The 144179-nt window shown below is 30.7% G+C and overlaps 1 protein-coding gene across 1 annotated transcript; it reads left to right on the top strand.

The window, feature by feature from the left end:
- The first annotated feature begins 46317 nt into the window (after positions 1–46317).
- On the top strand, positions 46318–141587 carry LOC129958858 (membrane-bound transcription factor site-2 protease-like). Its single transcript, XM_056071578.1, has 9 exons — positions 46318–46562; positions 54354–54614; positions 63123–63226; positions 84122–84368; positions 124429–124612; positions 124719–124786; positions 139932–140127; positions 140520–140589; positions 140675–141587. The coding sequence occupies exons 1-9, from the start codon at positions 46488–46490 to the stop codon at positions 140910–140912; spliced, it is 1443 nt and encodes a 480-aa protein (XP_055927553.1). The 5' UTR covers positions 46318–46487; the 3' UTR covers positions 140913–141587.
- Positions 141588–144179: the final 2592 nt, after the last annotated feature.

The following is a 144179-nucleotide window of genomic DNA, read 5'->3' as shown; positions in this document are numbered from 1 at the left end:
TTCTTGATTCCGGCAGTTTTACAAAAGACTCTATGCTACAAATTGTCTTTTCATTAAAAATATTACATAAAAACGAAGCAAAGCATTTAGAAATATAAACTCGTTAAAATCATGCTATGCATTTACACTTTTTCTGCAAATAATATACGTAATATTTAATACAAATAAATATTTTTTTCGAACGTATATTAATTTTTAAAATCTGTGTCTCCTACACTTTATTTTTTTAGAGACCTAATTTAAGATATCTTTTATACTAAATTACAAAAATTTTACATCCTAATTATGAAGCCTCACCAATCAATGTCAATTTCATTTTATAGAGAAGTATATACCTCGATTATTCTTTGAAAAACTTTTTAAAGCTATATATCCAAGCTTTTGGAATAAAAACATCTATATAAAAGCTTGAAAATATCATTTTAAGAGCGTTCCTACATTTAATAACAGTAGGATCTTTTAATTTTGACTCAAAATCGAAAGGATTTTTTCAAAGATAATTGAAAGGAAGGGAAAGGAAAGGAATTGTTCACTATTTTTTTTTTTTAATTTCAAACTAGTAGAATCAATTTTTAACGAAATATGAAGCGATATTAACTGTATTTCACCCACAGCAGTTTTAGTTATTTGTTTATATTTAAAACACTAAGTCAGCGTTTCTTAACCTTTCAGTATTCGTGGCCCAGTTTTCAATCATAATTTTCATCGCGCCCCCCGCTTACAATAAATGTATACAACAATAATGTATATTCAGTATTTTGGATTCTGTTTTTAAATTATTTTTAACTAACTGCCAGAACAAGAGTAAACGCGCGCCAACGTTGGCGAAAAGCCACATCTGTTATTTTGTCAAGCGGGCGGTAAACAGTTGAAGCGAATGAAAGCGGGAAAAATCTAAATATTATATTTGAAATGAAAGCCAAACAGGGAGATAACGTTAAAAGAATATGAAAGTAGAAAAATTCGTTAATGAAAGTTAACCTAGATGAGGTGAGCTAAATTTAGAAATTGGGAATACATTTTTTCGAATAATAAAATAAATAAAACAGAAGCCTGACTAAACAAAAGAGAAAAAAAATAAGTAATGTTTGTGGAATGGAATCCACACGACCGATGCTGTCTCCAGCAAATGTTTACTCATAGGAAGAATGAAAATGTTCGATAACGCAAGTTTCAATTCCAGCCAGTCTCATTCGAGTCGATCCTTCTATCACTATCGATTCTATCGTGAATGTGTATGTGTTATATATGTTTTCGTGTTAATTGCAATTCACCATCTGCAGCCGTGAATATTAAATATTCACGGCTGCAGATTTATGCAGACTCATGGATAAATTTTTAAGCGAAAGTAAGGGAGCTATAGACGATAGTCAAGAATCAACAAGTAAACAGACGAGAGTGGTTCCGAAAATAAAATCAAGAAAATATTCACAAGAATACCTAAACTTTGGGTTTACCAGTACTGAAGTAAATGAAGAAGAAATGCCCCTGTGTATAATTTGCTCAAAAATGTTGGACGCAGACAGCATGAACCCTAATAAACTTAAACGACATTTGGAAACGCTTCATAGTGAGTACATCAACAAACCCAGAGAATTCTTCGAATTAAAATCATATAAAAAGCAAAAATAATTTTTTAAAGAAACTTTGTCTGTGAATAAAAAAGCTTTAATTGTATCTTACAAAGTTTCATATAAAATAGCCAGGTGTAAAAAAACCTCACACCATTGGTGAAGATCTTATTTTGCCAAGTTAAGTTTGGAGATAATTTTTCAAAAGAATTGCAGTCCATACCTCTTTCAAATGATACTGTTGTTCATCAATTGGTGATATATCTGAAGATGTACAGTGTCAGTTTTTCTCGAAGTTGCGTTGCAAATTGTTTTCAATACAGCTTCATGAAGCAACAGATATAATAAAGATGCTCATTTAATTGCCTACGTTCGATTTTGTGATAATAATCAGTAGTAGAAGAATACTTTTCTGCAAACCAATAGAACTTAAAACAACAGCGCTTAATTATTTGCTGTTTTAAATAATTTTATGAACGAGGCAAACATAGAATGGAAAAATTGCGTCGGAATAGGCACCGATGATGCTCGTCCGGAAAATTTCAATGTATACAAGCACTTGTAAAAAAAAACTCGCCCAAGTGCGTCTGGACACATTGCATGATCCACAGAGAAGCTTTGGTTTCGAAAGAAATGAGACTTGGTCTGAATACTATGTTAACTACGGTTGTAACCGTAGTAAATTATATAAAAATGAGACCCCTGAAATCGAGAATCTTTTCCGCACTTTGTAAAGACATGGGTTCAGTACATTCAGCGTTACTATTTTATTTCGAGGCAAGATAGATATCAGGTGGGAAATTTTTGCAACGTGTTTATGAATTAAGAAAAGAAATCTTCATTTTCCTAGAAGAAGAAAACAGACCGGTTGCCGAAAATTTTTGCGATGGTTTATTTGTGATGAAATTGAGCTACTTAGTCGACATATTCGAGAAATTAAATAACTTTAATCTTCAACTCCAAGGTGCAAATACACTTATGTTGGATACGAATCATAAAGGTAATGCTTTTTGTAGAAAATAGGAATTGTAGGAATTGTGGAGCAGGAATTTAGAAATTTAAAGAAAAAAAAAACCTAATAATGTTTGCAAATGAGGATGATTGTATTAAAACTTACAAGGCTGATGAAGAACATGTAAAAGTTGTTTTTGTAACCATTGAAAATCATTTAGCCATGCTGGCAAAGAATTTTAAAAAGTATTTTCTTGCTGACGACAAACTGATAGCAAGTTACGATTGGATTAGTGATCCATTTCATAAGACTCCCAAAGGACTCTCAATTGATGAGGAAGAAAAATTCATAGACTTCACGACAAGTGGCGAAACTAAAAGACAATTTAGTAATAAATCCCTATTTGAATTTTGGGCAGTAGTAGAGGATGATATTTCTGCACTAAAAACAAGTGCATTTCTCATTCCATTACCATTTTCAACATCCTACCTTTGTGAAACTGGATTTTCTGGTGTGGCTTCTTGGAAGATAAAATACAGATCTCGGCTAAATATAGAAAAAGAGCTGAGAGTGACTATTTCTAACATTAAGTCTTCCTTCGAAAAACTTTGCTCTGCAAGACAGGCCTAAGGAAGTCACTAATAGTTATTAAATTTGTTTTTAATTTAGTATATTTTGATTAAGTAAGTTTTGATTTAGTAAATTGTTTTATTTTAATGAGTTATTAAATATGTCGAAATGTATTTTGTTTTTTATGTGTATGTGTGCTTTCCTTTCAGTCAGTTAATCAATTTTTTTAAATAATATTTTTTCTTGGATATTCTCGCGCCCCCCTTCTAGTGTGCTCGCGCCCCCCCCCCTAAGGGGGCGTGCCCCACAGGTGGAGAATCGCTGCGCTAAGTTATCTAAATATTGCCATGAAATAAAGCTAAACGCTTTTGCAAAAATAATGAATTGTCTACTTGTTTATTTTTTTAATAGTTTTTTTTTTTTTTTTTAAAGATTTTGTCTTAACATCTTTATAACTGTTTTGAATCAAAAGTGATTTGACACTTAAAAATAAAACTATATTAATAGTTTTCTTTTTGAATCAAAAGTCACTTTTGGCAAGAAACCACTTTTCAGTGTTTCAACACAATCTATATTAGAATCTATCTTTTGTAAATATCAGAATCAACAGATAGGTTGATTTTTCTTAACTTATGAATACCAGAAAGTGTAAGTGTATGCCCGAAAGTGTAAGAATCGAATGTTCCAAATTAAATGGTTTCATGTTTGCCATATTTCTCAATGAAACCAAGGCAAAACAGAATATAAACCGAAGTTAATGCTATAGGGAATGATAACAAGCATATGTTTGTATCAACTTAGCAACCTTCAAATTTGGTTTTACTAATTTTCATCCAAAAATTTTGCTGATTCTTTATACACTTTTTTTTAAATCGCTTCCTAATTCAAAGAATCCTATCTAGAAGAAATTAAAATACCTATATTAGAATAATTTCCTTATATTTAAATATGATTTGTTTGATTTATATTTTGTTCGAAAATCTGCAGTTTAATTGAGAGCATCATTAATCACTTGCAAAATACAATCTAGTATAAATTCGAAGTTAAATTTTAAAAAAGTGGTGAAAATTTAATTTGCATTTTGTTTCAATAATCAAGCCGGTATTCATTTTACTACTAACATTACTCGCACGATCCTTAATTTTTTCTTTTCTTGAGAATCAATCATTAAAATATAAGACTTTTTTTTTTTTTCCAAATTTCATTTTTATAAATTTTTGAAACTATTACTATGACACCACTTTAAATTGAGGTAAAAATTTTAGGGTCGATTTTTTTTTTTTTTTTTTTCTCGGATTCCCAGCGATAAAGAAGTATTTATAGCCATTTTTCGATGCCCTTGATTTTTATTTCCAATAGAGTCGAATGTTCAAAAAATACTGCAAATATGTATTTGTCTTAAACTTTTGCCAGTTATTTCCTTCTTATAACATGTACTTAAATGGAATTTCAAAAATTTAGCTCACATGAGAAAAAAAACCCTGCTTTTTCCAAATTCTCATTTATATAAAATTTGCTCATGATCTCGATAATTTATGGGATTTTATAATATAGATTCATTTTAAAGGATTGTTATGTACTTTTCCTCTTTAAACTTGGAAAATTTAATATAATCTTTATCTTGTAATACTTTAGGATAAAACTCAGAGGCCAGTTTTGTACAAATTGGTCAACAGCTTAAAAGAATGAAATGGTTTTTAAGTATTTTTTCCTCGGCAAAAGTAGAATTCGATTGGACTATTTAAATTACAAAAGTTTAAAAAGAATTTAATTTCTAATTTTTAGGAAAAAACTTTTTTTAATATTGTTAAATATGATTAACGCTATTAATAATTTTTGTAATGCTAATAATTGAAAAAACTCCAAAATTTTTAATTATATATATTTTAGGCTGTCATTTAAAAAAAAAATCTTTTTACAAGAAATATTTGTTAACATTTTTGTGTTTATTATCTTAACCCAATTTCCTCACGGTTCTTTTTCTGAAATGATGCCTGTAATAAAATAGTAAAATTCAATCATATTTTATTAAATTACTTCAAATTTACTTCGAATGAATTTCATCAAGTATTTAGTATGAATAGCACATGTTTACTCTGCTACTACCGTGATTCCCCGTTTCATTGCAATTTTCAACAAAGACATCAATTAAATTTCTTTTATCAAAGAAAACCGTTTGCGGTGCAGTGAACCATGTGTTCTGCAACCATCTCCCCACCCTTACCCCATAAATTAATAAATTATTCAACACTACATTTACACAAGGGAAGAATATTGATGGTATATATATAAGACATTTTTTTTTTTTTTTTTTTTTTTTTTTTTTTTGCAAGGCTGTTCTCACAAATGCCTTTTTCCTATCAGATACTCTATTGCAGATGTATTTCTACAAATTTTCAACATGACTTTCATTGAACGCTAGTTGTTCCAAACCAACTGACATGTTAGAAAAAGTGGGAAACTCTGTAATATCCTAAAAATATCCCGAATATAATAATACATGAATGATACTACATATAAAATTATTTGAATTTGATGAAATTTCTGCTTTAGTTATTTTAACCAATCTGACAATAAATCACTAAAAATACAATAATTCTTTTTATAAATTTTAATGAAACAACATTAAAATTTAAAAAATCAATTTCATGTTTTCATGTTCTCGTTGGAATGAGAATTTAATTTTAATAAATTTCTTATTTAATTATGTCAGTTATCACATTTTTCAAATAACTTTCAAAACTATTTTGCAGATATAATGGATTTAATATTTTCTATTAAAGCTTTGATATCATTTTCGGTTAGATTTATATCATTATGAGGGGAAAAAAAATGGAAAATTTTCAATGGATCAAAATTTTAATAAGTTCAATTTAAATAAAAATTTCAGTTTAATTTTTTTTTCTTTTTGAACATTTACTGTGCAAATAGCAAGTACAAATCGAATTTGACAGCATTAGGTTTAATTTTTTTAATTCACCGATTTTTGGGTCTTTTCACGGACAATATGTCATTTTAAATTCTTGGATTCACAGAAAATAAATTAACTTAAAAGCATTAAAATATTTACATCAAGAATTCTAAACAAAATTTTCTTCAACTAACTCTTCTAATTTTTTGTAATACGTGAAAAAAAGTGCCAGATGATTGCGAAAATTAATTAAGCGATGTTTGTAAGCAGTACAAGTATATTATGCAAGTCCACTTAACCATTTTACTTGCTTTATTTCATTCAAAAGCTCATAAATAGTTATTTTTTCATTTGGAATTACAAATAACCTGTCCGCGATTATATATAACAAGTTGTGGATCCCCATTTCCTTAAAATCAGATTCATTTAAATTGTTTTTATTTTTTTCCTGAGTATTTCAGAGTAAATTACTGCGCTATAGGTAGTATTAAAAAACACAATCAGCATTAATTATTTGTTCTTCATAAAATATTATAGCACTACAGAGAAAAAAAGTAATGATATCTTTAAACTTTTATTTGAAATAAATTTCTTCTCAAATTCAATTTTGAAACGCATTGATATTTTAATAAATTTTAAATATAAAATAAAACCCCATTTCTTAATTAATGAACCAGGAAATTTCTTTCAATATTTTATTCAGTATTTTAAAAGGAAAAAAAAAAAGAAAGAAAGAGTTGAGAAAATCTTGCAACTTTTATGTCAAAATATAAATATGACAAAACCTTCTTGAGATATTAACAGATGCAAATTTCTATTTTGAGCAATGAGATTTCTTTCCAAGTATTTATGCTATTGTTAAACTTTAATGAAAAGTAGGGTTTTTTTTTAAGTATAAAAAAGAAAAAAACAAAACAAGCAAATTTGTTGTTGTTATTACCTTGATGCCAATTGACATATTTTACGAATGTTTAATCCCAATTTTTATAATGAGATATTCAAAAACATTTTGTTTTACTTTTGAAAATAAGTACTTATAAAATTTTGCATCCATAATAATAATTTAAGAAAAATTTTCTTTCTTTCCGAAAGCATCCCTTTCCATTTAAATCGTTTATTAGATAAGGAACTCATTAGTCAGAGCAAATTAGTTCCATCTGGACTATCTGCTGTCTTTCTAATTCATCACTGCCAAAGACGAAAAAACTGTTTGTAAGGCAAAATCCAAAGTAGGAAAAAACTGTTTGCGCCCATCTTGAAGAAAACCAAAACGGACGAAATAACACATTTCCGCCCGTCTTGGAATGGAACTGCTTTGCAGAAAACACGTCTCCGGCGCTTGGAGGGTTAACAATAGAGCGAAACGGTTGCCTTTGCGTTTTAATGCTCTCACTACCTTTTCATGCAACTGTTAATTTAGGATCTTTGAACGGAAAACGGCCTCGGTCCATGAAACATGCTTCACCATTTGAATACATACCAGTCACCTTTCCAATCTATTACTTTTATTCAAAAGAACCTGGACTGAGAAAAAGTAAAGCGTAGCTATAGTGTTCTCGATTTTAAAACCCAGCAAGGAACCCGCCAACCGCCTACCCTCTACTCTCTCTGAATTACCTACAAATTGCTCTGACAAGTTATATCTGCAAAACATTTAAACGAATGTTCAATACAAATTGGAGAAAGAAGGATGCATCTTTCTATTGCAGAATGGTTTCTATAGAAGTCTATCTAGTACTTATGATAGCCTCGTATTAATGGAAACTCAAACACGCAACAATAATGTTAGGCGGAACCACCTTATCTCCAATTTATTTTTTAGTACTGAGAAAGTATATCTCTGAGCATGGGTCTATGGAAGACTTTCGACACTTTTTAACATTGGATTTAGGGGAAATACGTCCGTATTTTTACAGAACATTTTAACTTTTCGAATTTTTTATGTTCGTATTGCTCATTTTTATTCTAATTCTTTTATCTAGGCTGAGGGAATTCCGAATGGAAGTGTCTTCAATGTCAAGCGTTTCATTTCTCATCTTAGTCAAATTTTAGCCCATTTGCCATCATTTGTTCATGGAACTCTAGACGTTGATAATAAGCAGATCTCGTGCCGAAGTAGCAACATGACTGTAATAGAAAGACAATTGCATATTGCCGTCAATAAAGTGGTAGCTTGGTGCAATAGCTCGTCGTATCTATATCTCCAGAGAAGAGCCCATGCGTTTACTCCTACAAGAAGAACAATACCTATTTAGATTTTATTATTCACATGCAAAATATCCCTATTGCAGTTATGCAAAAAAATACGGTTTTTCGGAGTTTCTTGACCGGACATCACCTTCCATCGGTATATTTTAAACCCGTTTGAAATTACTAATTATTTCAATACTCCCCAAAACATTTTGGGGTGCCGATTGAACATCTCTATAACATTTATGAAACAGTTATTCTTCCCCGCATGGATGGTTTCGACCGTACTTCTGCATAGATACCGTTCACCACTTTGTTTTAAGGATCTGTTTCGGAGTGCTTTGTCTCTCTCCAGCAGATAACCTCAACGCTGTGTCATCAGCTACCTCTTTATTTAAGGTGCAAAAAAATTGTCTGCCTTGTATTATTTTCGGATAAAATCTGTCTGAAATCATCCCATTCTAAATATAACTCTTCCAGTTGGTTTTCGTAGGATATATGGCGCCGTTTCACACAGATTCTTCCATTCAGTGAGATGGCCATGTCACTCCTGCACGACTCGGACCTTCTAAATGTTACCATTAAGACTGTTGATTTATTTTGCTTTCCTCCTTAGAATATCTCACAATTTTCTTTTATGAATCTCTTCATACGATTCGATAAATTCTCAAACGATCCGTGTATTTCTAAATAGCTTTTTCTATAGCACTGCTATCGGTATTTTTCTTTTGTACCAATTTTTACGGATGACTCGAAATCAAATGGACATGTCCGTTGCGGTACAATTCATCCTTCTGATACACTAACGGCCGTATTCACCAAACCGGTTGCTGAACAATGGATCGTTCAATCAATGATCATTGAAAGATCATCAACCAATGATCACTAGTATTCACAAACGTTAATTTTACGATCAAGTATCAATTCAACAAGTGGCGCTGATGTAACGACGGCAACGGCAACGTCGTGATGTTTCGGAGTTCCGCGATGTGACTGATGTAGCGAGCTTTTCCTGCGGTTTTGCCCCTGTAGTCTTCATGTAACATATCTTCATTGTGATATATCTTCATGTAACATATCTTCATATGTCACAATAATCATGTGACATATCTTCATTGGTCCAGATATGTCACATGATTATTACCTGAAAGTTGGCACCTTAAGAGTGCCATATACAGAGAAGGAAACCCGATGTCGACGAAAGCGTCACCTATCGATGGGGGGGGGGATAAGACGGTGACCAAATTAACGAAGGAAGAGGCTTAAAAGGTTTGATTGACAAGCCGAATAACACTCAACAAGAAAAGAATTTCTAGTCCCCAGGGGATATTGCTGTGTGGGAGTGTGACATTCAGAAGGGCAACCGACCCACCAAACTACCCCCATTAAAACTTTCCCTTATTCTTTGAAGGTCTTTCGAAAACCGACACTGTCTTTGTACATCACTGAGAGGGGTTTGGTGCGCAGAGGCGGCGGTAAAGTCTTGCCGACGGGGGGGGGGCAAGACATATCCGACAGGGGGGCAATCACAATTTCCCTAATTTGGTTAGAAAATAACTCATAATAATTAATTTTTACATTTAATTAAAGGAAATTAAGTATTTTGTAGCTTCTTTTTTATTGAGATACTGACCTTTCTTTCATTGATAAAAATTTACAAAGATATTTGCAAAAAAAATGTTCTCAGTTGTTCTTTTTTACTAACCTTTAAAAAATTGCCAATATTTGAATCTATATTTTTAATTTTGGAAGTTTTGAAAAAAGCTAATTTTGGAAAAAATACAATTATATTTATTCTAGATTGTAGTATATAAGATTGTAGTATATAGATAGAAACACAAGCTGAGGTAGAATGCGGTGTCATTGCAAATTAAATAAATACATGTTCTCATCATGGAAGCTATTTAAAATGAATGTAGAAATTATATTCAAAAAGTTTTATAAAAGAAATTTTTTAGAAATCCAGCATGATAAATAAAAAGGAATATTCAGTGTTTTCGCCAAAAACCGATTTTTTCCCCCTGCTTTGTATAGTCTCCTACCTAAAATAATTTTTATAAGAATTGTAACAACGAGAGAGAATTCAGATATATTTCGAAACCGAGGCGAATAAGCGAGCGGATACAACAAAAATTTAATATAATTGGGACACGAAAGATATAGAATGCTGAAAAGATACAATGATGTTTCTTAAGAAAGTTGGGGAAGATATTTTGTAAAGATATGTACAAACTTAAATATTTTATGTAAGATTGAAAAATGAACGTGTGAAAAATGAGCGGCTTAAATATTAGGTTTCCGATGTATTTTGTATATGCTAAAAAGCTATCAGACTTAAAAAGAAAAGCGTTTTATTAAAAAACATTCAGATCTAGAATATGAACTCCTCTATCTTCATTTTTAAGCACGTGTTCTGGTGGTTAAGTACTTGTTTCCCTCGAAGCTATTGCAAGCTAATATTCCTCTAAAAAATTATTTTTATCCCCTCAGTTGCATGCATTGGTTTTTCTTAACCACTTCGTATACAACGACGAGTCTGGATCGCGCATCGAATTACTAAATTTTTAATCTACAATTAAGTGAAAGTATTGAGTAATTTAAAATGCAAAAATCACTTGAAAACTCATCAGTGCCTCAAATGTCTTTATATTATTTTAGGAATTAAAATAATAATAATTGTCCTTAATAAGATATACCAGTTAAGTAAATTTGTATGTCAAGGTATTAATATATCACATATGAATATTCTATGAATAAATATTTTAATCAAGACATTATCATTTTATCAAGATATCTTTATCTAAAGTCTATTCAAAATTTAGAAGCACCAGAAATTATATAGATTTTACTGTAAAGAGTATTTATAAAAAAATGAAAAAGAAGTTTTTTTAAAAAAATACTTTTTCCGATTACATAGTTATAATACTGAATGCAGAATCTTAAGAATTTAGGTAGTAATTTAATTAACAAATTTAGTACATACTTGGATAAGCACTTAGCGTAGCGAAAAAGCTACCATAACATATATTTATTTTTTGTCGTCATTTTCAGTCGGTAATATTTCTTTAATAATTGTAGCCAGTAAATTAGATTGCATAAAAAAGAAATTTTACTGTTAAATAATTTACTATAATACAATTTACTTATTCCAGTAATTTATAATGAATTCACATAACCTGGCTACAGCAACCTAACTCTTCTTAGCATGCAAAAATACAAGAGTATATAGAGAAAAGAGTGTTTACTAAATTTAGTTTAACCATAAACTAGATTTTAATCAGAGAATTCTTAGTGAAGTAAAATAAAATAAATTTATCAATTCATCACCGAAGAAATAACAATTACATAAAAAAATGATTCATTTTATAATCTAAAATCTCATAAAATGATTCATTGAATTCCGAATTAGGGAAAACTATTTCCCTATTCATGTTTATAATGGCACTTGCCATGGACAAGCTCGCTGACGAAGTCAGCGATTTTAAGCCAAGGGAGCGTCTTTTGTTTTAGTTGCGCTAACTAGGGCCAAAAGTATGTCTGAGCTACTCACGCATCACATTCGCTTGCACAACCCCTTTTTACAGGGGGGCACATTCACACATCTCACAGGTAGAACAGATGAAGAACAACCATGGCCGATCCGGGACTCGAACCCAGGACGCCCAGGTCACGGGGAAGACGCGCTACCCCTATGCCAGGACGCCGGCCCTATATTTTATGAAATATAAAAGTATTTTTCCCTAATAATTCCACTTGCAAATAATCGAAGTACTCGATAAAAATTTTTTTTTCTCATAACTTATGATAACATCTCAGCCGAAAGACAAATATAAATCGGCAAAAATGTGACTTCTTACTCACTTGGCACGTTGTCGGTTATTCTGCCAAAAGTAATGCAAATTATTAGCCGAAAGAACATTTACATAAGATGTCTGAAAATTAGCGAACTTCCATCGTATTCAGTTCATAGTCGGCAGAATGAGATAACTTATTCATCCTGTCGGATATACTGCCAAAACTAATGCTAATTAGAAGCTAGATGAACGACATTTCAATCAAAAGCCTGCAAATCTGTGAATTTAACTTCTACATCTATCAAATTGCGTTCATAGTCAGGCGATCAAAAATCGTCCGCAAAATGCGGCATCTTATTGACCTGCCACCCTATTGATTATTTTACCAAACATAATCAAACCTCTTTAACAGCTACTTAATTGTTTACAACATACTAATTTTAAGATGATTTTTAAATTTTCATATTCGAGAATGTGTGCTTTTCCACAACCATTTTGAAGTAGTGAAAAATTTTGCCGACGAAACTCTCAATCTCTCACCGACAGGGGGGCAATTGCCCCCCTTGCCCCCCTACTAACGCCGTCTCTGTTGGTGCGGTTAAAGAAAAACCCAAACGTGTTTGGAAAAGATACTTTTTGAGTTACTAAAGTAGTAGTAAATATTTTAGATTTTCTCTGCTTGCACAGAAAATCGTACTGAGGGCCGCGTGAATATTGGAAGGACTCTTACAACATTGAACTCATCACTGATTAATTATTGAAGCACTTTGATTTTGGGACATTTAATTTTTCTTCATAATTCTGTTAATTAATATTATCGAATCCTGTAATTTAGGAGGAGTAATTGAATAATATTACGTATTGCGTTTGACACGATTTTATTTTAAACAATAATTGCGTTCATTAATTTTTCAATCCAGGAAGATCGGACAAAAGGTATGTGCCTATGAAATTGTAAGATCTCGGATTCATCGCCAAAAAATGGGCTCAATCCTTTCTCTCAATAGTTTTAGTACTAACCGCGAATTTTAATAAATTGTCCCTAATTTTTTTTAGTGAATTATTTATTTAAAAAAATATTAAATAGGTTTAATTGAGAATGGAAACGAACAAAATTAAGTTGAATTTTTCAAATCATGCTACGTATTTGATATGTGTAAAATGGCCTGATATTTCTGTGTAGCTGGGATGTTCCCAATTTCTGCCTGATTTTCGCAAAAAAGAGAATATCCTAAATTTTAATTAAATGACTCATTTGTACCATATTAAAAAGAAAAGATAAATATAGTTATTTTGGAAATAATGTTGGGGCGAATTCTATTCCTCAGCTTTTCTAAATGTGAAATATAACCAACTTAATATGATAAGGTGCATAAATTGGAAGAAAAAATAATGAATTAAATTGTAAAATGCATATATTAGATTAAATGCCTCCTGGTTTTTGAAATTTTTAAACCCTTAATTCAGTGATTATTTCTAAATATATTTTATTTTAATTATTTATTGGATTTTGCAAGTACCACCATTCATCTTCTTAGCCAGGATTCTGTATTTCGTATCAGAGTTCTGGAATAATTCAGACTGAAAATTCATCTAAGATTTGTAATAATTTTTACTTATATATAAAAAAATAATTTGAAAATAATAAAAAGGAAGAAATTTTAAAAACATGAATCTAATTTCTAAAGAATTCTTTTTCAATATTTCACAATATGTATAGCATGGTCACTTACATTTAACAAAAAAAAAAAAAAAAAAAAAAAAAAGAGTAACCTGACTGCAAATCTTTCTCTCTCTGACATTCAGCATAAGGCAAGTCTGTTCCGCATTTCTGAAAGCTTATCAGCTATTTTTGTTTATTTGTAAATAACTAAAATTTAAAAAAAAAAGTTTAGCGAGATTCAATTGGTAGGAATGTTGCTTCTTTCAAATTAGAAATTACGATTACTCCTATATAACCATGAATTGGAAGAAAAACAGTTGTAAAATATATTGTTACACAAATGCTAATACACATTAAAAAGCATTATTTCTTTGTCATATAAGCAAAAGGTTTTATGAATGCAGTGACCAACTTAGTTTTAGTTAATTTTTATAATCCAGATTTATGGTTGCTAAAATTTACTTAGCTTGTTCTTGATCGCTTACTCACAAGAGTATATTTAACTTCAAATTCTATTAGGCATGTAACATTTACTATTGTTCTAAAAACTTTATACCATTCCGGGTTTTGTGCAACGCATCTCTTTAATTTTCAGTAATCTCAACTAAAATGGGAACTTGAAAAACGAAAGTGTTTAAACTTCAGTTAATACAAAAACACTCTCATTCATCACTGTTTATGCGCAATACAGATAATATTCTAATCTAAAATTAATTAATTTCACTAACATTGCTCCTTATACATCGAATAATTTATTACATTAAGGAGTAACAGGATTTAAAAATGCATACACTTTATAAAAATTACAACGCAATAACTTTCGAAAATATTAAAGCACAAAATTGATTTTTGCATCAAGATAAAACTAAAAAAATTATCTTTTTAATGACTCCAATGCTTTAAACTACAAATTAAGTTTCGATTTTTACGAGATTTTAAAGAAATATTTTAACCATATTTTTTAACAATATATTTCGCACAAAAAAAAATGATAAAATTAACTTTTATCAAAATGCTGCCATCACATTGACAGAAGTGCAAATTAAAAAATAAATCAACTATTATTGTAAATTAAATATATAAAAGTATAAATTTCAGCAAGTGTCTGTATGAAGCGAAAAAAATTAGAAATATATTTTCTATAAAGTAAATAGAGGAAAAGACTTCTATGATATTTTACAATATCTATATTATTAATTAAATAAAACAGTTAATAACAGTTAAGGCAAACATGGTTATATATATATATATATATATATATATATATATATATATATATATATATATATATATATATATATATATATATAGGATAAACACTCTAATCAGCGCCCATCAGTTAATTTTAATCAGAGACATGCATCTGCTAACAAAATGGTCTACGTGAACTAAATAATTAAATTTTATGTAACTTGAGTCAATAAATGCGCAGATGAATTAAGAATTTTAAATTTTAACATAGGTCCTCTACTTTTTGAATCATATTTAACAAAATTTTCTTGAGACACCAATATTTTAACCAAAAATTGTTGAACTCCAATCAACTAAATCATTCACTAAAGCTGGATAATTTATGAAATCCGAATATCAATCTTCTATAAAAACTGGCGATTTTATACCACTTCATAGACCGTCTCAAAGAAGATTCGCCAATCTTTTACCAGGGTTTCTCGACAGTGATTGGCCTATGATTATGAAAATGTTGATTGTTCTAATATTGATATATAAAAACTGACAGATTTGATCGCAGGAGAAAGAAACGTTTATTTATTTACTTAAAAGTTGAAGTGTCAAGAGTATTTTTCAGAATATGATTCCTTAGGACAAAAAGACTGTGTAAAATTTAAATGTCATAATTTTTTCGTAAGTACATTTATTGACTGAAGTCAAATAAAATATTTTTATTTGCATCATTTAAATATTTTGAAAGTAAAACTAAAAACTGAATTTTATGATGAATCAGAGAAATTTTTGTTGAATAATTCTTTAAGATATTATATAAATTACGAAAATTTTTCTGCAGTGCACATACAAGTTCAATCCTGCACGAATTCTGCTTTCAATTTTCATATTTAAAAAAAGATGTGCTTGGTTTCAGTAAAAAATGTTTTTATATTAATTGCAGTTTAACATTCCCACTCTAATTTAAAGTGTAAATTTTATAGGCCCTGACAGAAAATTAATAAGAGATAAGTAATACAATGAACAGAACTGTTTAAGGCCTACATAACAGAAAATCTGAATTATATAACTATCAAAATCTGAAGCTTTGATAGTTAAATGTTTTGCAGAAAAAGCTATTAATAGACCAAGTTAAATAAAATATATAATTGAAAATTTTAGAGATCATTTATACGGGCGAACCGGCTGGTCACCGAAGGTGGCTAGTTTCTTAATACAGATATTGCTTAGTGAATTACTGTAATATACATACATTTTTTCCCATTTATGAGTATAGATAATAACGATTTTGAAGAAAACTCATTCAGAAACATGAGAATATTCAAATATTAGTAAATAAAAGAGGATATAGATTTTCTTATACCTTACTTCTCTTTAAATGTATTAAATTCCGCTAATTATTTTTTCTGTTACAAACAATCGTACTTTTCTATTAATAATAGAATTAATTATCATTTATTGCAAGATATATGAATAAGATAAATGTATGTACAAGATCTCATAAATGCAAGATCTAATAAAATTTTTGCAAAAAAAAAGTGCAGACAAATAGCATCGATTTCTGAATTATATATATAAAAAAAGTACATTTATAAAAATATCCAGAGAAAAACATTGTGTTTTCTCTTTTTTTCTTTCTTTTTTTTTTTCCTTTTAGGTTTCTATTGTCGCAGAAGGATCCCGAATTTTCATTGATCAATGATATCTGGGATCAACAAGTTCTGGCAATAAACACTCAAAATAAAAGAATTTCAATTTTTTTTTCCATTTTTTGCTGCCAAAATACGAATTATTTTTTTGATTTCCTGCCCCTTCTCCATCCACTTTGAAAATAAATTTTAAAAAATCTTTTTCTTGTGTGTGTTATATACAGCTGACCCTACACTTGAAAATAATATTTGTGATTTTTATTTATGTTTGTTTTTCCATCTTTATTTAAATTCCAAAATGGAAATTTTTTAGCTTTGATTGCCTCATCTGGAGTAATATTTTTACAAGATGCTGTGCATTTTACTTCTACAATTCCATCATCATCAATTAGCCCGTCCGGAGATGCAGCTAAATATGCAAAATTTGAGTTTACAAATAAACTGCAATATTTGACTTTCAAATTTTTTCTACAATAGTTTACTAAATTTGTTTCCAGGGGTGCGGTAGTATTCGCTGAAATAAGTGTAGATTGTGAAGGCGCAGATGACCACAGCTGTAATGGTAAACAAAATAAAAAAAAAATTTTTAAAAAAGAAAGAAAGAAAAGCAGAAAGAAAATAATACTGAGGGGGAGATTTTAAGACGTATTGAAGACCAGATAATAAAAGTCATAATCAATCAGAGGGAAAAGGTAGAGTTTATAGTGTATTCCTCCGCGAATGGGAGGAGTTAAAGAAACATTGGGGGGGGGGGGGTATGCAAATTATTTTCCAATTTCACACATTTTTTTTTTAAATTTAAATATGAATCGGAAAGAAGTACCAAAACGGATGTTTTTCAGTTGCTACTTTTATTTTATTTATGACAGAATTTCTTCTAAAATTGTTTAAATGGTGCAGTTGAAATTTTATGAACTTTTAACAAATATTTAAAAATACTTTGAGAAGTCCGAGAAAATTTCCTTTGGTAGAAACCTGTGTTTTTATTACTTCTACCAATTGTAGTTGATTTCATAAAAACGAAACTGCAATAGCAAACAAAAAAAAAGACCACAATATTTCTTCATAGGATAACATTACGTTTGAAAATTGCAGGTGGCGTGTATACGGCACACTTAAAATGTTATTGTTCGCTTGATATTTTGTTTTTCGCTCATCGATTCTATTTACAAGAAAGCAAATTTCCATTTCCACTAAATTTATTTCACTAATGTCTAGTAACAATCCCATAGAATTGCTTATATGATATCAACTCGGTTTTTGAAGGGATTGTTTGACAAACATGATTTATTTAGCAAGTAGGCTGTAAATTTTCGCATCATTTTGTTTTTTACATTAATATCAATAGTTTCCTAATGAAATTAAATTTTTGTCTGATTATTTAATTTCTGAAAGAAATGCATTTTATTAATTTATACCTTTTTTTATGAGAATATCCAAATAGCAAGTTGCAACAGCAAAAACTATAATTTAAAGTCAATCAAAACTGTGTATGAAAATGGAAGAATTTTTATGAAAACCAATATCTATCTAAACAAAGAAGATAATTATATTATAATTTAAATAATATCATAATATTGCTGAATTTTACAGTGCAAGAGAAGAGAGTTTATTAGTATCTCATATCTAAAACTTTTGTAAAATTTTGAAATTTATTTGAATGAGTAAACAGTTGTTAATTTGAAAATATATAATTCTGATAAATTGGAATAAAAGTGATATTAATTATGGTTATTTTAGAGTCGATATTTTTATACTAAATATATGCATGATTCATGAATAGTAAACATGATCTTTATAAAAATGCTGTGCAAAGAGTACTAAAAAAAAATCAGGATTCATTTTTACTTTATGAAATTTAATTTTCCTAATACCTATATAAAATTTTCTATTTAAGACCTATTTTTCACTTGACACCCTGTTGTAGGTATTTATTGTTTTAGATTAAATGGAATAAAAATGTACTCCATTATAAATAAGCAATGAATTATGATAATTAAAATTAAACAGAAAATTATATATATATATATATATATATATATATATATATATATATATATATATATATATATATATATATATATATATATATAATGATATTTTAACTCTAATTTCAATTTAATTAATTTCCAAGATTTATCTTAATTTAGCCCATAGTAACTTCATTCTAAAAATATTCTCTTATTTCGTGATTCAATTCCACTTTTTCTACTTAATTAATTCAAGATAAGCTTTATAAAACTGCTGAATCAGCTAAACGCCGATACTTTCACACGCTCGGCGGGAAGGAGTAAAAAATGTATAGTAAGCACATTCTTTCTTAAAAGATCCCTGTGTTTCCCTTACATGTGATTGACATGCGTCAGAAATCCCCATCTGAATCTTATTAATATATTAGCACTGTGAAGAAATATTTTCCCTATCAAAATCTAAGGTTATATAAGACCAGGGATAAAATGTCCAAGAGTCTTTTCCTTATTCCATTTCTGTGTCGTTCTGTGTGCTCATCGCTTGTACATATGCCTGCTTCTTAAAAATGAAATAAAACGACGTCACGAAATTAAAAGTATCTTCACTGTCTTCAAACTGCATTCTGCTTCACATAAAATAATGCTTACATATATATATGTTAACATTAAAAATTTCTGTTTCATAGCATTATCAAAACAGTGATGTTTGTTAATATAACAGTGTATTTGTTCATTGTCAAGATCTTCTATGTTTTTCATGGATCATTATTTCATAAACTCATAATAAATTTTACATCTTCCAAACTATTGATTCTATTGGTTTTACCAACAAATTCTTAGAATATTTAGAAAATATTTTAGTTTAGAATGTTTTGTGCACTTAACAATACGTTAGAAGCCTACATTTAAAATATAGGAGGAAAAGAAAACGTTTGTAAATTAAACCAACTTTTATGACAGTAAATTGTTTTGACAAAAACTGTTTCAAAATTTTTTCTCCTGTCAGTTTTCTAATATCATTTTCATTTATTTCTTTCAAATAAAGACATTTTTTTTTTCGAATGACTTTGCACAAATGAAAAAAATATATTTTATATCCTGTTTGAAATATTTATTTTCTGATATTTATATTCTTATGGATACATTTGTATTTTGTAACTAAGCTCTATGGAAATTTTTTACTTCCTTTCAAAAAAGTAATATGCAATTAAAAAAACATCTAAAACATTTATTTGTTAAATTTCATAATAATAAACTTTTTTTTTTACAAACTTTCAAACATATCTTTGTACACTTATAATTATGATTCAAATTCTGATCCCAATTATTATTATTATCCAATAATTAGCTATTCTTTGGAATATCAGGCCATGATCATTTGTTGTCTCTCGAAACATAATAATTGGAATCAGAATTTGATTCCTAATTTTAAGTGTACACAAATATGTTTCAAAGTTGGTAAAAAAATATCAAAAGATAGTTTATCATTATGAAATTTAACAAATACATGTTTTATATATATTTTAATTGCATATTATTTTTGTAAAAGGATTTAATAAATTTCTACAGAGTTTAAATACAACAATACAAATGCTAGAGCAAAAGTTTTCAACAACAGAAAACATTCCCTATAATATAAATTAGCAGTAACTTAAACTAAAAATCAGAAAATAAATATTTCACAAACATTTTATTATTATACTATTTTAACTATATATTTTCGAGTTAACAACTGTTTACTCATTCAAATAAATTTCAAAAAAGTTTTAGAAATAGGACACTAATAAAATCTCTTCTCTTGCACAATAAAATTCCGCAGTCTTTTAATATTATTTAAATTGACATATGTAATTATTTGTTTTCTTAAAATAGATATTGGTTTTCATGAACATTCTCCCGTTTTCATACACAGTTTTGATATTTAAATATACTTTTTACAATTGTAACTTTTTATTCTGATAAACAAAGGGCATAAATTACTTTAAATTAATAATATATATTAATACCCCTTTCATTAACACAGAATGAAATAGATAAAAAAAATTAATTACGTTAGGAAACTATTGATGTTAATATAAAAAACAAAATGCTGTGAATATTTACAGCCTACCTGCTTACTAAATCGAGTCAGAGAAGCAATCCCTAAAAAGCCGAGTTGATATCAAACAAGCATTTCTATAGGATTGTCACTAAACATTAATGCAACTAATCCATTGTAAATAGAAATTTGATTTCTTGTGAATAGAATCGATGAACCAAAAAAATAACAAGCGTATAATAAAAAAACATGATAAGGCGCCAACTTTTATGTGATAATCATGTGACATATTCGGACCAATGAAGATCCACTCTGGGGCGAAACCGCACCCGCAAGAAAAGCTGGCTACATCAGCGCCTCCTGTTGGCTTGATGCCTGATCACAAAACTAACATTTGTGCATACCAATGATCAGCGATTGATAATCTTTCATTGATCATTACTGTTGTTTAGCAACCGATTTGGTGAAAATGGCCATAAGTTATCGTCTGTGTAATTGTTGCTTAGTATTTAATGTAGATTTTATGGCAACTTCCTGTGCTCTTCAGAAAATTTTGCCTTCTCTTTAGCGTAATTTCGTTATTTATTCTATTATTATTGCCTTCTCTTTAGCATAATTTCATTATTTTGTGAGCTTTGGAAACACTTTCTTCTTACTACAAGCGGATGCATCCGATTGCTTTTATAATTTTGTTCACTTTGCTTCTCCTGCAAAATTCAGTCGGTTTCCGAGTCATGTAGGCATTTATGTGAATGAAAAGGCAGATTCAATGGCAGAATCTGCAACGTCTTTTTTCCTTAAGAACTTCATATTTCTATATTAACTTTACTAAGCGCATTCATTCTACTTGGTAACTGGCATGAGATTTGTGAATCCAAAATAAACTGCTTTCAGTCAGCCTACTATTGGTTAGTGGCCTGTTCTCACTATACGTAAGGTTGACATCAAATTGACTCGTCTATGTATAAAATATTCTCGTGACAAGTGCAAAAATTTTCCTTTCGACGAGGCAGTATCAAAGTGTCTTAAAGGTTTTGTGGATTTTTACTGTAAATCACATTTTAATTTAGCTCCCTGCTTCTAATCAACGTCGTGTTCACTTTCTTAAAACATTATCATAATCCTTGCAGGATTTGGCGGTGAGAAATACCACCCAAATGTTTTTAACTTTTTAAAATCTATCCATTTTCATATTTGAATTTAGTTTGGTTAATATTAGTTTTATCTCTGTAGTCAATGGTTTGCACCATTGATCTCGCATTATTCTATTTTTGTTTCACTTTATTGTATTGTAATTTTAAAATTATGATTTTTCATTGTTGTATTATCATATTCCACATGATTTTATTTCTATTTCTTTTTATAAAAAAATTATCATCTGGTCTAATATTCTTTTTCTTGGCGCAACAGGGTCAAATGGTCCTTACACTAATAATCATCACAAAAACCTACAAACAAGCCATTTAAATAAATATATCTTGTAGAATTTGTGGTGGTAACTTCATAAGCCAGATAACAACCTCCAGAAAAAAGTGTACACTTTTGTCAAATGGCTTTGAAACTAGACTATGAACCCTAACGTTGCGAGTCCGAGCGACAAACTTGCACATTAGTGACCCTGGTTCTGAACAACCGCATCCTTCGTTCAGCTGTCGTGGCTCCATCTACCGGCAGCAACCACTCACACCCGCTCGCCGTCGCCCGCAATAACGCTTGGCGCGATAACAACATTCGTTTCTCGCCATAACGCCTGGCGTGACAATCACGTTTGTCGCTTGCCATAACAGGCGCGATAAACTCCACCAACTCACTGGTGGAGGAGTATTGTGGTGGTAACTTCATAAGTTAGATAACAAGCTCCGGAAAAAAAGTGCCTCTTTTGTCTAGTGGCTTTGTTACTCGGCTATGAACTCTAACGTTGCGAGTTCGAACCTCAAACTTGCACAAATTCATCGATTCCGAAGGAAACAATGAACTTCTACTCGCTATCTTGACAGGGAGAATAAATCGACTATAATCTCGCGGTGCCAAGAATAACTCGCATCGGTGAATATAGTTGTCACACACCATTTTTGAATCTTATTAAAATACCATACTTGAAAAATCTTATTTCTGTTTCACCCTATTATGTAACTCTCGTTTGTCAGCAATTGTACAGAAAGTATGAGTGGTCGAGTCAGATAAAAGCTTTGCTTATATTTCTGTTATCTATTTATTGTTATTTATTTACAATGCAAAGTTGTAACTTTTACTGAAAGCCAAGTTTGGCATTTCTACTATTTCGGACCGCGATGGCAAAGGTTCGGCTTCAGGATCAGATGGTTCCAGGTTTGAAACCCGATCCCATCAAAGAACCGCCGGGGAAATGGGTCTGGTGCATGCTAAATCTGTCGGGGATAAACGTCCTGTCTTAGGTGCTTTGTGAAAGCTCGGAGAAGGGGTGTCGGCTCAGGTGTCATGATCGTCATCTGAGTGATATTCGCTCTTCAGGATTTTAAGGTTCAGTCCAAAATAGCCCTATTAATATAACTAAACTAAGCATTACTATTGCGTCAAAAGTAACTTGACATAATAAACAAATGAATTATGAACAGAATGTCACATTTTTAAAAAGATTGTACAAATATAACTGAATAAGACCGAGACAATGCTGAAGTGGAGAATTAGCCTTTCGCACGCAGAAAGATAATTAGACGCATAATTTCCCCCCTAATACAAGGATTTGTTTATTGCTCTGAAAAATAAATATATATAATTGTTTTAATTTGAATTTCCCCGAAAAATTAACCTACATCTTCTTACTACTCTGTAGGTATTTTAACAAAAAAATTTTAAAAAAATAAATAAACAAAACGTCAAAACGATGCGCCGTCTTAAATGGTGCCGGTGAGGAACCATCCGAGAACAAAAGGTTAAAACTAGAAACATTTGCAAGCTAGGAAAAAAGCTTCAAGAATTCTCACCTTATTGTTGCCATTCTTATCCAAAGTTAACAGGCTGTGTATAGAACCATCAAAATAACCGGACTCAAATTGACACAAAACTCGCAGTCAGGAAATGAAAGGATTTTGAATCTATGAAAGCCCTTGTTTATAGGAAGAGTATTTGTGCGAAATTTACTTAATGGAACAACACTTTTTCTTTTTTTGCTCATAAATTTATGTCTCTTCTTTATAGTATCCAGATGTTTAAATTCCTGAAATATTTAGTTCTTTCGATATTTTTTTGTCATGTTTCTTTCTGGTAGCGAGAATGAAGTCTTTTGCAATAATGTTTTACCATTTTTCTGCGTTCTCATTTACGGGTTTTGCAAGTCGATCAACTTTGGTCGATCGGTTTTGCAAGTCGATCCTTTTTGGTTCAGTTCCTCTACGACCAGAAACCTAGAACAGCGGAATAAATTATAAGCGATTAAGAGTTAAACAGGCCGGCGTCCTGGCATAGGGGTAGCGCAAATTCCCCGTGATCTGGACGTCCTGGGTTCGAGTCTCGGTTTGGGCATGGTTGTTCTTCCGTTGTTCTATCTGTGAGATGTGTGAATGTGCCCTCCTGTAAAAAGGGGTTGTGCAAGCGAATGAGTGATGCGTGAGTGGCAAAGTCGTACTCTTGGCCCTAGTTGGCGCTGCTATAAAAAACAAAGAGGCGCCCCCCACCGGCTTAAAATCGCTGATAACAGCGGGCTTGTCCATGGCAAGTGCCATAAGAAACAAACAAACAACAGAGTTAAACAGAGAAATCTGTAGAATCCAAGTATAACAATTGGAGATTTATAAGTAACTGATTTTAAGAATTCTAAATCACTAAGGGTAATATAATGATTATAGATTTTAACATGTAATTTAATCACTGTTAACGGCAAAGTATTTTGCAGTGAATGTACTATTTGCATTTAAATTATTCGAGTTGATCCTTTTTACATATTAAGATTGTAAATAAGCACAGAAATAAAGCGTTCTGGTTTAGATGCATCATTTACAAAGATGATAGTATTGTTACAGATCTGATTCAGATTCTCTTGGCACAGAGTAGAAATGGTGCATGGATCCAAACACTTATTCCGAAAAGATAAAGGTGAGGTATAAGCTTAAACCTTTTGGTGATCTCCGAAGGGTGTAGCATAATTATATTTTAGATATCTAGAAAGGAAAGATTTCAGGGATTCAAAACTATTTGCAACTCGTTTTCAAAAGCAGAAAGAGATTATCGTATCAGACTAAGAATTATATAGCAGATAAAATTCACCAAAATACAATGTTTCATTAAGAAAATTTCTCGCGAAAAATCGTGTTTGATACTTATAAGGGACTTATCCCCTTTCTTATTAAAAAAATGGAAGAGGAGTAAATTTTAGTAAAACATAATTGTGAAGAGATTCTAATTTCTTTGGGCTCGTTTTGTACGCTAAAGAAAATGTCGATCAAGCATAATCTGAAGTGCCTCTTGTAAATGATTTTTGTTTGTTTGTTTCTTATGGCACTTGCCACTGACAAGCCCGCTGTTACGAAGACAGCAATTTAAGCCTGAGGAGGAACGTCTCTTATTTTTTATAGCAGCCCCAACTAGGGCCAAGAGTACGACTTTGCCACTCACGCATCATTCATTCGCTTGCACAACCCCTTTTTACAGGAGGGCACATTCACACATCTCACAAATAGAACAACAGAAGAACAACCATGCCCAAACCGGGACTCGAACCCCGGACGCCCAGATCACGGGGAAGACGCGCTACCCCTATACCAGGACGCCGGCTGTAAATGATTTGATATGCTGAACTAAATGGATTGATCGCAAACCCCAGGATATACCATTTGATTGTGTTAAGAAGCAAAAAGATTTTGTATTTTAATAGCAGAAAATGAGATTGAAAAGAGAGTTTCTTGGAAATATGAAAACGAAGAACTCTGATTTTATCAACCCAGGGATTTTCAAGAATTAAAGACGAAAATTAAGAATATTTTTCTCTTCTGACAAATTTATAGTGTAACATTTAGATTGAGCAATGTTTAATACGAGCACCACTTTTGATCCTTATTTAAAGAGACTGTAACCTGCGATTAACTTGGTTAAGACAATGACCTCGACCAGACAAGACCTAAGACAATGACCAACCATAAATCGTCGGCGTATAAAACATCAGTGGTTTTACCGTGCATATTTTCTTACACAGAGTGATAATATTTAAAATTGCCGTTTCAAAAAGGTTGTAAAGAAAGAACCACTGGTCAGAATAACCTTCTATTTCATCTGAGTATACGTACGACAATGGAAATTCGTTTTGGGAAAAATTTGTTCAAAAATAGTTCAAAAATTAACACATAGAGAGCGCTATATTTCTCATAAGATGCTAAAAAGAGATCGCTTTAAAAGATATGTAAATTTAAAAATGGCAATTAAACGACGTGACGTGCGCACCGCACATCAGACTTATGATAAAAGAGCATGAAATATGCGGTTTCTATTATTCTGTGTCTTAGAAGGGATTCATGATTCCCTTATTGAAAGATCGGGCTCTGCTTATGAATTTTTTTACAATAACAGTGACTGTGCGGCAATTTCAGTGAATAAATTTCAGAAATTGAAGTGTTTAAGAAGAGGTTCTGGTTTTCTGATAGCATTCGCTGGTTTGATTACTGCATTCAGTCTGAAGAAAATTATTAATAAAACTTGAAGAGACGGGGTCATTTGACTTGGAATGTGGCATTGGAAGGAAAGAAATTGCTTTGATGTCAATGGAGAAAGCGGATACAGGATTGCAAGACGCATCAAGCTGTGGTAACTTCCCGGACATTAGATAAGCCTTTCAGCAGGGTTCGTAAAATGTTAAGAAACATTCTGCAATGCTATCCATTCAAAAATGCTCATGTTCATGAATTACTTCTCTCTGACCTGCCAAAACGTGGAGCTTTCGCCCTGCATTTTCTTGCTCTAATGGAAGCGGAAAATACATGGCCATGGAGTATTTTGTGGATTGAAGGTTCTGCAAATATTCAAAATTATAGAATACAAGTACGAAAAAATTCGCTCCAAAAGTAGCCATTGTCTCTTCATTCTCAAAAGGTCGCTATGTGGTGCGGAATTACGGCAGCCTTTATCGATATACCTTTCTTTTTCGAGGAGATTGGTATGTAACCTTTGCAGTCAACGGAACACATTACGAATCTCTTTTGCTCAACCAACTCGTTCAAGCAATGAAATAACACGGATGCGTAGACAGTACAATATTTATGTAAGGGGATTCTCCGCCACACATTCCAGCATCAATGAAGCAGCTGTTGAATCTGCATTTTGGAAATGACAGAATTATCAGTGGCCATTTTCCAACATCCTGGCCACCACGGTCACTTGACATGAACCCTTGCGACTTCTGGCTGTAGAGTAGGACTGTGCTAATTTTCTATTAATCGAAAAAAAAATCGATATTTTTGGAAAATTGATTTTTCGATGCCAGTTTTCGAAAAATATAGATCCATCGAAGTCATGATCATGAATAATAATTTACGATGAATCGCGATACAATAAATTGATATTCACAAATAATTTACGTTTCCGATTTCAGTTTGGTAACCGATTACTGTTTATTGTTATTGCTCTTTATTCTTATTCACCTTCATACAGAATGTTTGCTAATTTTTCTAAAAATACTGCCATATTCTTTATATAAAAATACTTATTTTAAGCATGTCATGTTGGAACGAACTGTTTTCTGTTCCCTAACTGAATGATATCATTATGGAAAAATAGTTGCTGTTGTCAGAAGGTAAGTGACTGTCCTTTGTTTGGATTCGACTATCCGCCTTCAACGAGAGCGGTCGTGCTTACTTTCTTCTCCTCAACAAGCTTAGTTCAATCTCTCATTATCTTCGCAATTAGTAAACTTCAGACTGCGAGCTATCTTCCGTTAATTTTCTACACCTCAATAGTGATTCCAGTGTATATGCACAGTATATTTTGCCTTTTGCAGAATCATTCATTATTAGGCCATTACAAACCTCGTACTTCAGTGCTTTTGTACAGTTTTTAAGGAATTTTTTTAAAACAATTTATTATACCACCATGATGGTCGAAACGACCACTAAACAGCTGGAGTGATGTTCCTATTTTGTTTTGAATCTATAGTGCTTGCAATTACCTGCATTTTTATATAAGTTTATTTTCTATAGCACGGTTTGTTATTGTTTTTTTTAAATAATTAACTTATCGATACGCAGCGAGCATCCATTGTTTCTACCTATGTGTTTGCTTTCCCCCATCTGCTTTAATATTCAATATTTTCCCTTAATATTTTTATATTATGTTGTGGATTCATCTCTTATTGGATCGCAGTGTTGATTCTTACAGTAGCCTTTATGATGTTCAAAATATAAACTCCTTTAGAAAACTCATCATGGGTAAAATGCAATATTTTTTTAAAAAATTTTCTATGTCCCACTTTAAAATTTAATAACAAAAAACTAATTATCTGATTAATTCAATCTAAAACATGATCGACAGAGAAAACGATTCGACGTCGATTATTGTTCCCTTTATATTTGTAGGAAAATTTCTGAACTTTTTATGAGTTTTTAGATATATATCATCTTGGCAACCCCCTCTCAACTTTTTCCCCTGTTCCTAGGCTTTCCCTTGATTACAAGTCGTTATCAATGCTTTATTTTTTACAAAAGTATCGCTTACCTATAATAAATTGCCAATAATCTATTTAATACTTTTAATAAAACAATAAACGTTTCTCTTCTCAATAATACAATTCTTCTTCTCAAGAGGGTATATTTTTCATGAATACAAGCCTAATAGTCCATAAATTTCAAGAGGTGGATGTAGCTACACCCTATAACAAACAATTACAATAAATTTATAATTTCCCAAAAATTGAGATCTCTATTCATGTCTCTCTTATAAGTGTAAGTGTATATATTATGTATTAAACTTTTCTGCGTAACTGGATATAATTTTTATTCTTGTAATGTAACTATTTCGAATTATTTCTTTTTGTTTTGTGTCTGTCGCTGTCCTTCGAAACCACCGCTTCGTTATCTTGTCTCCCACCTCAAGACCCCTCTGCGAGCGTGGGTTTAACCCTTTGAGCACTCAAATCAGTTCTGGCTTACCTGTATCAGCGGCTATTTGCTCGTTATCTCGTGCGATTCGCATCAAACTTGACTTTGAAGCTCTTCTTGCAGTATTTTACCAAAAAAAATAAAAGAGGAAGGGAAGAGAAATCGAAGACCTTTATTTATTTCCCTAACTCTTTGCTTTTGGGAAGCCTCCTCCTACATTGAAACTGCGAGATACATAGAGCTTTTTTTAATTCTAAATAATGGTTACATTTAAAATGTTCAATGATGCATACTTTTTATGAATCTCTTTTAATTGCTTCTTAATAGCTTAAAATAAAAAAAGAAAACTAACCAATAAATTAATTGTTGAAACAAAACGTACTGTTTCACCCTCGTTTTAATTCCCTGCCCCCAATATGCATTAACTGCGCATATCTCTTGAATGCATTATAGAAGAAGGGGGAAAAGCCGCTCAGTTTGTTGACGCACGGCTATATTCATTCTTATCAACAACTTTGTGCGAGTTTGAAATTTTAGCTTTACCTCCAAACAAGATTCTTACTATAGATAGCTTTAAAATGTTAATCATGTGTACATGCTCGCATATGTATGTATACGTATATTTGCGTGTGTATGTGTGTAGTTTAAGCATGTTTGTTTGTATATACATGTATATATGTGTGGAGTATTTGCTTTCTACTTATTTTAAATAGTTTTCTACATATTTTAAGATCTTAATTTCTCTAAATAAAATATCTAATAAATTTAATTCATCTCTTCCCATTAATTTCAAATGGTTCTTGCGCCATTAAACCACAAACAAAAAAAAACATCAGATTCAAAATACTAGGTATGTAATACCATCTAAATTATTCTTGATACTATAATTCCAATTACTTCAGTTTTCAAATTTAAACTTCCCGTTTACTCCCATATTCCTTAATATGTTCATTTTCTTTTGAATACAATTTTAAGAACCGAGAAGGGTGATAGTGCAATTAACAGCAGTATGGAGGCTTGAGAGACTTTTTTTATTATAATTCCGAAATTATACCTAATTGTATTATTTTTTTAAGTGAAACTTATATATATGTATAGAGTTTTGTATCTCAATGTAATATGCAAGTAACTTTTGTATGCACTGTTCGGTCATGCCATGATGGGCCATAAGCCCTGGTTGTTTTTCTTAGAAATTATTCTGTCAATTTTTGATCCTTATATATTTTTTTCTCATGATCTTATGACGAACTGTTCACTCTCTGTAAATCAATCAGATATCCTCAGTACTGAACTTTCCCAAGCTGACAAAATATTGCAACATTTCCCCTCACTACAAGCAATAGAAGAAGTGTCTCGATTTCATCCATTTCTTCGGTTGTGTCGGCTTTGTCTCTTGCACCATCCCATTGCGATAAAGATATTCCAATTTTAGTACTCTTCCAGAAAATTAGACAAATCATAAAGAGCGAAAACTATAGCAGCAACAGTAATTCTAAAACAAACTTCAGACCCTATCTGCCTAAAGAAATATTGGCAAAGGCTAACAAACTTCTTGATCAGTTGGAGTGAAGGACCAACACTCATTTGGAAGATAATATAGTAAACACTGAGACAAAGTATGCCGCTTTCAGAGGACCAAATGAAGACAAAGAGGTTGGAACAAAAACAACACCATTGACAATCCATCCTTTTTCTTCAGCCATGCTCCCAATTTTAGTAGAGAAAAAGGTAGCCAGTACGCAGACTTCTATGAACACTCTCAAGATGCCATCCCAAGAGCAAACTCAATCGAAGGGAAATCTAATACCACAAAAAATCGCTTTCTCAGAAACTTTAAAGAAGAAGTCCCTGGAAATTTTACTTTATTCCAAAGAAGCTGAAGAGTGCAAGACACCAGTAGAATAGATCTTCAGAAAACAATTATCAAATGATAGCATCATCATCAAAAATATAAGAAAAGTACAAAACAAAGGTATTGTAGTGGTATGCGAAAAGGATGATGATATATCCAAACTATTGACTTCCATTTCTAACAAAGAAGCTCTTGCCAACAAAATCATAGCTAATACTGCAATTAAGCGACATCCAAGCCTGATCATCTATGATGTCCCTAACTCAACCGCAGAGAAAGAACTTCATTAAGTCTTGGCTGCCCGCCTTGAACTTCCAGATGTTATGAAGTTGCGATTTAAACTAAAAGGAAGAGACCAGGCTACTTTTTACTGGTACTATAGGCCCCAGCAGAAGTAATCAAAAGGCTAAAAAAAATAAACAAAGTTCCTCCTAATTGGACGATGCACAATATAAGAAAATTTTTCCATATTAGAAAATGCACCAAATGTCAATGCTTTGGACATTTGACCAAAGAATGTAGGGATGTAAGGCCTACTTGTGGCAAATGTGCTGGCAGGTATAATACTAGGAAATGCAATTCTACCCAAATAGTGTGCATTAAGGCAGCCACCATAATTTCCATTACTGAACAAACTTCCTGATCCGTCATAAAAGCTACAGACAATATCTGCTCCTGTTATCAGAATGAAGTAACAGTCTATCGTTAAACGAGAGACTATTAACATGGATTGTTTCCCACAATACCTATTTTCCATTTCATCATCATCGGCTAATATTTCCATCAATACTCTCCAAGTTAACCTTGCCCGTGCCAAGGCAGCCAGTGATCAGCTCCAAAAATCTATAATCAATTTTAATTCGGACATCATTTTTATTCAGGAACCTTATATAAATGCAAGAGAAATTCAAGGTCTGCCTAAATCTTGGAACATTTTCACATCTAAATTCACAAAAGCAGCAATAACAATAGTCAATAGAAAATTGCAACCAGTCATCATAGCTTATAAACAAAATGTTGTAGACATCAAATTGCCAACAGGAAATCAACAAACTACTTTCATTCCAGCCTATAGGTCTCCCTACGCTAACATCGAAGAAACGTAAAGGAAATGCAAAAAATCACTTAAAAACGAACCAATTTTCATTGGAGCGTATCTTAACGGCCATAATACAATGTGGAAATACGGAAGTAATGACCACAAGGGGTGAAAAAGTATTGGATCTTATCCTGGCAAAAGACCTATTTGTTATAAACAGATCAGACGCTCCCCCAACATTTTAGAGAGGCATATTCAAGGACTGGCCAGACCTAATTATCTGCCCACCAAATCTAATTTCAGAAATTGCAAAATGGGATGTCTCCAAAGAACCGCCGCTCAGTGATCATAAACACATCATTACACAAATTAACACCCAAATCCAGCAATGTTCATTTAATAGATTCAAGAACTCTTCATGGAAATGACAGGAAATTCCTCAATATTTTAAAACCAAATATCAATATTTGTCTGAAAGAAATTAGAAAATGTGATTAACAGGAAACAATTAATAAAGTAACAGGCCACATTCAAAATTCAACAACTGAAGCTTGCAAAAGCTCCTACAAAACTACAAAGCGACAAGTATTGAAACCCCCTCCCCTGATACACCACTAAATTGGAGATAGAGAAAAATAGACTCGAAGCACTGAGAAGGCGAGGGCAGAGAGCCCCATAAGACCAGAGGAGTGCCATGTTCCAACTATTAAAGAAAAATCAAACGATTTACATGAGGCATGTACGACAAGCCAAGACGTTAAGTTGAAAAATATTCGGTACAAATGCTTCCATTCAATTTGGCAAGCAATATAAGGCAGCCTCCAGAAAAACAATTCCACCAGCCAATTAATAGCCCTAAAAACAGCGATCTGACAGGAGGTCAATTGAAAACTGCTAAGAAGCTCTTAGAAGAGATTTTCCTCACCTCCGAAGAAAATAGAGATCTTCCTACAATCACTTCAATAGCATCAGATGACCGACCGTTCTCAAGAGAAGAAATAGCTAATTGCATAAGGGTAAAGCACCAAGACCAGACTGAATAGATAATATAATTCTCTAACAAATAAACAAAAGATTTCTAATCATCTTCTTTCAATTCTTCAATAAGTGTCTGCAGCTGGGATTCTTTCCGGACCCACTGAAAATAAGAAGCATTATTCTCTTTCAAAAAGAAGGAAAACCAGAATACGAGGCCTCTTCCTGTAGACCTATATCTCTTCTCCCTTGTATTGATAAGATTCTCGAGAAACTCCTTACACAACGGCTCACTTACCATTTACAGCAATCTAACAAAATCAGTGATCATCAATATGGATTCAGAGAAGGCCGGTCAACAGACTTGGCAATACATCATTTAATTAAAAAATATAACAGAGGGAAGGAGACAAAACCATCATGTCCTGGTATTATCAATTGGCATTAAAGGGGCGTTCGATAATGTTCAGCACAGTTCACTTGTAACCACCCTTAACAATAGCCAATGCTATAAAAACCTAGCAAAAACCTTTAAAAATTTGCTGCTTAGTACAAAAATTACTCTAAATACAAGTGAGGATCCAGCCATTAGAGAACATAGTATGAGATGTCCACAGGACTCTTGTAGCGGCCCAGCTCTCTGTAATCTTGTAGAAAATTAAATTCTGCAAGCACCTTCCCAGAAAACACATCGATTCAAGCATACGATTTTGTTATAGTCTTCCATACATCCACTGGACAGAAAATGAAAATGAAATACAAAGAGCAATAGTTAAATTCATTTCCTGGACTTACAAAAATAAACTCCAAATCTCAACCAAAAAAAACACAACATATTCTGTACAGTATACTCATGAAACTACCTACAATCCGCTGGCAAGGAGAAATAATTCGAAGACGGCGTTCCATCAAATTCCTTGGCATTCATATTGATGACAAGTTCATCGATATGAACGGAGAGGCTTTTAATGCACACATTAAAAGCCTCTCCATTAAATATTTCTGTATCATAGAAGTATTCTTAAATTAATGGGCAAAGATTGGGGAATTTCCCAGAAATTAAAAAAAAAAACTTTACTCCACTGTGATTGAAAGGATTTTGGCTTATGGAGCATTCGTCTGGTGCTTGGATCATCCAGTAAGAATTAAAAAAAAATTGGCAACATTACACAGACCATTCCTGTTGGCAATTTCGGGAGCCTACAGAACGACCCCAACATCAGAACTTCCAGTCATCCTCGGGATCCCTCCATTACATCTCAAGTTCCAGCAAGAAGCCAGATATACATCAATTAATAGACTCAACGTTTCCCTTCCAGAGACCCTGACAATGATCAAGTCAAAAGATGTTGAAAAATCTGAAACAGGCTGGGCTTCTCACCCATCACAATATCCATTTCAAGATCAGATCTCCATTGAAGATGGTGGGCACATCCCTGAGGGAGTTCGTCTTTATACCGATGGTTCCAAGACGGATAATGGAGTTTTGTTGCTGCATTCTGTGTCATGGAAAACCATAATATTTTACATAGATGGTCAACAAAAATGCAGAATTTTAGCACAGTATTCCAAGCTGAACTTCTAACCCTTCAACAAGCCATAGAGTATGCCACTAACCTCTCTCCACAACACATCACAATATTAGTTGACAAACAAGCCATTGTACAAGCAGCAGTTAACCCCCAAAACCAAAATCCAGTTGCAATGGCCATTTGAAAAAATGTAATACAAAACAAGCAAATCAAAGTTTCCTGGATTAAAGCCCACGTTGGGTATGAGGGAAATGAAGAAGCCAACAGACTGGCGGAGAAAGCCGCGAAATCAAACATGGAGCAATGTCACACTAAGGTACCAAAATCCTACCTAAAATCGTTCTTTAAGCAGAAAATGATGAAAGAGTGGCAAAAGGATTGAGAAGACGGAGATACGGGGCGATCTACATTCAATATTCTCTCCAAAGTCTCTCTTCATTCTAGTAACTGGAAAAGGGAAGATATTCTTTTCTTTATTTTCCATGGGTCATTCCCCTCATATCTTCGCCGTCTTAATCTGATTCCAAATGCATGCTGCCCTTGCGGAAATCTTTATGCCACTCTGATCCACTACGCAACAGAATGACTTCTTCTTTGCACTTGACTAAGCCAACATCGGAACTTGAACGAGTTTGGTTTCGTAGTGTTGCCTCTTTCGAAGAATCCAGGATGAAAATTCAGAGATTGATTCGTCATCACGAAGAAAAGCAAGATCTGTTTAGATGTAAAGAACACTATTCCCAAGAGTAATAATATACACATATATATATATTCTGTTAGTTTCATGTTTGTACATAGCTTTTATTTGTATTTGTATTTGTATTTTTTGCCATGTTTTTTATTGTTATTTCCTCATTTCTAGTAGTCATTTTAATAATTTTATGATTATTATTTTTCCTGAATTTTGTAATCACAGACAAACTGTATGTCTGTTTATGTAAATTAGCGTAAGTTTTCAGCTTCTCTTTGAAAGTTTGCTTAATAAACCAATGCCATTTCCCATTTGAATATCAACCAGCTCATTGCTCTTGGCCTTTTCTTATCCAATATTAAAATCCTCTTACCAAATTTCAATCAATAAATGTCAGACCCCCCAACAATTTGTGTGATAGTCATAGCGATGGATAAAACATGAGGGTCCTTCGATGTCCCTCTCACTTTATGCTCATTATACTGTTTAAATAACCAGTAGGTTATAGTTGCAGAGCTATGAAGCGGTGTGTTGTGTGTGCTTTGTTTAAACGCTAAATATTCATCTTCGGAAATAAAAGCAAGAAGGATTAATTCAGATTAAATACAAGGCATTGTTCTGCATATCGGTAAAAAATATGCAATGTTTTTTTTGTTTTTTTTTATTTTTTTTATTTTTTAATCCGCATGCTTTTATATTTCTAAACATGTATATTTTTTCTAGTTTCATATCTTTAAAAAATGCTCTTTTCCAATTTCATTGTATATTTTATCTAGTTTCATATCTTTAAAAAATGCCCTTTTCCAATTTCATTGTATATTTTTTCTAGTTTCATATCTTTAAAAAATGCTCTTTTCCAATTTCATTGTATATTTTTTCTAGTTTCATATCTTTAAAAAATGCTCTTTTCCAATTTCATTGTATATTTTTTATTAAAATATATCATCTTTTTTTATTTAAGGTAAAGATTAATTTTATTACTCCAATTTATTCTACTTTATGTCATTGGATTATATGTTGCTCTTTTTTCAAATTTTCCCTCAATTTAAAAGAGTTTTCTTTTCTTTTTCTTTTTTTTATGTTCTTTTTTATTTTCAGATACACAGCATTTTGAATTGAATTAAAAATTCCTGCATTCAATTGATTTAAGAATTTTTTTACATGAAAAACAGAAAAATAATTTTAAAGATATTTTAGTGGTGATTTTTCAATCTTTTAACTGTTTTTATATAATCCTTTGTTCATCTCCCCCCCCCCCTTCATTTTAATTTTTCATATTTTATATTAATTTTAATTTTATTTTATTTCAAATTTTATAATAAGCAAAAGTATTGATAGAATACTTAAAAGATAATTAAATTGAATTTTAATATTCAGAAACACAGCGTTGTACTTGAGTGTTGGTTATTTTTTCATTGAGTTTATATTAATGATAATATATAATAGCACATTTTTCTTTTATTTGATCTTGATCAGAACCTTTTCTAAATTTTTTTTATGTATTACATCAGTTGTTCGTAAATAAATTTACCCTCCATAATATTTGTTATTAATGTTTTACTCATTTCGGAATTACTATTTTTTGTCTCTTTGAGTTTTGAAATAATAAATTGAATGATTAATTTTAATTATATAACATATCTATTGTTAAAATTCTAGTGCATATTAAATCTGCCAATAATTCTATTAAAATAAGAATAAAAATTTATGTAATTCATAGACAAAATTAATTTTTCAAGACATCGGATTTTGAATTCATGATTTATTAAAATACTTAACTTTACTTTTAAAGGCATTACTATGTCGTTTTCCTTTTTATTATGAAGAATGAAAGAAACTGAAGTTTTTTAAATCAGCAGTAAAAAGAGTAAAATTTTAAAAACAATTATATTGAAAAAACGCAATGTTATAAATTGTAACATGCAGACATCGCTTTGGCTCTGAAGAGGTTTTAACGCAATTATTTTCTAACTATTTTTATTCAAAAGAAAGCAAATATTTTAATTATATAAATTGAAACTTCCTTTTATTTGGAGTCGTTATGATCAATCAATATGTCAAGAGATGCTTTTATAACTTATAATAGCTATCAATAAATAATGATTTCACGATATATCAAAAATATCGATATATATTGGACGATATATCGCAATGATGAAGTTCGGTCATCGCCCAGCCCTACTATAGAGTTACCTGAAGGATATTATGTTCAGAGGTTTTTGAGAACTTAAGTGAATTGAAAATTATCCTTATAGAGCACATTCACAATATCAGCAGTGAAACATTATGATCTGTTGTGGAACAAGCTGTTTTGCGCTTTTAGCGCATAGTAGAAAAGGTGGATAGCATTTTAATTATTTATTATGTGAATCGTTACTGACTTCCTTTTCTTGGTGGTTTCAACATATTTTGCTTTTTCTACGATTTTTTGGCTTAGAAACAATTACAGAACGGTTTCGTTTTTTGCTTTTTCTACGGTTTTTGCTTGAAGGACAGCAAAAAACTTTTTTCCCTACCCGCTGTGGCACCACCTTGTCGTGATTGATGCACCTTGATCAACAACATGTCACGCCTTTTAATTCGTATCTTATAAAAGTATATCCCCATATATCGGTCAGCTTTTTAACTAACTTTGTTTCTTTCTTTCTCAAAACAAATTTTCTGTTGTTTCATGTACACTCATTTGAATTATCGGGTTCTGTTTTTCAACCTTTTGAAAGTTAAACCTTAATTATAATCACGCTGTATGTCTATCATATAAAGTACAAACAGAATAGGAGATATTACATTTACTTGTGGAAGATATCTGCTCATTGATTTATGGAAGTTGATGGATTTAAGCCATTGGACAAAAATATCCTTGTCTTGGGGAAAATTCTGAATCTATAGTGCCGTTGTTTGTTACTGTGCAATGAAATATGTTTATAGTACAATCATCAGACCATATCAAATTAAACAAAAGCTATGTATAAAGACTCGCAAGAAACTAAATGTTTTAATTGATGTGGAATGAAAAATTTCTGAAGAAACAGAGCAAGAGCAGCGTTATAAACTCTAAAAGAAAGAAACCCCAAACGATATCTGTTCGAAATCTGGTTGCAATAAATAAAACAAGTTTTTATAAATAATGTTCTCAAAAAAATTCCCTTAGAAGTTGATCGACAAGAGGATATTTCATTTTAGGTTTCCTCTTTTTGAAGATAGGAATTATTTTGGCTGTTTTCCAGTTTATCAGAACATCGCAGCTATCAAATATTTTATAGGAAATTTGTGGAACTTTTTCTAAATATGATTCGGAAGGTTTACGAAAAAGATGCACCCAAACCCAAGTCGCTATCTGCACTTGGTGTAAAATTTAAAGAGTTCTTCATAGCGAAAGTTAATTACGTCAGAGTAAAATTTTTATTGAAATCATTTTCCTTATTGGGAAATAAATAAAAAAGGATCAGTCATGTAATATTTTTAAGAACATAAAAAGTAGCAAAATTGTTAGCCTGATTAAAAGCAGATTGTCACAATTTCTCCAAAATTTTCAAAGAAAAGATGTGAAAAAAGAATATCAATAGATTTGGATGAAATGGATTCAAGTATTTAAAGAATTTTGCTATAGAGCCACTCGAATAACAAGTTTAACACCAGTAACTGTGGTTGAGTTTCTTCAAAAGGACTCAATTTTCGCCCAATTTTTTTGTAATTAATTTAATATGATCTCGGCAAGAATTGTCTCAACAAGCGAAGAAATTATGTTTTTTGACACAATAATGAGCTACATTTCGATCACCACCAGGGGGAGAGGATTGGATAAAGTTTTCATTTGTATAGAAGTTTTGTTATTTGAGATAGAATCTGGTAAATCCTAACTAAGATTATTATAATTCGTTCTATTAGACCAGGAAATTGCTAATTTCTCACTCTGCTAGTATCTCTGCCCTCATGAATGCGTAAGCAGAAATGGAAATTGTAGAAAACTAAAAAGCTTGCACTTAACTGGAAATTAGAAAGTGGTAACTATCTAAACATTCAGGATGGACTTGAAAATATGAGCAAGGGAAAATGTCTGGAGAGTTCAGGGATAAGTCCTGGAAAGAGGACGATCCATGAAAACCAAAGTTTGTATGCACATGATTATTCAACACTCCTATGCAATTAATCATTATCCAATCAATTAATCAATCTAATCAATAATCATTATTCAAGTATTATAACCTCGAAAATTATAGTTGATCTTTCAAACCAAAATGTGTACAGTGAAGTCCCCAGCGTTCGAAAAAGGAGAACTTATATTGTGTATCAATGAATCGAGTCAGTTTGAAGAAAATTTTCTACAAGGTGAGTCGATATTAATCAAGATAGCAGGACACGGTTTGAAGGAGAACTTTGTTCACAATTGCCTGAAGCTATTGAGATTCAAATCTTAAAATCTGGCAAAGATTCATCGAACCCTCTGAACTACAGGCCAATTGCTCTAACGAGTTGTCTTTGTTAGATCCTTGAAAACATGGTCAATGCTCGTCTAATATATGAATTTGAGAAACAATGATGTATCTCCCTGTTGCAGAGTGGTTTCCGCAGAGATAGATCTGCTTTCGATAACCTCGTTTAATTGGAAACCCAGATACGAAACACATTTGTTAGGAAGAATCACCTTGTCTCTATATTTTTCGACATTGAGAAATCCTAAGGACTGGCATGGCTCTAAGGCATACTTTCTACAGTTTTTAACTTTGGTTTTTAAGAAAACTTGCACATCTTTTTAATGAACTTCTCATCAAACATTTCGCATTTGTGTTGGCAACTTTTATTCTGATTCTTTTATTCAAGCTGAAGGAGTTCCACAAGGTAGTGTCCTGAGCTTGATACATCTTAAAATTCGTCTGAATCAAATTTTATCAGTTTTACCATCATCTCTCCATGGGACTCTTTATGTTGACGATCTGCAAATCTCATGGCAAGGTAGCAACATGAATCTCTCAGAGTGTCAATAACAAAATGCGTTAATAAGGTGAAACAATAATGGGCATGCAATCTCTCTTGAGAAGAGTTGATATGTCCACTTCTGCAGGAAGATAATCATTTATCTGGAATTATATTTATATTCGAAATATACCCATTTCTGTAATGAGTGAAATACGGTTTTCGGAAGAGATAATCGCTCGAAAGCTCACCTTATTTCCTCATATTTTACATCTGCAAAAAAAGTGCGTGTAAACATTAAATATATTGAAGGTGCTCTCCAAAACATCATGGGGTGTCGATCGAACCTCCCTACTTCGTATTTACCAAGCAATCATCCTCTACCACATTGATTACAGTTACATGGTATATGGCTCAATACGTTCTATAGTTTTGTGTCGACTGAATCCTCAACCCCACTTCTCTGAGGATCTGCTCCGAAGCATTTCGTACTTCCCCAGGAGGGGGCTTGTAAGTCATTTGTTACCAATTACTTCTTAATTTAAGGAGTAAAAAATTATCAGTTTTATTTTATTACCTGCGTACAGTCTGTGCCTCATCACTCCGTTTGTAGCTGGAAGCTTCCAGTTGATATTCGTAGACTTTATGATGCTCGTCCCGCTTGTATTCTGCCATTCTCTGAGAGAACCAAAATCATGCTACTCAAATCAGCTGAACATGTTGGTTGTGGTATCATACTGCCATCTGATACAGTAAGTCACCGCTTGCACAGCTCCGTTCTGTTTTTACTGCTGAGTTGTCGGGTATTCTCTGTGCTCTCCAGAAAATTTCGGTATTCCAGGTAATGAAAAAGCAGAGTTAGCCGCAAAAACTGCGATGGCTTTTTTAAGGACTGGGCTTCCGTTTTGTGACGCTAAGGTGGCATTCTCCCGTCACATAGGTCGTCTCTAAAGGCAGGGGATATTCAGAACCGTAATAAGCTATGATCTATAATACCTATCATTGGTTCTTGGCCTATTCTTCGTACACGTGAGATGGATATCAAACTGACTGGTTTCCGTATAGAACACACTAGCTAGAACCACAAGCAACTCATTTTTGGTGAAAGGGTACCAAAATGTTCTGCATACCATGTTGATTTTAGCATCAAACACATTTTAATTGAATGCCCTGTTTTTAACCCTCAACATGTTTACTATTTTCACACATCAACAACTTTATAGGAATTAGTGGGCTTAAACTTCTACCCAAATCTTTTTAATTTTTTAAAAGCCATTCTTTTTTATACTTGCATTTAACACTTTTTACTTTCTGTTTGTGTTTTTCATTGTTTCTCCTTTTTTGCACCAATTTTTCATTTTCATATGTTAACACCTTACACATTTTTTACAACTAGATTTTATACAGATTTAGATTGATAACATCGCTTTTATACTCAAATTTCTTGTATAATCTGCCCGCCCTGATTTTGCCGTTTGCTTGGCGTAGTATAACCAAATATAGTTCTTGCGCCATTAAACCTCTCACAAACAAACAGAGAAATATGAAACCAAGAATTTCGCATTCCGATTGAAAGGTACTATTGAAACCAATTTTTGATGAAAGTTACGATTTGCCAGTAGCGATGATAAGACGATTGTAAAGCGCATTAGCCGAGTAATTTTTATATCTTATTTTATAAGAAAAAATAATCATTGTTTTTTAGGAAAGTCTCTTGAAACATTAGAAATTTTTCTTCAACGAGAGAAGGGCACTTGACCCATGAAATTGTGTTTTTAATACCGTTACAGTCCCAATGGATAGCAAAATTGCCGAATGAAAAAAAAAGAATAGAAAAGGATCCAAAGGCAGAATTTTTGAGGATCAATCAAAAGGAAGAAAATCTGGAAAAGGAAAAAAAAATCCATTAAGAGTTTGAAGAAGCATCAATACAATAATTTGAAATACAAGCATCATAAGCTTTAAGGATGGAGACATTGTAAGACTTGCCTTCCCTAGATGATGACTTGGTAATAGTAAGGTTACTAGTTTCAGCGACCCCCCCCCCCCAGACCAAGCGAGGTTGAATAGGATCCAGCCAATTTTAGGACTAATTCTTGATTGGTTAACTTATCAGATTAAGAACAGACCACACACGGCTCACACACAAAGATTTCATGTCCAGGATGTCAATGTCCTATGACGGTTCTTCACATTTTTATATAATGTCCCCAATTTAATAAGCAAAGCATCCGTTGCTTTTAATCTCCTAACATCAAATTAAAAGGTATTCTTCATAAAGTTCCCCATCCTCGTCTTTTTACCTTTTTAAAAAGGATTGGTTTTTACTTTTTGATCTCATTCTTCAATAACTTTTAGAATGTATTTTACTATGCGACTACTTTTAGCAGACTTTACAAGTTGACCGGTCCTGGCAAATGACGCAATTCAGAAACAAGTTTATAAAATAAGATTAACTCTCACCATATGTTAGGTGTAGTTTAATCATAAATGTTTCTTGCGCTAATAAACTCCATTAAAAAAAATCTTGAATGGTTGACATAATGCGGAACATTAATTATGCCAATACTTAAAGATATCATCTCTACAAAAGATCTTAAAGTAGAAAGTAATAGTTCATTTTGTAATGTATTAGTTAAGCATGATTTAGATATAATCTTTATAAATGTTGCACTTTAGCGAGGGAACTGTAGCTACTTGAATGATTGATGTATACAATGCAGAAAATAGTAGATCTAAGTTATCTTCGAGCTTCAGTAAGATATAAGTATTTAATGTATTTGAGCTACAAAAATTTATCTTATCCAACCTACTAGGACAGTTGAAATCCAATGACATATTTTTTTTTCTTTCTCATATAGGACGTACAGAGAAAGTATTGTAACAGGAAAAAAATTCAACTTGATATTTTGATGAATCTCCATGTTTCTGACCTCCCTAAGTTCTAGAAACACATTTTTAGCTTTATGTCTTTTTATCTGTCTGAAAACACGATAAATCAAACGCTTTGACCTAGGCAGATGAGATGTGGTATATGGTGTTTAGAGCAAATTTGTAAATTTCTTTGAATTTTGAACCAAATGAATTCAGAGAAATTTCGCCTGACTGGTTTTTAAAATAAAAAGAACTTGATAACCTCAAAATGTAAAAAGCCAGATAACTAAAATTTGGTGCATCTAAATTTTGTAGACTTATCAAATTTTGAACTAAATCTTTCAAAGGATTAGCCATCAATTAGCGTGTATGCATTCAAACGCAATGACTTAAATCAATGAAATTCGGCACATGATCTTGTGATTACATCTGTATTTCTGTGAAATTTCGGTTGCAATTGGTAGGAAGAAAGGTGTCCAAAATACATACCAGCATGTTGGATTTAGTAGAAATGTTAGATTCACGAAGATTAGATTAGTTAACATTCGCTACTGCTATGTAAGGCATTCGCGTCCTAACCCAAGGACTGTAATTTTATGCTGGGGGGGGGGAGGAGTGGATGAGAAAGTTTCGGAAAGACCAATATCTCTGCTTCTGTTTGCAACTAATTAAGGAAGAAAATTACGCGGACATTAGAGTGGATTTCACAACACTTAAGACATATAAGAGAATGGACATTTGCAGTGATGGAATGCTTGAACACTTGTCAATTGCTACAAATTCAAGAGGTCCAATAAACAAGCGGAGTTTTTTTTATTTATACAGAACAGAACGCCGTCTCCTACTCCCGTATCGGTGACCATTCTGGTCACTGAACGGTTTGTTGGGCATGTTACGGAATTTTATTTAAGTACCAATATATTTACAGAAGAGAAAAACAAAAATAACTATTTACAGAATTTACAAGCATATAAGAAATAATATTGTGATGAAAACGTTTACAAAGATTTTCAACTTGGAGATATAATTTGAAATAATAATATGCTGAGAGATAAAATGTGTAAAAAAAAAAAAAATACATGTATTCTGTTTCACTTATTTTAATGACATAGTAGATGAGGATGCAGTTATAAAAATCAAAAGGAAAATAATTTGGTTAATGGGAACGAAGACAAACTCTGTTTGATTGAAATGTATGATAGGAGACTGCGGTGCTAATTTTCCCCTTAGTCTTTCTCAGTATGACACTTGATGTTGAGAACTAGGGAGGCAAGAATAGGTCTCTATTATAACTTATAAATCTAATTATCCTATGGATTTTTTGCTTGGAAAGGAAGTTGCTGGTGACTCCTTTCATCCATTCTTGTTCATGGCTTGGTGCTGGTTTTTTCATATGCCAAGAGATTGTGAGGATGCATTCCATAACATAATGAAGAACCGTGCCAATCCCGCCACTCTGCACTGGTCACTCTCGGACAGATTGAACCTTTTGAGGTAGGCAGGAAAAGGGCAGTGTTCTGAGAAGAAAATAATATCCTCTATGATCCAGTTTGTGGGATTAAGGTTGACTGAAAGCAGGATATTAAAAACTTTTCTGCCTGTGTCACCATTGCTCCAATATTTTTGCCATTCCTCGAGCATGTCTTTCCGGAGAAGGGCTTTTATATGTGGTTTAGGAAGCTTTTTTTGTATATAAAGATGCCCATTTCGCGTTGTGTCCTTCGCCAGTTGGTCTGCTTTTTCATTACCTATGTTGCCTGAATGTGCTTTAACCCATGAGGAAGCAGGACACCAAAAATTTCTCTTGCTATTTGTTTTATACTCTCTGGATTAGAAGATGCCATGATATTAACTCTATTGTCGAAGTGTGTTTTAAAAGTATTGTTGTTTGAAAACTGAGATGTATATTTTACTGCTTCACGAAGTGCGGTGAGTTGAGCTTGGAAAACCGTATTGTTGTCATTCAATTTGGCAGACCAGTGGTAGGACCAGGAATCATTAAACAGAACACAAAACGCAGCTCCAACTCTATGTTCTGTTTTTGAGCCATCTGTGAAGATATTGATATGGTTTATTTTAGATAAATTAATTCCTTCATCTTCCAATGAGATTTGGTTGGGATTGAGATGCTGTGAAGGATGAGTAGTCCAACCAGTTGCTTTCTTCTCGAGCTCTTCTGGTTGTATCTCTGTTATATTATGCGGAAGAGGGATTCTTAGTCGATATATTGTAGTTAGTCTGGCTTCAAACTGTAATTGCATGTGGAGGGGTGGAATGCCGAGAATGGTTTGCAGCGCTGCTGTTGGAGTTGTGCGGTAAGCACCTGAAATATAGAGAAGAAATGATCTCTGAATGGTAGAGAGTTTCCTCTTCATTCTATATGTTGGGTTAGACACCACACTGATGAACCATGGGTGAGCATTCTCTCAACTATTGTCTTGTAAAGAACTTTTTTGTGTTTCTGAGAGATTCCCCATGTTCTGCCAGCGATTCTTTTGAGGTTTTGGTGCATTTTAATGGCCTTTTCTCCTTGTTTTTTTATGTGTTCTAGCCAGTTTAATTGATCATCAATGTGGACTCCTAGATATTTAATAGATTTGTTTCTCTTAATGATGTCTCCATTCCATATGATTCTGGGGCCTCTCACCATTTTGCTGAATAAAATATGGGTTGTTTTTCCCGTGGAGATGGAAAGTTTATTATTTGAGCACCAGGAATTAAATTTGGCTATTGCAAGTTGTTTCTCTTTCAAGGCTATTTTTTGTGTCCTCTTCGATAACCAGTACAAAATCATCTGCAAAGGCTTGGTTATGTACATTTTCTGGCCAGACCTGCTTGAGAATTTCGTTGGCTACGAGATTCCACAGAGACGGACCACTGCATGATCCTTTTTGATTTATACAAATTACTTATCGAATTTACACTAAATACGGATGTGAGCAGGGAGAGACTTTCTATATAACATAATCAGGTCTTTGTCAAAGAGAGCATATCACTATTTGTGCGTCTAATAAATCGCATAACTACCCCTTCCAAAGCAAAAATATATTGTATGATATTAAATAATATTCGTAATATTGTTGAATATCGAATTATATGGTGTCGCACATTAGTATACTATATGCTGTGCTACCGGGGTCACGGATAAGTCATTTTCTTTTTCAACTTCATCGGCTATCTCTCATAACGAAATATCAATTAGAGATACCAACAGAAGGAATTTTGATGTAGTGCTGCCATACTGCATTGGAAAATTTCCGGGAATATAAATTTTTTTTATCCCTTTTAGATCATTCTAAAGTAATATCATTCGAATTTGTAATGCAAGGGATTTTAATCTGCCATGCCATTTTGAAAAGTTCATTTTTTTTGAGGAAGTAATCTGTCGCAAAATTCGTCGTTTTAAATTTTTTGAATAACAACGAAGTAAACCGCCATTAACAATACAGTAGCAAAAAAGTAAAAGAAACTGGCCCATTCCTTGTTACGGAATTAACTCCTCTTGAATACTTCATCAGACTTAAAAATGAATGGATTCAAATGAGATGAAGCTTAAAGATCCATATTTTTATTACTGGAATTTGCCGTTATTCCCACGTTAAAGGAGAATTCCAAGAAGTTCAAATTACTATTCATATAACTCATATAATCTAAAATACGAATGAAAAGTTAATTAAATATGTTTAAGAACAACAATCAAAGTGCAATGAAAATATTCCATATTTCTATTATCTTCCTTTCGAAATTTATTTTGTATTGTTTTTAAACTTTTACTGTCGGCAGAAGTCCACCAATTCATTTAAATTGCAGTGGCTGAACGGATGGTTAAAGAAATTCCATTACAATTCCAAAAATTCAAAAGGGCAACGGTAGTAATCATGGGCTCTCTCTATACCGCTGAATGTGAATTGTGTTTCGTTTCTTCTGACGTCTGTTAGATTTCTGTGATTCATTTTCGTTATCAAGAATTGTAATCCAAAATTTTTAGTTTACTATTTAATTACGCACAAAGATAGTTCGTTTGGTACTTTTTCGAGAATAACAGTTTAGTATTAGATTCGGAATGTCTAATTTGTTTTTTCTCGGATCTCTGATCATCGTTTTTGGGATTATTTACTTTTTAGATTTGATGTTCAGGGTGAGAAAAATTTATAATTTAGTAAATTTTAATTTTTATAGCGAGTGGATCTGTGTCTGTAATATGCATTTTTGGATATATCTTTGTAATTTCTAAAATAAATTGTAAGCAAAAGAATATTAACATTTTACGAATTGGATTTAATACAAATTGAAACTCTCTGATGTAGTATTTGAATAATTTTTTTTTCTTTATATATCTATTAATAAAAATTAGTTATTGATTATTATTTATATTTCTGAATCCTTGTAAGCTTCTTTGTTGCTTGTAAAAAAATTTCACTGATGAATGTGATGATAGTTACATCAAATTAACTGAATCAAAAGTTTTATCTGAAAATTTCTCAATACAAGTCCAATGTAATTTACTTTCTATTGTTGGAAACGACTTAATAATCTGTTTCTTTGTTTAGTCAAATAGTATATCCCTGTTCGCTTGGTTGTTTTTGAATAAGTCTTGGTGTATATTATCTTTTTTTTTTAATACCAGGAAGTATTCTGCTATTTCTATTCCTGTTTCTCATTATCTTAAAATGTAGTTCAATGCAAGACAGTTATAAACTGTCGTAACTTTTAATGTTAGCATAACATGATTATCCTCTTCAAACCTGACTTTTAAAAAGTTGATTAAAAAATTTGCTTTCAAGATCTTTCACTTTTGTTACATCTCAGTTCTTCATGGGAAAAAAAAAATATTTGTTGATCAAACAATATTAAGTTCTATAATTTTAAGATACACATATGTGTACCTCAGGTTTTAAGCAAGTTAAAGTATCCTCAATAAAAAAAAGAAATTGTTTAATTTTCCTGTTTGTTTAATAGCTACACTTTTCCTATTTTAAAGCCTTATAAAAGCAAAAAAAAAAAAAAAAAAAAAAAAATATTATATTAATAATTTATTAAATCTTATTTTAAATGAAATTAAAAAAAAACTTTCTAAAAAATATTACATAAGTAGATACTGTATTTTGAGCACTTGACTCTACTCTTAGATTTACATCCTGAATTTTGATGCATATTTATCATCCATGCCTTGTGGTAGATGGCTTGACCTATCAAGTCATTTCTTTTAATGGTGTAGGGACAGTTTGTCTTGCTCTTTTAGAAATATTTTCATCAGAATGGTAAAGAAATTTCCAATGGCCTTTTAATTGCATTTCCATCATATAATGACTATTCTTCTATTAATTTGTTTTCATCCAACGATGATTTTTTTACTTGTTCTTGGTTTCCTATCTTGCTGAGGAAGAAAATTCCCTGATATTTCAACAGGGACTGAATTATATGCATTCGAAATTGCAATAAGGTTCATAACATTTTCGGCTTCATTCCTGACATCTGTGCTTCTTTCTTTGCCACCTTTTTATATTGTATCCAGCAATTAATTACTACTAAATCTATAAAATGCATCAATACTCGCATTTGCCATTTTTTGTTCTTACTGCATACTGGTAATATGCAAAATAATGCTCAATGCCTCCTGTATGCATATTATAAGTTTTTACAATAGCAGATTATTTTACAATAGCTTTTTGTTCCAGTTATTTTGACTGTCTTCTGCCCATTCCAATAGCCTCATTACCTATACATGTGGATAATAGAATCACAGATTTATTATCTTTTTACTTGGCAAGGCACATTTTACTATCATCTGTGTCCAATTGATCCCATTCTCTTCTTTTAATGCATTTGTCAGGTTTCATTATTTTCGATACTTGAGAAATCCTATTGCTTTCCCTAAAATCACTTTGTTCTAAAAGTTTAAAAATCTCCTCTGGAGCTGCTTGACATGAAAAAAATTATTATTATCTAATAAAATTCTTTATATTCTATACATGATAACAGATAGTAATATCAATTACTGGTCACAAGACAGCTATAAAATTGATTTTCTTACTAAAGTTAAAAAATAAATAATTTTAAATTTATATCTTATTACATTATAGAACATAAGAATTATTTATTATAAAAAAGATATACAATATATTTATGGACAAGAAGTGACAATTTGAAAACAAGCGTTCAAAAGATAAACATCACAATGGATCTCAAGCAGTCAGGAAATGGGTGCAAAAATGCCTAAGGTACATATATGTGTACCTTATTTAAATTTAAATTTTCATTGTTTTTATTATAGATAAGAAGATATACTTTAGTAATGACTTTAACCAGACACTAAGTATTTTATAAAAAAATATGCAAGAGTTTATTTTAATAATAAATGTTAAAAAAATGTACTTATATTTGCTGCATTTTTTGTTCAACACCATTTTCTTCAGTCCCTAATTAATAGCGATGGATATGAAAAAAATACCTAACTGTAGTTCTATTTATTGATGAAAAATGTAAGCTACATTCATAAGTGATGAAATGCATGCATTTTTTCATTAAAATTTTACTTTAGCAGATGAGAAAAATGAAACGCATATGTCTACCTGTAATTTTTTTTTTTTTGAAATTGCAGGACTGAAGAGGTTATAATCTGTAAATCATGATATGTTATAGTTTTTCACTTTTATCTTCATGTAGCAAATGTTTCATCTCACCTTTAAAAACACTTGAAATCTTCATTATGTAAAACTTTAAGAAGCATTGTGAATATGAGTTGTGTGAAGGATAGCTTAAAAAAAAACTTGGATATAAAACCTGTTATATTTTTATGATCACTTAGTTGCCTATTGATTTTTACTATTTAGTAATATCAAATTTAAAAATATTTTCATTGGAGACATAATAAGTTTTTGATTAAGACAAATTGTTGGATAGAATAAATGAATGAAGCATAGTAAATGCGTTCTACATATTAATTTTTGGATTCCATTTTGTATCTTGCAGAAAAAAATATGTGGTAAAATAGCACCATATCTTGTGTCATTTAATTATATTGAACTATATGTGATGCTATATGATGCCACCATAGCAGCATAGTAGTGCTAAACAATAGTAATTACATGATATTTCTTTGTTATTGAACAGTGACATTATGTAAATTAACTCTATGAGAATTTCTGATATGAGGAATCTGGATATTTAACTCCCAGTATTACTGAGTTAACTTTTCAAATTTTTTTACTAGTCTTCAAGATTCATACATTTACTGGATCAGTGGTATATGTAACATTTTATCAAACTTAAAAATGATGAGAAACCTTTCAGGCAAATTTAAAAAGTCGCAGTTTTGTTTGTCGTTGTAGCATCAGAATGGGGATGTTGTAAGTATCTCAGTTTTTTTTTAGGGGAAGGGATGAGACTGTAAAAGTATGAACTTTAGTAATGCAAATTGTCTATATAATATATATTTTCATGGTGTATAACTTAATATATTATTATACTATGTAGTATATAATTTTTAAATTACTTTTAATTAGAGGATTATATTGATAACAAAATATGATGCTGTATTATACACGATTCAAGAACTTATTAATTAACAAGAAATAATAAAATAAAAATGAAAAGTATTATGAAAAATTAGTGGTGTAAAAATAAAAAAAAATCCCTGAATTTTAATAGATGTAAAAAAAATTATCAATATACAACTTTTGCAAATAATAATAGATCACATAGAGTTTTTATTTAAAATTTTAGTATAACTGCTTCACTTTATTGAACTTTAATTGAGACATACAATTGAGACTATTTGTTTACATTATCCCACATATTAACTGTATCACTATCTCTTTTAAAGTGTAACATTAATTAATTTAAAAGTTCGTCACTTAATATTCATTTGAATATGGTTGAAAATAGACTTCACTAAACTAAATTTTCTTAAGAGGAAGGTGATTTTTACGTGATGTGTAGGATTTTGGAAGGTAGAACATATTGTAATTTAAATGCTACATGTGTATTATATGCAATATTTAAGCATTTTTTATTCAAATATTCTTCAGAAAAATTTCTTAATAAGATTGTATTATTGATTTTACTGATTCAGTTAAACAATTATACTTTTTACTGAAACTGGTAAAAATGTTTTTCAAAAGGCTTCAAATACTGACAATCTAGAATAAATGTGTTTAAATCATTGTAAACATTCTAATTACTCTATCACTATTTTAATGATTAGTTTATTTTATCTCAGTGCATTCAATGTAATGAGGTTATTACGATTTTTATGAGAGTTTCATTGTGCAACAACTATTTAACTTTATAGAATATGCTTAAAATTAGGTATTATAGAATAATATGCAATTTTTTATTAAAACATATTATAATTATTATAGATATTTCAAAACAAACATTAGTCAAGAGTATGTAACCAGTTATTCTGCTTATGATTTAAAAAACAAACAAACTACAAGCTTCATTGCAAAAAGAAACTAAATATAACAAAGACATTATATTGAGACTAATTAGTGCAAATGCTATATTTTCAAGTGACAATTATATATATATATATAATTCATTATTTAACACATTATGAAGAATTGTCTGGTAATTTTAAATGTCCAGCATAATATGTAGATTCGTATCAAGTATATAGAAATTAGTTTTGTTTATTATTTTATGTTTCTAATATCAAAAATATATCTCAGTACAATAATTTATTTAGTCAAAAAAAATTCTAAAAGAAAGAATATGTATCAAAGATGCAGATTTTACTGGACCAAAAGCCATACTTCCATGTTTTAAATAATTTTAAATGATAAATTTAGAATAATTTGAACTCACTTAGGAAATATATCTGCAAAAAGTGCACTTTTGTCTTATTTATATATTAATAATGTAAGTTAAAATTTTGAATTGTATTAGGAACATGGCAATTTGAAATAATTAGAGTAAAAAAAGATTTACTAAATAAAAAATTTTATGTAACACAAGATTTTTTTCTGTTCTTTTTTGGATATTTTCATCCTTATATTTGAACAGAAAGAAGAATATAGAGAAAATTAATGACAGCATTGATAAATCATGATCACAGGATATCCTAAATTATCATTTATAGGCATGTAAGGATTAATGATTATGAATATGACATGTTACTTTACTTAGAAAAAATGCTATATTTGTATAAACTTGAATATATGAAATAAAATGTGTGAAATGCATGTTATATAAATTTGAATTCTTGTTTAATTTATTAGTTTGTTCTGCTTACTTATAATAAATGCAAAAGTAATAAATGTAGAATAATAATTAGTTTCTTTCTTCCAACTTTCGTATTTTGAACGTCTTTACAAATTTTGATGTCCTCAATTAGCATTGTTTTCTCTCTTGCTGAGTCCCCCCTTTCCTTTTTTTTAGAGTGCATTTCCTTGTTAAATGGTTTTGCTATGTATAATACAGGATACTGGGAAGATCCTTTTTATTATTCTGTCCAAATTAATAATTATTTGAGTATTAAATGATCTTCATGTAAGATATTATATTTGATGGTATAATTTTAATAATATATTGACACAGATTATTTATTAGAATATGTGTTCTAAGTATAAATACTTTTTTAATTTAATAATTTTTCTGTTACTTTAAAATCAATGACTTATGTTTTTGATATATACTTTAAATTTTCTCTAAAATGCATAGAAGTTCAAAATTTTTTTTTTGTTAAATTTTAATGATTAAGATATTATTTATTTGATGAATTGCTTTTATCACTAAATGTTATCTTGTTCTTCAGAAGTATACATTATTTTTCATTCTTCAGTCTGGAATTCTGAATTAAGATTCAGCCTAGTTTTAAAAAGTGATCCATTTTAAAAAAAGTTTTATATATGTATTTTGTATTAGTGTATTATTGAACTTGAAGAAAATGTTTTACTTTCAAATCTCATTTAGGAAACTAAGATTTGCTATTATTTTCGTATTTTTTATAAGACAGAGAAACCTAGTTTCTTATGCATACTAATAACTGTGGATATCTATTTCTATCTGTATTCAATTTTTGCAAATAAACCTCCCTGTGTGCATTTTTATACAAAATGCTCAATGCCCATGATTAAGTTATATTTTTGACATATAGGAAAATGAAACATTATTTTTTTATTAACTTGTTTTATCCCTTTATTTCAACAAGAAATAAAAAGTTCTGTCCCTATTTCTGCCTATTAAATTTTAAATGGAAGAGTATCAATTTTCGTTAAATGTAACTTTTGAAGTCAACATTAATAATATATAATGAATTTTTATTCATTTTCATAGAATTATCTATTTGATTAATGATGCTAAAATTGTTGAAAAGCTAATGTTTATTGAAAAAAAAAATCTTTTTCATACAATTCTGTATTAAATTATTAAAAGTACGTAAATTTTTATTTTCTAAATTGCTTGTTCAAAAACTTTTTTTGCATTAAGTAAAAAGAAAAAAAAAAAAAAAAAAATACTGTTTAAACCAAGGACAGGCAAAATGTTTTAGAATTGAGATGGAAAAATAAGAAGGGGGAGTAAGAAAGAAACTGGTTGGTCAGCATAAATTTATTATAAAATTCAATAAGGACTCAAAAAATATTGTGTTAAAGATTTTCTAATACTAATACAATATATAAATCTGGGACTGCATATATAAAAGTCATTTTTTGATCATATAAAAGTCATATAGAAATTTTATATACTATATTAGAAATATTATATTGTATATAATAATATTATATTGTTATTTTTAAATCTGATGTGTCAGTCAAGAGTTTTTAAGTGGGTGATAGTTTGCTCAGTATTGTCTTAAATAGTTCAATTTAATTTTTGTTCACAGTTTTTGTTTTTTCCAGATACATATAAATAGCATTTATCTAGCAAAATTCATGTTATTGTATAGAAAGATATTTATTAGCAGTGCTTTGTTTGAATTTTTTTCCATCAATCTAGAATTTTATTAATTTATACTAGTCTTGTTGCATTTTATATGTTATATACGATTGTATTGTAAAATAAAATTCAGATGTATAAAAATTTATTTTATATATTTGATTTTATGTGTTAGTTTATTATCATTTTATATCAAGCTCTTCTTTGAAAGTTACTGTCTGCATGCTCAATGGATGATTGTTACTGGCTTGAGTATTTTCGATTTTAGTATTTCTGAAGATTATATTTGTAAAATCTTTCATGTTTGTGAAATTTTGATCAAGTATCTCGGAAATAACTGTATCCCATCCTAGACTTCCAAAAATTTCATGAATGGGTATCAATTTTCTCATAAGAATACCAGTGAGGAAATAAACCTTCTGATAATTCATTGAAAGGATAATTATAAATGCATGAATGGAATTCTGCATCTACTCTTGAGTTTAGGTTGCTCATTGTTCTATGTTGCCGTTCTTGGTTTGAATATTGATAAGCATTTTAGGAATTTGGGATATTGAAATGCCCGGTATTCTGTTACACACTAATACTTTGTAAGTAATGCATATTCCTTTCTCTAAGAATAGAGTATGCTTGTTTATAGATGCAACTTTGATTATTATACTATGATTAAGTATATTCGCCAATCTGTTTTTTTAAGTAAATTTTTTAATAATAGATTATTTTTAAATTTTACTAAAAGCCAATTTAATGTATATTTTTTACTTAAGTATTGTGTTTTAAAAATTGAGACATATTGTTTGGGGGATCTATAATTGCCTTAAAATCTTTCTTAACCTATAATATCTTTATAAAAGATATCGAAATAACTTTTGTATAAACCATTTAATTAATGAAATCAACCAGAAAAGTTTTTAAAATTTCAGTTAATGATGTTTAACGTATGTACCTTTTCCTGTTTATTTGTATTTTTAAATGTGTTTGATATCTAGAATTTATAATGTAAAATTTTATTAAAAAGAATGCCTTTTTTCCCCGTCTTATTTTACAGAGCTGTATGCTTTTTCCTTATATAAAGTTCCTCCATGATACAGGGATAGTCATTAAGCCCTTGACAATTTGTTGGGAAACAACATGCCTAAATCGTACATTTATGAGATGTGGTAGCATCAAACCTATCTGCTTGAGAAGATGGTTTCAAGTTGGTGCCTTTGTTGTATCTTTGTCTGTGATACCTGCTCTTTGTATATTATTTATTCCAGTTTTTCAGTTTTTGAGCTATGATGACAGGACTCCCATATTCATGCCGATTGTAAGTATGTTTTTATATTTTCCTTTCGAAAATAACTATAAACATAAATAGTAAGAGTCTTTTATTAAAAATATTTCAGTGATTTTGCTACTGATATTTTTTTCAGGATGCACCTAACAACATATATGATGCTCTAACCTATAAATAAATGGTAGTCTGTCAAGGGGAAGGCACAACATGGAAAATTGAGTTCAAGATGAGATTTAGTATAATGGTAGTATCCCTTTAGGATGTTCATTCATTAAAATATTAAAGCACGTCAGCCTGTTTTGAGGAAATGGCCCCCACACTGACATCATAGCTTATATACTAATAATGTATCGCCGTTGCTGAGTGCAAGAATAGTATAGTGGACAAGATACTGACATAGCATTTACGAGATCCGAGTTCGGTTGTGGGCTTGTAATTTTTGCTTTAATTCGTTCTCTTTCTAAATTATTTCAAATTAATTTAACAATTTATACAGGGTTGCCACACCACCGGGAGAACCTGGAAAACCAGGCAAACACAGGGAATTTAAAAATATACTAAAATAAACGGGAAAATATAGGGAAATTGAAAATTTTTATAAAAACCGGGAAGATACAGGGAATTTTGAGTTTTCTTAGTTATTTTTTTTTTCTCATCTAAAAAAATAGTAGCCATCGCTTCTAAAAACAAAACAAGCGTTTGTGTAATACGGAAACTCGCACCTTCTCTACTGTCTCCCCTTTTTCCTTTATAGATCAGTCCAATTTTGATTTGTGAGATGGTTGTTCTTTTTCCATACGATTCCCGAATCGCAGCTAATGAGCATGCGCGAGACTTCTGTAATTGTGTGAAAGATTAGAATGCATTTCTCTGGCGGAAATAGCAACAATCAACTTGTGGAAACCGCGCGATGGAGTTTAATCTACCGTTCTTAAGTTTATTGAATGTTTTGTTTATCATTTGAGAAATTGTGAGCTTATTCAGAGTTGATTAGAGAATTTTTTAAAAACAATCAGCTGTTCAAAATCCATATTTAATACGAATTGCACGGATAAAGAAAATCAATCCTGATTTTGCTGAAAGGATTCGAGAAGTCCTGCAAAATCCGTCTGTTGCATACTGTTCGCTTTGTAAGAAAATAATAAGTCTAAGTAATATGTTAAAATAGGCACTTATTAGTCATGCCAAAAAAGACAAACAAAATTGTGTGTCAGTTCGAAAAAGCAATAATTAATATTAGACTTTGTATCTAAAGGAATGAAGAAGGTGGCATGTCAAGTCCGAAAACGTCAAATTTAATGTCCGAAAATAAACCAGTTTCGAACTTTTTAGCTGAATTTTCATGGGTATTAAAACTTGTGAGTCACATTCGTTCTTTAATGCATTCAATGATATATCGAAAATATTTTCACATATGTTGACTGAAAGTGAAATAGCTAAAAAAAAAAAAAAAAATGTACATTAGGCCGTACAAAAATATCGAACCTTATTTGTTAAGGATTAGCTCCATGAAAGTGATAACTGAAAAATCTGCAGAAATTGATACCCAAATACAGAACTTACAAAGATGAATAAATAAAAAAAATTACTATGCTTTGTAATAGTTTTTTTTAAAGTAATCATTAAATGATTTGTATCATAATAACAAAAATGTTTATTTTATTTCACCTGAATCCTTAATTTTGTATGACTTACGGTTAAAAAGCATGAGCAGCAATATATTCCTCCCCCTTGATATATAAATTTTGTCTTACTAAATTCCATATAATAAAGATAATTTTTTTTAATGTAAATAAGAAAATTATTTTAATATGTTATTTCTGATAATGTTAAATTTTTGCTTTCTTTCCTTGCTTTTTCTACTCCTTGAAACCATATTGCATTATAACTGACATAAGTGCTATTTTTGCATTTCCTTCTATCTTGAATATGCATACAGAGAAAATATTGGGAATTTTTTTTTCCAAATTTGGGTGGCAACCCTGTTACAAACAGTTTTAATTAATATGTTTTTCAATTTTTATACAAAAATAAACATTTATTCTCCTAATTTTTGTATTATAATTTAATTTTTAGAAAAAAAATGCATTTTTTAAATAATCAGAATTAAATTAACAAGATGTTTCAATTAACATTGCGGCGAATTGTGATGAGCGAGGATAGAACCTGGGACTTTGTGTTTGCAGTCCAGTAACATGACCACAATACAAAAGCAATTGCTCGGGTAGCGTAGCTGTTAACTGGCTTATAAGCTTTTCACTAATATGATAATTAATTTTTCTATAGAAAAATAAATGTATTTTCTCTTAATAATTAAATTATAATTTTTTTTTTAAAAATTGAAAATATAAACAACTTTTTGTTTAAAAAAGATTCTTTAAATAAAATTACAGGCAGCTTTAATTAATATGTAACTTCCTTATCAATCGAAAATAAATCTCTTTCAAAAGTAAATGTCTATTCATCTAATACTTGAATCATAATTTTATTTTTTAGCAGGAAAAATAATTATGAATATAACTTGATATATTTATAATGATAAATGTTAATTAAATTATTGACATCAGAAAAATATTTTATTAATTTTTTATTACATACAAGAACCAGAATGGTAATTATCGTAAAAACATTCGAAACAAGATAGATATATTTTGATATAAATACAGTTTCGTTGAGTTATACTAAATAATTTATCATTGTTAAAATCCAAAAATTTGAAACTTTTAATGATTTTAAGAGGAAAATAGTTATTTAAATTATTTTTCATAGTAAAAATTATATTTGTAATTATTTTAACTCTTAAAAATTGAACTATAATTGTAATTCCAGAACACTATGTTTGAACATAATTATTTTTCTTTTAAAAAATAAGTTATATTTTATGTATTAAGGAAAAAAAAAAAAATGCATTTATTTTTGTAAACAAAAACGACAATCATATTAATTGAAACTATTTTTAAATTTTTGATTTAATTTAAGTAATTCTGAATATTTGAAAAAAAAAAAAAAACGCATTTCTCTTCTAAAAATGAAAAACACATTAATTAAAACTATTTGTAAACTGTTAAATTAATTTGAAATTATTTAGAAAGAAAGCAAATAGATAAAAAGTAAAATATTGCTAGCCTAGGATCGAACTGGTGTTCTCTTGAATGCTCTACTAATATCTTATCCACTATACTATTCGGGAACTCGGCAACGGCGACGCATTATTAGTATATAATTTATGCTGAAAGGGTGAGGACCATTTTCTCGAAATTTGCTGTCTATTGCGTTTTAATATTTTCATGAATGAACATTCTAAATGCATACTATCATTATACTACATCTCATCCCGAACTCAATTTTCGGCCTCGTGCCCGAAGATGATGAAATTAATATTAAAGTAACTAAAAAAATGGTTGACTAAGACTTTGTATGTCAAAAGATATCAAATATACAATTTGTTTTAGTAATTGTAAAATTTATTTATTCTTCCAAGGTTTCTTTTCCCCTCAGGGGCTCACCTACTATAGGTGAGTACGGGCATCCCAACTCCGAGGTACCCAGGGATCTTTACTCCCTTTCAGTTCTCTCTCCTCTATGCTTTCTGCTGTGTTTTTCCTTCCCTCGACGGCAGGCGAAGGGGCTCACCATGAGAGGCTGTCGCCGCTCTGTTTGCTTCTTGCTTCTCATGGACAGCTAAAAACCCCACGTGTTTGGCGACCCATTAGACGGGCGATGCACTGTGGTCCCCGGTGTATCAATCGGCTGGTATCCTATCCATTTGGGTAGTCTGCTAGGGATCAAGCGAAAGGGCCATTCTCTGGGGCTTGGCGTTAAGGGTGGTCAACGTTCCTGGAGGTGGTTCCGAGCGTATAGGTCTTGACTAGCACCATGGTAAGTGCCGAGGCTGGGGTGTTCAGAGCCGGTAACTGCCATCCCTTGTAGGGCTCGGTAGTGGGCGGTGCCGTTGGGACCCGAATCTTATGACCTTTTGTGCATGGGAAAAAAAGAACAAAGCTCCCTTCAGTGGGCATCAAATGCAACGCGATTTATCATGTTCAAAACATTTCGATAAGTTTTTTATTTTGAAAAGAGTATCTTCTACCAACGATACGTTTCATTCCGTTTCACCTTTTTTAGTTGAAAAAAGTATATCGTCACATCTTGGAACAGTATCAACTGTTCGGAAATTACGTTCGGGGGATTTGCTCATTGAGGTTCTCTCTCAAAAACAAGCTCACCAGATTGTAAAAATGACAAACATAGCATCCTTTCCAGTGACCGTCAGTGCACATTCGACTTTAAACTTTTCCAAAAGAGTAATATCTCGCGGAGAACTTTTTCATACTCCAGTTGCTGAAATAACTAAGGATTTGGAAAGTCAAGGGGTTACTCATGTCCGCCGTATAACAATACGAAAAGATGGACAACTCCTTGAAACCAATCATTTGATCCTAACATTCCATTCGTCTAAAATACCGGAACACATTAAAAGCTGGTTACATGAAATTGGCAGTCCGGCCTTACATCCCCAATCCCTTGCGATGTTTCAAGTGCCAGCGTTTTGATCACTCCAAAGCTTCTTGTTGTGGATCTCTAACTTGCGCCCGCAGTGCTGAAACAGGACATGAAAACTCTGACTGTACCGCACCGATAAAATGCTTCAATTGTAAAGGTTCGCACACTTCCTTTGCTCGCTCCTGACCATCATGGATATTGAAAAAGGAAGTGATTGCTGAAAAGATGAAAAAAGGCATTTCCTATTCGGAAGCAAAGCGAATGGTGAACGCTCGTAGGCCTGTTGATGGATCTAGCTATTTTAATGCTGCCAAGAAAACGCTGGAAACCAGAGGCACTCAGATAATGCCTATAATCATGCATGTTGATAATAATCCGTTTCAACCATCTTATACACCCTCTAAAATTTGTCCCGAATCTGAATCGTTTATAAAAGGCTTTTCACCCAGTATTCCTATGGAAGACAATTCTAAAAATATCCCACAGTGTAAAGTTTCTGCCACTTCACAAAACTTAGCAAGTTTCAAAACCGTTATTAACAGGAAAAAATTTAAGAAAGACTCCAAGTCTAAAGATAATAAAACCATGATCATAAATAAGTCCAATCATAACACCGACAGTGATATAGAATCAGATAATGCAATTGAATATAACATGAAACAATTGATGAAACTCCACCTGCTCCGGAATCTTCTATCGTTTCCAAAACAGTTGATAAAACCGTTTTTAAGCAAAGTCCCCAAGACTGTCAAGTTCAATGGGTTGGTCTTAAAAATTTTCACTGTGAATCTTTAAGTACCCCCATTCTTAACAAATACTTGAAGAAACATTGAATCAAAAGATTACAATGATTTTTTACTTTTCACTTGGTTTTGTAATTTATTGTACTCTTTTTAATGTTATGAATGTTGCACCTTTGAATTTCATTGGTATTTTAATATTTTAACATTTTTGGGAAAATTCAGTTTCTGGGATGTAAGTTGCTATCTTAAAACCACTAATAATATTCATTATTAGATGTCTTTCATTTTATCACAAGAATTTAATTTTAATTGTATGACTGAATTGTACTTGGCATTTTTTAATACCATTTATTTGACGCAGTATAGCCATATTTGGCTCTTGCGCCATTAAATCTCACAATACCATACCATACCAAGGTTTCTTTTTTTCTTTTTAAAATTAAATATAAGACAACTGAAGGTTTAGGCATTTATAAAAGCTATTCTTTTATTACCATGTTGGTAGTTTCTGCACTTCATTGCAAAATTTAAAAAAAAAAATAAAAAAAATCATAGAATACCTACAGCAGTTGTTGGATCTGATGAACTCTCAAATCTGATGGTTCAAAGTATACTGTGTCATGGCTTACATATGTGCATTTACAATACTTACAATTTTTTGTGAGATATAATCACTAATTTAATTTTACCCACAATTAAATCCATTAACAAGTTAACATAATTTTTCTGTCTTAACAGTAGTGCCTGTCTTCAAACATAGAAACCGTGTTTTTCTAGTTTCTGTTGTTCTGTTTTCTTTCTGTTGCACATTTGCACTAATAGTGCTCAATGTTTCTTGTCAAGGTTTTCATTAAAGTGAATGATTACAGGAAAGTACATTTCCAGACATATTGGCATGGAGTTAAATAAGAAAATGAAGGGAGATCAGTTATAAATTAATCAAAGAAATAACTTTTTATATAAATACCTTTTATATAATCTAAATCGTTTTTTGAATGATCTTTATTTACAAAAGTTGAAGAATTTGGCATTGACATAGATGAAAAGACGGGTAGATTCAAATATCACTACTTCCTAAATTAATACAACAACTGTTTCCATTTAAAATTATTGAAGCAATGTTATAAATATGAGATAAAATAATTATTTTTCTTATCTTTGTGATTCCTGTTACTACATTAGAAATTGAACTCTGTAATATGAATCTGGATAGGTTACATGCAGTTACAATGGTTTCGACAAATAAAACATTTTTCAATTGTGAGGTGAACATTAAAGAATAAGTATTTGATCTTCCTACTGAAAAAAAATTAGAAATTAATTTTTTTTACAATGCTAATAAATAGAATTGATTTGACTTATTTTTAACTATGCAGTAAATTTTTTGTCTGTATTGATCAGGAAATATTTTCCTATATACATATTTATTGCATTCCTACTCAAGACAATCATTTTATTGTTCAGTCTCAATTATGTGATTCATTAATAAGTAATGTAAGTAGTTAGGAATAGAAGAAAATTTCAAAATGAAATTTTTTTTATATATTAGCCAAGATATTTAGTACAGTTTTTATTCAAAATAATATTTATTAAACTATTCAAAATTAACTTTAAAATTGGCAAAAAATATAAATGGTGTAAATTTGCATACCTGTACTGTAAATATGTATCTCTGTAAAGATCTTCATCCTCAAAATTACATTAAATGAGCAACTATTGTCAAAAGTTTTGAAATTTTTTTGGTTGTGACCCTTTATTTAAAAAAAGATATAACCCAGAACAATTCTGAATGAACCTCTTTTTGAATTGCTTGGATTCTTGATTATGTTTTTGAAACTCATTAAAACTGGAAGATTATTTTTATTAGGAAAATAAATTGTTCTTATTTTCTTTCTTTTTAATATAGACTTCATCATGGTAAGACATCCAAATTTGTCATATTATTTAAAATATTTGCTTGAAATAAGAAAGTCAATGTAAAAGGTTGAAAATTTTGTAACTTATTGCTATTTTCAAATTCTGAAAATCTTCCATTGAATAAATATTCAGTACCAGAAATTTGAGAAGGTTCCTTATTTAGGAAACTCGTCAAGTCTTATAGCCTCTCAAATGGTCTTTCTTATTTTAGAACTAAATAGCAGAATTCAATTTTAAAGCATTCATTAACAAAATCTGCCGAATAAAATTTTGTGCATGAGGCACTATTTTCAATATATGTTATTCAGTTACATGTGTTGTAGTTTTATGATTTTCAGGTTGGGTTTGCAATGAAAAAGGTCAATTTATTCAATATATTAGTCCTACATCAGTAACATTATGGTGTAATTTTTGTCTAGGGCATATGATTTTTTTTCATATAATCTAATTCTAACCTGACAATTTAACGTACTAACCAGTACTCATGTAATTTAAAATTTCCAAATAAAGTTAGTTCTATGAAATGTTTTAATTTTGTGTTTTTTCAGAGTGGAAATAAATTAGGAATCCGTTTGTTATGATAATAAATTTAAATGAATGAAACACTGTTTGCCTCTTACTCTTTAATCATCTGCTATTTCACCTCAACAATCTAACAGAAATACTCAATATTCTCATATATAGAATAGTTGTATTTCATCACATAGATCACTATGATGCCTTCCACTTTTATATTTTCTTTGTCTAATTAGACTGACCTAGCTATTCGTCTCTGTGAGCTTTTAAATTTACTTTTGAGGCATTGTAGCTCTTTATTGCCAGTTATTAAAACTGGTTGATAGCTGAAGCTGATTTTTTAAAGCATTTTAGTAAAATATGAGCAAATAACGTTTGTAATAAAAAATAAATCTTTTGCATATTATTCAATTTGACATATGGAACCAATTTAGTCTTTGACAAGGATTTTCTGATTTCCATTCTTTCAACTATTTTATATTATGTTCATTTATACATGGCTTTGATGTGAATTTTCAAATGGTATCATCATTAATATATTTTTTACTGTAAAAAATATCTTTTTTGTCTTATGTCATAAGGAACTGATGTTGGCTGTGAGATCCTATAAATGCTTGATGTAGATTTTTTTTTTTTTTTTCATTTCTTGCTGTTAGGCAAATTCGGTGGCTTCTAAAGCTCCAATTTAAATTTGTATCATTTCTTGTATTTTCATTATTTATATTAAGAGTAAATGGAACAATTTTTGCGCTTGGGAATTCAATGATCTATTAAGCTATTATTTTTGTCATTTCTGTTTTGAGTTCTATTTGTTTTTCATCCAAACTGGATAAAATTGTATTTTTTTCTTTCTTTTCAGATTCCCGGGTTAAATCTTCCATATTCACAACTGTTGTACTATTCATTTTCCCTGTTCATATGTGTAACAGTTCATGAATTTGGGCATGCATTAGCTGCTAGCAGGTATATCCAATTTTTCTAAATCATGCTTTTTCATTAATTGGAATTTTATGTAAAACTGTTGCTTCCTTATTATTTCATGTTTATTGTTGATATTTTATAATATTTTGTTGTCAATATTTGAAGTGTGGAAATCCATAAAGAAGTAGAATTATCAGTAAAACTATACTGTAAGTTGTATAAATCGGACACTGTTAGTCAAATTTCCTTGCAACATCTATAATTTCATCATTAAATAACATCCAAAGTCTGTATAAATATTGTAGACCTGTTTACTTTTTTCTTGTAACTTTTGCTATACTATTCACTGATTTTGATGTGTGTCTTTGGCCTTTCGTTTTATAGTAAAAAGAAAACATGCTTTGAGGTCTTAAACAAATTTCAGTTTAAGGTTAAATAATGATTGAATAAAAAAAATCAATATTTTTATCATTACATAAATAATTTTTTTAGATAACTAAAGCAGTTTTATTACAAACATTACTGATTAACCTCGTGTACTAATATAAAGTACTGTAATCATGAAAAAATTCAAACTCAAAATGTTGATGAATCTCCACGTTTTAGATCTCCCTGAGTTCGAAAAACGTATTTTTGGAAAATGTCTGTCCCTCCATCTGTGACAAGAGTAACTCAAAAACGTGTTAAGCTGTATGAATGAAATTTGGTATACGGTCTTTACACCAAATTTATAGATATGTCAAATTTTGAGCAAAATCTATTTAGAGGAAAACTGTCCGACTGTTCGAATATACGTTAATATAGTAACTACAAAATGAAGAAAGCTTGATGAAAAATTTTGGTGCACAGATTTAACATATACAGTGTAAACGCATAGTGACCGGGATAACCTGGTTGGTAGAGCGTTGGACTCGCATCCCTTGGGTAGTGAGTTCGAATCCCACCGGCCGAAGACTGTCCGTGTATAAGGTGGCTTGTGCACGTATAAATCTGTCGTGGTCACGAAGTCCTTCAAGTCGAGACAATACCCCTGGGGGTACTGGCTCAGAGGCGATCTTTCTCTGATTCAGGTCTAAATTACGATGTGTGTATGAAGTCCGCCCTGCAAAAAGGGTTGTGACGTATGAGTAGCAAAGTCGTACTCTTGGCCCTAAATGACGCTACTGAAAAACAAGAGAGACTAAATCTCGGTTTAAAATCGCTGACTTTGTCAGCGGGCCTGTCTATGACAAGTACCATAGGAAACAATAACAACAACAGACGCATATCAAATTTTGATGAGTTACATACAATAAGAGGTAGGACGCCTGTCTGTCTGTACTTTCTGAAGCATGTAAACGCGATAACTAAAAAAAAGAAGAAGAAAGAGTGAAATATATGAAATTTGGCATGTGATTTCGTGACTACAGTTTTGTAATTCTCTGTTAAATTTTGGTTTCAGTCGGGTGGGGAAAAATATGTCTAAAGCACAAATTCGATTTTCGGTTACTATTTTAACCGCCTGTCAGAGATTAATTACCAAAAAACTCGCTAAGAATCACACAACAGATTCAGTAAAAATGCTATATTCACTCCAAAGTAATATTTTATTACTTTTGTACACCAGTGTCATGCTAGGAAAACTCTAGTATAATATCTTTATAACAGAGTAAACAGAAAGTTTTGTGGCAGCCACTTCTGCTGGTTACTTTATCGTATACGAAGTATAAAGAAAATATTGTAATCGTCAAAAAAATTCAAAACTCGAGATTTTGACGAAACTCTTCGTTTCAGACCTTTCTGAGTTCGAAAAATATATCTTTGCCATTATAGCTGTCTGTCTTTTTATGACAAAGATAACTCAAAAATGCTTTGAGATAGACGGATGAAATTTCATACACGGCGTTTTCACCAAATTTGTAGATATCTATAAAATTGTGAGCAAAATCTATTCAGAGGGTGAGTGCCTATCCAGTTGTTTGAATATAACACAATAACTACAAAACGATGCGAGCTAGCTGAATAATACTCATTGAACAGATTTTATAATTATACTGTGGATGCCTATCAAATTTAAGCCAAATTCAACAGGAGGTTGACCATCTGTCGGCTTGTACTTTCTCTAGCATGTAAATGCGATAACTGAAAACGCAGTGGCTTAAATTTATAAAATTTGATATGTGATTTTGTAATTGCAATTGTACTTCTATGTCAAATTTTGGTTTTAGTCAGTTAGGAAAAACGCATTTAAAAGACAAATTAAATTTTCAGATTCTATTAACCTTGTGCCATGGATTATTTTTCAAAAACTTCTCCCACGTACACACAATAGATTCAGTAAAAGTGCTAAATCCACATCAGAGATTAATATTTTGTAACTATTGTATGCCCTTGTCATGCAAGTCGTTTTCTGGGGTAACTGCTTTATTAGAGAGCATGCATGAAAATTTTGGAGTCCACTCCCTTGTTAAAATTTTATGCATTTCTTTTGAATCAAATAAATAGTATTCTTTTATGGGGCTATTTTTTATTATTAAGGCAAATTGCAGATTTTAATAGTAAGTCCAATTTTAAACAATCGTATTATTTTCAAGTGTCTATTTTCCTCTGTTATTTCTAGTTATTATTTTAATCGTTTATACATTCTTTTTTATGGGTATATTTCAAATTTGAAATTTAAATTGTAGTTAATTTAATTAAAATGTAAAAATACGGTTTTCAACTCAAAAATATATGGAGATTTTTCTTTTCATACAGATTGAAAAGAATTAAGCAAAAAGAAACTCCACTTTTGTATCTGACCTTTCACAATTTTCTAGTTGCTTAAAATTTTTAGACGGCTCTTAACAATAAAGTAATCACTTTTATAGTCGTAGTAAATGTTGTCTTTTGAAAATACAAAATTTGCACCAGTCGCTTTCGATTTAGTATTTTTTTTTTGTATTAGTTTTCCTAGTTTTCTTACAAGGCTTTCTTCTTTTTTTTTCCCTTTGCCATTAGCAGAAAATTTATTACATTTTCCCAAAAGAAGTTTATTTTTTTAAATATTTATATTCAGTTATTATTAATTCTAATTAAATAATCATAGAAACTGCATGTTTATTCATATATATATATATATATATATATATATATATATATATATATATATATATATATATATATATATATATACATACAAAAGTATTATAATCAAGTTAATAGGAAAAACTGCAAAATTTTTTTTTAAATAAAATATTTTTATTAGTTTTTTTTGGGGGGGGGAGGGTTCAATAGGTTTTTTGGTGTATTGCCTAAAAAATTTAAGAATTTTCAGATCATATTTACTTTTTCGAGAATTTCTTGTTTTTGGCGTTTGGGAGATATATTTTCATTTTAATAAATAAATTAAACTATGCAAAAAGTTAATAACGAATTTATCATAGCGCATGGCCCGTCGCGCGCTCTACCAAGGGGCACTGTGGATAGCTTTGTGTCAGGAGCATTCACGGAGAAAAAATTACTGACACAATTGTTTTGTTTAAAAAATCTTAAAAATACAAAAAAATATAAAATTTGTGGAAACGGAAAGTGTAAGACATGTCCATTAGCAGATAAGGAACAGATCAAAAATGAAAACTCAAAATTACAAATATTCTGTAAAACAAAAATTTGATTTATCTCCTTAATTGTTCAGAATGTAATTTAAAATATATTGGCCAAACTAGCACCGAGCTTAATTTGAGAATTAACAATCACAGATCCGATATAAAAAACTTCATAAAAAATAGGAACACTGACTTCGAACTGGAGCATTTTCAAAACCATAACTTTAACAATATTAATATCTACATTCTAGAAGACAATATTAACGAATTAAACAAAAGATTAGATCTGGAAAACATTTATATTTGCAACCTGAAAACTTTATTTCCTTATGGTCTCAATAGTAAATTAAATGGGGAAGGTTATGCAGATTTAAACAATAATTGCATTTATAACAAATTTAACATATTTAAAAATTTTCTAAATAAAGATAACTTTTCTAAAAGATTTAAAAGAGGTAAAGGGAAAGGAGGCAATTTTCAAATTATATTTGAGGAATTTCAAAATTACTGTAATCTGGAACACAATAGTGAAAACATTCACAAAATTAGGAAATACATTTTTGGTCTTAGAAATAGTAAAATGAAATGGTTTTTAAATAATAAATTCGGGGAATTAGAGTTTAAAAATTCGTACACTAAATGTATTATTCTAGATCTTATTAAATGTAAACTTAACATTGGAAAAAACGATTTACTTTTTAATAATAAAAATAATGTTTTCAAAGAATACTGTGTGATTAAATTCTTGGATATTTACTTCGAATATCTAAAATTACCCAAAATTATACATAATAATAATATATTTTTTTCTCTTGCAGATAAAACAACTGTATCAATAGCGTTTAGTTACACTTCAACTTTAAAGAAAAAAATTTGTAATTATAATTACTATAGCAAAAATTTAGATAAAATAAATAAAACAGATTGTTACTGTAACAAAGAAAAATATAAAGATTTTATAGATATTGATAAAGGTCATATTATTACAGGTAATTTAAAAATTATTGAATCCAACTCTTTAAGAGATTTGATGGGAAGAGGAACAAAATTTAGATTAAGAGAAAAAATAAAACATAACAAAATTTTGATTTCTATTGGTAATGATTTGGATGTTTTTATTGCCAAATTATCTAGAAAATACCATTGGCCTGCGGAAGGTTTCGGGGAATAGAAAGTGAGAATTTTAAAGGAAATTAAACTAAAAATGAATACTGATTTTGACAGATCTAAAGAACGTGGGATTTATTTTAGTAAAACATTAAAAAACGAAATAAAAAATTTAAAAGAAAAATTTGTTATTACAGTAATAGATAAATCAGCAAATAATTTCTGTTTAATTTGTAAATATTATTATAAAGAACTTTTAATTAATGAATATAACTCTAATGCAACTTATATGTTAAAGAACACCGGAAAAAAGGAATTAGATAAAAGAATGCTAGCTTTCGCAAAAAAAACCAAAACTAAGACTTGCTCTCTTAACTATCCTTATTTATTCCCAACAGTTAAATTTCATAAAAATCCATTAAAATTCAGATTCGTAACCTGTAGCACTGGCAGTTATAATTACTATACGGGTAAACATTTCTTTAAATACTTAAAAATTATCCTGGACAAAATAAAAAATGAAGACAACTTTATTATTTCTAGTAACAAAGAAGTATTGGATTTTCTTAAATATAACAACAGTAATAAACTTAATACTTTTGATTTCGAAAATTTATACACTAATCTACCTCATGAAAAATTAATAAAGGTCTGCACTCTTATATATGACGAATATTTAAATGAAAATATCATTCCTAAAAAAACTGGCTTCAGTTATGTAATTTTAATATTACTGAAAATTACGTGTTTAATGGTATTAATTTTTATAAACAAGTCAAGGGCATTCCAATGGGATCAGCTTTCTCAAGTGCTTTAGCTAATATTTTCCTGCATTACTATGAGAAAAAAATAATTAAATATAATTTAATAAACGGGTGGAGATATATTGATGACCTACTTTTGATTAACTTCGACAATACTAATATTATTACTAATTGCTATCCAAAAGATTTAATTCTAAAAGATACAAATAAAAATCAACTTGAGGCTACCTTTCTGGATTTAAAAATCGAAATTGCTAATGATAAAACAATAGTTGGTATATACGATAAAAGGGATGATTTCAACTTTAAAATAACAAAACTATGTAACTACCATTCCAATCTAAACTCTAAAATTTTCAAAAAAATAATTTTCTCACAAGTTAACAGGATCAAAAGGGTTTGCAATAATAAAAATTCTTATATTGAAGCATCAAACAACCTCCTTAAAAATTTAATTAAAAATGAATTTCCTAGAAATTACTGTAATGTCAATTTTTTAATTAAACAAGGTATGGTTTGGGATTAATCCTTTGGCTTAAATAAAAATAGAACTTTCCTTGCATATTGGATTACTCAATAGATGGCGCTGGGAGCCTACATCTGTTTACATAATTTACCGCTAGTTTTTTAAAAACAGGGAATCACAATCAATAGTTTAAAGTTTTCTTGACTGTTAATGGTATGTACTGGCCTTTTCGTTTTTAATTTTTAATTTTAGTGCTTTGTTTGTTTTTATTGTTAATTTTGTTATTGTATTTTTACTTTTTTGTGGTTAACTTCTTATTTGTTGTTTTATATTTCCTTTCTGTTAAAATGGTATATCTCTTGAGCATAATTTCAGGGGATTTTCGGGTCACGAGGAATCATTTTTAGACAATGTCTGTTTTTCCTCACAGAAAAAAGCCCTTTCTTTGAATCCTTGCCTGAGGGTGACCCTTGAAAAAGTCTTCAGGCCGGATTCTTTTTTTATATTTTTTATAATTTTTTTTGGTTTAATTTTTTTTGTTTTTCCTATTAACTTGATTATAATACTTTTGTATCAATTCATCTGTGTTTTAGAAGCAGCTGCAATTGCGCTCTCTAAATACTATGAAGTTCTTTTTTTTTGGTTTTAGTTTAAATAGGTTATAAATTTTAGTTGCGATTTCGAAACTGTTTTTGTTTCGTTTTCATTTTAGTTCCGTTTTAAAATTTTTTCTTACTTAAGATTGGTTACTCTTATATATATATATATATATATATATATATATATATATATATATATATATATATATATATATATATATATATATATATATTATTGAATTGTTCTGTGTTAGAGAAAATCATGTTCTGTGGAAACATGCATTATGATATTCTCATTAAAAAATTTATTACCACTGTACGCTGAATGCATTTTTATAAAATACATATAACAAGGCATCGTCAGAATAATGATAGAAAAATTATATTACTTATTACGAGCTGAAAACTTTATTTCGATCAACAATGTTTGAACTCGCTCAGTTTTTTGTCATTTTCAGCAAAGAAAAATAATTATTCAATTCAAAGAGTAAAATCGCCGGTAGAATCTGATTTATAATTTTTTTCCTCCTTCAGTGAAAAAAAGAATGTTTACATGTTGAATTGAAAATACTTTTAAATGCACTAAAAATTGCCTTGTATGTAATATAATCTTCCAGTTTGCAATTAAATATTACAGTTAAATATATCTGTCATAAATAATATTGTTACAGAAACTGCCTCTTTTAAGTCCGTAAAGTCAATGGGTTCGCTTGTAGTGGATGTATGGTGTGAAATAATCAACAGGCCTCAGTAACAAACGACAATTTTTATTGACAGGAATACACAGGAGACAAGTACGCAACCGAAATACACACAAGCATTACACATCAGCACACTTAGATCAAACAGCAGCCCACAAGTAGTAATCGGTAGCTAACAACAACCACAGCACCCAAAGCGGCCAGACAGAACTCAGCAGGAGGAGGGAATCTACGTAGCTGTCTTCTACGGCCTCTCCAAACGCTTGCAATTCTCCACTGTCTGCACGCTTTAACTGTATCCAACCGCCGACTCACTACTACACGACTGGCTACTTCATACACGGTTCGATGCTGCTTCTATAATTAACTCCAGGTTTCGGCACACAGCTCAATTTACCAATCGCTTGAGCTCCACTCAGCGCTTGCGCTTCGCTGGACTGATCCAACTAATTTGCCTTTGACTCGCTATACGATTCTAAACCTTTTAATGACTACCTTCGGCTTGGACTGCTGATCTTTTATAGTTTCCGGAGCAGGACAGCGAAGGTTCTCGAACAGTCAAGCATATCTCGGCTGGTATTGGCTCTATCGTCAAACTTCTTGAAGGTTCTAGTATCTACAATTTTGTCGCCAAGCTCAGGGGTCACTGATCCGGTATCCGATTAGCATCCAATAGAGATGGTTTTAAAACGGTATTTCTCCATATATTCTACATAATGCTATATAATTTTAAAATAATATTAAACTTAATAAATTAAATTTAAAAAAGGGAACTATCTCAAATTTTAAAAAAGGGAACTATCTCAAATTTTAAAAAAGGGAAAGGCAGCATTTTGCTTATACATTTTGATGTATATGAAACTGATAGCATAAAAAATTTTGTAAATTTTTATGGCTATCTTTTTTTAATTGATATTTCTAAAATATTTTACTTTTTATGCAATAAAATTGATGATAAGGTATAATACTTCACCTTTTTTGTGTCTATTACTGGTTAAGCATTCAGCCAGCATACAGGTGATTTTTTTTAATAGTTGGTGGGCTAAAAGTTAATGCAATTTTTATATCATTGAATATTTTTTCTTATTTTATACAAATTTGTAAATGATTTTTTTTTTCTGTTACTAGAATTATTGTTCAGTTCTGATTTGTGTGTTGGTAAATAGTATGGATAAGGAGAACCATTGGAAGGAAGCAAATCATTATATTCTTAAGCTGTTTGCCAATGTACATTACAGTTGTGATAAGTTCAAACAGTTAGAAATTGTATCAGCCTTTAATGCAGTTATTTATTTTCATTAAATATTTTATACAATTTCAATGCAAGGCAATAGTTGTAATTGCACAGATATATTTATTCATTCCATTCTTCAAAACAATATTAAATATTTTCACTTATCTTCAAATTTTGTTGAATGTAAACAAATGTTTCTATAACAGTTTTCCATTTTATTAAATACATTTTCTTTCTTTCATATGCTTAAATTTTTTTGTCTTTACTATTGCTATATTATTTTTCATCATTTGCGTTCTTTGCAACCCTTTACAAGTTATCCCATTTGAATGTGGTTTTTATATATATTTCAATTATATATTAAAAAATAATATCTAAAAAATATTTTTATACATGTAAAAGAAAGGTTTTTTTTTTTTTTTTTTTTTTTTTTTTTTTTTTTTTTTTCTGTATGAGGCCCTCTCCCCCCCCCCCCCCCCAAAAAAAAAGACAAAGATGATATGCATAAAACAGTAAACAACACTTATATCAAAATATATTGAAATGAAAAAAATAATAGTAACTACTTTTATTAAGATACTTGATATATATATATCAAGTAATCTATAATTTTTCAAAAAAAAAGTGTAAAAATAATTAAAAATGTTTTTACCAAAGTTTACTATAAACAGTAAAAAATAAATAAGTCGATCCAAAGATTTTCAAATTTGTCTTTGATTACGCATTAAATGCTTGGCGAAAATCTATATACAAACGTAAGCAAAAGTTAAAATTACATTTATAAATAAATATTTGTCTCAGTTCATAATTGAGACAAAATAATTTTTAAAAATTTATGTAAGGGTCTTTTTAATATTTTATTGCATTTTAATAAAAATATTATTAAAATTTCAAACATGCTTTTTAAATATTTCATCAACCAAGTACAGAAAATTCAAATCCCTTTTTGCGAACTTATCGCAATCATTAACCGTTATAGATCGCTATTAACATGAGATTTCGTACCTTTTATAAAAATAATAGTTTTTACTTGGATATTAAATTTACGGTGTAGTAATCAAATATTCAAATCAATAATGAAGTTTACAGTTCATATCACCAATCGATCCTAAAATCACGAATTCTTATGAAGAACATTATTCCCTCTCCTCCGGAGTTCATCCCTCTAAGTGGTGAGATCATCCAAATTCTGTCACTGAAAACCATAAAATGACCTTAACAAGCAGATGTCACACTTCCTTCATTACTGTTAGGGGAGAAAGCATTGGCGACTTTCTAAGTCGGAACTGGTTTTAAAGCAGTTTCCTGAAAGGAACTTCCTATGTTCCAGCCGGTTTTCAAGAGATTTCGTTGGAACGACTTTTTACAGCCGCTTTAAGAATTAAATAATTTAAGATATGCGATGAAATTTTTTAACCACTTAACTGCGATCGTCTTGTATACACGCAAATCCAAATCTTCATTTTGGTGCGGTTGATATGTATACACGTGCCGTAACATAAAAAAAGTTAGCATTCGATATAAAAACTTCGATATAATACAGATGTCATTTAGTGATATATTTTATTTATAATATCAACGTCTCCTTTAAAATAAAAAACAATCAAGTCATTTTCTTTGGTATAGAAGTTATCTCCCTTACAGTGTTCTGCTTTTTACAAAATGATTGCTTTCCCCAACGCATCCTGTTTAATGCGTACGTTACTTGTATACGGATATTTCCCGATAATGATTGCAATAAGATAAATTAAATGCTCAAACTATGAAGTCCTTAGTAATTTTTGGTTCGTGGGAACAACATGATATTTATAAATTAAAAAAAAACTTTGGATTTTTTAAAACTACTGTTGATTTTAACTTTGATTGACTAAGTGCAGCTGCAAAATCTACACGTTTTTTCAGCAAATAGTTTCTTAACTTTATACCAGCTACATCGTAATTCCACCCCCCCATTTTTTTGGAAGTTTTAAAATTTTAATAGCAATACAATTTTTAACAATGAATTGTTAAATTTTTTGTCTAATAAAATTAAATCTTAGTCTCTTTACTATGATTTTTTTTGCAAAATTTGTTATGCAACCGTTTGTACTGCATTCGGCGTGTATACATGCCATCGCTTGATTTTGATTACAGACTGCATGAAGGACTTTTAAAAATAAATTCCACAGTTAACTGGTTAATAAGATTTTTCAAATGAAACTTACATGCTAAGCATTTTTAATTACTTAGTTTCAATGTTGATGAAAAATATTGAGTTATTCCTTGTATAATTTTATGCTTACATAAAATTTGACATTTATAATATATAAAGGCAGATATAAAGGCATGGCAAACCGCATTTGGCTTCCTCTTTAACATCTATACTGAATCTTTTCTGCCCCCTTGGAAGGGGGATAGAACCCATTGATTGAGGATGATTTTTTCCGTCAACAAAAATTGAATCTGCAAACTGGTGCCGACATTAGAGAACAATTTGGTACTGGGAGGATAATTATCTATCTCCCAGAAGACGAATAATTTCGACTGCTTTCTATGCCACCCTTAAACGCTCATTTTGGTGGCTATATCTTTTATCTTCATATCATGATTTCGTTAAAACATTACTTCTGCCTCGAATTTTCTTAGAGGTTATTTACATTTTTAAAACTATACAAAATTTGAAATTTCCTATGGCAACGCACGTTTTTGATGTCATAAATAGATTTCTTATGGAAAAAAAAAAAAAAAATAGCCGGAGTACAAACTTTGGCTTATATACCACGATTACACCAAGAGATATTTGACATTTTCTGTTAAGGGATGTTTCTGTATTTAAATGTGTAAAATTTAGATATTCTCTGGACATTGGTAATAGTATTTTTGTGTCATATTTTTAAAGCGTCTTTAAAGCTTCAATACACATGGTAAAATTGTTTGCTGTTTCATTCATGACAAAATATTTATAGAGAAAATTCTAGAAGAATTTTTATTCTTTTCATTAAAGAAGTATTCAAGAGCATTGAAAGTTTTGTTTAAATTGTACCTGAGCTTGATTCTCCATTATGCTAAAAACTCCAAAATATAGTTTTTTGTATAAGTAAAAGATATAAAATTAACTATACGTTTAATTATTTTACTATTACTACAATATTATTATTTAATTATAATTACGGTAATAGTTAAATCCTGTGAAATACAATTCCCATTTTTCTAAAATTTGTTATATTCTATAAATGACAGTATATGAGCTGAGAGTAAAAATTCTAGCTTATTACAAGGACAGAGACTTTCTCCACTTTTAAAAATAGCGACTATTAATAAAATAATATAACAATGGATTTTTTAAAAAACTTTTATTTATTTTTCTTTGTCGCTGACAAAACTGGTATCGATAGAAATGGCTCAAAATGAAAGGTTTGTTTAGACAGATACATTGATTGACTAGGCTAATTAATATAATTAATTAGTATTTCGAAATTTTCCCATTGCGCCTACCAATTTTTTCCACTCAACCCGTTCCTTCTGAAAATAGCCTCCAAAAATATTTATAAGCTTCTGATGAAAATTTTAAGTTATAAAGTTCTAAAAAATGGTGTGTCTAATGTTAAATGAATCATTAATATAATTTTCAATTTATAAGTTTTTCTTAGATTTTTTTGATTAATTTAAAGAACATAATTTTGCTACACAAATATGTGAAATAAATTTTTAAATTTCAAATAATTTATATTTTTTACAAATTTTTAAACACCGCTACGATTAAAAAGTGAATCGTAACATAGTAAAATTCTTACATGTGAGCAAATTTGGGATACTAAAATATCGGAATTCAAAAAATTATTGGTGTACCTGTAATAGTTTTTGAAATATTAAGAAATAAATAAATAAAACTACAAAATTCCCACTATCGATTGGAAACGTCTTGACACGCCCACCTACTTGTTGAAGAGCTGTATATTATTTCTAATTGTTCCTATCGATCTACTCGTCGTGATATGTTAGTTTTAAATACTGTTATAAAATCACCATTGAATAATTTGCAAATCAAATTATTTTTTTATAAAGTAAGATTTCCTTTCTTATTAGAAAAAAGAATAATATTGCTGGATTTCGATTTTTAAGGTATCATTTAATATATTTTGCCTTCTTTCTAAAATTTAATGATAATTTAGTTGTGCAAGTAATGCATATTTATAAATTTTTAAGTAAAATTCAAGCATCAAACCTATAGTTTCAATACCCTCTATTTCTTTACACATAAGGATTTTTAATAATTGCTATAAAAACTGCACTGTTTCTAAGTGGCAACCAAACATAGTTACAAATTTCTGTTTTTTATAGTGAAAAATATTTTTTTTATCGAGGAAAAGGAATTCTGTCTTATATTTATTTAAGACATTCTGTTGGTTGGAATTACAATCATATCTTTGCTTCAAACGTGATATTATATTTTTTCTTAAATATGTAATTTTAAATCGTGTAGCTCAAAAAATTTAAATAATCGAATCTAAGTTAAATAGTATTCAATGAATTATTACAAAGAATGAAGGGCCTGATCAATGTTTTATCATATCAATGTTGCCAGCTTTGAAAATATTTTGAAATATAATGAAACATTTAAATTTCGAATAAATAAATAAATGAATAAACAAACATATCTTAGTGGGAATTTGAAAATGAATATACATGTTAAAGATGAAACTGAGTCACATTTGGTTAATTTTTTAGAATCATAAAATGAAAGAAAGGCACTTTTTGCTTTTAACAATCAGAAATTTACTTAATATGTAGTTCATAGTGGGTTGGCTCTTTTCAAGCGGAGTTTTAAACGAATAAAATTAATTATAAATCAAGAACTATTGCGAATTTTGGTGCCTAATTTGATACTCGTATATAAAAAGGAATGCCGCATCGAATTATAGAAAAATCTCTGTTTCTGTACACCGATTTTTGGGTGTTGCGGTAATAAATTACAAAGATGTCCCATTATATTTGTTGCTGACTACGAACTGTGCGTCATCGCGGAAAAATAAATTGAATTACAAATTTGTCTTCTTTTCGGCCACACATCTATTACAATCCAATAAGTCTACAGGATAGTATTCTGTCATGAAAAAAAATCTTAAAATCAATAGTAGAATTTCCACAGAGAGAATAGACTCTAACGATCTACTCCAGTTGCACTCGATTTGCCAAATTGTTGCCTCTACATCCCGCAGATCTAGTGGAGATTGCGATAACTGCTATAGAGACCCGTTTTGCCCTTGTGCAATCCAGGCCCTGCCGCCTAGTTGAGTTGATTTGGTTTGGTTTTACTTGTAACCTGAGTATCCTATTTTACGTTACATTCCCACTACAGTTCTCTTTGTAGTTTTGTGTTCCTTGTTATCGTCTTTTGGAGAGCATTCACTTCACTGTACCAAATGCTCCATCCAGATCTTGATATCATTTTTGTGCTCCATTTTATCGCAATAATCATCATCCCCGTCAACGGTGGTGGGTTTAAGTTCAAGTGTACAACAGCAAAGTGCGTTGCTTTCTAAATGTTGTGCTACAAGTCTGTTGCTGTATTCCCCCCCCCCTTAACCTGATTAAAATGCTCAAGAATTACATTAATTCTTTAAAAAATATCTCCATATATTTTTTTAAAAAAATCCCTCTCACAATAATACTCTTTCATAATTCAACAAGTGAAAGAGTATTATTGAATATATAAAATAATATTATCACCTTACATTAATTTAGCTATACTGAATTTTATTTTGAATTGCATATTTATTATGATATAATAATAAATGATTTTAAATTGTTATTTTAAAAATATTGTGACCTTGAAACCTTCTTTAACAAATCTATGACTGAAATTTTATTATATATAGAATTTTAAAATGTGATTTAATTGAAATTTACCTTAATGTTATTAAGATCAGGAAAAATGACTGATCCCGCAAAATTACATTTACCTAACCTTCAGGCACACCTTTTCTCCCTTTTTTAACAAAGCAAAATTCTGAGCAAAATAAATAAAATAAAGTGAAAGGAAATGTTTGTGACAATCAAATTTAAGGGTAAAAAAAAAAATATTGTCAAAGGACATATTAATATCTGGCAGAGAAATTCATCTGAAAAAAAGTGAGGTTCCAGATCTCAAAATTTCTTTCACATTTGAATTCTGTATACAAAATAAAGCTTCTTGTTGTACCAATGTGACTGATGCTCGGAAGCAAACTATGAAACGCTAGTTAAGTCATGTCAATAAAAAAAAAAAAAAAAAAAAAAAAACGCATAAAGACAAAAAGCCAGTAATATGTCCAAGATATGCTTCAAAGATCCATTAATCATTAAAGAAATGCGTGCTGAAACAGGCTGGTGAGGTACATTTATATACTTATAATAAAGCTCAGTGTGTGTGTGTGTTGGCCAGACCGTTTGACCTACATCTAATTTGTTACATGTATACCTTGGAGGTCGGGAATGTGCATCTCGGTGCCGTTTTTTTTTTTGAATTTTTAATTATAATTTTAATTAATTAAAAATTAGGCAAAATTTTGGCGTTTTTCCGCTGTAACTTCCGAAAATATTGCAGCACAAAATTGATTTTTATATCGTGCTGAAGATCAAAAAATAATCTTTTCAATGATACTTACGTTTTAACCAACTAATTAAATTTCTGTTTTTAATGAATTTTTAAAAAAAATCTATACTGCTATTATAAATGTGAAAGTTTGGATGAATGGATGTTTATTACTAAGTCATGCAAGAACGGCTGAACGTAATTGGATGAAATTTGGCACTGAGATAGCTTATAGTCTGGAATAGGACATAGGCTACTATTTATCCCGGTTAATTTTTTATTAATTAAAAAGTGTTTCCCGCAAAAAATCTTTTCATTTCCTTACCGCCAAATGAGTAAGGCTTCAGTTCCCTCCCCCATGTTAACGAGGTTAGGTTTAACATGTTTTCGACCGATTATTTCAAACGATTCTACTTATTTTCTTAGTGTTTACTAAATATTGTTAATTAATCGATCTGTTCATGATGAATCTGAGAAAATTTTGTTGAAAAATTCTTGTGGTATTACATAAATTTAGAAAGATATTCTTTAGTGCCCTTAAGGTTTAAATGCTCAGTGACTCTGTTAATTGCAGTTTAATCATTTCCACTTTAATTTAAAGTATAAATTCTACAGGAGCTAACAGAAAGAGAGATATATATTATGTTATGGTTTAAGGCCTTTATAATATTATGAGTGAATTATATGACTATCAAAATTTGAAGCTTTAAAATATTTTGATGAAGAAGCTATTAAAATAGGAGTTACATAAAACATTTAATTATTAAAATTTTAACGAGCATTAAGATTGGCGAACCGGCTGGTCGCCAAAGGCGGGTAGTTTACAATAAAGTACTAGCCTTCCCTTCATATTTGATATCCTATATACATTTAAATTTGTCCTGAACAATATACTTCTTAAAGTGTCTTTGGTGTCTTTGAGAAAATCATATGCTATTAATTTCTTTCTTTTATAAATATTTGGAAATGGATATAAAAGTCAATTTCCTTCATGCGTCTTTTCTCATCACATTTTTGGATTACCTCATTTTTGGCTTTTGTTCAATAACATCCCTGTAAATAGAATCGATGACACTAAAGCTAAATATGAAAGGAATCTTGTAAATGAAAAAAATAATAATAATAATAATTAATAAAATGACACTGGTGATAATCAGAATACCTCAAAGGAAATTTTTCTACCTCTGATTGTAAATAAACTATCTACCCTATGTTATCTCTTGTGTTAGAGTATTCTCATATTTTTGCAAAATGCAAATATTTTGTTTTCAAACCTAAGCATTTTTATACCATTTATTTCACAATAAATGTGTATTATAAGAGTATTTTGAATCTTGTGCTTATTATTTTCATTTCCAAGTGTTTTATATGAAATAATAAACTATAATAAAATTTTATTTAATATTTACTTTTTTATTCCTAAATTGATAAGTTTGGTGAGTCCAATTTCTCAATATTTAAGGACCATAGTCAAGCATATCATAGACTATCCTCCCCAAGTAAAGACTATCAGCTGTACTTCTACTTAAAAACGGCCAGAACATATCTGTATTATACGTTTTATTTTATTAATATTTTGTTATTATTGTGGATTATTTAGGTTTACATGATATTTTAACAGGTATAAATCTTAATTATCTGTTATATTTTTAGTTTTGTTGAAGGTAATTTTTGTATTAATGTAAAGTTAAAGGAAACTTAGACATCACTTTTAATATAATTTAAGCTTTAACCTCATACTTAGGCAACACTGTAAAGTTAGGTGGTGTGTCGCAATGCTTCGACGCACTTGAACATCTTCTGGTGGGGAAAAATTGTAATATTTCTTGATCTAATTTAAATCCTAATTAATTTCGTATTTGTATTTTAAATTAGCCCATGTTACTTTATCCTTAAATTTTTTCTTATTTCCTGATCCAAATCCCACTTAAAAAAAAAAAATTATTTAATCACTCCTAGCTCTAAAAAATTGCTGAATCTGGAATTCTCACGGTCCGAACGAAGGGATAAAAATCTCTAACGCCCACGCAAACTTGTCTGAAATACCCAAGATTTCCTTTCCTGAATCGACACGTGTCAAAGAAATTCCTATAAGAATCTCTTAGTAAAATCCTAACTATCCTAAATTCCTATAAGAATCTCTTGTCACAAAAATGTCACACTTTTGCTCTTTGTTGTAGTACGAACGGACTCCTTCCGCCTGTGGCTCCTATGTACGAAGCATGCCCTCCCGTGGAAGAATAAATTGAAGTTAATTCCAAATTAGTCTTCTTTTCGGCCACTCATCTACAAAAATATGTTATATATTAAATATGCATATGAAATTTTTGAAAAATTGCTTAGGATCTTTAGATAATTTATTTAACTGTATCCATCGTCTTTCAGTAGAAAGGCTTTGAAAAAAAAATGAAAAATCATCGGATCACTCGAAAAATTTTCTTTGTGGTAGCACTTAGATTTTTGTAGCAATATGCATATTGTTGATATTCACTTTACGCATATTTTTATCCTGTAGCATTTTTGGGACTGAAAGTGTAATTTTCGAGCAATTTATAAAAAAGTGAAAAAAAAAAAAAAAAAAAAGAGAAGAGAAATACCCTATTTCACTTCACTTTTTAACATTTTGTTGGCAAAAAACAAAACAAAAACAACAACAAAAAGAATATGTACAGCGAAATGTTAGGTGCTTCCGCGATATCATTTAAAATGATATAAATAACGTCTTTGTGGTAAAAAACATTTTTCTTCTCAAGCATTAAGGCATTTTCCTTCAAAAAATTTTAAGTTATTGAAGTAAAATCCCAAAATGACCCGATAAATCAGAGGTGTAGTAATGGGCCGAGGAGGGGGGGGGGTAACAGAAGTCTGTACCGTTTTGGAACAGTGGGATGGTGAGTTACATAATAACGAATAAGATAACTTAAAAGCTATCTTATGATTAATACATTGTGAACAATCCGAATAACGAATTAAGCACGCAGAATGATTTCATTTGGCGAAATAATTTATCTGAGGCTGCAAGTGACACCCGAATATTTTAGGGCGATCAAGTAAGAAATTAATGTGACGGATATCAATGACATGAAATCGACACTTTGTCAGGCATTCGATGAAACTGTCCGTCTCTAAATCTTCAGTTTGCTCTACACATGACAGAAGACCAAGGAGGTGACAAGTGAATAAGCTGTATCATTTTTTACCAATAAGATAAAATATCATCATGGGTTAAGAAGATAGAATTTTTAGTTTTATCCACTATTTTGACTCAGTTATGGGAAAAAGTGGACGGAGCATCTGTATTAAACGATCCTCAATCGCCGAAACATAACGATGATTGACGTTTAGGCCTGAATGATATTTTTTGTGAAGCAAAATACCTTCTTTAGATGACGGGCCTTCCTTTCACTGAGCTATTCAGCCACTGACAGTTTTGTCTGTCATATTCGCCATAGCGTCTCGTGGAGGAGAGGATAGGAACGGGGGAAGTGGAATTGTAATCAGGTTGCAGGTGAGTGGAGCTTGTGCGGGGTGAAGGAAAGTACAGCAACCAGTGGTAGATAACAAGATCGTATAAATTCTACAGGAGTTTCAGAATTCTTTAGAATTTTGTGAAGATTAACTTTTTTTGATTTGATGTTTACAATAGCATATTAGGAATCGTAGGACGCATAAGTCATGGTTTTTCTCCTCTCTTTTTGGAGTTCAACAGAAGCAAGTGGTGAGCGGTCTGGGCTGAGTTAAATCCATTAGGGTTTACAATTGTAATTTTTCTGCAAATAAGCCAGGGAGTTTTATCTATAAATTTTTGTATATTTATTTATTTATTTTTCATTATTTGACAAAATGTTCATATTTTATAGGGGTTTGAAAGTTCTTTGTTTAAACCAAGAAAAACAATTTTAAACAAGAACCTCAAGCAATTTAGAAGTGCTTTTCAGTTTGAATTTAAGTACTTAGAAAAAATTAATTTTTAAAATGCGAATGAACTAAATTTATTGCATATATTGTTGTTTAAATAAAAGTCATTAAATTCAGTTTTTTGATTCTGAGATATATACTTCAACGTTTCTCCAATTAATTCTCTACAGTCTGGCACAACTAGCTAATTCCTTTGCTTTTCCGTTGCGGAGTAATAGAGATATCCATATTTAACTAAGTCTTATATTATATCGTCAACTAAAAGATACTAACAAGACAAGGGGAGGTCACGGGATTGAAAAATTAAATTCGGTCAGGAATTTAGTGAATTGTATTATCCTTTCGAATGTTCTTTCATTAAAATATTAAAACGAAATAGGCAGGCAATTCCCAGAAAACGACCCTTTCGGCATAGCTCATGTATTAGTAAGTTGTCGCTGTATCTGGGAGGCCAAACAGCGTAGTCGATAAGGCATTCGAGAGGACAGGATTTCATTCAATTCATAATAATAATAAAAAGAAACCTGTTTAAATTTAATGAACTATTTGTAAATATTTTTAATATTTTATTCAGCTTTATATGAAAATAAATGTTTATTCATTTAATACTTGAATGATAATTAAAATTTATTAATTATTTTAATGTTATAATTATTATTAAAATTGATGTTTATTATTAGAAATTACTTCATATATGTTTCAAGTTATGTTTATTCTTAAACATAAAAATGCTTATAAGTATAACTTTAATCGTGATAAATACTTATAATTACTCATATAAAAATTTATTCGGTAATTCAAATAAATTATTCTATACTTATAAATTTCCTCATCCTTAACATTACTTCATGAAAAATTGAATCTGAGAATGCAATCCAGTTATTTTTTGATAGAAAATCTTAATTATAAAGAATTGCCTCTTTTAGTCAATTTCGATACTTCACTGTAACAGTGATTCTATCGCGATGACATCTTGATCCTCCGATACACTGACATCCGTATTCACAGACATTTTTTCTGTAGAAAATTTTAACTGTCTATATTGAATTAATTAAAGATTATAATATAAGATTTTTCCTAGTTTGTAGAACAATAAAAATGAATGAAAAAAATTCATATAATTCCTGTTGGAAATTCTTCTGGCAGAAGAACTTTAAATGCAGTGTAAATTGGAAAACATTTATCTTATTTGTCGTTTTTCGTCAAATTTTTCTTTCAGTGCTCTTACCGTCTGCTTACGCATTCGATAACATAACAGCTGCTTTATACCGTTTGCTTGTTATTTAATAAATTATCTGCTCTCTTTGGTTTCAACGATAAACACGATTTGATACTTTTGGAAAAAATAATTTCTCACTTTTAAAATTAAAATATTTTTAACTTTTGATGATTTTGAGATGATAATAGTTATTAAAATTATTTATCTCGTTGAAATTATAATTATTTTAGCGTTTTAAATTTAAATTATAGTTCGAGTACCATGTAAATGAATATTTATTTTTGCATTAAAATAATAAGATATAATTAAAGTCATTTGTAAATTGTTAATTTGACAGAAATTTTTTAAAAATTCTCCCAGAATTGAACCCTGACCTCACGAATGCTAAACAAATATCTTATCGATTGCAGTATCTGCCCGCCCAACAATGGTAACGATTTACTATAAGTTAAACCAAAAGTTTGAGGGTTATTTTCTCAGAAATTGCTGATTATTGCACTTTATTTATTATTCATTTTTGAATGGACATCCTAAAAATATACACTGAAGAACCAGAAAAACTGGTACACTTTTGAACTTAATTGATGCTTCATTTATAACTCGGATTGTTTTAAGGATGCCTGAAGTGCGTTTTATTTTTATATGCATTCATGTATTTCAATCTCGCTCATCCATTTTCATCTTTCACTATTGGATTTACATAAAATGCAGCATTGTTGTTTAAAATAAATTTGGTTAGCTAGTTTTTAAATATTTGTTTTTACGTGATATATTTTAAATAAAAATTACTTTACCTTTTTTTCTTTGTAGAGAAAAAGTACCCATTGAAGGATTTGGCTTAGCTATTTTTGGTATTTTTCCTATGGCTTATGTCAGAATGTCTGTAGAACATTTGAGACAGATAAATATATCACAGCAACTTCGCATCTATTCTGCTGGAATATGGCACAATTTGGTTTTAGCTGCTGTTGCTTTGGCTCTTTTGTCAACCAGTCCTTTCATTCTTAAACCATTGTATCAACAAGGAAATGGAGTTACTGTCATTGATGTGAAACAAGTAAGATATTAAAATGGAACTATGAAATTTGTTTAAAATTAAATATTCAACATTTATTTTACAAATTTATATCTATATATCTTTAATATGCAATCTAAATGTTCAATTTGTGTGCATCCTGCCTGTACATTAATCAAATATTTGTACTTTTTGTAGTATTTTTTTAAAACCTCTTTCATGGTTTTAAAAATCTGGTTATTAACTGTGAAGTCTATCACTCTAAGTAGTTTTAATGTTGGAAGTGAAAATACTTCAGAATGGTTCTTAAATTTTTTATGCGTATTTACTTACATTGCACAAAATATAGATAATCAAAAATACTAACCTAGTTTCTTCCTAGATTTTAAAAATTTCGTATAAATTGAGGCACGAATTGTAAAAATTTAACATTAACAAAACACTACGGGATTCTCTTTAGATGCTAAATGTAGCGGAATAAAGGAATGTTTTAGAAATAGTCATAAAATCGTTTATTTAGATGTGTGAAAAATTATTTTGAGTTGCACTTTTTTGAATGCATATGATTTAATAATATTCATGATAAGAAACATCATACTTAGCAAATAATGTCCATTTTCATTTATACATTCACGTTTCACTCTGTCTGGAAGCATTACAACATAGATTTATTAATAATGTTATTCTAACCCGTTCATGCATATTATTTAAATTATACTTTTGGCAAATTAGTAAAAGAGATGTATGTTTAAATCAAAGTTTTATTATTATTTTTATTCATTATTAGGCTAAATGTTCATCTTTTTGAGACTTTAAAAGTTTTTTTTGCCTTAAACATGATAAAAACAAAAACAGAATAATAAGCTCACCTAATCAATACTGGTGGAAAACGAACCACGTGGAGAAGCTTTAAGAGTTTATCACTTTTGAGAATTTTTTTTAAACAAAATATGCCTGAACAAAAATTTGCTTTAATCACGCGAGTTTCATGTAATGTTACAGCTTGACGTTAGATGATTAAAATCTTTGTAAGTTTGAATTTAAATGGACTAAAAATATTTATTTTTAAGATTGTATATAAGTTATATTTTATTCCTGTCATAGATTCTGTAACGATGGAAACGCTCACGAAATATGTTTAAAATTTTGAGACTTATTTGATTCACGGTCATGGTTTGGAATAAACATTCAACATGCAAAAATAAATCAAAATACTTTCAAATGCATTAGCTAGAGAGCAATAATTTAGAAGCAAAAGCAGATCCTTATAAAATATTTTAAATAATAAAATGTAGCCAAACAGTATAATATTGCAGGATATTTCGTTGTGGGAAATTGTTCCCAGCCGTACTCTATTGAAGAAAAGTAGCGGCCACACGCTACTCTAAAGCAGTTTAAAGAGATTCCTTAACCCTTTCTTGACGGGTGTGTCATATATGCGTCCCCTACGAATGTCTCTCACATCCAGGCGTACCACCTGGTCATCGCTGAGTAAAGTTACCCAGAGATACATGGAGAGATCGATTACATCGCCATCTGGCTTCAACAAAGATAACAACTTGATTTTGAAAACGGTACAAGGTAGGAAGAAAAACAAAATTGTAGAGCTTCTTCGATTTAGTGCAAAGAGGCACCTTGTGCACATTAATATTGCTGAATAAGTAAGATAATACAATAAGAATAGAATGGTGAAAATGCAAATTTACTTGTTCGCGTTTACCGAAAATGTGACTTCACAAGACATGGACAACAGGAGAAAATGTTATTTTTCAGACAAAAAATGACCTCAATATACATTTTCTTGTGGAAATTATTCAAATAGCAGGTTTCCGCCAATATCTATACCCTATTACTGTTATTGCATAATTGGTAGCACGCTAGCACCAACCAATATGGTTAAAAGTGCGAAAGCAGAAGATCAAAAAGGGCCTAAATTTGCATTGCAGATAACAGAGAGCAATTTGAAACTGAAAATAAAAAATAAAAAAACAGTCGACAAAAAGAAAAAAAAAACAAAAACGATTGCCTCTTTAACTTTTTATTTATTTATTATCGCATCTTCACAAGTTTGTTGTCGATGAAAAGGACTCGAGGGAACCGTTTTGTTCCAAACAGCAAAATGACTAACCAGGTTAATTAAGTAGTTAGTTAATCAAGTTAATTAACTACTATCCCGAATTTTTTACTTTATAGCTATCCTTTTTTTTTTTTTTTTTTTTTTTTTTTTGCTGAATCAATTTGTCATCGTAAAATTAGCCTTTCAATAAAATTTTAAGCAATTATGATGATAATTTCGAGAGCTATAGAGTTTTAAAGAATTGACACTTCCAGTATTAATTGAGCCTCATGAATTTTCGGCAACATCTCGGAATTTATTATATATTTTTCAAAAAAAAAAAAAAATCACTCACTTAAAGAAAATTCTTATATTTCATAAAATCACAAAAAAGGCATAATTAACACAAATTTAATATTATTAAACACGAATGTGGGAAAAAAAGGAATTGTAACATAGTAAAATTTTTGCATTGCAGCAAAGCTGAAAATACCGGAATCCAAAAAAGTGCTCGAATATCCCAAATAGTTTTCGAATTTTCACAAAAATTGTAAAATTCCCACAGTTGATTTGCAACGCTCACTTTTTGAGGGACCGTATATAAAAATTTTTTGTATTTGCAGATCTACTCTTCATGAAGCACGACTTTTAACGGCCATTATAATATAGCAGTTGGATAAATGTTGAATCCATTTTCATATCAGACGATTTTAATTTAACATGAATTTTACTTTCTTTAAAAAGAATTGTTTTTTTCCAATTATACGATATAAACTTAGATTATAGAACATATTGACAGGAGGAATGTTTAATTCTTACTCTATATCAGCAGTTTTTAATGGCAAGGAAATGAAATAGACAACATGCCAATCTAAGTATTGAGATGTTAAAAATGACTTAAAAGTACTTGAGTTTCTTAAGTTCATCAAAAATTTTCAACGAGCTAATGATTTTATTTTTCCACATCCTATAAAATACGCTTCTTTTAATCATCTTCGTTTATTACATTCAATCCAGTGTACCTTTTAATTCGATAAAGAGCAATTTAGTTGCATAACTAGTCTAATAATCTTCTAATGGAACTGGAATTTTAAAATTTGTCACAGATCTACAGGTTTCATGATCAAGCCTGTACAAAATTTTCTCGTATGCTTAGTTTAACTTAAGTATCGTAATCTTCAAAAATATTCGAACTCGATATTTTGGCGAATCTCCACGTTTTAGACTTCCCTGAGTTTGGAGAATGTCCGTCTGACTATCTATATGTGTCAAAGATAACTCTAAAACGGTTTGAGCTAGACGGATGAAATTTGGTGTACGGTCTCAATACCACATTTGTAGATTTTTATCAAATTTTGAGCAAAGTCCGTTTCGAGAATGTCTGTCTGTCCGACTTTTGAATATAAGAATACGATAACTACAAAATGGAGAGATAAAATTCGGTACACAGGTTTAATATCTATAGTATAGTTAGCAAATTTCCAAGCAAATCCAGCAAGTGATTGATCGTCTGTCGGTTTGTACTTTTAGAAACATGTAAACGTGGCAACTCAAAAGAGCCGTGACTTAAATGTATCAAATTTGGTACAGGGTTTTGTGTCAAATTTTTGTTTCAATCATTTGGGGAAAATGCATTTAAAATAAAAATTTGATTTTCGGACACTATTCACCATATGCTGAGGATTAATCACCAAAATACTCGCCAAGGATGACACGATAGATCCAGTAAAAAGGCTAAGTTCCGGCCAACGGTTTATATTTCGTAACAATTGTAAGCCAATGTCATGCAAGGCATTTTTTAGGATAACATCTTTATTAGAGACTATACGAGAAAGTTTTGGGGAGACCACTCCCACTGGTTTTTATTTGTTATGTTCGCACAAATTTAGACTTCTTTTAGACGATTTCATTAAAAATTCCTTTCAAATGAATTATTTTGATCCATAAAACATGTAACAAATTTCATACTTTTAATGCGTTCCATTTGGATTTAACGTGCTCACAGACAACGGATGTAAATCAAATGTGCTCCTTTTTTTCTCTCGGGCTCAAAGTTGCCTTAAATGTGTAGATTTATACCAGGGGTGTTCAAATGAAAAGGTACGAAACGACACTGTGGGTATAAATGAAGACTTTATTCAAAGTATACATCATAGGCCTGAGCACAACGATCCCATTGATTAACGAGCCGAAGGATTCCTTGTTCCCAGAATTCCTGTGGCCGGGATGAGACCCAGTCCTTCACAGCGTCCTTGAGTTCGCCGTCCGAGTTGAAGCGCTTCCCTTTCAGATGTTTTCTCAGGGCACCAAACACATGAAAATCGCAGAGCGACAAGTCCGGGTTGTAGGGCGGATGGTCGAGCTGCACCCACTTGAACTTGGCCAGTTCCGATTGTATGACCCAGGAGACGTGTGGACGCGCGTTGTCATGGAGCAGAACCACACCCTCCGTGAGTAGCCCCAGTCTTTTGTTCTTGATGGACCTGCGTAGTCTTCGGAGTGTCTCACAGTACACATCGGAATTAATGGTTCTTCTGCGCTCGAAGAATTCACCAAGTATCGGTCCTTGGACGTCGCAAAAAGACGGTGAGCAACACCTTGCCTGCTGGTGCCCACGGCTTTGAATTTTTTAGGGGGAGGTGACGATATATGCTTCCACTGCATGCTGTCCCAGTTTGTCTCTGGCTCGTAGTGACGGCACCAGCTCCATCACCTGTGACGATCCGCTCCATGAAAGCGGGGTCTTCATGATACCGAAACAGATGTTGAAGTGCTAGCCCCATATATGGTTCTTGTCCTAGTCCTTGTGCTGGTCGGTCAGCTGCTTCGAAACCCACTGCTCGCACACCTTCCAATAACGCAACCTGTCGTGAACAATTATCTGCACTGTTCCAACGCCGACATCCACCTTCGCCGCCAACATTCGCAATGTGACACGTCGATCAATTCGCACTAGGTCGTCCACCTTGTCGATGAGATCTGCCATGATGACTGTGTTTGCCTGGCCTGGCCTGGTCTCGGACCATCAACCAAACTCTCACGGCTGCACGAAAACAGGCACTCCATTTTTCTCACTGACTTGTCTGACTCACAGTCTTACCCGTATATGGTGACCATCCGGCGATGAATAGCTTCCGTGTAATACTCTCCGCTGTTAGAAATCGGATAACGCCGCACTGCTTCTCAATCGTCGAATTTTGCAATATGAACGACATTCTGTCTTCCCATGCACTGCCACAATTGGACGGCGCTCTTTATAAGAGCCTCTGCTTTCTCCTGCGCATGCTTCGATCTACTTCGGAGACTCCAATCGCATTCCTAGATGTCTTGCTACGTTCTTCCATAGCGGCATAGACAAATATGTTAACGGTTACGTTGTTACGACGTTTCGTATCTTTTCATTTGAACACCCCTTGTAGAAATGTAATAGTGAAATTTTTTGAAGATTACACCTGTCTTATTCGTATATGGGGAAAGTTAAAAAAAAAAATGCTTTATCACTAAATATTACCCTTATGCAGTTCTATAATTGGATAAGTGGAATTACTTTCATACCGCTAATTAACTTTCAATTCCGTAATATTTTTGTATTTTAGGATTGTGTTATTGTAGTATTCACAAATAAATCTTGAAGAGCATGAAATAATTCAATAGTGTCTATTTCTATGCAAAAATCATAAGAGTAATATTTTTATTATAATACAATATTCCTCTGAAACTTAGTAAACCCTCTGTCCGATTTACAATAATTTCCGATTGAAAATAAATTTCCCTCTTTTAAATAAATCCATGTATTTGGAAACATTTTTATAAATACTTTCCTTCAGTAATTTTACAAATCCCAATTTCACTTCTTCTTTTTCACTATTTCTTTTTCATCTTCAATTGAATTGATTAAATTTTCAAGTTATTGTAAAAATAAATGGATTAATTCTAAAAGACGAAAAAATTTATATTCTACATAAAAGTCAAATAAATCTTGACAAGGTCTAGCTCTTTTACATATTTTGTCACCTAAAGGACTTCCGAAAGAATTACATTTGATGATTTTTCTAATATCATTAAGAGATTCATTCTAATAATCTAATTCATTCTAATATCATTGATATTCGAATTTAAAACTTTTTTTTATCATCCATTTATTTAGAAACCTTTTTATAAAGCTTAGTATCTATTCAAATATTCTTTAGCTTTATACTTTAATTTCTATTGCCTATAAACTTTATTAAAGTCTACATCAGAAAGTCTCAATTTCATCATAACTCTACAATCAGTTATTTTTTCAATACGTTTAATTACAAATTGAAGAGTTAGTTTGTTTTGATATTTAAAAATAGTATTCCAATCAACCGATTTATCGATATTTCTATTATATATTCTCTCATATTTTGGTATCTAGAAACTAAAGTCATATCTAATTTTCCGACATTTTCTAAAATAAATTCACCTCTTAAAGTCTGATGTTCTGAAATGGATGGCCAATGTACTTTATAGTCATGCATTAATATCAAATTTTCAAATAATCGTTGATATTTCGAAATTATATCCCGATCTAGTAAATTTTTATAATCTGATATAAATTTTTCTGATAAATTTTGGTAAGCTGAAATGTATATTCTGAAATGAAATTTTCTTTATTCACTTTTTTCTTTTCCCAATTCACTTTATCTTAAAATTCTCTGATCAAACTTTCAGTAAGACTAGGATTTTTAGAAACTTCGCTCCAATTGACTTCATTCACTTATTAGGATAAAATATTTTTGAACAGAATGTTTTCAATATGCAGAAAAGGTTTTATAGGTTTCACATTATAATATTGTTTATCGATTTTGCCATTCTTTATTATTCTTAAAGAAATAACATCGTTTTGTTTTCCTTCAACAAAACCTGATATCGCTTCTTTCCTATATATCTCTCCACGCAAATTTATTTTATCATTGAGTCTTAAGAATAAATGTCTTAAGAAATAAAGGTTGAGTCATTAAGAATAAAAACCTAATCTTTAAATATACAGTAATTTTCATATACATAGCTGTTGATAACTTTTTATTTTCATCTAGTAATTCAGAACGAATCAAATTGAAATTTCATTTTTCAGGCGTTGAATTTTCATAATTTTGAAAATCTTTTATCGTTAAAAGTTGTCGTTAAAAGATTATCAAGTTTTATATATATATATATATATATATATATATATATATATATATATATATATTTTATCAACATATTGTTTAGGAACTGCATCATTTTTATCTTGAGGATTTGGAAGATGTTTTAATGGAATGCCCTTCACATCATTAATTCCTTCACTTAAAATCAAACCATTTTTTTTTCTAAATATTGTTTATTGATAACATTTATATCCTAAATCGGATCTTTAATATTTCCAATAATTTTTCCTCTTGCATCGAAATCACAGGGTGCGTAGCGTCATGAAAAGTGCTAAAAATTGAAAGCCACTTTTAAGCACCTTAAAAGTGCTTCGTTTTCAGAAAAAGTTCTTAATTTTCTCGTGAAGAGCAAATAAAGCTTTTCATTTTGTTTTGTTTCTCCACATATGAAGTTGAAGTTGAATATGATAATTCGAAATCATGTTCGTAGAGGCTTATTCACCGGATGTATCAAAAAAGAAAACCAACAAAAGGGAAGAATTCGAAGAAAAAAGTCCATTGATTCTAGCACATGTTAAGATAACGCTTAATTATTTTTTCTTTCTGTTTTTCTTTTTTGTTTCCTTTTTCTTCAACAGTGTGCATTGCCATTTACTAAAATGCTGGGATAGTTATCCGGAAGAGTTAGTACGAAATACGTACTGTACCATACTTATTGCGAATTGAAAAACGTTCAATTTTTAATGTTTTATATTTTGAAGAATTTATTTAAGTTATACCTGGTAAGTATATATTTAAACTTTTATGTATTGTTAAAGAAGAATGTGCAGATAGGTTCGATGAACGAAAAATTAGAAAACAGCAGGATTAATATGTTGTTTTGGAGCAATCGCTTGAACGACTCAGCTGTACTATACTGAAATGTAATTAATTGCGGTATGTTATTACGTTTGTCAATCGCGTAAAATCTAGTAGGATAACATTTTAACTTGGAGCCTTTAAGTTTGAAGAATTGTGAGCATTCTTTTAATGTCTCCACCTATTTGAAAATTTTTATTTGTTGGACCAAACTCTCCTAATTTGTTTTAACTAAGAAAGAGAGAGAAACCCTGCTGGATCTGGCACTTAAAATTTTTAAAGAAATAATTATAATAATAAAAATTTTCAAAATTTTTATATTTCAGGTGGGTTTTTTTCAGGTTATCTATCATTTTATAACATTTTTTTCTTCTTTTTATAACTTACAGAAAAAAATTTTTCCCAATGAAATCTCTCTTAATATATAAAGGTATGGCCTGAGCAACGCGCAACATAAAGCCATTAAAGTTATAAGCATGAAATTGGGAAGTTATTTTTTGGGCATTAGAGGGCCACTAAGAACGGATTTCTCAAAATTTTAATTCGAAGTTTAATTTAATCATAAATACTTTGTTTGAATGAATGCATTTTTTCTTTAGTTTTAATAATTTTTGAAAAATCAGGTTTGAACACGGTTTATAACAATGATTTTTATTATAATGAAATTCAAAACAATATCATTACTTCTTCGAATCGTTGAATCACATTATTTTGTAGCTGTTAAAGTTATCATAAAAAATGCTTTCTTTGCTTTTATTTAAACTTAAAAATTTTTCATCAAAAAATGCACTCGAGATTTTGGCGAATCTCCACGTTTCAAACCTCTTAGAATTCGAAAGACACTTATTCGGAACATGTCTGTCTGTGACAAAGATAACACAAACACTTTGAGCTAGACGGATGAAATTTGGTATACGGTTTTCACACCAAATTTGTAAATTTCTGTCAAATTTTAAACAGAATTCTTTTAGAAGAAGGCTGTTTTAATACAAGTTTGTACGATGATTACAAAACGAAGAGAGTTAGATAGATAAAATTCGGTACACAGATTTAACATCTATAGTATATTCTATCAAATTTTGAGCTAAATTCAACTAGGGGTTCACCGTATGTCGGTCTGTACTTTCAGAAATACAGGGTGATTATAGTTAAAGTTAACCTGCTTAGACCTACGTAGTGCCCGTTCTAGTGGAAGGATGTCGAAGAAACTTGATATTTAGGTTGTATGGATCATGGGGAAAAGAAATCTGCAATAAAAAAATAGTTTAAATTTCGGCCGATAGATGGCGGTTTTCATGTACGATAAAGACCGTTATGCAAATTTAGAGTAGTTTAAAAAGCCAGTACTCACTGCCGCAAAATCATTCTTCACCATGCCGTTAGAGGAGAAAGGAAGAGTTTTACTGGTAAAGTTGTTTTATCAGAACAGCAGTAATTTGTCAGCTGCACTACGAGAATATCGGTGCATAAAAGACTTACGGAAAGGGCCTATGTCCAAGCAGGCTTTGAAGAAGATGACTATTAAATTTGGACAGTTGGGTCTGGTATAAGGAAGAGGACGGAAACGGATTTCAGATGAAACCGCGGAAGAAATCGCTTTTGCCGTGGTCGAAAGAGCGTCCGATTCGCAATATTCTTCATCAAGTGCTCGACCGGTGGCACGTGATTTGTCCCTCCCTTGGTCTACAGTACGAAAGGTACTTTGATCCATTGTAAAGTGGTATTCATACAAGATCCATCGTGTGCAAGCGCTGAATCCTGCAGACCCGGAGAAACGAAATCAATTTGCTAGAATTTTTTTAGCCAGAGTAGCCGTTGACAATTCATGGTCTTGGAACATTTTGTGGTCGGACGAATCTCATTTTACCCTAGACGGAGCAGTTAATACTCAGAACTGTCGCATATGGGGTAATGCAAGTCTTAATGATGTGCATGAACAGTCTCTACATCCTGATTACATGGTGTGGTATAGTGTGGTTTTACTGCTGATTTCATTCTTGGACCTTATTCTTTTTTTTTTTGAGGAGAACACTCCTCATGGCCCTTAAAGGTGTTCCGTTACCGCGAACTTCTTCAGCAGCAAGTCATTCCTGCGTTACAAGAAAGAACGAGAATGTTCAGGGACTACTGTCTTCATGCAAGATGGTGCACCACCTCACATTGCTCGCCCAGTGACGACATTGCTTCGTGCACACTTTGAAGATCAACGGGTAATTTCAAGAAGTTTTCCAACTGCCTGGCCTCTGCGTTCTCCGGACTTGAATCCCTGTGATTTCTGATTGTGGGGATTCCTGAAAGATCGTGTCTATGGAGGAAGCATACGGACTCTGCATGAATTGAAAGCAAGCATAACACGTCATGTTGCTGCAATTGATCGAGAAACCCTTCGTGCCACTGTTAACACGTCATAACACGCTTTGAACATGTGCTTGACGTAAATCGAATGCACATTGAACATATATTGTAATTAAATAAAATTTTTAAGTTCCAAGTTGTGTTTTTTGGTTTTTCATGCGCCGCCTTCTCACCTGGCGGTTGAAATTTGAACTAATTTTTTTATTGCAGATTTCTGTTTCCCATAATCCATACAACCTAAGTATCAAGTTTCTTCGACATCCTTCCACTAGAGCGGACACTACCTAGGTCTAAACAGGGTAACTTTAATTATAACCACCGTGTATATAAACGCGATAATTTAAAAGTGCAATGACTTAAATAAATTTGGTATGTAATTTTGTGACTATAATTGTAGTTTTGAGTCAAATTTTTGTTTTGATCAGTTAGGAAAAATGCGTCTAAAACCCAAATTCGCTTTTCGGATACTATTGACCGCATGTCAGGATTTAATCGCCAAAACCCTTGTCAAGGATCACATACTTGAATCAGTAAAAATGTTTAATTCACGCTTAAGGTTGATATTTTATAACTAGAACTTGTTAAAACATTTTCGTTTCTTCGTTAACTATATATAACATTTTTTTTTTTTTTGTAATTTTTTTTAAATAAGAATTTTTGTTTTTAGGTTAAAAAGTAGGGTTTCATTAAATTTTAATGATGTTAAACATTCAAAAAAGGCCGTTACTAAATTTTAGAGGTAAGAGGCGATAAGATAATTTGTTTTTAGTCTGATCATTTGTAAACGTTGCTATTATTTTCTATTAAAAATGATCTAAACTCATTTAGAGAGTGGCATTGTACTATTATATCATCAATTTCATGGCAGTTTTTCTGTCGTATGATGATAGCCATAGAAATGCTTTTGTTCTTAGCTATATAAAACAGCAAATAAAATTACTAAATAGATTGAATTAGTACAAGAATAAATTAAATTTTTCCGTCCCAGCCATGTTGAAACTTATTTGTTGTTGCTTATATAAAAATCAAATACAAAATATGTAGTCATGCTGTGTTTCTACGTCACTATCGACATTTTCAGAAATGATGTATCCATCTAAATAAACTTATAACTTATTAATTTTAAGAAATATTGAAAAAGACAACAGATCTTTAATGTTAATCTTATAAAAGTTGACATGATTTTTTGGAATTGATACTTTTTTTTTCTTTCCCATTTTTATGGTCATTTCTATGTTTTTCTCAAATTCAAACTTTTACAATAGAAGATGTTGTGTAAATACAGAAATAAATATTAAAATTTAAAAAATACGCATTTAAAATTAATTTTTAAAAATTGTTTTCAATAAAATCTATGCATTATTATAAAAAAAAAATCCTATGCTTAGAAAAAAAGCAGTTTACATATGCATGCTTATAGAAAGGTCCTTAATTTTTTTTTTTTAGCTTAGATGCTTTAAAAGTACTTAAATTTTGCTACAGTTTCTCAATACAAACCCTGAATTGCCATATTCTGACTAAACAAGATTTCTTTTTTGAAATTCAACCATTTTATATTTTAAATCTATTTGAATCAAATCAACTTATGATTTAATAGCTGAACCATTTATCTCAACTGAATCTTGTACATTTTTTAATCTTTTCTTTTCCATATCATAATGCACATCATTTGTTAATTTAAAACCAATTCTTGGAAGTCCAATAGCTTTTATTTCATTATCAAAAATTGGATAATAAGCAGCCATTTATAGAGAATAAAATTATAGCTATCACTTTAATCCTCTTTTCTACTAAATATAATTAAATTTTTAGACATATTTAAAAAACATTTCTTTCTTTCTTTCAAAATAAAATAAAATATATAATATTTTTGAATTTTATTTTTTAAACACCAATTGAAATGTAACATTGCTTTTTCAAAAGAAGTAAAATTTTTTTGATGTGATAAATCGAAACAGATAATTGGATGTACACTCATGTCCATAAATGAAGGTTAATTCAGAGTTACGCGGAAATCGAACTCTAAAATACATATATCACCCGTAAAATGACACAACACATCTTCAAAAATCAAATTGCTGGAAGCCACTAGATGACACCGATAGTACGTCACAATGACGAGAGTGTATGCATAAGGAATACAGGCAAAGAAGTAAAATTGTTCGCAAGCGCTTTATAAGTCTTTCAGTGCAATAACCGCATAGTTATGACACAAAGGGTGCATTTGGATGATTTTTTACGTGGTAAAATTATCGGCCGTCTGGAATGTGGGTATACCCAGCTGGAAATATTCGTGGAACTTGGAATCGCTCAGAGTGTCATCTCCAGGCTTTGGCAACGATTCCAAGATGATGGTAATGTGAGTAGACGTTGCAGCACAGGTCGCCCCCGAGTTACAACGCCGAATGAGGACCGGTATTTGTCAGTTACTGCCAAAAGAAAAAGACGGAGCATAGCATCAGACCTTCAGCCACTGGTATAACAGTTTCAAGTCAGAGCTGTACAGACGCTTAGGGCAGATTGGTCTATATGCTCGTAGGCCTGTCAGATATGTTCCACTTACTGCAACTCACTGTTGCCTGCGGTTAGCCTGGAGTAGAGAGCATGAATTGGGGATACTGCAACAGTGGGCTTGTGTGATGTTTCCCGACGAGTCCAGGTTTAGCTTGCCGTCTGATTCTCGCCGGACTTTCATATGGAGAGCGCCAGATACCCGTTACCACCAAGAGAACATCATTGAACGACACCGTTACGGTGGTGTAGGATTGCTCGTTTGGGAAGGAATTATTCTGGGTTCCAGAACTGACCTGCATATTCAAATTGGAACCACGACAGGCCAAATCTATCGGCACATCATTCTGAAACAACACGTACGTTCGTTTCGGGGCGCCATGCGCACAGAATTCGTGTTTCCGGATGACAGCGCCCGTCCTCACCGTGCAAATATCGTAAACGAATGCCTTTGGTCGGAGGATATCACCCGTATGGATTGGCCAGCATTCTCACCGGACTTGAATGCAATAGAGAATGTGTGAGACATGCTTGGCCGACGAGTTGCAACCCGTCATCCACCTCCTACATGTCTACCTAAACTTCGGAGAGCATTGCTTGATGAGTGGTGTAATATTCCCCAAGATCAGATCGATAATTTGATACTCAGCATGAATAGGCGTTGAACGGACTGTATTGCATCGTCTGGGAGACACATTATGTGTTAACCATCATACCAGTCATGTAATATTGGTTTTTGTAAATAGGTTTTTTTTTTTTTTTTTGGAACAAACAATCGGAATTTTTATTAATGATATCAGACATATAGCATCTTTTTGCTTTTTGCCTTTTGTTTAATAAATAGGCTTTACAAATAAGGCACATTTATTTTGCTTCTGACTATTTCTTTTCCTGAACTTGCATTATCCTTAATTTATGGACATGAGCATAATTCACCAAATTGTGTATAATTAATCATACAACCTGTTTCTGTATTAATATTATTTAAACCAACTTTTAAAAGAGATGCATATAATTGACTATAATCTTTTTTAGGGAAATTCATTTTATAATGACTATCATGATATTCTTAGCTATTTCTGATTATCCAACATTCAATCATATCTAAATGATCATATAGAAAATTATACGAAAATTATTTTTCGCATAAGCTTCTTTTCTATCAGTATATTGAGGAATAACATTAACAGCTGAAACTTCGATTAAGAACATTTGTTATTAACATTTTTGTACTAGGATTTCTTTGAAATTCCATTCTCACATGAAAACCCTACAAAACTTTTCTATACTCATTAAAAATATTAAATATATATTTCAATAGAATTCATATATGAACTGTTTGACCATTTTTTGTAAAATGATATATATATATATTCAAATCTTTGTTATACTTTTCATTTATTTTTAATTTATTAAAAAAGTCTGTTATCTTTGTCTGATCTGCAAAAGGGCCATCATATTTTAATTTATTTTAATTCATAATATCGATTGATTATGAATTTAAAAAAATTCTACAGCTTCTAAAGAGGCATAATCCTTTGTAAAATGAATATATCTTAAAACTTGATCTAATATAAATCTTTTCCATTTATTAGGATAAAATTTTTAATCCTTTATCTTTTTTCTCTTTCGGAAAAATTTCATTTAATTTATCACGAACAAATGTCTTTGCTTTATCTTCTAAAATAGGTTTAGCTTCTTGAGTCGTAGCTACTAATAAATCTTTAAAAAAAAAATCTACAGTCTTGAATTTACTTTTTCGATTTAATCTATGTTTTTTCGTTTATTTTATTAAAAAAAGGAGAGAAAGGTGGAAGACGCCGTCTTAGAATGCAATAAGCTGTACATTTTTTAAGGATAATTCTCATCTTCAGTATTTACAATGATAAAATTATGTTCTACTCTTCCTTGATTTTAATCTATCAATTCATTATTTTGATTTGTAATTCGCATTCTGATTCTATGAATATTATTTATATTCACTGTAAAAATATCAAACTATCAAATTTAGGAGATATTAGACTTCCAGGACGATTTGTATTGGTGAATGAATAAATAACATGTGAATATAAATGTATCGTTTCCTTCTGAAATATTTGCGATGTATCGACTTTCTTGTTCTTCTTGATCATATAATTTAGCTTCGAAACCCAAAAGTTTAGACAAATTACTTCCTCTTAAATCTATTTTATAATTTTTCCAATTTAATTGAAAATTCTTTGTCTTTCATCAATAATACCAAATAAAATAGGTGAATCTTTTCCAAATAATTTAACCATATATCTATTTAATCCTTTTATTCTGTAATTACCATCAGGAGTCATGATATTTTTTCTATGTTTCCTTCAATTAATTTAAACTTATTATTGTTATATTTTTCACTAAGACATTTCTATCGAAACATGTTGTAATTCTAATTTTTTAAACGTTAAATAAGATGAAAATTCCACAGTAAAATATTCAGATTTTTCATAACCGTCTGATATCAATTTCATATTCATTTAATTGTCCCAAAATTTTCGTTAAAAGTACTTGGCTCTTGAGTAAACAAATATAAAACATGTATAGAAGAGTTTGCTTTATTTCTTTCTCTTATATATTTCATACAAAATAAACCACATTTTACTGAAGAAGATTGATGTAAAAAAATTAGAATTGCATCTGATTTTTTTCTTAGGTGTTTTGAGTTAATTTTCAATATTTTAAGGAATAAATACGTTTATCTTTAGCTGGAATTGCTTTTAAGCTTTATTCCTTCATATTTATATTCATAAAAAGGATCAAAATATTCCTCAAAATCGTATTTAGGATCATTATAATAACAAACCCAGTGAGTACCTAAACCTGTTAAGATATCTAAATTAATTATACCTTTTTAAAAGTTTCCCACTAGTTTAGTTAATAAATATGATGCGAAAATACCTCCAAACCCTTTGTCATTTTTTTGTATTCTCTTCAATCATTTTGTTGGAAATTCCCAATTTCAATACACTCCCTTTCCACAAGGCTGTTTTAGTTTCAGAACCTGAAATTTTATCTAATATATATATATATTTTAGTTCTCCGTCTGGTTGCTCCAAGTCCTAAACTTGTTAAAATAGGAATAAGAAATGGTAAAAATCCTCCATTTTTCTTTAATTGAGTTTTATTGATTTTAAATCTTTTTTCTTGTTGTATTTGATTTATTTGTGTCTGAGTTAAAAACAATACGTAATTTGAAACTTTTGATTTATCAATTTGTACTGAAATTTCTTCATTTTTCGGAGTCCTGATTTTAATTTTTCTTTCTGTACTTCACCTAAATGAATCATCTTTTGAATGTAACTCATTTCTTACAATTTTGTTTTTGTTGATCACTGGTCGTTGTCCCTTCTTTTAATAATCTATCCAATAATATTATGACTTGATTATAAAATTTTTAGATTGATTTCCTTTACAGATCTTATCTGTTAAAGTCTCTAAAACTGTTAAATCTTCTCCAATGTAAATTTTCCCTAGTTTTAAAACACTCAAAGGTTTTATTTATTTTTTCATCATTTGCATGTTATACTCTGTTTATATCATCATTACTACTTGCATATCCTTTTACACATTTGTAAGCATCTCATACTTCTTTTTTGCTTCTTTTTTTATTTGAACTAGTTCATCTTCTGTTTTATTTATTAACTCAGTTGTCAATCCAAAACCTGCATTTTGGAGAAAACTTGCATCTAAATCTCTATTAAAATAGACTTTGGGATAGCTTCAGTCATATTGAACATTAGGGTGGAACGGAAACGGCCATAAAATTTTTTTTAAAGATTTTAGTTTAGCTGTTATAAATTTTTAAGTTGCCTTTTAGGTTCAAAAAAAATATTTTAAAATTTGGTTGCAATATTTCCTTATCTTGAGATGCCACAAAAAGCTTGAAATTTGTAAAAAAATTGAAAAAAAAAAAAATTAAATTTTTAAAAATTGGCTTTAAAAAATTTTCTTAAATTTTACTTTGATAATAATGCGTAAAAGTTGCCTTTTAGGTTCAAAAACAATATTTAAATTTTTTTTTTGAAAATTATATTATCTTGAGGTACCACAAAGAGCTTGAAATTTGTAAAGAAATTAAAACCAAAAAAAAAAAAAGGGGGGGAAAAAAGCCTTTTTTTTTTTTTTTTTTTTTTGGTTTTAATTTGGCAATAGTGGTGAAAAGTTGGCTTTTAAGTTCAAAAGGAATTTTTAAAAGTTCTGGTTGCAATATAACAATATTTCGAGGTGCCGCAAAGAGCTTAAAGTTTGTAAAAAAATTGGAAAATTATAAACTTTGATAGAAATTTTTATGAATTTTTCGTTCATATAATATTACAAAAGATGATTTTAAATACATATATAAGCATTGCTATTGGAAAAAATTATTAATTACATAGTATAATAATAATAAAATATTTTTTATGTACAATTTTGCGTTTCTTACATCTGTATCCTTAATGATTACAAATGTTACAGCTGCAAAATGTTTCTTTTTATTTCATTGCCACATTAAACAGTGTTTTTTAAATTAAATGTTGGCATATTTACACGTGAGTCAATTTTTGCTCTTATATATCCTTCTCTTACGATTGAACAACAGACATTCTGAGCCGATTCGGCCACCAGTCTCGCAGCTCTTTCCACTGCTTGCATGTGACAAGGAAGTCGAAGAAAGTCGATAACCAAGTCCCTTATACTATTTGGTTTATACTTCTGATGCCTTCTATATAAAGTTTTAACTTAATATTAAACCGCACAGGTACTTAGTAGTTTTGTCGTTTCTCGTTTATTTGATGGATCTGGTTGGCTTCCCTCTTTTTGTAAAGAATACTGTTGTTCTTTAACGTTGCCATTGTCGCCAGTAATAGTTTCTGATACACTAGTATTTTTTGCCCGTTCTTGATTAAACTTAACTATTCTCTGTAGTTCTTTACTTTTTCTTGCTTCTTTCTTCCTCAAAGCACTTGTGGTAGCAATATCAATATTACCTATAACCATTTTTCTGTTAGAGCATTGATCGTTTAGAACCTTTTATTCCATAACTGGCACTTTTTTTTAATGCAAGTCAGCAATATCAAATAAACATCTAGCTTCTTCTCTAAATTCTGTGAGGTTGGAATTAAACTTATCTGAACATTTTCTGCTTTCAGACTTTAATAAATTCCTGTATTTAGCATGACTGACTTTTATCATTTATGAAATTTATTTGCTAGAAGCAAAGGGAATATAAGCTCTTGACCATATTTGTTCTATTATGGGATCTAAAGTGTCACATATTTCGCTTACAGAAGGGTCCTTCTCTGAAGCAATTTTGAGGGTATTCTAATATAACAATAGCACCAGATTTGTCAGTAGTGTGTTTGAACTTCAAGCAAATCACTAAATTTCCCAAAAATAGAACACTCCGATATTTGTCTCGTCTTCACTAATTTAGACTGAGCCATTTTTACTCACTACAAAGCACACAAGCACAAACAAATCAGTTACGTTAATCAGCTACACAATAAACGAAGGGGAGACGTCAACTCAACTGAACTCGGCAAGGCTGCTGATTTGAAACCAGCTCTGTCCATGTCACCGGACACAGACAAATATCCTCCTTTCCTCAATAACAACCGCTCCTGCGACGACTCATTGCTATGCCAATGCAATAGTAAAACTGTTTTTATACTTTTATTCATTTGACAATGCCTTTGAAAGCTTTATTTCATAATCGAGACTCGCAAAAATTCTTAAAATGTTGCAAAAAATGTGTTTTTATGATACTTCAATGTCCTTGTGCCACCTCATGATATACTCTAATATTTTTTTATAATTTTTATTGATCTTATTTATATCAAAAGGCAACATTTCCGCGCTATTACAAATTAAAAATCAAAAGTTGATTATTTCGTAAAAAAAACTTTAAAACGTAGCAAAAATTTCAATTTTATGAAACTTTAACGTTTTTGTGGCACCTCAAGACCTACTCCAATATTTTTCATATTTATAATTTATTTTATCTACACCAAAAGGAAACTTTTCCCGTGCTATTACAAATTAAAAAGCAAAAATTGATTTTTTCGTTCCACCCTATTGAACATATTTCCTACATCTGAAGAATAATCTGATTCTTCTAACATTTTGGATGATTCATCTTGAGGAATAATTGATAAATTATCAACTAAATTTTGAATAGGTTGCATTTGTTATTTTCTAGTTGTGTCTTATTTTTCTATTTCTAATTTTTCTTCTAATTGTTCGTCATTTTTCTTATTTTTTCTGTATCTAATTCTATAATGCATATTAAATCTTTTAATTCTTGCTTCACACTCATTTATTAGATGAAAATCTGCAATGAACAAAAAAAGAAATTGCAACACGCAAAAAAGATTTTGCTCTTTAATAAATTATAAAAATAAAATATTACAGCGAAGTAGAATAATTTACAGATTCACATCAAAATCCATACTTACCACTTAATCCATTTCGTTTATTAATTACTGGAGCATCAGGATCAGGAGAAAAAAATTTATTATTAAATTTAATATATGGTCATCTAAATTTTGATGGTTATTTACTTATGCTAAAGATTTGTTTGAATCTAAATATTCTAAATTACTAGAAAATTATACAATGTTTCAAAATATTGAAAAAGAAGATATTATTTATTGTAAAGAAATACCAAAAAAGAATAAACAAAAGTTGTTAGATTTATACGACAAGTTCAAAAAAGAAGTTTTATTTCCTTCAGATTTAAATGAGTTTATTACAGTTGATAATTAAGATGCATCTATGAAAAATTTAGTTGTATTTGATGATTTGTGTTACAGAAAAAGATAAAATTATTGATGATTTATTCATGAGAGGAAGAAAAAACAAAGAATATTACAATTATTTCTCTCTCACAATCTTATTATTCAACACCTATCAACTTTCGGAAGAACTGTAATTATTTTATTTCATCTTCAATCAAGAGAAACGAAACAAATTATTAGAGAAATAAATGGTCAATTAAGTATGGAAGATTTTGTGCAATAAATGCATTCAAAAACCTTATGATTTTTTAATGTTTTCTATATCTCATTTTAGGATTTACTAAAATGAGATATAGAAAATTTTTGATTCTATAAATGGAAGAATATTTTGTAAAAAGTATCTTTTTTTTCCAGAAAGAATTGTAATTGCTTTTACAAGATAAGCATTTTTTTTTATCTGTGAGTAAATTTATTTTAAGTGGAACAGGAGTACCAACATTCGCATTTATTCCTTTAGCAGCATTGAGTTTAAATACTGGAATTGCTGAAATCAGTGAAAAATCATTAAATATTTTAGAACAAAAAGAAGAATACATACAGAGTTATATATTTTACAAACATTTGCTAAATTTATGGAAAGCAAAATCAATTTCTGACGAAGTTTATCAGCGAGAATAAGATTTGATGAAAATTTTAAACTATTCTCCCGTTGAAAAATATTTAAAAATAAACACAAATGAATGGTTATAAATATATGAAAAATTCCTCCTAAATAAATGATCTGCAAAAAAAAAAAAAAAAAAAAATCGTACTTTTAAAAAAATCAAGGGTTCTGGAATTCTTGGAATTGTGAATTGTGGTGATATCACTAGTTGGTTTCAAAATAGATTCAATCCTTGCGAAATGCACATCCCAGGATATCAATATTGTGGACCATTTATGAAGTTGCATGATATTCAATATAGTAAAATAAAAGATGCAAACCAGACACATAATGCTGCTTAAAAATTATTAGATGAGTTGGACGCAATTGAAAATCCTTCAAATGGAATTTATGTTTTAGGAGAAGACAAGCTACAACTATTATTAAACTTACTGTAAAAGCTAAAAATAATGTTTGGAATGGAGAGTCGACAGATTGGTATTGTTTAAAATGTAAATCTCACTCAGAACCAAAAGATATTAAAGAAACTGTTTCTAAAATAATAGACTAATGTTAAAAGGAATTTGTCTTAATTTTTGTTCTAAAAAGAATCGTTTTTTTAGGAAAACATATTGCAATCCAGAAACGGGCTATTGTGGAAAAAATGAATTAAAAAGAAAATCTGGTTTCAGCCAAAAAGATGTTCAAGAATTTTTACATTCTCGAGAGGCTTATGCTAAATATAAACCAATTATTCGTAAATTTAAAAGAAGAACTTATGTATCTCATATCGAAGATCATTGGCAAGAAGATTTATCAAGCCATTTAGTAAATGTAATGATGGTGTTAATTATTTATTAACAGTTATTGATATATTTTGTAAATATGCTTGGGCTATACCAATTAAGAGAAAAACTGGAGAAAAGGTGACGGAAGCATTTAAAAATATTTTTAAAAAACGGTTTCCTGAAAAACTTCAAACAGCTAAAAGAAGAGAATTTATAAATATACATACTCAAAAATTATTTAAAAATAATAATATGCATTAGTTTACAACTGAAATTGTTGAAATTAAATGTTCTGTAGTTGAACTATTTAATCGCACAGTTAATACTAAGAAAATATTTAGCAGCTAATAATACAAAAAATATCTAGATATATTGCCAAAATTATTACAAAATTAGAATAATTCATATCATAGTTCTATAAAAATTACTCTTATAGAAGCACATCAGAAGATCAGTCATCAGTTTATCATAATTTATTCAAAGAAAAAATTATAAGAAAATCAAGATTTAAAATAGATGGAACTGCTAGAATTTCAAAATATGTATAAAAAATATTTATGAGAGGTTAGGATCCTACATTAACTGATGAAATATTTGTAATTTCAGAAATATTAAAAACAGGTCCAACAACTTACCGAATGAAGGATTTGAACGGTACAGAAATTAAGGGTACTTTTATGCAAAATAATCAGTTAGATATGATAACTCAAATAGTGACGACTCAGGTGTGAACCATCACTATTTCTTTATAAAATCTCAGAATTTGAATTTTGCTATTTCTTTTATGCCATTTATAAATTGTTCTTTTGTATAATTATTTAGTAATTTAATCCCATTATAATATATTTCTATATGCTCTAATTGCTCTTTGTTATGCTTAAATAAATTGATAGAGTTTTGTTCATATGTCAGCTCATATACAATTAGGGATACTTTTTCTCAAATCTTTCAAATTACTGTGGTAATTCATTATTTTAGTTCTCATTGCATGGAGAGGATGTTTGCTTTCTAATTTATTTTTCTTAATCATAGTAAATGTACATAATTTTTTTAGGATTTATTGTCTTTGAGGTTATGTCTTCTTCTACATGTTTAATAAAAAAATGTTTTCAACCAGTTTATCATTATTATTTTTATATTCTTTATTAAATTCGTTAATGTAAAAATTTTCTACTGTATTATAAACTTTATCATAAAACTGATTTGAAATCCAAATAACAATGCTTATAATTAATTCTTTTCTAACATCCTTTCCTTTAGCCATCACTTTTTTTTCTTTATAAAAAGCTAATAGTAACTTAAATTCGTCATTTCTAACCCAGTTTTTAAATTTCTTACCTCCTTTTTTGTGTAGCTTACTTGCATTAAAAAATCCTGTATTTTTTAAAATCTACAATGAGCTTAAAATCTCAAAATAAACTGTAATAGTAATTATCTTTGATTTGCTCATGGCAAACATCCTTCAAAGAAACTCATTTTCCTATATTTAATAGTGAACCATTTTATTCAATGCTTTGAGATGGTCAACTCTTTTGTCTCATATTCTTAGGGCCCAAATTCGGGCTTTGACAATTCTTTTTCTTATTAAAATATTTGAGTAGACGATAATATGTTTAATTTCACTTTTATCATTATTTGTACATAGTCTCAGGGCTCGAATTCGAACTCTGAGAATTTTTTAAAAAGTTCTATAATGTCCCAAAGTTTGAGTATGAATTCCATCTTCTAAAATGTATCTCTTTACATCTTTGGCTGATCAAGCTTTCTTATTCACTTATATTGAATGCAGTTCATGATTCTTACTTCTAATGAGATTCATTGTTCTAAAATGGTCTTTTTTTTTATTAAATAAACAATCTTTATAATCTTCAAGCATAATTCTACTTTTAACTACACATTTTATAACCCTTTTCAACTATTTTATCTTTAGTTTTATTAGCATACATCTTAATCTTACAAATTCAATCAATATTTTAACATTTTTTTTTCGTCTTTCATTTTACCCAGTACATTTTTTTTTATATTTATTCTTGGCATATTATATGTATTTTCTTCAGGATAATCTAAAGTATCAAAATAGTCAATCATACTTTTCATATCTTCATAAAATTCTTCTGTGTTAATATCAAATGTTACTATCCGTATCCATATAAAGTAATGTAAGATCTTTATATTTAGATTTCATTATATTATAATGAAAATCGTACATTGAATGTTTTGATAAATCTGAAATACACATTCCTGCATAAATTGGTTTATTTAATTTATTGAAAATTTATTCATATGAATATGTACTAGATTTTTAGCAAATATTGTCATACCTGTAAAATTTGGCTTAGCAATCAATTTTTTTAACTTGATCATAATTAGTACATATATTAATTCTCTTCCGATAGTTTTTCTAAATGGAGCGTTAGTCATTAATTTAAAAAATCTTTCTCGAAACATTTAGATGGTATTGCGAGTTCAGTATGAAACAACTATATAAATATCAACTTTTTTTTTTAGCAAAACTGAAAGAGAAGAGCTTCAAAAGGAAATCTATATTGTTTACAAAATTGGGAATATGCACATTTTTTTCTGTGATGTAGAAAACTGCGCATTTCAGATTAGGAGTGAACAGCGACCTGTGGTATTATTTCGGTACGAGGAGAATAAAAACAATTGATACGTGTTGGATGTTTTGTAACAGTGAATGTTTGTTATCAGAAACATGACTTAGATAAATCTGTAGCTTAGAGGTCAGGTCTATCGGTCGTTTAGAGGTGGGCGAAACACAAACCGTTGTAGCGCAGGCGTTAGGAGTTTCTCAAAGTGTGATTTCCAGACAATGGAATCAGTTTTTGGAAACTGGAAATGTTCACCGAAGATCAGGACAAGGTGGTATGCCTGCGGCAACACAAAATGAAGATCGATATATAACATTAACGGCCAGAAGAAACCGCACTATGAATGCCACTTTATTGCAACAGAACCTTCAACACGCTACTGGTACCAGAGTTTCGACTCAAACTATTCGAAGCCGATTTCGGAATGTGGAGTTGTATGCTCGTAGAGTTCCGTTTTAGTGTACAACCTGAGAATAGGAGATTCTCATATGGGGAGAACCTGGAATAATCCTGCAATTGTGCATGAAAGTGTCGGATTTGATGGAGGCGGAGTGATAGTCTAGGACGGTATTTGAATCAATGGCCTCACCGACCTGTACATTATCAGAAATGGAGCACTAACAGCTCAGCGATATAGGGATGAGATCCTCAGACCTCTTTTACGCTACTTCAATTGGGGATGAATTCATTCTCTTAGATGACAACGTCAGACCACATCGTGTTCAGCTGGTGGACACTTTCCTTTGCGACGAAGGAATTCTTCGAATGGATTGACCAACATATTCCTCAGATATTAACCCAACAGAACACACTTGGGGCATTTTGGGGTGAAGGGTTGCATCACCTCCAGAAACAATAAAGATGTTGGAAAGCTCTCTTCTACAGGAATGGAATGGAAGAGAATACCCCAGTCCCTTATTGGTAACCTCACTGAACCGATGCCTCGTAGGTGTGCGACATTGTTTTCGGTCAGGGGAAATCACATCCCTTATTAAAACTTATTTCTATCCAAGAAATCACTGCTTTTTTGTATATTATGCACGAATTGTTCATTTTTTATTTTAACGCTAAATATCATCAATAAAATTTAATTATTCCTTATTCGTTTTTCCTTTCCCTTTATCTATACCTTATAACATCAATACATAATAAATTAGTCACGAAAACATTTCCTCATCCACAGTTTATGTCCAAAATCACAATATCCCGTAATTGTTTTGAGCAGTGTATATATATTTTTTAACCAATCACGTTGAATGAATTCTAAAGCTCTATGTACTTTTTAAAATTTTAATTCCATTTTTAAATAATGTTTTAAACTTTTATAATGTACGACATAATTAGTTTTATCATCCAAATTTGTTAATACTTTTTCTTGTTTTGATCCGTCAGACATTTTTTTTTCTGGAGCTAAAGGCAAATCTGTATGATAATCGTGTAATTCTTTTGGATATTGTAAATCAACTTCTAATATATAACCTTTTCTTAAATTATTTTTGTAATTAAAAAATTTTTTTTTTATTTCTTAATCTGGGTTTACCCATTTAAAATCTTCTTTAGGTAAATATTGACTCATAACCCATCCATATAGATTATTAGCATCTAAATACATTAAGTAGTTAGATTTTTAATTTTCATCATACTCTTTCATATATTTATTATTTGCTTTTTCATAGCTATTACAACATTGAGATATTCTACCTCTTATACCTTTTTCTATCTTTTAAACCAATTTAATATCTATCAAATCTAGTTTAATTTTTTTTTTTAAATATAGTATCCCAAGATAGTCTAGGAGCTATAAAATACCAAACAGGGTCTAATGTATATGTTTTTAAACAAACATCCCTGAAATTTTCGAAAATATCAGCTAATATTAAAACATCAGATTTTACATAGAATTCTGAATATTTTCTGAGATTTTTAATATTAAAAGATTTCCTCACATTTTGTGTTTGCTCATTATCTTTGTCAGATATATCAGATTTAATCAATCTATTATAGAAATCTTTTTTGGGGGTAGTTCAGTCTCTTTATATTTTTCGTCAGAATCTATATAATCGTATGGATAAATTCCTTTCCTTGTTATTAAATCTAATTATCTTCAGTGAAATATTTCGCAGTCTCTTTAAACACAGATTTCATATAATTATTGTAATTTTATTATCTTATTTCAGGTGAATAATTTTCAAATTCTTTTTTTTTTTAGAATTATATGTCTTAAATTATAAATCTTAATTTTAAATATTTTCCTAAATTTTGAATAAATGATATATATTTTTCTTTTGTACTAGGAATAACGTCTAATCTAAGAATCATCAAATCCAAGTTCTTTTATAAACAAATGAGCTTCATAACCAGATAAATTATGTATAATGATAGGTATAAATTTTGGAATATTATACTTCAAATTACATTTTTCCTGAGCTTGTCCTCTATATTTTCCAGTTAAATGACAATGATCTTTTACTTTTTTATCTTCTGATAAATTTTCTTTTTCACATATATGGCATATATTAATTTGGTTAAAAAGATTTTTTTTAATCTATCATAGATTTAATATCTTTATATTTTTCTTCTTTTTCTTAATCAATTTCTCTTTTTTTTTTTTTTCAGTATCTTCCTTTAAAACGGACACAATTTTTTCTACTGCATCATTCCCATGATAATAAGCTGGAGGTTTAAAATATTATTTAATATACTAACTATTTTGATATAGAAGTGTATAAGACATTTCAGAATTTGGTGGACAAGTGCTTATTTTTTTCAATAAACATTCAAAATCTGCGTAAATAACAAATAGTAGTCTCATGGAATGGTTATAATTCTTAAGTTTTATAAATTGTCCCTCCTTAGGCATTTTAATTTTACAAAGTTCATTTTTACAAAGTTCATTTCATTTACAATCTTCTTCATTATCTTTTAATTTCATAACCAGGCACATTAACAGAGATATTAAGTTTTTCAAACTTTTTAATTCTGTCTAAAGAAACAGGAAATCAATTCCTTTGAAATTTAATTCATTTTCATATTCTTTATAATTTGAGACTCTTTTGGAATTTTGGTTTACTTGATAAATTGCCGATGAAATAGACCACATAAAACATTTGTTATCATTATTTTTTACATTGACAATTGCTTTTTTTTACTTTTAAGTTCTTCAGGTATAACTGGTCCTTTTAAAGGATCATATTTATTTATTGCCAATTCCAATAACTTAATTCTGTCTAGATTCCATCCAAAACCTTTTGTTTCTTATTCATCTGCTTCTTTTTATAATTTTTGAGTAGCATTATAAAAATCATCTAACTCTGTATACTTTACTATAATACGGTTTTTTTGTTTTAAATGTATGTTCTTGAGTTTCATTATCTTCTCTCACATAATCACAAGTTAATTTTAAATTTACTTTTAAATACTTTTTTATCTAAAATTTCTTTTATTAAATCTTTTGTAATTCTTCTTTCATATAAAAACTCAGAGAGATCCATGACATCGTCAATATTTATAATCCAATATGTTTTCAACCTACTCTTAAAACTTGAATTTACTTCTATAACTTCTTCACTATCCACTAAAATTGCATTTCTGTGTTTTAAACTTCATAAATGTTGATTTTTATAAGATCTTTTATAATATTCTCCATATTTCTCACATTAATTTGAGGTATTCTTAGTTTTTTTTTTTTTTCAAAATTAAATTATTTTTAAAAGAAAACATATTTAAAAATGGCTTTCTTTGAACTTGATCTATGATAGATTGAATAAGATCAGATTTTTTTCAATTTCTCAAGTACTTGAAAATTATGATTTTTACAGTAATCTAATAATTCTTTTTTTTTTGTTTTTAATTTCAAATATTTCTCTTCAATATTTTCTTCATTAAATCAAAAAATTTTATGCTTTAAAGATCTTAAATGATTTTTTACATAAGAGGGCTTATAATATTCACCACAAATCTTATGTTCAATTTTAGGTTTGGTGATATAATTATTTTGAAAATTAAATGCCGAAATAAATTCTTTTCTTTTCATCTGATTTATTGCAAAATCTACGAGATCATTTTTTTTTCTTAGCCTCGAATATTATGCTCTTTACAATACTCACGTAACTGTTTCACAGTCTTTGAGTTTAGTGCAAATTCCATTTGTTGGGGGGGGGGGAATTCCCAGATGTACGCTTGATACGATAATTACTACTTATATGTCTTTTTTTTATGACGTTTTTCCACATTTAAAGTTATTTTTTCTATATTTGATTTTAGAATTACAATCTTTGCAATGAGATTCATAACAAATTCCAGAGTTCTTTCTACGAAAAGAATATAAATCACTTATAGGCTTAGAAATAAAACAAAATAGGACACGTCTTAAAATTTAGCTCTATTTATTACGAAATATTTTTTCAGGTATTTGGCTATTTCTCTATATCTCCCCTGGATAGTCAAAATAATATAATATAGGTCCTATTTCAGCACCATTTGTAGTAAATTAATTTTTTAATGAATTAAAATAATTTATGAACTTTTCCCACTGTAAATCATACTTTTTTATCGATTATAATATTATTAGGAAAACAGTAATAATCACATTTTCTAACAAAATAATTATAATTATATATTTTTCATTACTGTAAAAGTCAATGAGATAATGAAACATGCATTTTTAAAAATTCTTTGTCTTTTAATAATAATTTACACTTTTCTTGAATATGCTTTAATCTATTAACCATTCTCTCTTCAGAATTATTATTGACTAGCCGCCTTTGGCGACCAGCCGGTTCGCCAATCTTAATGTTCGTTAAAATTTTAATAATTAAATATTTTATGCAATTTCTACTTTAATAGCTTCTTCATCAAAATATTTTAAAACTTCAAATTTTGATTATCATATAATTCATTCATAATATTATAAAGGCCTTCAGTCATAACTTAATATGTATCTCTCTCATTTTCTGTTAGCACCCGTAGAATTTATGCTTTAAATTAAAGTGGAAAGAATTTATCTTCAATTAATATAATAATATTTTTTACTGAAACAAAGCATTTTTTTATAATCTGATTACTGAAAATAGAGTCACTCAGCGTTTAAACTTTATGGGCACTAAAGAATATCTTTTTTAATTTATGTAATATCTCAAGAGTTGGTCAACAAAATTTTCTTAGATTCATTATGAGCAGATCGATTCATTAACAATGTTTAAATTTAAATGCATCAAACACTAAGAAAATAAAACGAATCGTTTAAAATAAACGGTTGAAAACAGGTTTTAAAAAAACTACTTAAAAAACGATGTACTTAAAACTATAAGCATATACAAAAAATATATAACTAACATAAATACAATTTACTTACAAAAGCATGCAACTAACCCAAAAATAATTTAAATCATCCATTGATAACGTTGTCATGGCAACAATCAGAACAGAATGCGCATGCGTGAATTTTCTTCGCCGGTTACGTAACGCAAATACGCCAGTTGCCAGTTTTTTCTACGCCAGTTGGGGTAACGCTATGCGGATTAGAAATTTTTAATTTCCTTTATTCTGTTTTATTTTAATTCAAAAGTACTTCAGAATGAATCTGAAAGATTGATTCATTAACAATGTTTAATTTTAAATGCATCAAACATTAAGAAAATAAACAGAACCGATTGAAATAATCCGCCGAAAAATTTTAACCCTAGCCTCATTACTGTTGGGAGAAAAAAAAAACTGAAGCCTTTCTCGTTTGGCGCTGGGGATAATGGAAGATTTTTTTGGCGGAAAAGTTGGCGGTGGGGAAAATGGAAGATTTTTTTGGCGGGAAAGTTAGTTTTTAATTAATAATTAAAATTCTAATTAAAAATTCGAAAAAAGAAACCCCAGGTGCACATTCCCAACCTCCAAGGTATACATGTACCAAATTTGGTAGCTGTATGTCAAACGGTCTGGCCTGTAGAGCGCCAACACACACACACACACATTGAGCTTTATTATAAGTATAGATTATAAATTCCTCATATGATTCTGAAGTTTCACTGCTAGTAGATGATAATGGAATACACCCAATTTGTTCTGCTTCTTTGACGCTCTGACCTTCAAATCCTCCTCCTTAGATGTTTTCTCAAAAATGATCTTCATATAAGAACCTTCAAACTTTCAGTCTGTAGTACGTCGTTTGACCACATGGTTGAATGAGCGCATACAAACTTGAACGAAACTGTATTAGTTTTTCAAAAAGTTTCAAGAAGTATTAATAAGAAAAGTTAAACTAGATTTATATATGTAATCGCCAATTCAAATATTTTAATATGGAAAAGAAAATTTTATATGAATATTTTAATTATTAATAATATGAGGCTTATCGCTTTCTTTTGATAAAAAGTTATTTCAGTCGATTAGCGGCGCCATCTTGTGATCTTAATAAAAATGTATCTAAATAAATGGATGATAAAAAAAAGTTTTGAATTCTCCTTTGACTTTATAAAAAATATGGATGAATCTCTTAATGATATTAGAAAAATCATCAAATGTAATTATTTCGAAAGGTGAAACAGTATGTAAAATTGCTAGATTTTGTCAAGATTTATTTGACTTTTATGTAGAATATAAATTGTTTGATGTTTTAGAATTAATCCATTTATATTTACAACTACTTGAAAATTTAATCTATTCAGTTGAAGAGGAAATAGTGAGCGTCAGAGAGGGGACGGAGCCTCCTAGTTTAAAATAAATTTTAAAGCATAAATAAGAATTGCATAATTAAGAATAATTTTAAAGCATAAATAAGAATGTGTGTCTTACAGTGACTTTTTGTTATGAGCATACATTTTAAAAATCCGTGATTCAGTATTTTTTTTTTAAATTTGATATGATTATTTTAAAATACTATCTGATAATTTTGACAGGTGATGTGCACAAACGTTTACAAAAAATCAGTAAGAAATTAAAAAAAAAAAATGTTTCGTAATTTTGACAGACAATTGAATTTCTTAAATATTATTAACGAGATTATAGTATTGTAGATTCACAGAAATAGGACGTCTTATATTTTCAGGTCCTAGCGAATTAATGACTAATCTTAGACTTCAGATAGACTATTGTATTTACTGAAAGAAGAAAGTACAAAACAGAGAGCTAGTCATGGAGATATCACAGGATTGTAATAAATGCAATCAGGTTTATATCTTAACATTGACGGTTGCCAACTTACCCATGGCATGTGGAACTCCTTACACATAAAATAAATATGGGCCCCTCAAGATGGTATGTGAAAGAGCGAGAAAAGGAAAAACATACTCTAGCTAAAAAATTTTAAGATTGCTTTTGCCTTTATAAACTAAATAAACAGAGTAGTAAGAAATTGTTTTTAGTTGCAAACACTCAATCTTTTCTGTACAAGTTCTACCGAAATGACCTCTTAGATTTTACAACTGTGGCGAGTCGGAAGATCACTTTTCTAGAAATTTGTGATTCTTGCGAGAGATACATAACGTTTTTTTCACTTCTTTTTTAACAACTGTATTTTATTGTCATAAAACTGATGAACAAGCTAACTGGCCTTTCTAAAGTAAAAGAAAGTCTTCTGCGAACCGTTAAAATCCTTATAAGGGAGCAGAAGAATGTTATAGTTTGATGAAAAAGTCACCATTTGGGAAAAAAAGAACCACGCACGTTGTAATAATTTTGTAAGTTATGAAATGTAAGGTAAGCAAGATTAAACGTCAATCAGGAACTAAATCTATTTTATTAATTGCACACTTAACTGGCTGTTACTAGATATACTTATTTAGATACATAAAATTGATAATGCGTGGCAGGGATCATAATTCATTATAAATAATATTGCACATGTCTTATCTTAGATATATGTGTTTGGGGGCATTTATTTGATCATTATTACATTATTGCTTGAAAGGTAAATGACTCTCAATCTTACTGGATAGATTTCTGATGGTTGAGGGAAATGTGGTTGGAGGAAAATGTGGTATTTCTGTTTTTAGTAGCGGAGAGTAAAACGCAGGAGAAAAATTGCTTTTTCAAGAGGTGAGCTGAAATGTTTGATTCTCTGTTTTCACTTTGCCTAAGTTCAAAGAATTAATATTTAACACAAACCAAGGAAGGAATTAGTTACACACATAAAAAAAACAATTAAAAAACAGAAAATGCTTTGAATTTGAGCTAAATTTCTTATGCAGAATAAAACATGCTAAATGTCATGATTTTTACTAACGATTTTTTTTGGTTACATGTAAAACGAATTTAAATTAAGTTATATAATTTATCAAGATAAAGTTAATATTATTTCTATTAATAATATGCGTACGTGTGCGTGCCGGGCATACCGTCTGAGCATAAGTTGCCCTTGAGTGCGGGAGTCTTTCATGGAGATAGTAGCGGGTTCAAAGACAATTATATTTGTGCATTTGTTTTGGTTAACTGTTAAGGACGAGGGGTCTTTGATATGTGTTTGGAAAAAGAGTCGGTGGTCCAGAAAAGTATGGAAACTTTTGCGTTGAACCAAGAGCAATAAAATTTGGCAAGGTATAGTTAAAATGTGTATTTTGGAACTATTTTTTTATATTTCAATTAATTAAAAATTTAAAAAAAATTTGTTATTTTTTTTTTTCATAACTGCTGAAAGTCTTATAAAACAAAAAAGAATTTTTTACCCTCTTGAAATTCAAAGAATTATCGTTTCAATGATATTAATTCAATCGACTTATTTTACTGATATATATGCCACTTCTGTAAAGAGACTCAAATGGTTTTCATTGATGCTACGAATATTTCAACCAAGAATTTTCTTCCATTGTTGGTAAAGAAGGTATGGAAATACGTTTCATTTGTCCATGACTAGTAGGATTTGGTTTCAAGTAAGTTTTTAAAAAAGTGTTTGATTTTTTTTATACTTACAATTAAGTTCAGCTTTAAAAATAAAGAAATGCTTAACATTTTTTTACATTACTCACATTTTTAAAGACGTTTAGGGGGGTGAAAATCGCAAAAATATTGGGAGTCGGAGAAATGTTGGAAACTGTAAAAAATTAATAAAAAAATAACAAATGGTGTTTCAAATATGATTTTTTTTAAGTGAAAGCACATTCTTAAAGCCTTTTTTTCATGTTAGTAACATGCCGATTTGATGAACCAGGGAGTCGTAAATTATTGAAAACGAAACAGTAGTTTAGAATCCTTATCTTCAAAAATATTTAAACTTTAAGAAAAATAAAAGTTTGAAAATATGAAGTATTTTATACTCTTTCATTTGATATAAGTCTGTAGTGTGAAAACTGAGGAGGTTTTAAAATATTCAAGAAAAACTGAAAGGTTTGCCGGGAAACATCGCTGCAACATCAGCACCGCTGTTTATAGAGGGTGTTGCCAAATTCGAAAGGTAAATTTAGAGAAGTGATAGTAGACATTAAGGAGATGAAAAATTATCATAAAACATAGGGTCGCAGGAGACGTTTTTTCTCTGAAACTCGCAAAAACAGACAGTAGAAGAGACAATTAGCCTGGCGAAGAGAATGGCCCCATGAATGCGAGGATTTGGAAGAAGGTAGCCGAGAAGAAGAAGCTTTCTCGTATGTAAATTTTCCATGCTTTCGAGGAAGATAAAAGTAGCGAGCATTACAGAATTTATGGTTCGATGAGTATAAAAGCAGCTTGTATTCATTAAAGAGCAGTGCAGAATTGATAATCGATAAGTTTCATTCGTAAACAACATGTCAAATTTCACGAATGACGAATATGCGGATATGCATTTAATTTATGGCCGAGTGGATGGTGATAGACGCCTAGCACAAAGAATATACCAAGAACAATATCCAAGTGGGCGTTGTCCACATCACAGCACCTTTGCAAATATTGATGGACGATTGCTGGAGACAGGATCCTTCAAAATAACGAGGCCAAAATGCAGGATAAGAACTCAGTGTGTGCATACCTGAAACAGAAAACCGAGTTTTGCACCGTTTTGCTGATACCCCATCGACAAGCACGCGATCAGTTGCAATTGAATTGGGTATTCGGAACGCTGGATGCTTGGTGCCAGACAGGAAGATGCACTCTTTCCTGCAAGAATTTTATTCTCAGATTTTATCTCAGACCTGTTGATTGGCCACCACTTTCCCCGGACTTCAATCCCTTGGATTTCTTCTTCTGGGCCACATGAAATCTCTTGTTTATCAGACACATTTGGATATAGTGGAAGATCTCGTAGCACGGATCGTCGTCGCTGCTGGAGAAATCGCAAGAACACTTGGTATGTTTGAGCGCGTTCGGCGGTCCTTTAAACGTGTGCGTCGGTTGTGTAATGACCTTCGCGGCCGCAACATTGAGTAATTTTTATAAAAGTTTCCCATCGTCTCCTCTCACACTACAGTCTTTCTTATATTAAAATGTCTGTGCTGTAAATGTATGCTGTATCTGTATTCCACCAAATAAATTTTCACCATCGTTTGCGACTTTATATTTATTTCTTTGGAAATTCTTATCGCCTTTTTGCCTATTATCACTCCTCAGAATTTTTCGATAGAATTTTGCAGTACCTACTGTAAACATCGGTGCCGATGTTGCAGCGATGTTGACCGGCAAACATTTTAGTTTTTCTTGAATATTTTAAAACCTCCTTAGTTTTCACACTACAGACTTATATCAAATGAAAGAGTATACAATTCTTTATATTTTCAAGCTTTTATTTTTCTTAAATTTTAAATATTTTTGAAGATAAGGGGTCTAAACTACTTTTTCGTTTTCAATAATTTACGATCCCCTGGTTCATCAAATCGGCATGTTACTTACATGAAAAATAGCCTTTAAGAATGTGCTTTCACATAAAAAAAATTCATATTTGAAACACCATTTATTATTTTTTTATTAATTTTTTACAGTTTCCAACAGTTCTCCGACTCCCTATATTTTTGCGATTTTCACCCCCCTAAACGTCGTTTGGGACCTGGGACCCCGTGTTGTATGGTGATTCTTTATCCTCTTGATGCTTACTATCACCCCTCTGAGTTTGTCGGTCGAATTCGACAACACCCTGTATATTAGTTGAAGTTTAATCACTGCCGTGTCAAATAGTTCAAATTTTAGATAAGGTGATAGGAAATTTGTCATATACGTAGCACACTACACAAAACGATGTAAAGCTTCTAAAATAGAACATGTTACATGCCAGTCAAAATTTGAAGTTTAAGAATAATTTCCTTAAGAAATCATTAAAAGGATATTACATAAGATATTTAATTCAAAATTTTAGCAGTCATGAATCCCGTCAACCAATTGATCATAAAGTAACAAATAAATGAATTGCCCGAGAAGATTATCTTAGTGTAACGCAAATTAAAAGCGTGGCTGGAAACTAAATCTATCAAAATAATATAGTTAAACTATCTGAAAATTAAATTTATTCAAAAAACGAAGGAAGAAAGAAAAATGAACTAAGAAATAATGGAACAATGAAAATGGGTTACATTTTTTTACAACAAAAGAAATTTTTATATTGTAAGAATTATAATAGATTTTTTGTTCATTTTTTGAACAGAAGAGCAACATTAGAATTACCAATTTGATGGAACAATGAAATTGATTTGATTTTCATCACGATACTGCTAAACATTGTTGAAAATGATTTTCATCACGATACTGCTAAACATTGTTGAAAATTGTGCATAAATTTTTTTTCCCCTTTTAGATTGCCAAAATTAAGATTTTTAAAAAAAGCATGACAATTAAACTCGTACCATTTGAAGTGCTGACGAGAACTTAAAGGATCTTAGTTACAGCGCTTGTATATCAATCAAGCTTCGTGATAAAGCATATGGTAACTTTTATGAATTTTAGAAAGTCGACTGCATCTTAGTAGTCACTCAAGCGCACTGAGTAAGGACATTTTGAAAGCTGAAGATCGTAAAGAATAGACAAAGAAATTCATAATCTGAGGAGAGCTTGGAATCCTGTGTAATACCTTGAATTGGAAAATAATTAGTAGATGATTGGAATGCAAGAATTATTATTGACTGATAAGCCAAATCATCTAGAGAATTAAAACGCTTGTTAATTTAAAATACTGATTCACATGTAATATATTTTTGCACTTTTTAGCTGTTTATTTTCGACAATAAGAAATAATCTCTTAAAAATATTGAAATGATAGGTAGTTTGCATAAAAAAAAGAAAAAAAAATCCAAAATTGCAATATAGTTCCAAAATATCAGCACGCTATAGAAAATAATTTAAAATTCAATTGTAAATTTGCATTTATATTTGATATTCTTTACTTTCATAAATATGTTAATATTTTAGTTCTGTGATTATTTGTTTAGTCACATATGTAACGTATTTTTTTTCTATTGTGAATAAATTCTGTTTATATATGTATATAAATTTGTGAGTAAATACCGTCCCCCTCCCATTGTCATCTGATAACCACTATTTTCAGATCCAATCCGCCATTGTCTCATAACTTATCAAAGTAGATTGATATCCTGAGAGGCTTAAATTCTTATCTATCTTCTCGTCAGAGTCTGGAATTATTAACTTTTATTCCATGCTTAATTTTCTTTACTCATATAGAAAATCGACGAAACATTCTTTCATTTACAACAGTTTCATTTGCTGTAGTTGAGGGCTGTTGCATAGCTTTAAATTTATATTCATCAACAAACATGTATGCATGAATTAGCTTTTCTACATGCAAATACAGAAAAAAAATTGTGTGCTAGTGCAAGCATTTTGTATATTATGTTTGTTTCACTTATATTTTTCAGTTTCCCTTTTTTTCATGCATCTATGTAGAATTGATGGGGGTCGGGGAAAGAAAGTGCAAAGCCACATTTTAGGCGAAATAAATCCAACACTAATCTGTTGCTTAGTAATGAAAAATTTTTTTAACACATACTTTTTTTTTCTAGTGTTATTTGGTGGCAACATACGGAAAGTTTCGTTTTTGTCTAATATGTTTCTGGAACTTTTTTAGCGGGAAGAAAATGTCGAGCATCAAGAGTTTATGATATAATGCAGCAGAAAATGAATGTCGATTGGCGATTATTCTTGTATAAATTAACATTTAGATAATGATTATCGACTTACAGAAAAAAAATGCTTTGTCTAAAATTGAAATGAAAATGAATGTGGCTTGGCTTTATTTTCTCTCAAAATATTTTCGTTCTTCTATACTATTAAAGAGATAATAATTTTTTTATGTTATGTTTATAAGATATTTTTTACATCTGTAATTGGCGTATTGTTTTATTATTCATAAAACTGTTTTGTCTTCGTTATTATTTACTTTCAGCCATTTAGAAAAGCCAAAATATGTTTTTGTGGTGTCGCATTATTTTGACTAAAATAAAAGTTCTTAGTACATATTTTCACAATCACTGCTATTTTTCAGGGTTGCCACGCTACAGCAGAAATTGGAAAACCGGTAAAGCACAGGGAATTTAAAAATCATCTAAAGAAACAGGGAAATTCGAAAATTTTTATAAAAACCTGGAAAATGCAGGAAACTTTAAGTTTCTTAGTTATTTTTTCCCAATCTAAAAAATGCCTATCTCTAAAAATTGCAAGAATAAAAGATCGTAGTCATAGCTTCCAAAAATGAAACAGTATCATTCGTGGTTATGTAAATCGAAAACTCACTATTTTCCTATTCTCTCTCTTTTTTCTGTATAGATCATTCCAGTTTCGATACAGTTGCTCTTTTCCATGAGCAGCTAATAAGCATGCCCGAGACTTCTGTAACTGCATGAAAGAACAGAATACATTTTTCTGGCTGAAATAACGACAGCGCGGTGGTGTTAAGTCTATCATACTTGAGTTTATTGAATGTTTTGTTTTATTATTTGAGAAACCGTGAGCTTATTTAAAATAGATTTGAGAATTTTTTTTTAAACAATGAGCTGCTCAAAATGTGTATTTAATACAAATTGGATGAATATAAAAAAAAATCAATCCTGATTTTGCTGAATGGGTTCAAGAAGTTCAGCCAAAATCCATTTATTTCGTACTGCTCGCTTTGTAACAAGATAATAGGCCTAAGTAATATGGGAAAATAGGCAATTACTAGTCATAATAAAAAAGGAAAACATACAAGACTGCGTGTCAGTTCAAAAGAGTCATTAATGATATTGGGCTTAGTATCTAAAGCCCTGTTCCGACGACCTGTGCCCACCTTGAGTCTTGAACACTTTGGCCTCTCTCCCCTCTCTTGTGGTTTTCTGGGGTTCTTTGATGTCTGTTCATTTTACTGACAATTTGTGGAAAGCTCCCGATCGTCGTCCACAGGTGGGGATGGTCCAGCAATGGGCCAGTTGGCAGATGTATGACCAAATCCGTAAGGCCACAGGTCGTCGAACGGGACTTTAGAGGAATACAGGAAATGATGACATGTCAAATTTAATGTCCGAAAACAAACCGATTTCGAACTTTTTAGTTCAAGAACAATCATTTAATGCTTAATTTTTATGAGCATTAAAACTTGTTGCGTCCTTTATTACATTCAGGATTATAATCTGAAATATTTTCACATATGTTAACCGAAAGTGAAATAGTTAAAAGTGTACGTTGGACCATAGGAAAATGTAGTACTTTATTTGTTACTGATTATCTCCATGAAACTGATGGGCTGAAAAATTGGCGGAAGTTGCAGAAATTGATGCCAAAACACATAATTGTCAAAGATGAATAGTAAAAATGAAAGAAAAAAAATGCAATCTTGCTTTGTAATGTTTTTTGTAAGTAATCATTAAATTATTTGTATCATGATAACGAAAATGTTTAGTGTTTTACTTCGCCCGAGTTCTTAATTTTGTGTGATTGGCAATTAAAGAGCATGAGAGGTAATATATCCACTTCCTTAATATATATTTTGCTAAATTGTAGATAATGAATAAAGATTTTTTTCTCTATATTGAAATATAAACGTTCTTTTAATATGTTATTATTTCGAATAATATTAAATTGTTGCTTCCTTTCCTTGTTTTTTCCACTCCTTAAAACCATATTCCATTATAACTAGCACGAATGCTATTCGCGCATTTTCTTGTATCTTGAATATACATATATGGAAACATAAGGAATTTTTCCCCCAGATTTGAATGGCAACCCTGTTTTTGTTCTATAATATTTTAAAATTTATTATTACACGATATTTTCATTGTAATATTTTCAGAATATTATAATTTTATCAAGGATTTTCAAATTTGTTTTTAATATCATTGTTATAAAACTTTTAAAATATATAAAGTTTATAGGGAAGAGCTAACAATGCATGCAATTATTTGTAAACATAACAGTACAATGTATTATTTTACTATTACTTATCTTGGCGAATGATTCAGATGTTAAATTATTGGAATTTGAGGAATATAGAACAAGAAAGAAGGAAAATGCAATGGTTTTTAAGTTGCAGAAAAATACAATGCTCCTAAGAAAATTTAGGAAAAAAAAATTTAAGATGTTTTAAAATTCAGGTTTGCATTCCACCAATTTACCATAATTACTACAAGAACTTGGTTGTTGATCCTGAAGAAATAGGAAAAATTGAGGAAATGTCATAAGCTAAGACTTTATACTTCTGACTGGTGTTACTTTTATGTATCTTCAGTTAAAGTATCATTATTTCTGTTGCATAATATTTCTTTATTATTATAAATAATATATTTTCTTAACTGCCGCTATTTTGTTTTGATTGTGGAAAATAATAGAATTATCTCATTAACTTTGAAATTTCATAATGGGAAGTATGTCAAATCTCATGATTGAATATCTCTTAACATTGGATCAAAATAATGCAAGTCATACAATGTTCAAGGTTTACTGGTGAAAACAGCTAATTTACAAAGAAAATAATAGTAATATCATTAGAGTGATGTCATGTTGCTATCCAGATTAGTTTAAATATTACTAAGAAACTGACAAAAAAATTTTGATACATATTTTGATTTTAATATTTGATCGGAGATACATCGATTTGAAAGTTAAGTGTAGAAATATGGCTTAACACTCTCGTGCCACGGTCGCTTTAATTATGTGTGGCTATTTTTTGGTGTATTGTATTAATTAAATATGTTCTTTTAAATAAGTAAATACGAGTATGTGTATATATGATCAAAGTCTTTTGCATGTGTAAGAAAGAAAGGGAAACTCAAAACCAAAGGGGGAAAATTCTATTCAAGATTTTGCTCTGGTTTTCAATTTATTATCATATCTGCTCTAAAATATGTGGAACGAATATTTATTTTCTGTAGTCGTTATTAAGAAATATTATTCATACAGAATGCTTATTTTCATTTCATTTGAAATTGCTGTATGCTATTTTGCTAGTTATGAAAACTGTGTGCTTATTAATTAAAATATATTGATTAATTTTTCTATAAACGAGGGAACACTCAGTTCGGTTTGTATAATTTTCTAAGTTATTATCATTATTTCTCTTTTCAGGATTCTGGTTTAGGTCAAAAAGGTGGATTAATGAAAGAAGATACTCTAATTGGGGTAAATGAGTGTCTTGTGCAAACTGAAAATAATTGGAAAAGTTGCATTCACCAAGAATATGCTAAACTTCAGTCTGGATTTTGTGTTCATGAAGCCTTCTATAAGAAAGAAGACATTGCAGTTAAGAAAAGTACTACTTTTGGCTGTGCTATGTTTGTGTGTTGGATATCTCCAGAATTTTTTGATTTTCGAAATATTTTTAACAATTTATGTGAAAATCTTATATCTTATTGTAGATGGAACATCATCAGATTGCTGCCCCGAGACTAATAAAAATATGTGTTTCCGTTTTTCAGATCATGATGTAAGTGTGAATATTTTCATTACAGATGCAATATTTTTTTCGTTATATACAACTATATTGTAAAATATAGTTGTATATAACGAATATTGTTGATTTTAATTTTCATTTCGTCCCTTGTTTATTTGCTCTTATTTGGTTACCTGGATATTTTTAATGTAGTTTTAGCTCATTTTTCTAAATATATTTCCATTTAGTATAAATTTAAATTCTATGAATATTCATTTTATAATGTCAAAAAGTGTTCATTTTTGAAAAAAATTGCTATATTTATTCTGCTTTTGTATTGAAATTTTGTTTGGGCAAAAAATTAATCGATTTTGTATGAATTCATAAAAATATCCTTTCTATAATATGTCTAATGCATCTAATCTTGTTGAAGTTCATCGCGATTTTCAAGTATGTAGACTTTTATCTCACATAGAAAATAGGTTGATAATGTAGAAACAGTATTTATTTTTGATATCTCCTTTGAAAAATAGCTCTTACATCATTTTGTGTGTGTGTGTGTGTGTGTGTGTGTGTGTGTGTGTGTGTGTGTGTGTGTGTGAGAGAGAGAGAGAGAGAGAGAGCGAGTGAGTGAGATTCGCATTCTAAAAGGAATTATTTTCTAATCACATGAAATCATATTTCACTTTAGTTTCTGAGTTGTGCAGTTTACATTTTCCCACAGAACCGAAATACTGTGCCAGCAAAAAAACATCAAAACACTTCTCACGCTTTGTTCTTCATGCTTTCATTTTTCCTATTCGGTATTCTGCGCTGCGCTGGGCATGGCTTTTATAAAGAAATATTGGTAAAATTAGATAAAAATTTGGGCTATTTCTTTAGAATCGTGAAGAATAAACCTTATTGAAGAATACCACACTGTTACTTCAAAAAGTGTTTATACATATATATATACAATTATATATAATAAATATATAATAATATTATATTATTATTGGCAATTACAATTTAATGGATATAAATAAATATTCGGAAGATGGAGTAAACATAGATATTCAATGAGGAAGTGAATAATATCCAGAGTAATTTTCTATTCAGGTCAATAGTAAAGTACCAATCAGATTGATAAGTTCAATCACTGATTAATAGCAAATTTCTTGAGATTACATTAATCATAGTGTTTGGATGTATTGCATTGATGGCTAAAGTGAAACGCTGTTCATAATCTCATAATATGACACACACACAATATTTATGGATGCATTAATATATTTCTAGAAAAAAAATAATTTTATTTTCGATATATCTGTTTTATCTCTATTGCTTTTTAATTTAGCAAAAGTGTTCTAATAGCGTAATATGTATGTGTAAAAGACTGCAAATCATAATCTAATATTTGATCATAAATGTTTTTATTGTGTACTTCTATTTTCCATCTCGATGTGTCTTTTTTGGCATTTTAAAATAGTCATCTTTGCGACAACTATACATAAACATTCGTGCAACTTAAATACCCCTCTCCATAATTAACTTACTTGCAGAACTTTTGCTAATTTTATTTCGTCCGTATGATATATATTTTAGATTGAAAAGGTCTAAAGATGGAATATTTTTTTATTGTGAGAAGTGCTTTCTTAGGTTACTAATATTAGATTTACTTATATTGGAGTAAGAGCAAGGGCTCTCAATCTCTGTTATATGTATCACTAATGGCTCATTACATTATTTTTGTGATACGATATTTTCTATACAAAGATTTAGATTGATAGAAAATGATATCCGTTTTAATGTTTTTTATTCGTTATTTATTGCATTTATTAACATTATATATTTTTGGTTTTTAGCTACCCCCCTCCTCCCACCCTGTTTAATTGATGCCATAGTGGTAACCACATTGACCCTAGTTTAACTGTGCTGTGCTATATAACGTTCAGGAAAAAAGTCCACCTTTTAATATTTTATGTGACAGAAATCTCATGAATGAGTTAATAAAAACTAAATTATGCGATTTTTGTTTGAAATTAAGATATGAATGTAAATATTTATAAAAAAGCAGTGCAATTTTTAATGCCTTTCAACAAGTCATATCTTAAATAAATTGCATTTCTTCAGCCATATGTTTATTTTCATTTATATTGTATATGAAAATGTATGCAGGATATATCTGTTACTTGAAGCTGACATATGCGTGAAATTAATGAATTTAAAGCTTGATATATCGATATTAATTACAGTAAAACAAATTCAGTTGTAAGATTAATCTTCATCAGTAATATGTCATAATGCATAGAATTATCAATTGTTTATTTCAGTAGATGGTAGATTTATATTTTGTTATGATGGAAAATTTTATTATTATTGAATAATATAAATATTTAAGTATTTTATTCTTTGAATATAAACACTTGATTTAGGAAACATTGATTCCTTATAAGAAAATGCTTTTATAAGGTTACGTATGTTTGTTTTTAAATTGTACTAAATTTAAATAGATTGGAAAACATCTGACTAGGGGAGAGCATATGATGGAAAATTGAGTCGGGATGAAATTTAGTATAGCCATCGACGTAGCTAAAGGGGGGGGGGCAAACGGGCTTATCCCCAGGGTGCTGTACATGGGGGCTCCAAAACTTCGCAAATTTTTATTTTCACTATAAGGCAAGGCATGAGCACAGGGTTCTTTTAAAATCGGAAAGAAGGGTTAGTACACCAGATGTACTTGGACATTTGAAAGTAATATTAAATTTTACCCTAATATCGAAGTTGTAAGATAATAAAAGAGAATATTAAATACGTCCATTATTCCATTTTTAAATTTTCTCTCTCTTTCTGCTTATTTATTACTGAAAAGAAAATATTTATACCGTGCTAAACGTAGTTGGTAATGCTGTTGACAACAGTGATGGATGTCGTATTGTTACGAAATTTCCGGGTACGTTTGGATAGTGGAAGTTATATGGTGTGGAGAACGCTCAATCAGTAGGCAGCAGTACAAAAAAAAAAACAACGACGTTTATTTACACGAAGACACACAGGACAGCACAAAGACGACAACTATATATAGCACAGAGAAGACAATTATTTTCAGCCTACACGTGCACACAACAAGACTCTACTGCAGACAGTAGCGCACAGCTTAGTTCAGCACTAGCTTGACTCCGTCGCAGCTCTGCTAATCTCTGGAAGACTCGTTCTTCACCATCGATTCCGACTACCACTACTGGCCGCTGCAGACTGCCTCTTTTTATAGGTCTCAAAAGGCGGGGCTAGAAGCCTCTCAACTAATCAGGAACCTTCGAGGCGTATCTCGATTCTTACTGGACGGATCGGGAAAATTCTCGATGTTTCGGGTATAATCTATTTTGGCGCCAAAGTCGCCAAGTTTGTCGCCAAACTTTGGGACCTCCGACGCGACACCCGGTCTCCGTCCAATACAGATGACTGTAAAACCGTCTTTCTGATGATGAAACCAACTATGCTGGGAAGCAGCATCACAGATTCGTAACATTGTCCCCCTCCTAAGGACTGCTCGTCCCGGGCAGTCCCACTATGATGATGTTGATGCGTTTGGCGACTTCCGCACTTTCAAAGATGACATCATTCACTAATTTGGCGGCGACTAAAGATCCATCCGAATCTTCTCAATGCTTTTGACACGGACCTCTTCGTCGTTTCGGACACCCAGACTTGATTTCTCTTCTTAAAATGCAATATGTCGCATGGAGCGAAACGCTGGATCGTAGGCTGGTCGGTTGGTCACTTTGAACTTCTTCCATCGAACCAGCCGTATATCAGGATGATCCAACAGTGCCTTCTGAAATCCACTCGAATGCTAGGTATTCACCTTCGTCGCCAAAGCTTTCACGGGAATACGTCCACCTCTTCCCGGTTTATTCTCGACACTCGAGAATTGTCCGACGCCCTCCACACAGGTTCTTCTGAAGAGCGCATCCGTTTTTGTTGGAAGGGTCCTTCTGCGACGACGTAACATGTTCGGATGCTCAGGAGATTCCTCGGCTCCTATTTGCATCACACTTCTATGCAGATCCACAGCGAAGATGAATTCTTGAAGGAAATTGAGACCGTGACTACAGGAATCAGCGATTCCAACACGTAATCTTTTTCCGTGTCACTATGCAAGGAGATACCAAGAGGCTTGCAGAGAAGTAGTCCCTTTAAGCTTTGGGACGAATCCAATCCAAACAGGGTCGCATTAACTCTTGCATCCATAGGCATCGAGCATGGGTCGCCACCAACAGACCCGTCCGAAGAAAGTCCATCTTCTCCATCCCCAAGCACCTGCATTTTCGGTTCCACTTCAGGGGACTCATTCGGAGAAGACTGTTTCAGCTCTGCAATTATTTGACAGTTTCCCTGTTCGTGCATCTCCTTATTGAACTTCGGTTCATCCTCCGGATGACTAAACTCCTTTTCAGTGACACCGGTCTCCATTCGATCTTCAGTCTTTTCTTTCTCCACGTGGCTCTCGCTGCTTCCTCCAATTTCTTCTGTGATATCTTGGACGTCTTCTGTTTTATTACATTTATCTTTTAAAATTTCCTTCCTCGACGAAATTTCTTTCTTTAATTCACTCTTCATTTCTTCATATCCGGCTTTCATTTCTTCCGTAAAGGCATCTATTTTTTTGTAAAAGTTTCTCTTGTCCGGCTTTCATTTCTTCTGTAAAGGCTTTCATTTCTTGCAAAAGTTTCTTTTGTCCAGCTTCCATAGATTTCTTCATCTCCTCTTGTTCATCTTCCATAGTTTTCTTCATCTCAGCCAACAGAGCCAGTAACTCACCTTTGCCGCTATCAGCCATCGTAACCTGAGATCTCGTTTTCACCATACACTGTTGACCACTATCCCACTTCTGACACCAAATGTTACGAAATTCCCGGGTTCGTTTGGATACTGGAAGTTATATGGTGTGGAGAACGCTCAATCAGCAGGCGGCAGTACAAAAAAAACAACGACGTTTATTTACACGAAGACACACAAGACAGCACAAAGACGACAACTATATACAACACAGAGAAGACAATTATCTTCAGCCGAGACGTGCACACAACAAGACTCTACTGCAGACAATAGCGCACAGTTTAGTTCAGCACTAGCTTGACTCCGTCGCTCATTTTCTAATCTCTGGAAGACTCGTTCTTCACCGTCGATTCCGACTACCACTACTGGCCGCTGCAGACTGCCTCCTTTTATAGGTCCAGGGGTGTTTGTGCTCCGGGGAAACCCCGGAATTCCGGGGATTTTGAACTTTGATACCCGGAAATTCCGGGGATCGTCGTTCAAAAGGAAGTAGGAATAATAATGAATGATTTATTTTGATCTGGGTAATTTTGTTTGCTTTGAAAGTAGAAAACGCAAGGTCAGTGTGTGTGGTGAAAACTTTTCCTTTCTTTCTCCAAAGGCAGTGATAATGCGTGAAAAGGGGGAAAAAACTTCTTTTTTGTTCTTTCCTTATTGCGAGTTATGACTCATTCCCCCGGTTCTCAGACATTCTCTTCTGGATTCTTTTCGGCAAGTAGGCGCAGCAGAAAAAAAAAAGGGAGAGACTTCGTTCGACCAGATGTGCGATCACGTGACTCTGGGTTCAAAGGTCTTATCTCTCCAGGCGTGGCGCCAATAAGTAGAGAAGGGGGATTTTTCGCCGTATTAGCTATTTGTCATTGATCGCTTCGCAACTTTTTTTCCTCCGCTGTGTAAAATTTTCGTTTCATTTATTGATGCACGTGTAAATTTTTCGTTTCGCTTATTGAAATATTTTTTTATTTATGTACGCAAGAGAATTTCACTTTGAAATTTCAGCATATGAAACAGAAATTACCCCTTAAAAATTCATATCTAATTAGTTTTACAGCATTAGATCCAGAGCTAAGAGGTAAAACCAGTACAATATTAGCTTTTGAAAAATTATCATCTTTTATGTCCCATATTTTTAGTGATAATGAAAAGTCAAAAGTAGAAGCTGAAATAAGGTTACACCAGAGTGATATTGATATCACCAAAGAAATGCTCTACACATCTGATGAAAGTGGAAATCAAGTCAAGTGTACAATTGATAAATATTGGTCTAAAGTTTTTAATTTAAAAGATGATTTCACAAATGATTATAAGTATCCTACATTGGCTAAATTGGTCAAAGCCTGCTTTAGCTGCTTCCATGGCCCATTAGTGGAAAGTGCATTCAACTTAATGGACACTCTTGTCACTGACTATAGAACCTCTCTTAAGATTGATTCCCTAGATGCAGTGCAGACTATTAAATATGATTTAATGGCTTCTAAAGAAACCTCATGTGAAAAATATGGCTCAAAAAATCCAATGACTGATCCAATTCACAAAGATCTCTTACTGAATATGAACAGAAGTTGGAAAACATATCAAGAGGACTTAAAAACATGTATTTCAGATGAGTCACCTATAAAAGTCTCTGAAAAACCTTCTACATTAGCAGAAAAGCAAACTGCTTCTACCTCTGCATGTGCAGTTCTCGAGGAAATTTCTTCAACTGTAAATGAGGAAAATAAAAGTCAACCTTCCTGCAATTATGAAATTCACCACAAAAGAAAGACAAGCCCACAAACATCAGAAAATAAAAAAAAGCAGCAGAAATTAGATAATTTTTTTTAAAAGAATTAATTCAGGTAATTTAAAATATTTGCATAAAATGTAGTAGTTTATATGTTTGAAAGTTTATGGTTATTAATTTTGCAAAAAAAGTAATTCATTGAACTTTTATAATTAGGTCATTCAATACTTCATAATTGTAATTTTTCGTTTCTCCCCTCCCCCCTTCTCGAAACTCCAAAATGCCGGTAGTAAGTCCGTAAAAGTTTCAGGGGATTTTTTGGGGTCCCACAAACACCCCTGTAGGTCTCAAGAGGTGGGGCTAAAAGCCTTTCAACCAATCAGGAACCTTCGAGGCGTATCTCGGTTCCTACTGGACGGAACGGAAAAATTCACGATGCTTCGGGTATAATCTATTTTGGCGTCAAAGTCACCAAATTCGTCACTAAGTCGCCAAATGGTCGCCAAGCTCTGGGTCCTCCGACGCGACATCCGGACTCCGCCCAATACAGATGACTGTAAAACAGTCTTTCTGATGATGGAACCAACTATGCTGGGAAGCAGCATCACAGATTCGTAGCAGTATTTTATTTATTATTCGTGATTTATTTGTTATTTGATTTATTTATCGCATTTGTTGAAGACGAATAATATCTTCAGCTTTGTTTGCATACACCTTGACTTAAAAAATCATAAATAATGGAGAATCATAAATAATTTCCTTTTTCAAAAACAAGAGTTTACTAACATTTATTGCAGCTGCAAAATATAGTTTTAATTTTTGGGTCGGGTTAGGCAGACTAGGATTGGAGGCCGAGCTAGCATTACAATTTACATTCTCAATATAGATTAGAAAATCCATCTCCTAGCTATCCTATCATGCCTTTTTTGTTTAACTTTAGGTGTCAGGTGAGGTGATCGATTTCTTCCTTTAACATTTTTGCAAAAACAAAGTTTTTAGCTCTTCTAGTAGTACATTATAACGATTGTTCCAGTATTGTTTTAAAAAATCTAAGAGGGAACAAAGAGTATGAGCTGTGTTTCTAATACTTCATCTTTTTGGTAAACAGTAAGGTAAACATTAAAATCGAAATAGAACAGATTTCGTATGGCATTTGTTTTATTCCTTGATTCGAACAACTTACTTCAGGTGCCATGAAACGGGACAGTTTATTAATATGGGAGTTAATGATCTGTGTTGTTACTGCTCTTTACAGCCTTTACGTGTTCTTATGTTCTTCGCGCACAATTCGCTAGAGCATTTCTGTTGTCTACTTGGTTTAGTTGTTGCCATTTTGCGATTGTTTCTATCCTTGTTAAACGCGGTTCTCGAAAATATATGCAATATCTGTAAGTTAGGAGTCTTAATACCTTCAAGAAGCAAGATCAGACGCAGTTTAAAATTAGAAAAATGTCTAAAAAACCATCTGGTGCGGAATTTAGAAGAACAGCTAAAGATGAAGAGAATAAGGCTTGCCAGTCTTCGTCCTTATTGTCCTCGTGGCTTAATATCAAGGATAAGGAAGAAGGTAAAGTATTATTCAATTTGTGTAATTTTACAATAATGATAATGGATGCTAATTCTTATTTAATTTATTTATTAATTACTAAAGTACTGGTCTATGCAGAAATCCATACCTAGATTGATGTCTAATTAATAATTAATTTCGTTTTATTGTACGCAGAAATCCATACCTAGAATGATATCTAATTAGTAATTAATTTCGTTTTATTGTTTAGATGTCACTGGGAGCAGTAGAAATAAGGAGGAATCTGAAGAAGATTCAGTTCAAGAATTATGTTTAACCTTGACAGAGATTGGGACGGCAAGAAACTACCAGGAAGAATTTCAAACTTCAGAAATGCAAGGCACCGGTGAAGATGAAAATGAGTTCCGACGAGGCACTGTATCTGAGCAACATTTGATGTCTGTTGCTGGAACATCGACGGTATTTTTTGCGGAATCTACCATTCCGACACAGGACCTCTCCCAAGGCGAGTCTGCTATTCACTTTGATCTAAGGGATCCGGGACAGTGGCCTGATGCCTTTTCAGATGCAGAGAGGTGCTTTATTGTATCAGGATTATTGGAGCAGGGGAGGATAGAGCCTGATCTTAGTAACACTAAAAGAGAAAAAGGAAATTTAACTAAAGACTGGTTTAGCAAAAATTTGCCTAGTAGCATAAAGGTACAACGAACATGGCTAGCATACAGCCATTCAAAAAGTGCTTTGTAATGTATTCCATGCAAACTTTTTTCTGAACAAAAAGCTTCTGTTTTGGCCAAAGAGGAAGGTTTCACTCAGTGGAAAAAGCTGAATGAAAGGATTCCTGAGCATGAAAATTCACATAACCACAAAAAGTATTTTTGCTCATGAAAAACTTTAGAATTATCTTTAAAGTTCTTGTTTTGATAAGGAGCTGCAGGACCAAATAGCGCGGGAAGAAACACACTGGAGTGGAGTTTTGAATGTAATAATTGAGGTTATTATACATTTAGCAAAACAAGGTAGTCCAGTACGAGGCTTTAATAAACACCTATATTTTGGTGACCCTAAATATGGCAAGTTCTTAAACACAATAGAACTGGTATCTCACTATCATCCCCAACTAAGGAAGCACATTCTTCACCATAAAAAGGGACAAATCAGGTACTTTTCTCCTTATATTCAGAAGAATTTTTAGGAATTATTGCTGGAAAAATAAGAGAACATATAATTAGTGATATCAAAGCTTCAAAGTACTTTTCCATTATATTTGATTGCACGCTCGATGTAAGCCACACAGAACAATTATCTGAAATTTTTCGTTATGTGATGATAACTGAAAATGGCTCTGAAATAGTGGAAAATGGTTATAATGGTTAGTGAGAAAACTTGATTGGCTCTTTCGGAAGAGATTTTAAGTAAACTTAAAAGTGATGGATTAGATATTAAGAACTGCAAAGGACAGTATCACGACAACGGGTCATACATGGCCGGCATATACGAAGGAGTTCAATTTTGAATTATAGATGTAAATAGTATGGCTAATTTTGTACAGTGTGCTGCTCATTCGTTAAATTTAGTTGGTGTGAATGCTGCTAGCTCGTCACCAGAAGCAGACTCCTACTTTAGAATCCTCAATTGTCAGCACAATTTCTTTGCTTCCTCGACCAGTAGATGGGAAGTCCTAGTAAAACATGTTCATATATCTCTCAAACTGCAAAGCAATACTCAATGGTCCATTAAGAGGGAAGCTGTAACTGTAATATACAAGTATTTAGGGAAAATAATAGATATTCTAAATGATCTCATGGCCAATCCAATAACAATTGCTGAAACAAAAACGGAAGCAAAGTCTCTTCTGAAAAATATACAAACATTTGAATTCATTGTCTTCTCTTGTTTTTGATATAAGGAATAAAGCCGCATTGACATCATCAATAAACTCTTCCAAAAAGTGAATATCACTATCGATCGATCAACAAAACATATTAGCAACCTGATCTCAGAATTAGAATCAGAAATGTCGAACTGCTCCACTGATGCAATGTGAGAAGTGAAAGAAATAGCAAGAAAGCTTAACCTCCAGCCTCATTTTGAAGAAATATGGAGGAGGAAGAAGAAGCGGCGATGCGAAGAACAATGCTGGAGAAGATGATGAAAGCTGTGAATTTTCAGGTGAGAAAAAGTGTAGACTGTTGATTTTACAAAGAATATATCGAATTCTGAATAAATTAAGGCAAAAGTTTCAAGCCATTCAAAACTTGAATAGTTTATTTGGTTTCATCACTCTGTTTGAATCAATGAGTGGAGATGAATTGAAGAACCAGGCACATCATTTATCTAATACATTTAAAGAAGACTTAGACAAGAACGAGTTGGCGATAGAAGTGGAGAGTTTTAAATAGCAGGCTTTGGATTTAAATCTTGATATGAAAAAAGCTACACCATTGGGTCTCCTGACATTAATATACAAAAACGGACTTGAAGATGCGAATCCCAATATAGCCACCGCACTTCCTCACGATACCAATCTCAAATGAAAGAAGTTTTTGCAAACTAAAGATCATAAAAAATTACCTCAGAAACTTAACAGGACAACGACTCACCAACCGTAGGATCATATCCATTGAGCATAAGTTAGCTTCAAAACTATCTTTTGAGGACATTGTAAAAACGTTTGCAGCCAAAAGAGCCCCCAAAGTTAAATTTTAGTTCCAACTTCTCATGTTTTCAATGGACTTTGCATCGATTTAAGAGATTTGTAAAATGTCTGAGTATAATACTCGAGATAACAGCTTGACTGTTTGTCATATTAAATATTCTATTCTAAAGCAACAACCTATTGATTTATTCTACACATATACACATCCCGATATAATTCAATGAACATTTTGATTTGCAGCTACTATGATCAGACTCTAAAAATATGTCAATCGTGCTACTTTCAAATTACACTCATGTCCAAAATTAAGGTCACAAAAATGTTTTTCAAAGTAATTCTAAATGGCTACCAGTAAAATTTAAACAAATTATATTTTATATATTGCGAAGGACCGCTAACACGATATTAACCTTTTTTGTGGGAAAAAAATGTTGTTTAGCATTAGTTTTGGGGGAACTACTGAAATTAGACCGTTAAGGCATCTGGGATTTTTGCCTGCAATTTTGTGAATATTGCATTAAAACAAAAAATTTTACCTGTTTCCAGTGAGAATGAGTTCTCATAATTGTTTAGACGATTTCTTGAGATGGAGAACCGTTGGTAGGCTTGAAGCTGGGCAGTCTCAAGCGGAGGTGGCTCGATGGTTACAAGTGGCACCGAAAGTGGTACCCGGATTGGGGAATCAATTCCAAACAAGTGGTACTGTACCCAGGAAGGCTGGCCAAGGACGTCACAGAGCAAAGACGCCTGCACAAGATCGCTATTTGGCATTAAGCGCACGACGGCATAGGCTGACAACGGCTCCTCAACTTGCTCGTGACCTTGCTGCTGCGTCTGGAATAAGAATTTCCAGACAAAAAGTATACAGACGTTTAGCAGAGAGGGCCCTTTATGCCTGGCGATCAGTTGAGTGCGTCCCTTTGACTGCATCCAACAGAAGAGCCCGGTTGTTGTGGTGCCTAACATATCAGTCTTGGATACAGCAAGAATGGGGGCATGTTCTTTTCAGTGATGAGTCGAGATTTACCACACAGAGTGACACTCGCCGAATCTTCATCTGGAGAGAGCAAGGAGCTCACTATCATCCCTCCTACATAAAAGAAATCGACAGATTTGGGGGCAAAGGAATCCTTATATGGGGTGGCATAATGTTGGGCAGTCGTACACCACTGCACGTCTTCGATGCGGGTACTGTGAATGCACATCGCTATAAGGATGAGATCCTTGAAGCCTCTGTGAGGTTTTTCCGGGGTAGTTTTGGCCCAGACTTCATGTTTATGGATGAAAACGCGCTTCCACACAGAGACCAGATCGTTGATCATTTTCTTGAGGAAGAGGATATTCGACGTATGGACTGGCCCTCGAGGACTCCGGATCATAATCCTATTGAACATGTTTGGGATGGTCTCGGAAGAGCCATTGCACAGCGTAACCTCCCTCCTAATACCCTCCAAGAGTTAAAAGCCGCGCTTTTGGAAGAATGGGCTTTGTTGCCCCACGCATTTATGGACACCCTCATAAATGGTATGAAAGCTCGTTGTGAATTCTGTATAGCAGTGCACGGTGGTCACATTCCATATTAGACAGGCTTTTCCCGAGATAAATGCTTAATCTCTGATTCATAATATAACACTTTTTGATATATCCTGTTTCTTAATTCCCAATTAAAAAATTTTCCATGTTGTTATGTGTTTATGTTCTTTCTTCCATTGTAGTGTACCTCTGTGCCAAATTTCGTGGCAACACAGTGAATAGTTTTTCATTTTTCACAGATTTTATGTTTGTGACCTTAATTTTGGACATGAGTGTAGTTGGCAATAAAATACTTATTAGTTTTGTGTGGTATGTTGAACTAAAAATTAAATTATGTACAGCAATTTTGAAATCAAGCTTTACCACTTGAAGAAAAAATCGAATAGGGTGTGATGCCAATATCAGTTATAGTCGGGGGTTGGGGGGCTTTGGGTTTGGTTGATCGGGGGGCGCAAAGGCGAGTTCTTGCCCCTTAGCCAACAAGTCTAGTTATGTCTGAGTATAACGGTAGTTTGTTTACCATTCGAATGTCCATACATTAAAACGCTATAACTAGAAAATTTCGTAAAAAAATAGCCTTCAAACTTTTTGCATTACTTATATACCAGTGACTTGTCACCGTGGTGAACAGCCTACTGGCTTGGTTGTCAAGTAATCATTTTGTACAGCGGAGGTCAGAGTTAAATCTTCTGTGTGTCTTTTATCATTTCTTCCCTTTTTATTTTTATTAATTATTCAAATTAAATTAACAATTTACAAATAGTTTTAATAGGTTTTTCACTTTTTTTACTCAAAAATAAATGGGTTTTCTCCATACATTTGAATTATTATTTAATTTTTGAAAAGAAAAATAATTGTAAGTTTAATAGGTAGAAATAATTTAAATTACTATTATCATCTTAAAAAAGACTAGAAGATTTAATTTTTTCGATTTTAGTAATCTCAAATTATTTGTTTCTAATACGACGAAATCGTGTTTACATCGGAAATAATTGACAGCAACTGATAATTTTTTTAAATATATAATGAAAACGTTCCCTTTATTAATAATCAAACATAAATAGTAGAAAGCAGGTGTTTAGTTATTGAATGCATAGGCAGATGCGTCAAAATCTTTTATAAGATGATAGAGTATACTTGGCATTCTTTCCGTTGAAAATTTCCAACTTTCTTCTGTTCCTGACTTTCTGTTGAAAAATAAATATTTTTGGCTGTATATGAAGTTTGTCTCTTAAGACAATTTCTTAAAGAGACGTTGTTCTTGGAAGAAATCGTGATTTATCAATTGTGCAAGATGTCAAAAGATATTTTATTTTGATTGTTTTTACAATAATAACCATTTTTTTTCTTCTTGGAAATTAATGAATCTGAAATAAATTTCTTGAAATACTGAACAAAAAATTGTGTATGATGCGAGTCATTATAATTAATAATTATCGTCATTATTTTATGTTTATAATTATTTTTTATTCAAAAATTAAGTTATTATTTCAAATATTAGGTGAATGGGCATTTATTTTTTGCGTATAAAAAGTAGTAATATATAAATTAAAATTTCGTGCAAATTGTCAACTTAATTAAAATAATTTTGAATTAAAAACACATTTATATTTATAATTATTTTTTCATAAAATGGGAAACATATTAATTAGAACTATTTGGAAATCTTTAATTTAATTGAAATAATTTTTTAATTTTTTTTGTAAAAAACGCATTTATATTTGTATTTTTTTCTTTTAAATATATAATTATAATTAAAGTATTTATAAAATCAAATATTTATTTTTGCATAAAAAATATGCAACATATGGTTACAAATCTGTAATTTTGCTATCCGGCACGAATAATGTCATCCTGGAAAAACCGTTAAAACCTTTGTAAGATCTGTACTGTGCGTGCTGAGCTTGGCGACCATTTGACGACTTGGCGATGAGTTTGGCGACTAAACGGATAATATCGGAAAGTTCGAGAAGTTTCACGATCCATCCAGTAATAACCAAGATACACCCAGAGACATCCTGATTGGTCTGAAGATTCTAGCCCCGCCTCCCGGAACTATAAAAGACGAGCATTCTGAAGCTGCAAGGAAGTTGTGTGGATCGTCAGAAGTCGTGTGTATAGTCAGAGGCGATGTGTGGTGAGAGTCGGAGTCGCCGACACGTAGAGAAACTGGAGGATTAGACAGCAAGAAATCTGCTGAACTAGCAATTAAATGTGCTGCGCTATTACAATTGATTAGCGGTATTTGTTGTAGAAGAAAAATTTTGTAACAATAGTAATAAAACTATCTGAAAGTTTTTAATTTAAATGAAACAATTTTGAAAAAAAAAAGAAAACATTTATATTTACTATTATTTTTCTTTTAAAATGTCACTTATAATTCCAATATTAGGACAATAAACATTTATTTTTAAATTTAAAATAAATGAAAAAAATTGTAAATTCTAAGTTTAATTTGAATAAGTTTGAAAAAAATTAAAAGGAAAGAAATGAAAAAAAAAAAAAAAAAAAAAAAAAAACGCACCGAGCACTGCACAGACCTCGCGCTTGCGAAGTGATTGACTTGGCGACCAAGCCATTCGGTTGTTGAACGCGGAGATAAATTACTAGGATACACGTTATACAAAAAATTTGCAGACTATTTTGTCAAAATTGGCTGGCTATTGCGCTTTAATATTTTAATGAATGCATATTCTGAAGGTACACTACTGTTATACTATATCTCATCTCGAATTCAGTTTTCCAACTCGTGCCCTCACCTTGTGAGTTAAGTAAATAAATATTCAGGAATTACTTTCGAAACCTGGTTTCAAAATGCTTCATGTTGTGTGCTTTTAATGTCATCAGAATTATTTTGATGCTTTTTTTTATTTATTACTCATTATTTTAGCTAACATCTTGTTCTGTTTGGCTTGTTTTTAATTAATTCAATATTCAGTTGGATCAGCTTATGTGCCTTCCTGCAAGAGAATTGGCGGAAAATGCCAAGATGTGTGTAGATCATCAAGATTGCTGGCGGGAATTTTGTTTAATACCAGTCTTAGAGTCCAAGTCTGAGAGATTTCTGAGAATTAAACTCTCTTCTAAAAGGGCTGTGTTTTATGTTGGTCCAATAGAGGAAATTTTCTCTTCAGGTAAACTATGTTATTTTACATTGAGTTGTATTTAATTAGTTGCTGCTTCTAAACATTTCAGTATGCCTTTTATTAAAAATGGAGAAATAAAATTTTGTTTTTGTTGGAAAGAATGATGGTGGAAATTCAAAAATAATTTAGCATTCGTATTTTCGTAAATTTAGCATTCGTATTTAAAATATGAGTACATATAAATGTTTATTATCAGCGTTTAAATGAAAACAGTTTATAAGAAACTTGAAAATTCTCCAGTTAATAATAAATTAAATGAGAAGAGTAATGTGACAATTATTTATTTATTTATTTTTTTGAGTATGTAAATATAATGAATGAATATATTTATATTATTGACTGAAAATTTTTTCATAACTTTTTGAATCGTTTAATTTCAGTTGCAGTTAGCCCTTGGGTTTCTAACTATGCAGCAGTGTGTTATGCAGATATGTTTGAACTTCTACTCGGGTATCCTTTGAAGAATTTTCTGTAGCATTCCTATGAAATTCACTGGGTTTAAAAATTATCTGATGTTTTTCTTAATGATTTTCAGATATATATTCTCTTTTTCTTGTGGTTTAGCTATTCTAAATACCATTCCATTATTTTGGTTAGATGGGAATTACATTATCGAATGTGTTATTAATGGATATTTGAAATCATTTATTTCTGAATTTTCATGTCGTTACATGCTTATATTTACTTTTAAAATAGTTGGTTGCATAGGATTATTATTTTCTATACTTATTAGTCTTCTTAAATTTGATATATACAAATTTAATGAATTTTAAATGCTGTATTTATAATAAAAATCTTCTTGCTGAAATATGGACTTAATTGAAATTGAATTTAACATACATATAAAAAACAACAAAAAAAGTAATATTTGAAAAAACTGAGTCTTTTAAGAAAAATTGTTCGGATGTAGCAGTTTAGCATTTAATCAAATAGAGTAGAAATGGCACTTTCTACTGACTCATTTAATATGAAATTATGAAACAATTGTTTGGAAATATTTTGGTTAGAATTGATGAAATAAGACCATGGCCATAAGTCTGACGATGTTTAGCCTTGCTAAAGTTTAGAGTTTTGGGAGATATTTTTACACTTATATGTATTTTTTCATTCTAAATAGTATTTATTCAACAATATTTAAATTAGTTCATTGTGATTATAATAATAATGGGAAAGTATAAGTTGCTGACACAAATTATCACAGAGATACCACAAATAACTAGTTATTCCATTAGAGTTGATAATAAGGCTTAGAAAATTTCATTTAAGCTGAAATTAAATTTTCAAAATATTTGCTTGTTTTTCAAATGCGAGAATTGTGAATGCTGAAATCATTAAAAAAAATATTTTTATTCATATATCAGGAGTTTTAAAAAATCATAAACCGTTTTTGTGAATCCTTATTATTTACAAACAGATTAAATACAAATGAAATCTCTCTTTACTGTTCTACATTATAAAAAAAAATATAAGTTCTGTATGTAAATATTTATTATTGTTTTTAATTTTATTTTTTCATGGTAATTTTGTTTGCAACATTTTGTTTAAAAAATTATGGAGGGTTTTTTTAAACATTATTTTGATAATTTTTCATTGTGCAGCAAGTTTTAAAATAAACATGATTTGAAATTCAGAATTTCTTTTTTTTCTCTTCTTCTTATTATTATTACAATACATTCCCGAGTATCCAGCCTACTGTTACGGAAGGGTTCACTAGTTAACAAAAAAGGCTAATAGGCCGGAGTTGTTTGAATTAATTTCTTTGTCCACCAATACCAGAAGACAAAGTTTTTATTCCAAAACTCACTGTTATGTTACATATATTCTCACCTTATTGCATACTGAGCTCTCCATTTATCTCAAGCCAAGTCGAATGTGAATGCGGCCGGCCTGAGGAATCATAGAATCAGTTACCGATGTTTGCTGTTACACCTGGGTTTAGTCGCTAATTTCTCCTCCATAGTCACTACAACGTTTTTTGGTTATAACTAGGGATTGCAATACCGAATACCGGTAGTTTGAGCCATTTGTACAATTTTGTAATATCGGTATTCACAAGTTTAAATACCGTTTTTTCGGTATTTACTAGAAATTTTAATTGTCACCACTATATGTTCAGGAAGTACCAACGCAGCAAAATAGTATATGTTTTTGTTTTTATGTCTCCCTAACGGGCGAAATTAATTAGACTGTGAATACAAAGTCGCATCGTGCAGTCAAAAGATGTGAATCATCCAAGGAGGCGGGTCAAAACTATCCTATTACAGCTCCGAGCTCCATGCGCAGGATTCGTAGTCTGATATTCGTATCTGTGAAAACAAAGTTGTAGTTGTGAAGAAAGTGCATAATATTTCGATATTTTTTAAATTGGTGAGTTGTTGCATTCACATTGCATTTGCATATCATACTTTAGGGTTCAAAATATTTTTTAGATTTATTATATATATATATATATATATACACACACTCATAAATAATAACCCATAATAATAAATAAGAATAACTTTAAAAAACATAAAAAATCAGTTGATAATACTTCGGTTTGGTTTCATTATTTATATGATTATATGATGAAAATATCATGGTGGCACAATGTAAAAAATGTTCAAGAGTTATTAAAGTGAACGGAGGAACTACAAGCGGACTCCATACACATTTAAAAACGAAACATGATACAAATTTAAGAACAGTTTCTAAGCCCAAACTATCAGGGATTTTAGATTATTTTTTAAAAAAATTTGGTTGAAATTATAAATAAAATAACAGCATTAGATGGTTTGCCATTACGAGTGTTTTGCACTTCTATTGAATTAAGAAAATCACTATCCGCCAGAGGTTTTAAAAATCTACCAACATCGATTAACACTATAAGAAGAACTGTTATAAAATACAGTAACGGTATTCGTAATTGTTTGAAACGAGCTAATACAATTAAAAGTAAATGGTGAAAAATTCAGTCTTACATTTGATCAATGGACAAGTGTAAAAAATAAGACACTATTTAAATATAAATATTCATTCAGAAAAAAAAATGGAATGTAGGATTTACACATGTCTCGGGAAGTATGCCAGCCGAAAAATGTGTGGAAGTACTTAAATCTAAATTAGTGAAACATGGATTATCCCTGAAAGAAGATATTGTATCCATAAGGAATGATGGAGCAACAGTTATGAAAAAAATGTTGGAAAGCTGTTTGTTGCAAATCGGCAAATGAGCTATGCTCATGGAATTCAATTAGGAATAATAGATGAATTATATAAAAAAATAATAAATATATAAATAAATAAAATTAAGAACAGAATAATCCAAATACTGCAGATATAGAAACTTCGGATTCCGACTTTGAAGAGAATTAGTGATATTGACAATGAAGATAATGACAATGTAATTGTTGAAGAAGATATTGCTAATGAGAATGGAATATTAACCCATCAAGAATTGCTTCTTATATTTTATAAAGTTCGAAAAATTGTTAAGATATTTAAACGTTCCCCTACAAAAATATATACAAACTGAAAATAAAACAGAATATATGTTAATATTAAATTCTAAAACACGTTGGAACAGTTTACTCCTAATGATGGAATGATTTTTGAAACTGAGAAATCCAATCCAAAAAGCAATAATCGATTTAAACCTGAAAATTAATTTTTCAGATAGTGAATTCGACTTAATATCCATAACTGTATCAGCTCTACTTCCAAAAAAACTGGCTGTTGAGGCATTATGTCGGAGAGATTCTAATTTATTAAAAGCTAATTCAACAATAAATTTCATGTTGCAGTCACTGCAAGAACAGCACACGTCACTATCTGAAGAATTATATATTAAAATCGCACAAAAGAAAGGCATCGGAATTAGAAAATGTCTTACGGTAGTTACATAATTATAATAATTTTGAAAAAGAAAACGGACTAACCAATTCAAATCTGATCAAGTTTATAGTAAATTTTCTTTAAACTTTTTACCCACATAAGATTATGATGACACTAATGTCGATAGTGGAAAGGAATTGTCTCTTGAACAAAAATTAGAATTAGCG

The sequence above is a fragment of the Argiope bruennichi genome, chromosome X1 (genome assembly GCF_947563725.1).
Source record: "Argiope bruennichi chromosome X1, qqArgBrue1.1, whole genome shotgun sequence".
Taxonomy (NCBI): domain Eukaryota; kingdom Metazoa; phylum Arthropoda; class Arachnida; order Araneae; family Araneidae; genus Argiope; species Argiope bruennichi.
This window is presented reverse-complemented; position numbering and strand designations above follow the sequence as displayed.

Coding starts and splice junctions, on each gene's coding strand:
- LOC129958858 (XM_056071578.1), top strand. CDS start 46,488: ATGTCTAATTTGTTTTTTCTCGGATCTCTGATCATCGTTTTTGGGATT. Junction 46,563..54,353: donor TTTTAGATTTGATGTTCAGG/GTGAGAAAAATT, acceptor CTTATTTTACAG/AGCTGTATGCTTTTTCCTTA. Junction 124,613..124,718: donor AGACATTGCAGTTAAGAAAA/GTACTACTTTTG, acceptor ATCTTATTGTAG/ATGGAACATCATCAGATTGC.